Genomic DNA, 139,076 nt, shown 5'->3' on the forward strand with positions numbered 1-139,076 from the left:
TGAGGTATCATTTTGGTAAACAAAAATAGTTTCCTTTTTCATGAGTTATTCTTCAGATCAATATTTTAAGGACATCAAGTACTCTCTAATCATAGATAGCTTTCAATAAACAAATGCTTTCCATCTGGTTTATTCTTGTAGATATGAAAATATATATATATATTTATATATTATTAAAGGATTTAAAGGATTTTAAAACTTCTTTGTTACAATTTGGCACTATTTGAAATGTCTACAAGTGAAATTACTACTTAGTATCCATTTAATTTTATTTTTCATGTTCATTCTTCAGTATACACATCCCCACAAAATACCTTGAAGTCGTGACAAATATTTAAATTTTATTTCTCTGATGCATTTTTACAATGTATAATTTGTCAGCATTCTCTTAAAATAGTCTGATCTTGAGTCTTGTCTTTCATTTCCTGAAATTCTAACATCTGTACGCACCAAATGAACAGAAAGGGAGACACAGTTATTGTGTATTAGGACTAAATGTGCAGCTCAAGTCAGTGGTTGCTTGATTAGAAAGAGTTCTTTCTCCCTCCGCTGTGCATACTTTGCAGAAATTATTCATGCTATGGAAAAAGCCTGATTTCAGCAGTACTTGTGTTTTGTCCTATCACTCCTCTCCTTCCAGATCTGCAGCTGATCAGCAGGGGACATGGGTTGGTTGGCATCAGCTGTACAGCATTAGACCGCAGCATACTGCAGGCGGCTTTCCATGTCTGCTTCCACCAACAGGCCACAAATAACAATTTATGACAAATTCATCTCCACTGATTCTGTAAATAAACTCGGGTTCTCCAGGAAATAGGGGGTTCTTTCAATTCTCTCCTCCCTCTCGTTTCCATTTTGACCTTCCATTCGCCATGTAGGTGCATCTGCCGCCCAAACACCGCCGAAGCAGCCTCACTTGCTAAGGCCGTGCTGCCTCTCCGGGGCCAGCAGGTGGGGGTGCTGGAGAACGAAGCTGCACCAGCTCCTTAGGGAGATTGCTTCCTGGAAATGCAACCCAAACTCCACGAAACTCATTCTGCCCTTCTGCTGCCCCATCTCTTCACTCCATTATTGTTTCAGGCTTGGTGCTGCCCTCTGTTCCTTTGAAATGACATCTTATGAGCATGGGACAATAATGCACACACATCCCTTCAGGTGTGGGATTTCATCAAAGTGGATTCATCTATTATTTGGCATGGACTTAACATCCTCTAATATTAACAGTCTAATAATGCAGCTGCCTTATCGATACACTTATTTAAAGGCTGTACAAAAAAGGCTGCGAACAGTTTAGATGAGCAGAATAAAGACATTGATCCAGTTTTCTCATTGTTCCACTGTTCTGTGCTGTGCTTTGGCTTGCAGAAGGCCTCTGACAGACTACAGTGTGTTTGGAGTCTCTGTGTTTGGGGTATCTCTCCTCTGGTGGGTCCTGGCTCCAGCTCATGCTGAGAGCAGACTTAAAGGGGACCAGGGGTTGTCTGAGCACAGGATGGGGAAGCTGTAGCCCACCCCTCATCTTCCTGTTACTGTTGGCCAACCAAACTCCAAGGAACAGTTTTAAGGAAAGACAGTTTATGTTATCTTTTTGTATTTCAGTAAAGCTTTCAATACTGTTTCTCACAGTAAGCTTCTGGACACAATTTCCAGCATACAAGTAGACAAAAACATAATGTGATGGGCGAACAACTGGCTTAAAGGTCATGCCCAAAGGGTTGTAGTAAATGGAGTTAAAGCACACTGTGGGTGTCATCAGGGCTCCATTTTAGGGCCAATATTCCTTGGTGTTTTCCGAGAGATTTGGATGTAGGACTAGGTGTTTTGAGCAAGTTTGCTGATGATACTAAATTGTGAGGAGCTGCAGACTCCATCAAGGGTGGAGAGGCCTTGCAGAGAGATCTAGACAAATCAGAGAGCTGGGAAATCAACAACCACATGAAGACAAGAGCGAAAACTGGATTCTACAGCTGGGAAGGGACAACCTCAGCTATACAAACAGGTTTGGGGATGATATGCTGTAGAACAGCCTCTCTGAAAGAGATTTGGATGCCATGATCAACAACAAGTTGAGCATGAGTCCGCTATGCACCAGGCAGCCAGGAAAGCCAACTATATCCCGTGGCTCATCAAGTACTAAATTGCAAAAGGACAAGGGAAGAGATTGTCCTGTTCCATGCTGCAATGGTGCAGCCTCACCTTGAGTACTGTGAGCAGTCTTGGGCACCACAGTACAAAAAAGATATAAAACTATTAGAGAGTGTCCAAAGGATGGCAATGAAGACAGTGAAGGGTCTACAATGGAGGAGTGGCTGAGGTCGCTTGCTGTGTTTAGCCCAGGGAAAAGGCTGAGGGTAAACCTCAGGGCAGCCTACAGCTCCTCTCAGGGAGCAGAGAGGCAGTGCTGAGCTCTGCTCTCTGGTGATAGCAACAGGGCCCTGGGGGAGAAATATGGTGCTGTGTCAGGGGAGTATCAGGCTGGATATCAGGAAAAGGTTCTTCACTAGAGCATGGTCAGGCATTGGAACAGGCTCCGCAGCACAGTGTCACTGAGCTGCTGGAGTTCAAGAAGCACTTGGACAACATTCTCAGACATATGGTCTGATTTTTGAGTGATCCTGTGTGGAGCCAGGAGTTGGACTCATTGATTGTTATGGGACCCTTCTAACTCAGGGTATTCTGTGATTTTATGGTAACTTTCTTAGCCTCCTAGCTGGGATTAGGAAAGAGAAATCTTATGACCATCATATGCCATACTGTCTACATCTGCCTGATATCATGGTTTATGGTATTTTTCTCATACCTGATAGTAAGACTTTTTGAAATAAACATATCAGAAGTTGTTTTAAAATGGAGTGAAATGAACATTCATTTTAAGTTGTCACATGTTTTCATGAATAGGAACACCTCTACCAACTTCAGAGGAAGTTTACTTCAAAAGAACTATCAAATGATAGGTCAAAATTATAAGACAAACTTAACTGCTTCATAAAAGTGGAAAAAATGTAATACAATTAACAAGGGACATTGGGAGCACTTCAATAACAAGAAGAAAAAGAAAACCAAGTGACATTGTACTACTCGGTGGCAATGAACAGAAGATATTGCAGAGTTTCTTCCCACTAAAAAGACAGCTTGCCAGTTGGTGCCACAGGGGACAAGTGTGGAAGATCTCAAGTGTGGAAGATCTAGGAAGGACAGAGGAGATGAAGAGGACAAAAGCTGCACTGAAGGAGCAGGTGAGACTTGCCAGGCCATGCCTGGCATCAAGGCTGGCAGGCACAGGAGGATGGAGCATGCCCCTCTCATCAGGATCCTGGGCAGCAACAATCCTTGCACAGCCTGAGGGCAGTGAGTCCAAAAAGCTTGAAGAGGGATATGTTATTCTGATAACATCCATTGGCATTCAGCAGGGAGCCAGGCATTGTGCTGGTCAAATCTCAGCTGCCCCACAGCACTTACCTAAACAAGATTTTTTTTTTTTGCACAAACTATCTGCAAGCATCTGAAGAAACAACAGATGAGTAACAGCCAAAGCAAATTAGTTGAGAATAAATTATGTCAAGCCAATATAAATTCCTCTGTGACAGGGTGACAGGCCTGGTGGGTAACAGAGAAACAGATGAAGTCATATATTTTGATTTTAGTACTTCTTCAAACACTGTACTGACAGCTCATCCTCAAAGCAAACTAGGGACATGATTGAGACAAAAATACCACTGACTGCAAAACCAGTTAGAAATCATACCAGGAGAACAGTTATCAATGGTTCACTGCAAAGCATGGTAGCATACATTCCTCAGGGATCTGCCCTGGCTTTGGCAAGCAGTTTAACAAAGAGCCTGAATGATGAAATAAGGAGTACATTATTAATGTGCAGACAGCTGAGCTGAATGGGGCTGTTAATACCTGGGATAATGCCTGGAATTCAAAAGAATCCTAATGAGTTTTATCATCTCAGTATAATAGGATGCTATTCTAAAAAGAACATATGAAAATTACTGAAAGAATAATGATCTTTACAGTATGAGGAAGAAATCATTACAAAGATCTGCAGTAAAAGATTAGGATTACTGTGAAACACAAGCTAACACCACTCACATGGAGAGGAAAAAAATGCCCAATGGTTTCTGTAAATACTGAAGCGCAAAATAATGGCTCAGCTCATAGGGACTTTGCTGGAGGAATGTGTCCAAGTTTGGATGTCACTTAAGGGCTGGTTCAATTAAAGCAATACAGAAAGTGTGAAAGGGTGACTGCAAAACACAGCCTTCAGGAAAACATTTGCACAAAATAGGAGTGTTAAGCCTGAAGAAGATATATGTAGGCCACTCTGAAAGTATTGGTTTCTATTTATATCCATGAAAACTACAACAGATACAAACAGCACAATAACACCGATTGAGCAAATTCTCATCTACAAAACACTGTTTTTTAACAAAGTCACCACCATTAGCTGTGCATTTCTGCCAGTGATGATCAAGAGCCTGCATGCCACACTAGTAAAAGTCTGCACCAGTGGAGGTGACCCACTGTTACCATGGCTGAAACACACTGCTGTCTGTGATGTGGCATTATTATTTGACATATTTGAAAAAGGAGACAATCAAAACATATGCACGGTGTTAGGAAGGTAGCTGATGTGTTCATTACATCAATAAAAACCCAAGCACCTCCAGATGTGCTTTGCAAAGCCACCTGTGCACAGTGCTGCCCATGGGGTCACATCTGCTTCCGCCCTCCTCCAACAGTCCTACTGGAATAAGATGACATCTGCACCACCATTTCATGCATTATTCACTATCACTTCACCATTATTTAATTATCACAAGGACAATGATTTTCAACAAAAACCAAAACCTTAAGGTATATGTTAAGAGAGATTTAATCAACTTCCAATCAAACTTCCTTCATTTCATTTCTTTACTGTACAGAAGAAAATGAATTCAGGCTTACTTAATAAATGCAGATATTGAATGATGTCAGAATGGCTTTAATCTGAAAGCATTTTCTAGTTGGGAAAAATTCCAAGTATGATTTCATATGGACAATACAGACAAATTTTTTTCTAGTCCAATTAAGAACTGAGTAGTGGCTTCTGACAAAGAGCTGGGGAAAGCCTTTAAAGACTGCAATAATAGTAGAAATAAGTGATCATAAAGAAGAGTCTGAGAAATGTGAAATATACAGGGATGAGAGCAGCATCAGTGAAGCATTGAAGCATGATTACAGTGAGAGATGTTAATTAATTTTTCTGTGTCTAAAGAAAGTAAGACTCTAATTGTAGAAAGAATGCCAACACCTTTTCTGACGTTATTCATTGCCTGTCAATGAAAGTGGACCTTGCCATTGGATGTTTCTACCCTACAAAGCACTAGATGCTTCTTAAATCCCTAAATGTTCTTAGATTAAAAACAACTTCAGATTCCTGAACTGAATGTTTCTTAGACTTTGAAGCAGAGAGAAGATGAAATTCTACTAAACTTCAGGGTATGGTTTTATGATTTTTGTTATTGGTATTCCACATCATAACACCATGTAAGGCATTGGATGTCAAAGACTTTATGTTCCAGTTCCATGGACTGCTGGATTTCCAGGTACGTGGTTCTCAGAATAGAAGAACTACATACCCCAGAGTACTTTGCATTCCCCTTTTCCACTCAGAGGGAAAGATAAAGCTGCACACAAGTCCAGAGATTTCTCTCTCTTCTGCTGGTCACCTCAGCAGTGGAGGTTCCCTAGCTGTCTCACTTTCAGCTTTAGCATGATGCCTTCAGTTTCAGACACTCATTTTATTTCTTAGCTTCAATCCCAATTATATTGTATTATATCGTGTTGTTTAGTGTTCCCATATCTTATTTAGTAAATTAGTTTTTCCTCCTCAGAATGTTGCCACTGTTTTGTTTTTAGACCCATCTCCCTACCATCTCCTTTCTCTCCCTTCCCATTTCCTGGGGTGTGGGTCTGTGGGTCCTGTGTGTGAGTGAAACACACCTGTCAGTGACTTCTTGTAATTTGCAGTGTCCTTTAATAAAACAGAACAATTTATGGGAGATTGCATCAGTTTGAACCTTGATAACAGGAAAGAAATGTCTGCCCACTTCAAGAACGACCTGTCTTCTCTGTACAGTGCCCCCTAAGTCACAGGAAGCTGGCAATTAGAAGCACTGTTAAAAATGCACATTTTGGTGAAGTCATTAAAACACTTAGATCATTTTATAGCTCATGCCAAAGCACCCATAAAAAACAGTGTGGCTTACAAGGCCAGCTGAGGTCATGGGAGAAACTATGATTTAGGCTACCTTTAGAAAGCAAATTAACTAAAATAATAGAGCATGCAAAGTGCTTTCCAGTTCTATCTTGATAGTAGGATCAGTTGGAAAATAATAAAACTACTGATAAGGTAGGACTAGAAGCTTGAAATTTGCACTAGAATTATTACTAATAATGACAATACCTGATCCACTTTCAGAACTGGAACTCCATCTTGAATCTTTTAGACATATGTTCCTGATGTACACTGTGCCTCAACACTGAGAGATTCTACAGCACATGGGAGAAGAAGGAAGCCTTGAAAATGAATGGAATTATTTTGCTATGTAATGCAGAAAGTAACCCAAATACTGTAACTTCTGGTGGGATTAGACTGTGGTTAGTGCTGTGTGTTGATATTTTTGACTGATGACAAACTGAAATAATTTCAGTTAGGTACAATGAAAAGATGCATTCCAATATACGATATTTGGGGCTAAAAAGAAACCAAAATACAAACTTTTGAAGAATATAGACATAAAACCCTTGAGATATTTGTATTGTTATTGAAGTACTGCTAAAATTGAATATTCAGGAAGATTCCCAGTTGGCAAAAAATGAAGGGTTCTTTAAAAAAATAAAGTTTAATTCAGCTCTGAATCCAAAACTGTTGGTAGAGTCTTCTGACAATGTGTAAAGATAAAATCCCCCGTGTTATCAGGCTCTGTGCTCTCCAGCTACAGACAGTTTCATCTGTTGCAGTGGAGAAAGGAGTTTCTTGCACGAGGTGGAGGTCAGGTTACAGAAAATGAATGTTTGAAAAAGCCCTGGAATATCTGATGAGAAATTGCACTAGGGGACCTAAGCCAAGAATATGTGATCCGCGATCAGTTGTCAGCTTTGTTTTTCTTAGAGAAGAGTACAAAACTTAGTTCTTTTTGGCAAAGGAACATCAGAAGCTGCTGTATTTGACACATGTACCTCACAGCTGATGTTTCAAGTACATACAGCCTCATCAGTTCAGAGGTATCTACAGAAATCCATTTACAGAGTCATAAAAGTTATATGGTACTAGGCATGAAATAAACATTAATCCCATTTTTGCTGCTTAGATGCAATTAGCAGATGCATTACACCATAGCTTTTCTAAATAAAATGTAAAAAATGAGTTGGCATCTTATACCCAGTTCAGAGGAGCCAAACAGAATCTAAATCATCATGAAAATTAAATTCTGAAATAATAGCAGGGTTTCTAAACATTACAAAATAGGATTAGGAAGCAGATATGATATTCAGATCCATTTTCCTTATAAAATTAGTCCCTAAAACTTCTATAGTTACTGGGCATTTGTACAAATAGTATAGGACAAGATTTCTTAGCTAGATTATTGTGAGCCTATTTCATGTGTGTACCATTTAAAAACAATGGTGATAGGAAGATGTTAGTCCTCTCTTCTCACTTTGTGTTACTTTTACAGTGAAACTGATATAATGGTTTGGCACAGCTTGTGGTATTTGCTTACAGTAGGCTTGAGCAAGCTGTACTTCATTTTGTCGCAGGTTCTCTCTTGAGTTGAGGCTCAAAGCATGTTTCTTTTAACTCTACTGATACCTTAAAAAATAACACTGGGTGTTATTTGAGTATTGTTTATGTCAATTACTTTTTAAGTCATCTTACAGTGGTGATATAATTTCAATACAGGACTGAGACCAGATTCTTCAAAGCCACTGGTGCATAACTGGTGATACAACTGATGACAATCTTTCTTGTGACAGGTTCATACAATTCTGGGCTCTTATGTTGACACAGATAAAATCTGTATTCTTCAAAGAAACAAGACTAATGCATTCAGTGAGCTGAGTAGGTGCTTTTTGCTGCTAAAAACTCTTAATTCAACCACTAAGCAGTAACAACAGTCTCTCACACTGATTTATAAAATAGCTATATTAAATATATCCAAGAAAACGACAAAGACTGAGAGGCATAAGGAATAAGAAAAAAGAATCTAACTGATACAACATTTGCAAAGGAAAAATGAACAGTTTTGAAACTAATGAGCTGATTCTGCACTGAGTCTGCCTTAAAGCAGTAAGAAGCCTCAGAAGTCATTTGAGGACTAGATGGACACTGCAAAGCACAAGAAAATCAGGAAACCAAACAGGTGATTTTTGATAACAGATGTTTTTACTAATGAGAATTTAGAAATTTCTGATTTTCATATCACCAGTGGGTGCACAAGGGTTGTACTTATGTGAGTTGCTCTTAGTATCTGGAAAAATTCCTCTGTAGATAACTTCCAAAGATTAGCTTGGTAGGAAGTGAAGGGTAAAACCTAACTTTGCAGCTCTTCTGGTCTTTATGGATATAGGAGGACCATAAGACTGAATTGTATTTGAGAATTATATGGCCTGACCTATTAGCCTTCCCCAAAATGAAGTTGGCAGTGTACACGCTCTGTGGTTGGAGATGCTGGAAGCCATCTGCACCAGATGTGCCCAGCGACACTGCACCCTGGCAGGCACTCTCTCCTATTCCCCATGGGAGCTCCTGCAGGGAGCAAAACATTAAATCAGCTCAGATAGGCTTTCACTCTGCCCCCATCCCTTGCACAGACTCCTTCTGCACCCGTTTGTTGCACCAGTTTGTTACATCCTTATGGTGCAGCTCATTTTTCTTGCTAATGGAAGCAAAGAGAATTGTTTGTATTGCCTGCTTTTAGAGAAAATGTAAATACAATCACAAACTTGCATCATAAAGTGATTAGATAAAACGCAAAATCTCTTATTGATGTTTCCAAGTCACAGTAAGGTTCTCAGCTCTACAAACACACATCTTTCCTTGGAAGAGGAGCACAGTATTTCTGCCCTTCAAATATTTACTCAGATTCTCAGAAACTTTCTAAGCCTTTGTATCAAAGCAGTGTCATTGATGTTGACTGACAGTTGCAGAAAATATATTACCATTGTATGAAAACAGATGCCTAAATCAAAAAGTGGCATTTGCCTTTGAAGCATCCCAGATAGCACAACTATCTTACTGAAGGGAAATGTGAGGATAGTAACAACACAGTTCATTCACACTGGGGATACTGTCGAGCAAAAATGAATCCATCAGGATCCACACACCCGAGCCACAAACATACTTCTACAACATCTCTACTCCAGTGACGTAAAAGCTGCCAAGAACTACATTATTCTGTTTGATTGTGTGAAGAATTTACACACAAACTGGTATCACAACAATCTTTATGATGTAGTAGGCATTAAGCGTTATCAGTTGTTTATACTGGACCAGTGCTTCAAGGCCCTGCTCAAGACCTCACTGCAAAAGACAGAAGAAAACAAACAGATCCAAAGGCCTTGTCCCTGCTCACAGGCAGCAGCTCAGATTCTAAACCTGCCCTGGGAATGCCTTTGAGGAGGTCGCTGCTGGTTAAGTGTCTGGTCAAGAACATCAATAATAACAGAAATGAAAAAGACAGATTGATGATGGTATGATCCTTGGCTTTTATACATTGACATTGTGAGCTTGACAGAACTGATGTCAGGCTGAGAAGGATAAGATCGAGATAAAAAATACATAAAATATATATTTGTCAGATAACTAAATAAAAATTTCTGGTTCCTCTTTGGTTCCAGTTGTGTTTTCATGAATTACTGTATATGTGAAAATCCATACATATATTTCTACTTGTTTTAACAGAACCTCAGTACTGAACAAAATCTTGCATATCCCTAATTTTATTATTAAAGCAATCCCAGAAGGACTAATCTACTACTTAATGTTATAATTAGGATAAAAGTTTTCATAAGGTTCTTACTTCTAAAATCCAACTTGTTTCTGTTTTTGTCATTTAGAATCACAGAATTGTAGAGGCTGGAAGGGACTCCTAGAAGTCATCAAGTCCGACCTCTCTGCAATACAAGTCCCTTACAGCAGGCTGCACAGGTAGGCATCCAGGTGGGTCTGGAACGTCTCCAGAGAAGGAGACTCCACCACCTCTCTGTGCAACTGTGCCACTGCTCTGTCACCTGAACTGTGAAGAAGTTTCCACACACACTTGTGCAGAATTTCCTCTACTTCAGTTTGTGACCATTTCCCTTTATCCTATCGCCTCACACTGCTGAGAAGAGTCCAGCCTAACATCCCTTTGCCTCCTGCTCCTCAGATATTTATAGACATGGATCAGATCCCCTGAGTCTTCTTTTCTCAAAGTTGAACAGACATGGGTCACTCAGGATCACTACCCCTTTCCTCATAGGGGAGATGCTCAAGGTCCTTTATCATCTTCATAGCCCTACACTGGACTCTTTTGAGGAGATCCCTGTCTTTTTTGTACCAGGAAGCCCAGCACTGGACACAGTACTCGAGGTGAGGCCTCACAAGGGCAAGGTAGTGGGGGAGAATCACTTCCCTCGACCTGCTGGCCATGCTCCTTTTAATACACCCCAGGATCCCATTATCCCTCTTGGCCACCAGGACACACTTCTGGCTCATGGCCAACTGTTGTCCACCAGGACCCACAGATCTCTCTCCTTAGGTCATACTCCAACCTGTACTGATACTTGTGGTTATCCCTTCCCAGGTGCAAGGCTTGCATTTGTTAAACCTCATCCAGTTTCTTACTGCCCAGCTCTTCAGTCTGTCCAGGCTTTGCTGAATGGCAGCGCAGCCTTCATGTTTGTCAGCTGCTCCTCCCAGCTTTGTATGTTGTTGAGGGTGGACACTATCCCCTCATCAAAGCTGTTGATGAAGATATTGAACAAGACAGAACACAGCAAGACCAAACACAGCACTGATCCCTGGGGAAAAAGAAGTACACTATCAAGACAGAAAGTCTCAGTTTTGACCCTTCTTCAGCAGTTACCTGTGAAATGTGGTTAAAACCCAATTCAGTTACTCTGAGCTCAAATTATAATGCTCTCCTAGTGCAGTTTCAGCTATTCCCTTAAGTTGATCAGATACTGACATTGATAACTGTATACCATTTTTGTAGTATTTCCTTATTTCAGAGGCAGTTCAGATGGATTTATGCTTCACACAGAGGGCATGAGAAATAATATTACTTTGGTCATCAGTGTCTTGGGTCACATCTGTGCCCCCAACAGCCTTTTCCCCATTATCTTACTGACTGCCCTGCGGGGACAAGCACTGCTAGTTCCTCCTACATCATCACATCTCTTGGCTACAGCACATGCAGTGCTTTTAGGCTCACACACAGAGGAACTTCTAGACCACATCTCTTTCTCTGCCATGACAGTCTCTCATTTTGCCTTTTGGTTCTTCGTGAGCATTCTGATAAATTGATTAAATTTGTCCTACCTCCAATCATTACATTTTGCCAGAAGCATGTACCAAATGGTTTGATTCAAAGCACAGAGCTCATAATAACCATGTTAGATTCCAGGTCAGTGAGAGTTTATCTCCTTAACTGTATTGAATGCCATCAACCAATTTCATGCTCACTTACAGTCTTCCCTCTGCAAAAACATACTTTATTTCCTGGGAGCTTTTTGATATGCAGCTATCGCTGCATCCTTTGTCTTTCCCACACTGAAAAGCATTTGAAATCAGACTCCTCTCTATTCACAGGATAAGAATAGAATAAAATAGCTCAGAAATAAATCTCCTTATCAGAACAAAGAGACACAAATAGGTGTGCAAGGTGAATGAGCAGACACTTCTCAGACATCTATTTTGGTGTAAAAAAACTCCTTTCACAAGTTCATTAATAGATATTTGCCTACAGATAGAACCAAGAACATCAACTGTTCCTCTTCAGATGATGATTCAGTCCAAATTCCCATACAAATCCTTTTTCCATCCACTCCACACTGCAAATACAACATACTATGTAAAGACACATCAGGTACTGAGGTTGCCCAGAGAGTCCCAGTGGAGTCTCCTTCCCTGAAAATATTCAAACCCTGTCTGGACACAATCCTGGGCAATGTGGTGTAGGTGACTGCTTGAAGGTGGGGAGGTGGGAGGACTAGATGTTCCTAAATGGTCTTTTTTAATCTCAACCATTCCATGACTCCACGATTCTGTGAAAATGGAACAAGATGCTTAACTGATTTTTTCAGTAACTCCATGAGATGCAACATTAAGAAATAATTAATTGCTGAATCCTACTACTGCCTACTTTCTCATTTATACTGATTTCATATTAAAAACATCTTTGTCTGATCCAAAATACTTGTACCCTTTAGTTTCAGCGATGGTTGGCAGTTATCTACTGAGCCAAGATAGTGCAGTGCAGTTCTCTGAGAACTTGTATTTCAGCAGTATTGCACCAAGCCCACAAACAGTTGGGGCTGTTGCTTATACAGGGCTCATCTCACTGAAATAGCTGCACCCCATTGCCTTTTTCAGGACCTTGCCACTGCCTCATCACAAGTTACATTTCAATTCTGTAGGGAGTTACAATTATATGAAAAAGCCATATGGCATAGGAAGTACAGCTACTCAGCTGAGCTGTTATAAAACCTGCTCCTAACTTTGACACCAGATCAACTCACGTTTTCACAGAGGTTATCAAAAGGCATGTCCTGCTGTATGAATTAGATAAATTCCTGAAACAGTGGTTTCTAGGATATTTGTTTTGTTTTGCTTTGTTTTATGATGCTTATACTATAGTTCAAGAGCATCCAAACTGCATTTCAGCCCATATTTCCCAAGCTGATTGAATTCAGAGCTGAGTCATGAATTTGGCAGAGCTCTGGAGAGCCCCTGGGGAAAGCAGTTCAGCCCAGACAGCCCCTGAGCACGGTCCCTTCTCATATGTGGCCCTCCTCTCACCTCTGTCCTCTGTGCAGCACACAGGCCTGTTGCTGGCCATGACTCTGTTCTTGCATAATGCAGAATTTCATGCAATAGCTTCAGATGCCTGGAGTCAGACAAGTCAAGTCCAGTCATTGCCAGGTACATGGGCTGCTACACAAAAATCTAAGGGTGTGCAGTTGCTTCCTGGCTTGTGTTACACTGAGTAATACTGACACTGATCTGCCTGGTGCAAACAGATCACCCAGTTCTTATCAGAAGTCAGATTAAATAAACATCTTGCAGAAAATCACATCTCCCTTGAACTTTTCCCCATTGGAAACAAACACCCTGCTCCAGCACAGATCTTCACTGATGCCGTGCCTGCACAGGCAAGATTGCTCTCCTCCTTCAGCTCAGTGTTCCATCCTGAGGCATTCCTGCCGTAAGCCACAGCCAGGGTTGAAAAATTCACATTGAGACATTTAAGTATTCGGTTCCAAAGTATTTTTTTTTTCATAATTGCTTTCCAAAGCGTTTTCCTATCCTATTGGCAGAGCTTTTGACTTTGTCACAGATATTTAAAAAAAATCTTTACTATTCACCCTATGTAATGACACTTTTGACAAGACATACTTCCCACAAAGATATTCTGATAGCTTCTAGTCATATTCCTAACCTCTGACCTGTGTTGCCACAGTCCCAAATGAATTATTCTCTTACTTTGCTGGACTGACATGAAGCTAGAGTTCCCTTTTGCTCTTTTCTATATATTATAATGCTATTCAGTCTTCTCATCTTTCTCTTATCTCCAGCATTTCTTACAGATGATGAAAGAATTTTTCAGGTCATTCTCAGATGACCTTTAAGTGTAAACTCTGACATTGGTTACCTCCAGTTGGTGTTCTTTCTAGCATCTAGGAAATATTTGAGGTCCATATGAATGGAACATCAGGATCAATGTACCTGATAAACAAACCAGAGAGTGTTACTCAGATTGGGGAATTTGAATTCTTCAAATGAGGTCAGTCGGAATAGAGACACATTTATTTACCAAATGGAACAAGCATCCATTTTGAACCACTCAACAAAACTAAAACATTGTAAAAATAGCATTCATAATTATTAAATTCAAATAGATAAAATGAATACTTGCTTATCTTTTGTTTTCCTCTCTTTCTATATTTATCTGGTTGTTTTATATTGATTTTCCACGTATAATCTATGCAAAAGCATTTTGATTCTGATGTTTTAAATGTAGATTTATTTGTAACCTTCTAATACTTCTAGTTCTAATTTCCTCGCTGTTTCTATGTATACAAACCACTACTGACATACTGATACACATGACAACGAATGAACAGTCTTGCACACTTAGTAATACTTCCATTGTGTTTCTCACCTACATATTAAACACTTGGTTACAAATTAAACATCCAAATAAGATCACTGATTCAATTATCTTTACTATTCACAATCTACTGTGTTTAATTAATTTTTCCCTGGCTTTGTACACTTTCACAATCTTCCCTACATTTGCCTGTTTCCAAACTTGGAAAACCTAATTTCAGCACCATTCTCATCTTTCAGGTGGGGAAAAAAGGTCAAAGCACCACAGGCCTCAGCTATTAAAATAAAGATGCTCTGTAGGTCACAGATAGAGCACTATCAGCTCTCTGACTGCATTAATGGAATTGTTCAGGATCTGCCCTCTGCCCTGCTCACTGTTTCCCTTGACCCCAGAGGGAGATGTCATTCAAGAAAAAAAATCTGGTCCTCATCCTGAAGCAGTATGAGCTATTGTCTGCATATTTTTGACCTCCAAAAGGCCAGAGCAAACTCAAAGGAAAAATGCAGCCCCGTGAAACCGTATTTAAATAAATCTAGGCATGAAAACTTTCAAATTCAGTGATGCAAAGTATCTTGTCAACAGCACAAGATGGACTAGACTATCTCAGTGGTCTTTTCCAGCCTTAATGGTTTTAGGATTCTACAAAAAAACGTCTAATATCACAACAAATTTGTTTTTTCATCCTGAATGTCCCCAGGTGCTGTCAGCTGTATAAAAACATGAAGCTGCCTGGTATGAGCAAGAAGCGGGCCTGGCCTGGGATCAGCTTCCACCAGAGGATGAACTGATGGCAGGAGCATCCCTCTTCCCAAAAAGCCAAACTGTGCAAGTACACGAAACACTGCTGAATAACCACTGCATAAAATCACACATTCCTTCAGCCACCTGGGGAGAAAACAGCCTCTGTTTCCTTACAAGGGCTGCCTTCTCTTGCTCCATGTGGGACTGGCCAGAAGTAAAATAAATGAAGAGTGGAAACCTTTCTGTTGGATCTGAGCTCCTGCACAGAGAAGAAGGGAAATTCATGGGATTGGAGCAGTGCAAGGCTGTGCCACAGGGATGGTCTCTGACCAATCCTGGTCTCTGCAGACAGTGCAAATAAACTCATTGTGCCGGTGGATGGGGTGTAAACATTGTTGAACTCCACACAATTCCCAGAACATTATGGGCTTCATCTTCTGCAGTGCCTGATTCTGAGCAGAGGAGACCCCTCCTGGACTGACTTTCTCTGCTGCTGTTATTCTGAAATGCCAAAAGCAACAATTTCACACCACAAGAAGTCAGACTGGAAGCCAGCATCTTGTCACGGTTTTATGATTTTTTTGGTACTGCTATTCCACATCATAACATCATGTAGTGCATTTAGAGTTAAAGAGTTAATGTTCCAGCTCCATGGATCATCAATAGTTCCAGGTCTGTCTCAGAAGAGAACTACATTCCCCAGAGGACTTTGCAGTGCTTTGCATTTTTACGTATTTATGCTCAGAGGGAAAGATAAAAACTGTCTGCGGTCACGGGACATTCTCTTTCCTTTGGGATGGACTCAGCAGTGGGTACTCGCTGCCGTCCGCCTTCAGCGTTAGCGTAAGGCCTTCGGTTTATCAGACACTCTCTCTTGCTCATTTTATTTGATTTATTAGCTTTAATTCCAATTATATTGTATTATATTGTGTTATTTTGCTTCCTGATATCTTACTTAGTAAATTAGCTTTCCTCTTCAGAACGTTGCCGCTGTTTTGTTTCTAGGCCCATCTCCCTTTTCCCTTTCCCCCTTCCCCTTTCCTGGGGTGTGGGTCCATGGGTCCCCTGCACCAATTGTCACGGAACCGAGAGGAACCTGCCCGTAAACCATTGACACATCTGCAGATCCACCACCAGGTGGGACAAATAACCTTACAAAAATGAATCCTTAATGTTGGAAAGACCACTAAGATCATCTAGCCCAACCATCAATCCATCACACCATGCCCACTAAACCATATACCTCAATGCCAGATCTACTACCTTTTTATTGAACAGCTCCACGGACAGTGACCCTGGGCAGCCTGTTCCAATAAGTCACCAAATGTCACTGAAAAACTCCAGGTGAAGTTTTAATCTTCATAACTTAGACGTGGAACCAGCAATGCCCCCTGTGTGCTAAGGGAAAGGATAACTGCTGGCTGATAGCAGCCAGATGAACTGAATTACACTCCTCTGCACTGGGACAGCTCCCAGAGCAGCAGGAACACAAAGGGGCCTTAGGGGGTGGCACACTGCATTTTCCCTCAAGATGTCTTCCTACAGAGCACCCACCTGAGTGCAGGTATGAGGAGCAAGGGCTGGAAAAGGACTGCCCCAGGCCTTGCTCCCCTAGTAGGAAAGCAGAAGGCCTGACCAAGAGCTCTGGCTCAGTGCCCAGCCTTCCCTGGCAGCTCCTCCAGCCTGGGTACTTTGCTGAGCTTGCAGCCAGACACAGCCTCTTCTGGGGTTGGTGCTGCTCAGGGGGAGTATACTGACACTGTGTTCTGTGGGTTTTCTGAGGCCTGTAGGAATTTATAACATTCCTCCTTACATCAGCAAAAACAGTTTTTAGTCAGAGTTGCAAAAATAAATCAGAAAAATCAGCTAATTACCTGAGCTGACTGGCTCAGGTAATATTGCAAGACTGGAAGTGCATCAATGAGGAGACTAAGAGTGATGCCCTGCAGACTTTTCTGGTATGTGTTCCTCCCAGTCCTGATGATTAACTACTGCACAAAAACAGTATTTTAATAAGCTGAACAGTGAAAAAAATCCTCAATATTTATTATATGTGCACAGACTGTTAAGGAAAAAAAATGTGCCTGAAAGTTAATGATCATTCTATGATTTATGATAGGGCCGGAAATCTCTATGCAAAAAGGAGTGGAGATCAAAGGTAATCACATCCCATTTTGCCTCCTGAGGCAGCACAGGGACTTCCCTTCTCACATCTCCCTCAGTGAGGCAAAAATTTGAGCTCCAAATAGAAGAAAATTAAGCAGGCTTCAGCAGCCAAACCATCACCGTCAACTGTAGTGGAGTTACTATGGCAATGCTGCGCAGCTGCAAAGCCTCTCAGCTCCTCCACCATGGGCCCAGCACATTCCTCCACGTGCCACGTGCCCAGGTGCCCTGCTTTCTGCTGAAAAGAACAGCAAATGTGGGGGATTAAAAGATGCGATTTGCAATTTTCCATTCTCCATGGAAACAGTCCTGGAGTAGTATTAGGGGAAGGTCCAGAGTACAGCTCCTGTTCTGTGTCTCAGGAAGATAGATTCTACGCTCAGTAGCACACAACATTGTTACTACAGGGATTTAAGCACTTCTTAAGATACAACCATCTCACTTTGAATGCCCTGAGGTCCCTTCCAACCCCTACAATTCTGTGATTCTGTGACTGCCCAGGGAGGATGCTATCATTTTTTGGCAGAGCACTCCATAAGTAATGGATCTAATCCTAGCACCAAGTTAATCAATTAGTGATTATAACTCTTCATACACCAAACAACTGGTGTGACAACCCTCACCGGTATTGACCTTCCTCTTTGAGGACCAGAGGAGCCCTTCCTATTGTTGACAGCACGTGCTTGGTGCAGCAGAAAAAGCACACTTTTGCTCTTAATTATTTTCCAGCGAGCACTACATTTATGCTCTAAGAGCTCCCAAAAGAAACGGGTCCTCTGCACATAGCCAACATGTAAAGGACATCTCTGCCCCAAAATACCCCTGCGGAGAGAAGAGCTCCTGCAGTTCAGGAAGTGTGGTAAGGAGACATTAGGGTGGAGCCCCACAAAAACTCCGTGTTGAGTTCACCTCTGTTTTTGTGGACAAGGGTTCCTCTTTGCCAGCCCACGGTCCTGCTAACACGCCTATGGCTTCTGGGCAGCAGACGGACGCTGTTTCGTGTTGTAGGGTCAGCCCCGGTTGTGCCGATGAAAGGTGAGGCAATACAGTCATTAAACGCACGTACTGTCGGAGGATAAAGTGGGTTTTTGCATCGCTACACGTACCATTAAAAAAAATAAATAAATAAAAGCCGCCACGGAATAACAAGCGGCAGCAAACCTCTGACACACTGCGCTATTTATACAGCCGAGCATCCATCACGCCCGTCCTCACAACATCTGCCTCCGTTACGTCTCAGCTCCGGCGCCTCAGCGTGAAATCCATAAAACTGCAAATCAACTCAGCGCGGGGACCGCTCGCCTTCAGCGCGCTTCGACCCCCGCCGGCTTCAACGGCTGCTCGGGCGGCCCCGGCCCTGCACCTGCGATAGAGCCGCAACCGATCCCCGCGCCCAGCGCCCCGGGGCGGGCGGGCGGCACCACGTGTCGGGGCGGGGAGCGGCGGGGCCGGGCCGGGCTCCGCCACCCGCAGCGCTGCGGCCGCCGCAGCAGCAGCCGCTGAGCGCGGTCCCTGACGCCCGTGCCAGGTGCCCGCGCACGGCTGCGCCGACACTGAGCGCCATGGGGCCTCTGCGGGAGAGCGGCAAGGTGAGAGCCGGGACAGGGCTGCGGAGGGGCACGGGAGACGGCGACACCGGTGGGGCTGCGGGGGTAAGGCGGGCTACGGGGAAATTCGGGCCGATGGAGGAGCGGGGCTGCGGCCCCGGGGCGCGGCGCGGGCCGGAGTGCCGCAGCAGGCGGGCGGGGGCTCGGGCTGAGCCCGCAGGATCCGCCGCCTCTCGCTTCTCCCGCTGCGCGGCGGGGCCGAGCCGGGCTGAGCCCGCGCCCCCCCGGGGGGCGGAGGCCGCCTCGTGCCCGCCTACGCGGGCGGCTGAGGGTGCGTCCGAGGGGCGGCGGGCGGGAGCGGGCGCTGACGGTTGGGGGGGTATTCCTTCCTTCTTCCCGAGGAGGAGCAGAAGGCGCACCCGGAGAAGGAGGCGTCCCGCAGCCGTATACCCCGCCTCGTCCTACGGCCGCAGCCGCCGCAGCAGCGCAAGGTGTCGCCCGCCTCCGAGTCGCCCTTTTCGGAGGAGGAGAGCCGGGAGTTCAATCCGCCCAGCTCCTCCGGGGGTTCCTCCAGGACCATCAGCAGCAACAGCTTCTGCTCAGGTACCTGCCGGGCCCCGGCCCTACAGCAGTGCCCGATTCCCGCTGCAGTCAGATCTGCTCTTCTGCGTGTCCGTAAGTGACACCAGATGTTTCCATTTCGAGTTCCGAGGGCTTAGCTCTCCACTGCTAAGAAGCTGGCAGCTTGATTGCAATGGAATAGTTGCTTAAAGAGAAAGATTTTCCTTAAAACCCACAGCGTCTGCGTGAGGAGCTGTGGAAAGCCCTTGAGCCGGAGCCTGAACCAGGCGGGGCGGTGGCTGCCAGAGGTGTGGGTCAGATACCATAACTCATTTGTCTTTGTGGCATTGACCTCCATGTGTGAGTTGGAGCACATTGTGCAGGTGGAGTGTTCCTGTTACATGGGAGTTACCTTTGGCTATCTGAAGGTCCGCAGTGTCCCTCTCTGAGCTGGACATCAGGTCATGGAGCAGAGGGAATCACTGCACAGACTATTTTCCAGACCCCTGTGTTTCAGGAACTGCTTGATGTTGAACGTTTGGCATTTGTGGAGTTCAGTAGTAAGTCCCCATCCAGCAGTGAGTCACTTGGATGCTCAGTAGCTGTGAGTAATCCCACAGTTCAGCGGAATGCTTCACCCTGTAGGAAGTCATGCACATGGGCAGTGGCGGTGAGGGTCAGAACATGGAGCCCTTGGCACTCTGTGCATGTGGTAGTTTTAAAGATAATCTGGTGACTCAAAGTTTGTTTTTAATGGCTGGTATTTTGGAAACATTCTCTATCTCACTAAAATTCTGACTTACAATGAGTGTTTTGCAGTGCTCCATTTCAGAGCAAGTTCCTCAACTTTCCTTTTTTCATAAAGTATTTTAAGTTACCAGAGCCCAATCAGAAATGGTCCCATCTATCACTTTCTTCACTAACAAATTTGCTGCTTCTCTGGACAATCAGTACTTAGCACTGTGTACACAAACAGTGGATTTCCCTAGATGAGGAATGCAGTGACTGTGCCCGATTCCAGTATTTCCCTCATAGCTTGGATAGATTTTGCAATCCAGGCTCAGCAGTGATCTGTTGGTTATTGTTTGTGAAACAATGCAGGTCATTAAACAAACAACTGCTTCACTCGGGGGAGTGCTGAAGCATTTTTCCCATGCCACGTGCATTCCTCCATCTTACCAGGTGGGGTTTGCCTGCTCCCTAGTAAGGAACCAAGAAGTAGAATCATTTGAAGCTTTCTACAGATGCATTAATTCTTGCATAAATTGTTGGGTTTTTTCTTGTTTTTTTTTCCTGATATCTTTTGGTTTTGCATCCAGTTCTTCAGATCTACTGAGCATGGTGCTGCTAAAGCTGTCCCACCATGCTGTACTGGCTGTTTCACAAATCCCCATTGCAGCATTTCTTGCTGTGGGAGTCAGACTGTTCACAGAGGTACTGAATGGTGTGGTGCTGCTCTCTTAATCTTCCTCTTGAGCTCAACTGGAAATACTTTTATTTCTTCTATTCATCTTTCCTTCTATGAATGCTGCCTTGGTTTAGCTTGGCCTACCTGATTTCCTCGTTCTTTGAAACCCCCTTGCTGCCTTTCACTTGGAGTCCTTCCATATTGTCACACACCCAGTGTGTGGGCTAAACATCCTCAGCAGCAGGAGAGCCTCCATCCAGCCTCTCCATCTCCACTGGAGGGTGACGGGCAGCAAGTGGATTTAAGATAAGTGGTGGCGCACTTAGAGTGGAAAAGGAGAGCAGATGGAGGGTGTGATGAATGGCAGTGTGATGGCAATATGACAGAGCTTTGGAGAAATGTCTTTTTTCTAAGTTCTGTAGTGACTATTAAACTCAGAAGTTTCTTGGTAAGCAGTAACGAGTGTATAGTTCCTTTCCTTTTGAATGTCCCAAAAAGTTGGTGTCTTTCTTCCTTTATTATTGACACCAAGTGTTTATGATGGGTAGATTTTCCCATCAGAAGATCTGATTTTTTTTTTCCACAGTCTAAGTAAATATGTATTTCCTGTCTGATTCCCTAGAGATTCTGGCATAGTCCATTTCCTTGTGTGCTTACATTGGTCCCACTGCATGTGTGAAGTCTTGGATTTCTCTCTAACTCAGAGCAGCAATGTCTCCCAGATAATGTTAGAGACGCTTTAGGCAGGCAAAGGAAGGTAAGGGGATGATTGAGAACCTTTGGGAAGTCTCATGATGTTAGTATGGTGGCAACAGCAAAAAAGTACTACTCAGTGATTGGCAAAAGGTTCTTCATTTTCTTTCACGTAGTTTCTTATGAAGAGGTTGTTAGTTCTGGCTGAGGTAAGCTTTAAATCTGCATGACCAGCTCCTCTTCGTCCTGTAGGTCTGCATCAGAGGCTCAATTATTGTGTTGTTTTAGCAGTTGACTTTGTCTTTCGCTTTGTAAGACTGCATAAGCCACAGTGGGACTGTCAATCTGTTTTTTCCTGCAATATTCCTGAGAAAATATATTTTTAGTGTACTTTGCTTGTACAAAACTGAAGTGGATGCTCTGAATGTGGTGTGGGAAGCTGAGTCTTTGTGTCACTATTCACCACATACAATCCCTCTGTAACATCTTAGCACATCTGAGGTCCTGTTTGTCAGCTGATACAGGAGCTCTTCCCTTAACCTCTGCCCTCCTACAGCTTGGATATTGGCCACAGAACTTTTATGTCCAGTGATGAAAAACAATCTCCCAGCAGCATCATCCAGCCGGGCTGTTGCTGAGCGTTCCCCATCTCATGAGTGTTACCTTCCTAAGTATCTCCTGGTATTGAAGCTGCTGTGCATGCTCACCCTGTCAGCCAGAGGGGTGCACTTAAGCACCACAAACACATGATTCATTCACGGGTCTCTGGCTGAGCAGCTGCTCTGGGGAGGAAGGAGGGCTCCCTCTGCCCATTGCTGTTGCAGTGTTTGCATTATAAGAAATAGGATACTGGGGGTGGGGTGTTATCCTTGTATTTTGTGTACACATCCTTTTGATACTGAGCTAATTGCTTGTTGGATTGTAGACAGCTTGGAAGTGCCCAGCTCAATAATGGTCTGCTTAGCTTTGAATTTTAAAATGGAAGTTCATCAGGACATTTTTTTTCCTATTTTCTGCCTCTGAATAGCTTAAATGTTGAATTTCATACTGCAAGGAAGAGTTCTTTAATGCTGCCTTTTTATAGATGTTCAACCATCTCCTCAGCCTGAGTCCAGAGGCCAGCTAGCTGAGTCTCTGCAGATAGATCAGCTTTCGAGACCAGTTGTGCATTTAACTATCAGTTCAGCAGCAGATTTTATGAGCCAGACGAGGTTTTTTATTTCAGTAGCAAAATGTTCCTCTTTTCGTAGTCTTATCTACAGATCCCCTTTTTAGCTAGACTATATAGTACTACGGGGCATTGAAAAACAGCAGTGTCTATGTATGTAGTGACTGTGATTCACTCCCCCAGAGTGTTCAAAAAATAAGATTTTTGGGGGGGAAGGAAGCTTTTCCTTTCAAATTCTCAGTCTGAATTTAGTGTTCATTTTATTTTCTGGTACAAAGATCTTTTAAAAAATACGTTCCTCGAGACTGTGTTCTGGTGATGTGATTGAGCTGTAGTTTCTGGGGTGTAACACAGCAGCAGCAGGAAGTTCTGTCCTACAGTTTCCTGCTCAGGGGATGCCATGCATGATCCACTTCAGCTTCAAGACTGTGTGCCAGTTGAACAACCTGCTGAGGGATGCAGAGGCTGAGTTCATAGTGTATATGTCAAAAAAGGGGTATGGGCTTCCAACAGCATTATTAAAATAGTGTAGATGCACTGCCCTGAGCCACAGATCAGAGGAGAGGGAAGATTGTAAAGGACCATTGACCTGTGTTACTGGGCAACATGCTGCACCTTCTGTCACCCTCATAAAGCGTATCTTTGCTACAGCGTTGGAGTGGGTTGTATCACAGCCAGCCAGCCCTACAGGCTCCACTGTTGAAGTGTACTTAAATCTGTGTTTCTCAATAGGAAAAAAGTAGGTGAAAATGAATTTGCAGTTTTTTAACAAGCCATTACAAGGTTAAGACTATGGCATTAGTATAAACTACTAAAATAATTGCCCTGTTATTGATGTATTTGTATATCTACAATTACTCCTTGTGTATGTTAGTTTATATTTATGTGTACAGTTATTATCATGGAAACAGCATGTTTTTGTTTGTTGTTTCAAGAAGAAATGTTCTGTTTAAGTAGTTTCTTCTTGGCTCCTTTTTTTGTTTCTCAGCGTTACTGAATTGTACACTTTAAAGTGCTCAAGTGCCTGATCCTGAAAGCTCGCTCCTGTTTCCAGACCTCCTTTCAGCTTCACTTTTGCACAGTATTTTTGCCATTTTCTCTAACTTTTGAAGTGGAGCTGTTCCCCAGAGAATGTGATTGCAGTGCTCTGTAAGGCAGTTTAGCAATCACTCTGATATTAATTTTCCAAAAACACTGAGACAAAATCTGCTTCTAGAAGCACACTCACGGCCTTTGCATAAAGGCAATGCTGGTAACATGCTTCCTTTTCTCACTGCTGTTTCCCTGGAGAATTTCCTGCTGGGCCAACGTGCATGCCATAATTTATTATTGCTTCATGCTGTTCTCCACCATTTCTGTTCCTGTGCAGCAGAGATGTGTTCCAAACATGGAAGTGAGAAAAGTGCCTAGGTACTAAGAAGCACAGCCTGCCTTTTCCTCCCTGTTCAGCTTTCCCTTCATCCCTTTCAACTTCAGTCTTTATTGCCTCTTAATACGTAACTATTCTTTTGTGTCTATACCACCCAACAACATCTGGAAGCCAAAATATTTGACCTTTTGAACGTTTGTTGTTACCTTTTTATGTATCTGTCAGCACTTTACAACCTGACCCAGATCCTACTGCAGTCAGCAGAAGCGTTCCCATTGTCTCTGGGACGTTTTGGACTGTGTCCTGAGAACACTTAGTGCTGGTCCTTTTCTAGTAGCATTTGTTACAGTCTGCTGTGTCCTGTGATGACTGTAATGGCTGAAACCTAGGCTGTACGGTATGTTTTTTTCACTACCAATATGTAATCTAATACTCTTGCTTTAAAGTATTTTTTGTGCAATTTTGTGCTTAGTTGAAAGGTTTCTTGCCTATTGAAGAACATCACAGCTTGTAGAAGAAACAAAACATTTATCTAATAGTAAGGTTTTGATGACTTTTGGATGAAAATAGAATTGTGGTGCTTCAAAAGAAATTCTCACATTGTAACTGCACATTTGAAAGGCTTATATATGCCCTTAACATCTTGGATCAGTGTTTTGATGTATATATCAGCAAATACAGGGTTCTGTGGTGGTGCTAAATGCCAGTCTGAGAGAATAATTTAAAAGAAAAAAAAAACAACAGAAATACACATACTACAACAATGGATAGACTCTATGTGGTTTCCTAGCACAATCAGAAGGTAAACAGTGCAACCTTAGGACAGCTGTGCCGTCAGCTGTGGAGACAGAGCTGTATGGGAAGCAAGGAGTACAACGTTTATACCATTTGAGGAACAGTTTTATTTGTGGTCTGTTTTATGTGTTTTCTTTACCAAAAAAATGTACTTTCAAAACTGGGCAGAATGTTTATCGCTTCCTCCCTTGCTGCATAGTGAAACCAAACACGTTCAGAAAACCATCTATATGCATGTGTATTTCACATAATGTAGATAGGAAATGAGCTGTATTAGTTACAATTGATGTAGTCAAGTAGGAGCAGTGGTTCCACTGCCAACCTGTGGCCTCAGAATAGATCAGTGAGTTCTATAAAAGTTCCTCAGAAAACTACCAAATGAACTTTTCTCTCCTGTAATACCCTCTGCTTTCCTCCCCTTTAGTTACAACTTTTCTTTAGAAATATCAGGTAGATTTTCAGTCCTTTACTGCATTAAACACATTGTCCACGTGTTTTCTGTGGCATGGTATCACAGCTCAGGAGCTGTGCTATTCCTGATTACAGTGTTCTCCTAGTAACAGCACTCCTTTTATTGATATTTTGCTAGCAGGCCTTCATGCTTTTGTTCTCTAATAGCAGTACCATTAGCTGTGCTATAAATTTAATTACAAAGCCAGTAAACTACAATTACATAGCCTTTTTTCAGATGGTTTCCCAGAACTCACTAGTGAAGTGTTCAAAAATAATGAAGATTAGCAAAGGCATCATTCGCTGCCAAAGTCAATTAAAATTTGTTGCTTTGGTGTAACAACTATTGCCAGTCAGACGTCGTAAGCTGATATCTAGGGACGTGTTTATGGGAAATACTGCGTAGTGAAAGATTCCTAAGCCTTAGGAGGAGACAGATCCAACTCCTTTGACCATCCTCTCCCTCTTCTGAGCCTGTCACACTTTCACCATGAAGTGAGTGAGCAGAAGGTGCCTCTTACTGAATGCACTGAGCAGTTTGCATACTGAATTGTAAGCGGTGACTGATCAGGGTCTTGGCATGACAAATGCAAGCACAAAATAGCTGGTAAAGAACAGGTATTAGTGGTGTCTGTACACTAATGATAGGAACAGAGAAAAGGAATTGGAGGTGTGTCGTCTTTGATATTACCTACTGGGTTAGCTTTTGCAGCTAAAACATTAAAATAGGTCGGAAGATGGATTGGAGGAAAAAGAAAAAAGGATGGTCCCCAGCTGTGGGATATATACAGAATCACAGAGGAGAAAACTCATGAGTATGTCGTTTGTCCATCCTCTTTTTTGAGACAGGACTGTTGCCAGCACTACATCACATCAGCCATGGCTTTGTCTACCCAAGCCTTGAGACGTTTCAAGGGCAGGAGTCTGTGTAACCTTCTTTCATGCCCTCAGGGAATGGTGAGCTGCTAGCCTGCCTCACTGCAGCCAAAATGGAGCAGTTAATTCAAGTTCTGTCTGCAGAGACATGGGGATTAAATGTGGAATTAATTTGCTTAGCAGGATTTCTTATAAGTAGGCCTTGTCAGATAAACCTCTTCTCTTTTTTGGACAGGGCTGTAGTTTTCGTTGCTCTGCTGCTGTCCTTTAGAGCAAAGTAGAAATTAAACACAACCTCAGTAGATCTTAGAATGAATTTAGCATTGATCAGTTGGATGAAAACTAGTAGCATTTTTAGGGTTCTACTTTTAGTGAAGTTACTCAGTACCTTTGCCAACAGTCTGTGATTGTGTAAAATTGTCCTGGTTTGCGGGTGACAAATTGTTAGTAGCAATGACTAATCATCCAGAGTGTGTCACCTAGCAATGGAATGGCTGTGGTAAGAATGAAATGCTGTAGCACAGACAGGAACCGAGGAGCATATTCTTACAGGATGACAGAATCATATGAGCTGGAAGGGACCTCTAGAGATCATCTAGTCCAACCCCCCTGCCAGAGCATGCTCCCTATGCCAGGTTGCACAGATAGCACGGGCACCTTAAGCTGTGCTCCCAGACTTATGCTAAAATGGAAGCTGTTGAGAACCTGATGTTGAGGGTGTGAGTATGCTCCACCTCTATGTTTTTAGGTATGCTTTTCATTTATACTGCTACACTTTATCCCTTTCCTTTGGCCCTCAGGGTTATCCAGTTTTTCCAGTATTGTGAGTCTCCTGTTAATATTGTGAGCCCTTACCCCCACTGGTGTAGCTGACCAAGTCATTGTGATGCGGTGAAGTGGAGAAAGCAGGTCCTGCAGGCAGTGGTACGGCTTATGTTCTCTGCAGAAGCCTAAATACAGCTGACTTAGCCTCTAGAGGAGCCTATTCCTCTCTGTTTACTATAGAAAGAGCATTAGCAAATGGATCTTAGGTGATACATTCTTTGGTGTCTGCCAGCAACTTTTATTAATTCATTAAAGACTCACACATTATAAGACCAGCAATGAGAGGAGCACCAAAGCAACTCCTACGGATTTAAAACTGTGGGGCAGACGAGCAGAATGAGAGATTATCCTGAAAAATTGTGAGATGGCCTTGTTGGTTCATTGCCAATAACCACCTTACTGTGCTCCATCCTTGCAGAGCCCTGGGTATGTGGAAAGGGAACTGCCACATAGAAGTCAGGGTGCAGTCTCAGTATGCTGAGTGAGTTAAAGTTCATTAGAATCCTGTGTTTTTTTCTTTGGAGAAAAACAGAGTGCAAAGTTTGAACACTGATGAGAGGAATCTTAAGATGAAAATGTGGCAGTAGAAATGAGGTCGGGTAGGGGACAGGCAGTGCAGACTTGTAAAAACACAGAACTAAATCTGACAGCGAGGAGTGAAAGTAAAAAGAAGTGAGCGGTTCCACAGGAAGAGCATAATTAATTATCTAGGTGAATTAAATAAGAGGGTTGGATATGCAGTATTTCTTGGAGACTTGAGGAAACAACAGTGTTTTTCTAAAGAAGGCTGTAAAAGAAATTGCAGTGGAAATTGTGAAGTCTGTGCTCAGAGGATCGGAGAAAATGTGTGGTCTTAAAGTCTGTGAGAGCAATTTTTTGTCATTCGTTAAGAGTATTACTGCCTCAACACATTTGACTTCAGTATTTGAAAGTTAGTCAACGCATGCAGACATCAGCGTACTCTGAGCAGTTTCCGAGAACGTTTGAGAAGACACCATCCCGTGCTTGGCTTTGGAACTTGACCAGCTTATCTGAACTGAGAGAGGGGTTAGGCAGCATTTCAGTGACGAAATCCAGCTGATGCTCAAAGGGAAAAGCCAGAACACTCTTGGGAGACCACTCTGAAAAAAGACACACATGGATATAGCGAGGAAGGCAAGGAAAGTCACATATTACTTAAGTGTTTTCCATCTGCTTGACAAGGAAATAATAGAGGCAAGATCAGTAGGCTTTCACAGCAGTTTTTGGCAGCTTTCTCTCTGCTATCCTGATACTCATGCCTCCAAAGATAAACCAAGTGTGTTCCTGATAGGCTGGAGCTAAAATCCTTTTTGGGTAAGACTCTTACCAATTTATAAGATGCTCCACAGACCTTTCTGAGGACTGCATTCCCAGCGGGTGTTCAGCAGACGGTAAATTCCATTCTGGGTCACTCACTCATATTTCCCCATAGCCAGCTTTGGAAACAGATTCCTTGCCTTGGCCTTATGTTGGACAGCTTGGCGTTTTTCATCTCCTGTGTCAGAGCTGCCAGCAGGGTTTTGTACAGGTACAGGGGAGTTCTCAGTCCCACAGTACCTCCCCTGTATCCCTGAAGGTTTCTCTAGCAAGAAGAAATGAATTTAAATGGAGGGAATCTGCCTTGCACTGGGCACATGGATGGCACCTTGGTGTTCCCCTAGACTCTCCTTGTAGCAGAGCACTGAGGTGCAGACTGGTGGGGAACTGCGTCCCTCCCTGAACAGCGCAGCCTCCCTTACCTGCGATAATGAGCTCCCATGTCTCACTTGCAGCTGTTCCTTTGTTCCTAAAAATAACAAACTATCAGAAGAATGGAAGTTCAGTAAGGTCATTCATTTACTTCAGCAGGAGTGGGAATGCTGACCTGACTAAAGGTTATGAGTGGTGTGAGCAGAGATCCACTGTTCCTAATATGCCAGGCTCATTTGTTCATTTAATAAATGCCCTGTTGTGACAAACACTGTAATCCTTAAGCATAGGATAAAGTTATGTAGGTTCTATGGGGTAATCTGATACAGTGCAGTGTGTTAACGAGAAGCAATTGTAGTAGGGCTTGTGATTAAAATACTTATTTTTGCATACTTTCTTTAGCTACCCCTTTCTTACACCTCAGAGGTGTCTTTATATGTTTGCTTTTTAATGCCTTAATTCTAAATACTGCAGCTTACATATTTCATTATTACAAGTCTCTGTCGGTTTTTGAGGTTCTCCAGGTGGAATTCCCATAGCTCAATGAAGTCTCTCATGTCAAACACTTCTGTAAGGTCTTGGACAAGGCTTACAGTGATTTTGTTGGTAGGGAGATGAAGTAACTAATTTATTTCTCTGTTGAAAATGGTGCTACATAAAGAAACATAAAGAAAGTGCAAAGGTTGCAAGAAAAAATGAACTGCATGAATATGCACTTCTTCACACATGTATTTAATGACTAATATTGGTGTGCTTCTAAAGAGAAGACTGCTTAAATACATTTCCAAAGCTCTCTCAGCCATGCTGATTCACTCTGCTGTCAGTAACATTTGTTCAGCCCGAAGAAGAGACTCTGAACCTATGAGAAAAGAAAATAGGCACTGATCTGGCAGAAAGCTGCCTCCTCTCTTCTCTGCGTTGAGTTATATTGTGATGTTGATATGAATGGAAAGAATAAAAGAAGGGTGGTGTAACCACACACCGGGAAAGCTTTTGTATGTGGAAGGATGCAGCTATTACACTGTACTGAGGGAGCAGTAATTAATAATAGCAAAAGCTTCTCTTCCCTAGGAAAGGGGCCGTGGGGGAAATGAGACAGTTATGTACTGACTGAACAGTGCCCATCCAAAGCTCACTGCAGGATCGGGCTTGGCCTCAGTTATAAACAGGATGGAAGTGGTAGGTGCAATATGGTCATGCAAATTACTTGGCTCAGCTGCAGGTACCTTTCATGTTAGGTGAAGGTAATGCACTGGGAACAGAGTGCAATTGCATAAGTAAGATGGCAGCTTTCATTTTGTCCTGGGAAAGAGCGAGCAATTACATTTCTCCCAGAGAGAATATTGTAGGGTTACCAGAGTCAGTGTGTTTGGTTTTGTTGCCTCTCTCTAAAACCACTGTGACTTTTACAAGAGAAGTGATTATGCAAGAGGGATTTAGATGAGGGAGGTGAGGGGAGTGATATGTGGGTTTTGTCTCAACTCTGACTTTCTGCTTTGCATGTAGTTGTTAAGAGCTGGAGTGTTTATATTCCTGGAGATCAGAAATGCTGCTCTATTTCAAGCAGTGATTACTAGTGTTTCCAGTATGAGTGTTCCTCAAGATTCTGCTTTAACAAAAGCAGTCCGTGTGTAGTGCACCCTTTTCAGAAAGAGGTAACACACATCCACTTGTTAAAAATGAGAAGCTCTGTGGTCACAGTTACTTCAAAAGCAAAAACGATTTTTAGAAACCTTTACTAATCGCAGATAAATGATGACTTTGTAGATTGTGTCTAGATCGTTCTGTTAGTAGATAGTTTTCTTGTTCAGATGGGGACATGGGACATGTGTCCCAGGCTCACCTTCCATCCACTACAGACACAGTGACACAAGCCATTCTTGTGTTTTGAGCACATTTCTTAATGTTCATGCCATAGCATTCTCTAACGCTGCTAATTCAAAAGAGCTTTTCTTAGGTATGAATTTTTATTGTGTAGCCCCTGATTTTGCATTTGTCAGACATACAGAACAAGCACTCACCATTTTAGTCTGCCATAAGGCATTGGAAACTTCATCAAAGATGAGAGAAAATATTACCTATTTACCAGATTTCAGGGCCTAATTTTTATGTATTTTGTAAAATTGTAAATAGTTGCAGCCCAAATATATATATATTTAGCAGAATATATATATATAATTCTGCTAACTTCCTGTACTCACTAGTTAGAAATTTTATGTTTTCCTTTTCAGATGACACTGGCTGTCCTAGTAGCCAGTCAGTATCTCCAGTTAAGACTCCTTCTGATGCTGGACACAGCCCAATCAGTTTTTGCACTGGTAGTGATGGAGACTTCTCCAGGAAGAAATTCAGTGCAGGAACAATGAGTGAAGGAAACTCACAGCTGGCTCGATATAAAAAGGAGACAAAGACAAGCGTTGTAAAGCCCGGTGAGTATAGCATAGTTCCTTTCATTTATTTAATTACACTCACTAATTGACAATTACATCTACAGGTGTCCAGATGCTTTTTATTGTATTGCCTGTGATACAGCTAATGTTGATAGTAAATAAACAAGATAATTGGGTTCTTTCTATGGAACCACCTGCAAGCTTTGAAAACACTACAAGTATTAGCTTTTTCATGGAAATATAATTAATTGATGTCTTCACTTTCATTTATGAGGCTGACTGGTGATGTCAAATAACAACTGAAATGGATTTTATTCTATTTCATGGAAATTGCACATGTAGTTCACTGGCCAAAGATAAATTAATCTTACTATCAAAATAACAAATTATAGTCTTCTAATGTTATTAGATTGATGGTTAGACCCTGCCTAAAGTTTCTGCCATCAGGCTGCGATAGCTCTTGGGATACAGCATGTCAAATCAAGACAGGATAATGGGCAGAGTGCATGTGGGAGTTATGCAGATGTAGCTCTGTAGTGCATTGCCTGAATCACGAGCATGTCTCCCATTGCCTCAAGCTAATGGGCCACCTTAGACCACCAATTAAGTCAGCACCTGCTTGTCACACATCCAAGAGTAAATGTTCTGGTGTGTTGTGGGCTGCTGTAATTTTAATGAGCAGATATAAAATGTATTTGTGAATCACTTACAGACAGCTCTTGACTGCAAAGCGTCAGGATATTTGTGCCTTCAGCTCTTGATTACAAATGGCCAGGATATTTTCACTGTTATTTAATTAATCTTGGAGGTGGGGTGTTCTGACCCTGAGCAGAGCCAGCTGCAGAACTGACATGGCTAACGATCTCAGATACATCATGGCTATATTGTTTCTAGAGTTATTTTACCTCTAGAAGCATTCTAGACGTTTCTGTGAGGAGTCATCTCAGATTTTCCAGAGTTATATTTCTGAGATCAGAAACAGCAGAGAATCAGTTGTAAAAACTGGCTTGGTCTTTGAAAGGGCTGAGTAAGTCTGACTTCTCAATATCCTTGCAGAGTTCTTCATTTCATAGCACCTGTATTACTTGTGTGTTCTCAGTCTGCATAACAATGCCAGATTGTATTCTTTTTTTCAAAATTTGTTTCCTATTTCATTAGAATCAGGGAATAATGCAGGTAGCATGTGAATGTCAGTCAAATCTGCAACCATGGCTCTCAAAATAATTTTGTATGTGAATGCAGATGCAGCTTAAGAAAATGAATAGAAATAATTTTGAAAGTTTATTCTACTCTTCAGTAGAATAGAAACACAAGGAAGAATTATGCATGCGTTTCAGTAAATGACTTCATTGTTTTTGATTATTACACCTAAACAATAATGATAATTTAATAGACTTTTCTGTTAGTAGTCAGAAGTAGTCTTCATTCTGCTTGGTGGACAGAGGAAAAGGATCTGGGACTGCTAGGGGACAGCTAGCTGAACATGAGCCGGCAGTGTGCCCAGGTGGACATGAATGCCAATGGCATGCTGACTTGTATCAGAAATGGTGTAGCTAGCAGGAGCAGAGAGAAGATTGTCCCTCTGTACCCGGCACTGATGGGGCTGCAGCTCAAGTGCTGTGCTTAGTTTTGGGCCCCACACTACAATAAAGACCTTGGAGCATGCCCAGAGAAGGGCAACAATTTTAGGAAAAGTCTCTCATCTCTCGTGTGTGGTAAGGTATTGAAACAGGCTGCCCAGGGAGGTGGTGGAGTCAACATTCTTGGAGGTTTTCAAGAAAAAGATGTGGCACTGAGTGATACGAGCTAGAGTGGTCACAGGCATGGGTTGATGGTTGGACTAGATGGTCTTAAAGGTCATTCCAACATTAATGATTCTGTGATTCAATGATTTCAAATCTTCCAACTGATTTAGCCTAGGTGTTTTAAAATATATACTTTTTAGACAGTTTCTTTCCTGTATTAGGCTTATCATAGATACACAGAATCATCTAGGTTGGGGAAAACCTTAAAGATAGTCCAACCATCAATGTAACCTGCTAAGTCCCATCACTAAACTATGTTCCTTAGTGTCACATCCACACATCTCTTAAATACCTCCAGGAATTGGGGGGTACATCACTTCCCTGGGCAGCATGTTTTAATGCTTAACCACTCACTCCGTAAATAAATTCTTCCTGATGTCCAGTCTAAACCTGCCCTGTTGCAACTTGACAGCATTTCCTTGCATCTTGTCAGTTATCACCTGAGAAGAGAGGCCAGCACTCTCCTTGCTACAACCTCCTTTCAGACTCTTGTAGAGAGCAAGGAGGTCTCTCCCCTCAGCCTTCTCTTTTCTAGACCAGCCACAATTCCCTCAACCACTCCTCATAAGCTTTTTTTGTAGTCCTTTCTCCAGCTTTATTCTCTTCTCTGCACACATATTCATGTTTGCCTGTTCCTACTCTCTCACTACATTTTTTTTAGTTACCTGAGCAGTTTCAGTTAAATTTTTAAAAAAGAGAGGAAACATCTGTAAGACTGCATGAATACCAGTTGAAAGGCTGAAAGGGTGAAACAAAAGCAATCTGAGTATAGTTTTAATATGCTTAAGGTAAAAAAAATAGTCAACAGAAAGGATCCAAATCAACTTATTGGTGTACTGCTTATGAGACTGTTTTTAATGTAATTTTGGGGGAAGAGAGATATACTGGCATCCTCATCCATTCATCTGTAGCTTTAACTTGTCATCTTTGTAGCTTCCTCTTAATGTGGCTGTGTTCTTATGGGAAGAGTATAATGTAGGTATCAGTACCGCTGCGTTGATTAAGCTGTAAGTTTGGTAACTGATCTCTAGAGCTCAGGATTGTTACTCCTGGGATCCATCAAAACTTTTCAGTCAGGAAGTGGTTCTCATTGCTGTCTCTTGGTTTCAAGTGGGTTCAGTCCTTTCCTTGTGACATATTTGTGCACCTATTTCTGGTGACTTAAGAAGATATAGCCTTTGTACAAAGAGAAAGGCATTGTCTTGTAGCAAAACTTGCAGGGAATTACAGGAGAGTAGTAGAAAGGAAATGGATGTGGGAGGAAAGTGATAGCAATATATACTTGTCATACGTAACCTAGTTCTATTTACAGCTGGATCCCTCCAATTTCAGTGCAAAAAGAGTTGTGCATAATATTTTTATCTGTACCGTAAGTCCTGTCTGATTTATGAGATAATCTCTACAGTTATTCATCTGAAATGCCTTGTGATAATGACTACCTAGCAATAATGACTACATAGCAGGAGCCAGTTGTAAGACAGAAAAGTACAGTCTGCCTATAACATTTATGGACTGTGTCCTGTGCTACATTTTTTTGTGTGAGTACATCAGTGTACACCTTCAAAATGCATATCATTTTGCAGAAAATGTTTTCCAGGATTTAATTTTTGGAACATGCTGAATTTCAAAAGTAACACTCACACAAATATTTAGATAATTCAGGAAATGTAAGAGTGGGATAGCACTGAGAATGAACCCTTGGGACTTTTTTGGGCTGTTCCCAAGCTCCAGTGCTTTTCTTTTATGCTAGCAGTGTCACTTAATCTCTCTTTTCTACACTTCAAAATATGAAATACAACATAGGTTTCTTTTCTTTAACAGCTTAAGACATTGTTATACGAATCTGAAGTCATACTCAGTTCTTGAAGTATTATGAAACAAGTTTTGGATGTCTTTCATAATTTTACGTTGTTTGCATAATGAACCATACTTAATTCTGGAATGCATTATCACTACATCTTGCCAACCTTTGAAAGATTTATAAGAATAAAAATGTTATGCATTTGTTGATAATAGTTGATAATATTTTTACTATGCATTCAATCTAAACCACATCAGTATTATAAGTGAATTTAGCTTAAAATCTGTGGCTGTTTCCTGGGAAAGGATGGAGGACAGGTACATTAAGGAAGATACATATAATCCTCTCCAGGATGAAGTTGGAAGTCTTCTAATTTCAAGATTTTAGATGTCATTCCCTCTTGGGGATGTGACTTGTTTTTGCAATACTAAAAGCAGCAGAAAATGCATTACAGGAAATGGCTCTGCAGAAAGGCTCATAAGCTTAATTAACACTAGTCCTAATTCTCTGTCAGGATATCGTGTTGAATCCTCAGCTTCTGTAACTAAATAAACAGGAGCGTAAACATTTCTACATATTCATGTTCTTGCACTTCTTCTCCTTTGGAGGATCCGTCCTGAATTCCCACACCTCATGTCTAGATCTTCTTAAGAATGGTGGGACTGTTTTGCTTTGGCAGTCTTTCTCATCTCATTTTTTGCTTTCCATAAGAATGCTTAGTGCAAGGGTTCAAAATCTGGTCCTGCAAGTCACAATAAACTAACAAAAATATATAGATAAGGAAAGGAATCTTGAGCAAGAGTTGTGTCAGTAGCTTTTTCAAGCCTTGTATGTTTAAAATAACACAAAGCTGTACTTGCATTTCAGTGTCCATGAGCAACATTAACTTGAGAATGTGTTCAGCATTTCTGGCAAAAGTTCTGTTGTGCTCTGATGCCATGGGCAACCTTGGTACCCCTTACTGGATGAGCTACAGTTGGAGCTGTCTCTGAAAGCCCATTGAGTTACTGCAGTTTAACATTAAATTAATAAGACTTAAGATAAAACATGAAGGTTTTCCCACCCTTGTCCCTTTTGCACCTTTATTGGTCCCTTCCAGCCCAAGCCATTCTATGATTTTGTGATTTATGCGTAACTACAGGAAAGGGGTCCTAAGTGAGCAGCAGATAGAGTCAGCTCCCACATTTTGTAAGGGCTGGCTGTTGGTCATTCACAGCTCCTTCTTTCGTAATAGAATCTTACAGAAACAGTTGTGGTAGATTTTGGCCTTATTCCTTTTTCTCATTTACTTTCGTTTTCTTTGGTCTCTTGCATCTCTTGTTGGGCCTACACAAGGAAGCTACTGCTGGTTTTTAAAATAAAAGCATTTCCAGATAATCATTCTGTATGCACAGAGCCCTTCTGCATATTTTACTGATGGGATCCACTTTAGTTTCGCGTCTGTTGCTATGGAGCTGTGTAGATTTGCTTACTTGACCTGCTAGCACAGGGAGTTATTAAAGACTGTCTCCATGGATACAACAGGACCTAAAGCAGACTTCACAGGAAGATTAAAATACACATCTCTGCCTTCAAAAGACAAATGCCATGTTCTGGTTCAAGCCTGCACTGCCCTGACATCTCATATCCTAGAGCTAAGCAAAGAGTGGTATCTGCCTGCCAAGATTTTGTGTGTGGTAGCCGTGGGTTCAGTAGAGTCTTCATCACCCATCCCTGCCTGTTTCAGAATTGTCACCACTGTGTTTTTGGAATGGTCCTTCAGTTGAATCAGCAGATCCCATGGGGTATCAAGCTCCTCTTGCATTAATCTCTGAATATTTGTGATTCAGAAATGATTTCAATACATGTATCTCCTTTGGTTACTTTTAGAAGCTCTGGGCTGGGGATTGGATCTCTGACCCAGTACCTGGGCCAGTTGAATATAGGAAATGGAACAGCTTTTAAAGCTGAATCTGTCAATTGTGCTTCTTCCAGTAGTTATAGAAGTTGTTTTGGATGTGAGAGATATGAATCCGTGATCTTGAGCTACATTGCTCAGTGATGGTCTGTAGTTAATCTGACCTCAGATCTGTATCTGTAATGTAGCTGTAATAATCTTTGCATGATCAAGTTGGCTAAGGTCCTCTTTAGTAATAAAGAAGATATAATCCATGAAATCAGTGAATCTAGTGTGCTGTCTTTGTGACCAAATACTTACTTCCAAAGACTTACTTTAGAATAAGTAGCGCTTTAAACTAATTGTACTAACTCTTCATTGACTAAAAGTGGGACCTAGGTTGTCGCAGACAAAGGTGACTATGTTAGAGATATTTTAGTCAGATTAATCCCACCCACGACTCCTCTGTTCTAAATGGGATCTCTGACAGCTCTGCTGTTGGCTCTTCTTGAAGCTGAGAAGCTGAGTACATTCTTTCTTACTCTTCTCTCTGTCTTTCTGTCTTTTTTTTTTCAAAAGGGAAAAGTGAGTTACAGGCATTTAGTTGCAGAAGAATGTTAGTGGCTGAGATCACACTGGGAAGCTAATGGCTACTCAGTATAGGTCACTAAGTCCAATTAGATGCATCTGCTCTTCTGTTCATCCCTGAAAGCTTAGGCACTCTGTGCTATTTCTGAGGACCACTGCCTCAGGTCCCTAGCATTATTTGGGAAGATTTTGTATCTCATTTTGCTCTGAAAATTTCATTTGTCAGCGGGAATGAAGCACATTTAGGACATAGGCTAACTAAATTACACTGAAGTGAAAAAAGTGCTCTACAACATCTGATAGAAAATACTGGAATATAATCAGAACAGAAAGGATAATTGTTACCATATCACTGCCATTTTTAGTTTGAGACTCTATTTAGATTAGATTTATAGTTTTGATTTAAACAAATTTACTTGCGTTGGCATGATAAACATGTTCAAATAGTCAAGTATTTCTTTCAGATGAGAATAAGCAAAGCGGTAGCTAGATAGAATGTTTTGACTTTAAGTGTTTCATAGTTTTCCACCTAAATCTACGTGTTCCGATTAAAGTGACCTAGAAAAACAATCTTTTGGTTCAGTGTTACAAATGTTATGATCTTCCGCTTCTAAAAACATAGTTCAGATATTACTTAGGAGAGATGAGTAGTTGTGTCATGGACTCTCAAGATGTGTGTCTCTTGTTCAGAAGATACTCAGATTCTACCAAGAACCCAGATACAATGGTGAAAATGGAGCATCAAAGAGAGAAGTCCCATCTGAAGAAGAAATGGCAAGTAAAGGGCACAGGCCAGTTCTGGCCTGGTGTCAGAGACCACCAACAATTAAGGGTACTGGGCACAAATCTTGTAGAGTTCACAGAATCATAGGTTTTGAAGGGACCTCTGGAGATCCATCTAGTTCAATCCTCTTGCTAAAACAAGTTCCCTACAACAGGTCACAGAGGAAGCCATGCAGGCAGATTCTGAGTATCTCCAGAGGAGACTGCACAACCTTTTGGGCAGCCAGTTCAAGTGCCCTGTCACCCTCAAAGTAAAGAAGTTTTTCCTCATGTACATAAGGAACTTCCTGTGTTCCATTTTGTGCCCATTGTCCCTTGTCCTGGCTGTGGGCACTACTGAAAAGAGCCTGGCCCCATCCACTTGACACCCACACTTTAAATATTGCTGAGGTCCCCTCCAGGCTAAACAGACTGGACTTTACCTAGCAGTTCCCCTGTCTGAGGAATCCAGAAGTGGACACGACTCAAAAAGTGGCCTCACCTGGGCAGAAGAGAGGAGGTGGATCACGTCCCTCGACCTGCTGGCTGTATTATTTTTAATGCACCCCTGGACAACATTGGCCTTCTTGGCCACCAAGGCACACTGCTGGCTCATGGCCAACCTGTTGTCCACTGGGACCCCCAGCTCCTTCTCTGCAGAGCTCCTTTTCAGCAGGTCTGCCCCTAACCTGTACTGGCGTGTCAGCTCTCCCAGATCTGTATCATCAGCAAACTTGCTGAGGATGCACTCTATCCCTTCATCCAGGACACTATAATGAAAATGTTAAACAAGAGTGGACCTAGTACTAGTCCTCGGGGAGCTCCCTGGCTACAGGTCTCCAACCAGACTGCACTACTGAGTTACATCCTTTCTAACAAAAGAAAAAAAAAAGTCTGGGGAATCCTTTACTTGGTTGAGTAAAGGGAGAAGAAACCTTAGATCTCTTTGTGCCTCTTCGAAAGAATGGACTTGAGCACATACAAGACGAGGGCCCTTGCACCAGACTGCAAGGAAAGCTGAGGAGCTGTACAGGCTGTTCCCAGGAAATCTGTTCTACTTTGGATAATTTAGTAACCATTTTATTGGGAATTTAAAGCTGAGTTCCCAGCAGGCAAACCACAACTCCTTTCTCTCTCACTCTGGCCCATTAATTATTGCAGTATCACTCTACATTTAGGTAAAGTGGGGCATCTGCCTTCAAAGGGAGATTCTCACTCCTGCATACCCTGCAGGCTGGCTCTTGTGGTTGTCTGTCCGTGGAAGGTCTGGGCTGCTGGATATGTGGAGCCCTGTGCCAGCCAATCCTTATTTTATCCCCAAATGCCTTTTGATAGAGTTAAAGGTCTTGGGACATGCTTCTGTGTCTGGAAGCAGTGTCTGAGTTCTTACCGTAAGAAATTCATGGGAGATGGCAATAGCTATAACCTTTAATCAGGCATGTTTTTTTCACTCTTCTGCTCATCCAGAATGGAGTATGAACTGAAAAAAAATTAAAAAAAGATAAACTGATGCTACATACACTGCACACTCTAAAATATTTCTTTTAAAATATGCATGAGGTCAGCTTTGAACATGATTTGCAATTTGTGTATTTACTACAGCAAATTTTCTACTCTTTCTGGCTATTTACTCTGGCTTTCGGCCTGCTTCACCTCCATAGAATGAAATACCATGCATATCAAAGAAGCCATTGTAAATCTTCCCCTAGGAGAATTTTTTTCATGCTCTGCTTTTAAATTACAATCAATATTATTGATGTCAATGTTCAGAATAGCTCTCTAATTCCCCAGTTATACTAAAAGTGTTCTCAGTATACTCCAGCTAAATTTTGTTACGCACTGCTCTCACAAACCATCGGTTTTTATTTCAGGTCATCATTTGTGAAATAACATGCATCACAGCCTGAATCCTGTGTTCCTGCTACACTGTTTTCTTTACAGTTTTCCAGCTGTATTTGTCCTCCCTTCATAAACACTGTTGCCAGTATTTCATTTTATCTTTGAATATACAAATTGCATTTCCTTAATCTCCCTTCATGAACAGTGCCCTATAATCCTATTATCACTGTTGTTGACCTTTTTTTTGGAATTCCTCCAGGCTATTAATGCCTTTATAATGAGAATCCTGGGATTTAAACTGTTTTCTGAGCAATGTTTATTCAGAAATTGATAGAATATTTCCTTTTTTGTTTTCCTTTACATCCACCATTTATTTTTAGTCTGACATCTTATTATGTTGAAAGTGGAGCTATGCAAATAACTTTCATCACTGAAACCTTGTGGGATGATTCTCACAGCTGGAATGTGGTTATTGATGGCTACAAGCTGTTCAGAAGGGACAGCTGAGGGGGAATGGGAGAAGGCATTGCCCTTTACATCAGGGAAGGAGTGGAGTGTGAAGAGCTGTCCCTGAAAAATGGCCACAAGCAAATCAAAAGCCCATGGGTGAGAGTTAGAGACTGAGGCAACAAAGGGAGCCTTGTGGTTGGTCCCTACTACAGGCCATCTGATCAAGCGGAGCCTGTGGATGAAGCCTTCTTCCTCCAGCTGTAGGAGGCACCGTGTTTGCTGGCTCTCAGCCTATTGGGGGGCTTCCACCACCCTGAAATCTACTGTAAATGTAGCGTGGTGAGTTGTAGGCGATCCAGGAGACTCCTGGAATGTACTGGGAGTAAATTCCTGAGCCATATAATAGGCAGTCCCACCAGGACAGATGCATTGCTGGTCCTATTGCTCACCAGTGCAAGGCAGTTCATAAGTTCATAAGTTCATAAGGTTGGAAAGGACCTATAAGATCATCTAGTCCAACCATCCTCCTATCACTATCTCAACCCAACTACTAAATTAAATCCTTTAGCACCTCATCTAAACGCTTCTTGAACAGCGCTAGGGATGGTGCCTCAACCACCTCCCTAGGCAGGCCATTCCAGTGCCTGACCACTCTTTCAGAAAAGAAATGCTTCCTCAGGTCTAATATAAATCTTCCCCGGCGCAACTTGTGGCCATTCCCTCTCGTCCTGTCGTTATTTATCAGGGAGAAGAGGCCCACCCCCTCCTCACCACAACCCCCCTTCAGGAAGTGGTAGAGTGCAATAAGGTCTCCTCTGAGCCTCCTCTTCTCCAGACTAAACAATCCCAGCTCCCTCAGCCGCTCCTCATAAGACTTGTGCTCCAGACCCCTCACCAGTTTTGTTGCCCTTCTCTGAACACGCTCCAGGGCCTCAATGTCCTTCTTGTAGTGAGGGGCCCAAAACTGAACACAGTACTCGAGGTGTGGCCGTACCAGAGCTGAGTACAGGGGGATGATCACCTCCCTGCTCCTGCTGGCTACACTATTTCTAATACAGGCCAGGATGCTGTTGGCCTTCTTGGCCACCTGGGCACACTGCCGGCTCATGTTGAGCCGAGCATCAACCAACACCCCCAGGTCCTTTTCCTCTCTACATTCTTCAAGCCATTCTGCCCCAAGCACCAGTTGATTGGTGACATCGTGACTAGAGGCTGCCTGGGCTGTAGTGACCAGTGGAGTTTACACTCCCAAGGAGTATCAGACAGGCAAAGAGTAAAATCAGGAAGCCTAATTTTAGGAAAGCCAACTCTTCAGGAAATTCAGAACCCCTTGTCAGTCTGTCCTCAAGGACAAGGGGGTGGAGCAGAGCTGGCAGATGGTTAAAGAAGCTCTCCTTAGGGCACAAGAGCTCTTCATCTCCAGGCGTAGGAAGACAGGAAAGGAAGTCAAGAGATCGGCGTGGCTGGACCAGGACCTGATGGTCAAACTAGAGAGCAAGAAGAAAACGCACAGGCAGTAGAAGCAGGGTATAGTGCTGCTGCTGACCTGCGTAGGGATGGGGTCAGGAAGGGCAAAGCCTAACTAGAACTGAACTTGACAAGGGGTACAAAGAAGGATAAGAAAGACTTCTACAAGTACGTCAGTGAAAAAAGGAAAGTCCAGGAGGGCATATCCCTGTAGTGAGCAATGGAGGAAGGCTAGAAGGAGAAGGAGAAGGTACTCAGTAACTTTTTTGCTTTAGTCTTCAGAAGCAGCTGCTGTACACACAGCCCTTAAGCAGATGGTTCAGAAGGTGGGAATGGGAGGAGTGATGCTCCTGCTGCTGTAAGAAAAGATCAGGTTTGCAACCGCCTGAGGAATCTGAACATCCATAAGACTATGGTCTTGATGAGGTGCGTCCCAGAGACCTGAGGGAATTGGCTTACATAGCTGCCAAGCCCCTCTTGACGATACTTGAAAAGTCATGGCAGCCAGGTGAAGTCCCTGATGACTGGAGAAAAGGCAGTACAGCACCATTTAAGAAAAGTAGATAAGAAGACTCAGGGAACTACTGACCGCTCAACCTCACCTCTGTGCCATGGAAGATCATGGAGCAGATCCTCATGGAAACTGCATGGAAGAGTGGGATGTGATATGGCATAACCAGCATGATTTCACCAAGGTTATGTCCTGACCAACCAACGCTGTGGCTTTTTATGATGAAGTAGCTGTGTGAGTGGACAAGGGATGCCACTGGTTGCAGTCTGGACTTCATAAGAGTTTTGACATGGTCCCCCATAACATCCTTCTCTCCAAATTGGAAGTATGTGGATTTGATGGATACACTATTCAATGGGTGAAAAACTGGTTACAAGGTCACACGCAGAGAGTTAACGATCGTTGGCTCAGGGTCTGGATGGAGGTCATTGGCAAGTGGTGTCCTCAGGGGTCCGTACTGGGAATAATGCTCTTTGATGTATTTGATGTGGGATCTTTGGTACAGGAGAGATGTGGACCAACTGGAGTGTACCCAGAGAAGGCCCACAGAAATGATCCAAGGGGTGGAACAGCTCTCCTACAAAGATAGGCTGAGAGAGCTAGGGCTGTTCAGCTTGGAGAAGAGAAGGCTGTGAGATGACCTGATAGCAGCCATTCAGTGTCTAAAGGGGGGCTACATGAAAGAACGGAGCAGACTTTAGCAGGGCCTGTTGTGGTAGACGAGGGGAAATGGTCTCAGACTAAAATAGGGGAGATTTAGATTGGATATAAAGAAGTTTTTCACAGTAAGGGTGGTGAGGCACTGGGACAGGTTGCCCAGAGGAGGTGGATGACCCATGTCTGGAGATACTCAGGATCAGGCTGGACCAGACTCTGAGCAACCTGACCTAGCTGTGGATGTCCCTGCTGTACATTGTAAGGGAGTTCCACTAGGCGATTTTTAAAGGTCTTACAACTCTAAGGACTCTGTGTTTCTTTCATGATTCAGAGGTTTGCAGCCCAGTCAGAACATTAAACAAAACCTTTGCTTCTGACTGAACAAAGTCAGTCCTCGAGATCAGCTGCTTGGAATTGGCACGGCCGGAGCTGCAGTGGCACATTTTGAGGTACAGGGGGCGATTTCGGGGGGTTCCTGTCTCACGGGAACCGCGTGAGAGCCGTTAGTCCCTTCAGCTAACGGCAGCTCTGTCGCGAGAGGCTGACGTGGCGTCGGCGTTGCCAGGGCAACGGCGGGTGATTTAAACGGTCAGAACGCGGAACTAACGCTCAGTCCTTGAGATCAGCTGCTCGGAATCGGCACAGCCGGAGCTGCAGTGGCTGATTTTGAGGTACAGGGGGGTTTTTCGGGGGGTTCCTGCCTCACGGGAACCGAGTGAGAGCAGATAGTCCCTCAGCTCCTCCGGGACTGGACTCCCTCAGGACTCCCCGACCTGTCCCCGTTGGGCAGAAGGGGGATATCTGAGGGATGGGGAGGGCTGGCCAGAGAGTCCCTGCTCGGTACCGTTGGCAGTCTCCCCTTCTGCCTCCTCCGTGTCCCCAGGTTCCCCAGGTCCCCCTAAGCAATAGGTTTGCAGCGCTGGACGTTGAGGAGGAGATAAGGGGGGAGGTGCAGGAAGATTCCCCCTGCAGGTCACCAATGGCAAGGCAGTCGACTCCGCGCATTGAGACTGCTGCCAAGAAAGAAAGAAAGAAAGGTGATGGTAGTGGGCGGCTCCCTTCTCAAGGGAACTGAGGGCCCCATTTGCAGACCGGACCCAAGCCGCGGGGAAGTGTGCTGTCTCCCTGGGGCCCGGATCAGGGGCATTGCTAAAAGACTCCCAGATTTGATACGCCCCACTGACTACTACCTGTTACTCATAGTTCAGGCAGACTGCAGTGAAATAACTCAGAGAAGCCTGCGAACTATGAAAAGAGGTTTCAAGGGTTTAGGGCGATTAGTTCAGGGGTTGGGAGCACAAGTGGTGTTTGCTTCCATACCTTCTGGGGCGGTGAAGGACACAGAATGGGCTAGGAAAACACAGGTGATGAATAATTGGCTTAGAGGCTGTTGTAGAGACAGACACTTTGGGTCTTTTGACCATGGGGCAGTTTACTCGGCTCCTGGCCTGTTATCTGTTGATGGAATGCACCTGTCTCAAAGGGGGAAACGAATCCTAGCACAGGAGCTAGCTGGACTCATTGAGAGAGCTTTAAACTAGCTGTGACGGGGGAAAGGGATAAAACAGGGCTCTCCAGTAAAGAGCCTAAGGAGGCTGTGCTGGAGAAAGGGCTGAGGCAGATGTCTCAGCTGAAGTGCATCTACACCAATGCACGCAGCATGGGCAACAAACAAGAGGAGCTTGAAGCCATTATGAGGCAGGCTAACTATGACCTTGTGGCTATTTGCAGAAACATGGTGGGACCTCTCCCACGACTTGTGTACTGAGATTGATGGCTACAAGCTCTTCAGAAGGGATAGTCAGGGAAGAAAGGGTGGTGGCATAGCTCTCTATATCAAAGAGTGTTTTGATGTTGAAGAGCTTGAGGTTGGAAATGATAAAGTAGAGTGTCTATGGATAAGGATCAAGGGGATAGTCTTTAGGAGTGACATCGTGGTGGGGGTCTGTTATAGACTGCCTAGTCAGGATGAAGAAATAGACGAGGTGTTCTATAAACAACTCGTAAATGTTGCACGATGGCCAGCACTCGTTCTCATGGGAGACTTCAACTTCCCTGATATATGCTGGAAATATAATACTGCGCAGAGGAATCAGTCCATGAGATTTCTAGAGTGTGTGGATGATTGCTTCCTGACTCAGCTGGTGCAAGAGCCTACCAGGGGAGATGCCTTGCTTGACCTGCTCTTCACTAACAGGGAAGGACTGGTAGGAGATGTGAAGGCTGGGGATTGTCTTGGCCAGAGTGACCATGAAATGGTGGAGTTTGCTATTCTTGGTGATGTCACGAGGGTGACTAGCAAAACTGCTACCTTGGACTTCCGGAGGGCAGACTTTGACCTGTTCAGGACATTTGTTGCAAGGGTCCGTTGGGACTCACTCCTGAGGGGTAAAGGGGTCCAGGAAGCCTGGATGCTCCTCAAGATGGAAATCTTAAAGGCACAGGAGCAGGCTGTCCTGGAGTCCATTATGTCGAGCCGGAGGGGAAGAAGACCTGTGTGGATGAACTTTTGTTGAGACTCTGAGAGAAAAGAAGATTCAGTGTCCTCTAAAAGATGGGACAGGCTACTTGAGGAGACTCCAGAGAACTTGCCAAGATTTGCAGGCAGAAAGCTAGAAATGCAAAAGTCCAGCTTGAACTCGGCCTCACCTCAAGTACTGTGTTCAATTTTGGGCCCCTCACTACAAGAAGGACATTGAGGCCCTGGAGCGTGTTCAGAGAAGGGCAACAAAACTGGTGAGGGGTCTGGAGCACAAGTCTTATGAGGAGCGGCTGAGGGAGCTGGGATTGTTTAGTCTGGAGAAGAGGAGGCTCAGAGGAGACCTTATTGCACTCTACCACTTCCTGAAGAGGGGTTGTGGTGAGGAGGGGTGGGCCTCTTCTCCCTGATAAATAACGACAGGATAAGAGGGAATGGCCACAAGTTGCGCCAGGGAAGATTTAGATTAGATTTGAGGAAACATTTTTTCTCTGAAAGAGTGGTCAGGCACTGAATGGCCTGCCTAGGGAGGTGGTTGAGGCACCATCCCTAGCGCTGTTCAAGAAGCGTTTAGATGAGGTGCTAAGGGATTTTATTTAGTAGTTGGGTAGGGATAGTGATAGGAGGATGGTTGGACTAGATGGTCTTGTAGGTCCTTTCCAACCTAATATACCTATGAACCTATGAAAGATGATATTCAATCTAAATGTCTCAGATGTTTGGGCAAATATTTTAATGTTTATAACATTAATTTCCAGTCCCTATTCCAAAAAATAAAAGAAAAAGAAAAAACTAGCAGCTGGGAGAGCAAAATAAAAGTTGCCCATCGTTGCCCAAAACTTCAAACCGTAGAACTCAATTTTCTTACATCTGTTCCAGATGTGTAACACATCTGTTATATCCTGCAGAAAGCTCTTATGGAAGTGGTGTACATTCCCTGGTTCTCCTTCTGGACATTGAACTGGGGAGGTGCAGACCCATTTGAACTTGCTGATATAGCAAGGGGTATTGAAGACAGGTATCCTAAATAGGGCTGGAAGTTCCATCACCATCCAGGTCCTGCTGCTGGATGCTGTGTGCGCCCCAGTGATGGAGTGGGGAAAGGTGCAACCTGCACCAAGTTCAAAGCTGACTCTGGCCCTGCAGATCCCAGCTGAGTCCTTTGCCCACTGAAGTAAAAAGCCACCAACAGCAGCCATAACTTGAGATGTATTGTCTGCAGGACTAACTTGGCTGTTTTAGTATAAAAATGATTGTTCAGGCAAACGATCAACACACAGGGTAGGGTTTTACTGTTCTTTACAGTAAATGACGTTTGAACTCAGTTTATTTTTGTAATCATTTCAGTGATCCTGTTTTGGTAATATTTGATAGTAGTATGATGAATTTTGCTTTTCATCCTCAGGACTGCAGAGCTGCTAAGTTTGTTACCTCCCAGATATGTTTCTCATTCCAGCATTTGTCTATTCCCTGTTAAAAACATGTCAAACTGGTTTAAAATGTTTTGTTTACATTAGAATGAAAACCATATGCCTGACATGAAGGGTGACTGTGCAAAAGCTTTCAGCTTGAACCCATGCATTTGCATGGACACGTGCCTGTGCAGTTAACTGCTGCACACCAGGCAGCTTCTCTCTTCCTTGTGTATTGGAACCAGATTTAGATGTGTGGAAGGGCCCTCAGAGAGCCCTTTGTTAAACTTCTGCCACCAGCGTGACAAGAGGGCTGGGATGTTTTCCCAGTCTGTGATGGAGTTCACTCCCTTTCTGTGTACTGCTAAGTCATCCCTGCCAAAGATGACAGTTTCCAGCTCCTAAAAATACATCTGACCAGCCTGTCTGCTTCCTTTGAAACAGAGCAAATAGCACTGCCAGGTATAAAACAAAAGATTTCCTGAGATGACAGTACAGGCTTTCTTGTAAAAAATATTTGTATATAGGTGCATTCAAACACACATCTATACAGCTGTCAGATGGAAGCTGAGTACCACATTACATCACTATCAGTATATTTTTCAAACATCCACTCTCAATGTATGTAGTGAAATCAATGTAGCAAAGTGGCATCCTTGTGGCTCTGATTTCAGGAGCCTGTTTCAGTGAGAGGAAGGTGGGCTCCCCACACCATTCCCTTCTGCTCTGTGAACACATTCCCCTGACGGGGGACATTTCATGCTGAAGAGAAAAATTTTGGGAGCCATTTTTAAGGTACTGTCAGAGCAGCTCAAACTGCACATAGCAGCACAAAAAGTAATTAGGTCAGGCAGATTTCTGTACAGAGGATCTCCTTAAGTTACATAAAGAAGAAGAAAAAACTACTTGAAATGCTTTTTTATCAGTTCCAGCATTCAGCTGTAGCTGCTCTACAGATCTGTGAGTTAAAACCAACAAATAAGAAACACACAAGCTTTGAGTGCAGTGATACACAAAATACACATGATGGCTCTCTGCCAACATCAGTAATTAGTTTGTAGTGACTATGTTTTTGGAGAAGAGATTGATTGTGGTTTCACAGCGTCCACAAGTCACATTGTGTATTCATTTTAAGATCTGCAGTGCTTATAATTTGCATAATGTGAACTACATTATTGTCAAAACTACCGTATTTTGATGAGATCAGAAAACTGCATAATGAGATAAATTTTGATTATGTTATTTGATAACAAACCTTCTTCTGAAGTAAAACGATTAAGCAAGCAGGATGAGCAGAAATCAAGATGAATAATCAGTTTAGGTCACACAAGCAGCAGTCTGAGTGGCAGGGATCATTTATAAAATCAAGTTTAGATCCAGAGGGGAGTAGGATCTGTGTTGCAGATCTTCCATGAAGGCTTCTAGCTGAAACTGAGCTGGAATCTCCTCGCCCAGCAGGTCTGAATGATGTAGAACTCACATTGAGCATTTTGCTGCACATCCCTCTGGATTGCAGGGGGACAAGGGAGGGGGGAAAGCCTCCTTTCCCCTTTAGTACTGTTGATGCCAGTCTTTGCTGTTCCCATCAAGTTCTGAGTGTGCAGCTTGCAACTCTGAGCTTGATGACTACAGTGCACATAGAGTAAGAGGGATTAGTGAGGCATTAAAATCCAGGACTCACAGCAGTGAGCAGGTGAGGCACACCTCTTCCCGGCCATAGGAAATGCCAGAGTAGGGCCTGTCCTCCATACGGAGCCTTCCTGGTCTTGAATGCTCCCGTGTGCTGGTTCCTGGACATTCCATTCCTTTAAAACATGACCAGTCCTGGTGTTAGGACCATAGTTAGTGCCATAACTGAGGGGTTACCCAAAAGTGTTTTCCTGGAGCTCAAGGGAGAGGTTGGAATCCCATTCCTTTCGTAGGTTACAGGAGTTCAGATCCTCACCTCTCTGAAGAGATTGTGATGATGCAGCCTTCTGGCAGTCTTCATTTGCTTCAACCTAGGTGCTAGGGGAGGGTATGAGACTTCATAACTTCTTTCAAGCCTCTTTTGCTTACTTTTCTGAGTGAATACTGGGCAGTTCTTTCCCAGATTGCCTGTGGTGTGAGAGGACAGCCTTGCAGGAACCCCCCCATGTTAAACAACAAGGACTCATCATCACCGTTTCCTGGACAGATAGTGTTTATGTTGTTAGAGGTTAGAAATAGAGATGTAGCTGTGTTAAAAGTTTCAAGACAAAGGAAACCAAATCTCTTAGAACTTATGACAGAAGGCCCTCTGCTTTTCCAGCTGCTACCAATGGCTCTGCTGGAGTTCTTGTAGTCAGGCTCAGTCTCTCCCCTTGAGGTCTCCAAACTAAGCTGTCTGCAAAAACAGTGTTACATCTATTTCTCTATTTGCTGCTGGTGAACATTTGTGCATATTTTGGTCCTGTTGCCATAGAACAGGATATTCTTAAGGACAAGGAGGCTCAGCAAATTTATGTTTTGAGGACACGCTGCCTGTCAGCACTGTTGTATTTACAGCTCTATTTCTCTGGGTGACTATGTGCAAGAATTAGCACCAAGCCTGGCCTATATGAAGAGACTGTGTTAATGGAGTCACAGGTAGGTACGTTCTGTGTTTTGTGTGTAGTGACAGCCATGAAATAGTAGCGGATCTCTAAATCAAACAGGCACACACGCATCTGTTCTCCCCATAAATGCTCTGAATGATCGCTTTGCTGTACCGTTGTCCTAATGCTGTGGCTGAGGCAGTAAATAGAGTAGGGTTAATGGGTGTGGTATTTCTGCACCCCAAAATGTAGATGGGAGGGCTGCCATGCATGAATAGGAAAAACTGAAGGCAGTGTGCTGTTGGGTCAGTGACATTGCCCATGGTGCTGCACCATTTCACTCCTGCTCCTCACATTCCTATCCTGGGTAGCTAGTTAGGGCAAAAGACTGTGGTTTTGAGAAATGTCAGCTGCTTTCATGGTTAATGCTGCTTCTGGGGGTTGTTCTCCTGCTTACATTTGTGAGCTTTTGTGGTGACATCATCACAGTCACAAAAGCAGCCAGCAGGCCTCCTGAGCTCCTGCTGCTGTGGGGATGGCTGCAGGAGGGACGAGGGGCTGCTCTCTGGCCCTGCCTGCATTGATGGTAGAGAAGGGGCTTCTCTTTGTTAAGAACACTTGTAAGATGGAAGTAACAAACAGAATAATATATTGCAATTTACAGGGAAATGTCTGTTGTTTTACATAGCAGTGTCTACTAAGTTGGAGAAAATATTTTTAGGTCTCCTAGTAACATTACTGTCCATCTCTGTTACATGCAAAGCTGCCTTGAACATAACTAACATGCCTGGAGACATTGCTGACAGTAGCCACTTTGGTTTATAAAAGTGTTCTAGAAGATCTTATAAATCTACATAGGCTTGATTTCGAACATAAGTAGTCTCAGCCTTCACACTGTATACAGCTGTTATCAGAACTGGGGCCACAGAGGTTAATTCTTGCTTTGCAGAACAGTTCCTGGTTTCACATGCATTTCAATCGTTCAGAAACCTCAGTAGCTGCATTTCCAGGCTCTGCTGAATCCTATCTGCAGTACCTGGCTTGGCAGCCCTCCCAAGCTCTGCACTGCCGGCCAAGCGGGTCAGGGAGAGGCTATTATTAAACCTTGCTTCCTTGAGATGCTTTCAATAGCAAGATCTGATTATGGTGCAGGCTGCTTAATCATAGATGAGCCCTGCAGGTCTCATGCTGTCTGTGCTGGGCTTTGGGAGCTGCTGGCGTCGGCGTGGGCACCGATGTTGGGGGGGCCAGACAGCAGAGGTATGGAATCCATGCAAGGGGTTTACCTGTTCGGGTCTGGTTGGGAAAAGCAGATTTGTGTGGCAGTGACACAGTGCTGTGTGTTCTGTAATCTCTTAGATGAGAGTGTTTTGTCTATCAGGAAAGCTGATGCTGCTTTGGCCATTATGTCTAGCAGTCATTTTACGTCCCTAAGGAGAGGGTTACTGACATCTGCGTTTGCAGACACGATATAAATACTCTGTGGAACAAAGCAGGGTTGTGCTCTGCCTCCCCGCCCTTCCCTGTCTTTGCGTGTGGTTTGAATTTGCTCCTGGCTGTAGCAACTTGGGGCAGCCCCAGTCTGGTTATCAGGGGTGCTGAGGTAAGCACGGGCTGGTTGGAGGCCGTAAAGCTGGGTCTCTGCAGTGGCATTTCTGAGCTGTGCATTTCTGTGCTGCAGAGCCACCCTGCAATGGACTGGGCTGATCAAGCAGCACAGAGGAGCAGAGTGAGGCTTGCAGCCATCTGTAAGATTAACAGGTCCACTGGCTTTCGGAGCACAGAGGGACGGTCCCCTGCTCTGTCCGAGCCCTCTGGCTGTGGCTCTGGCCTCCCTGCCTGCTGCTGCCAGCCTCTGCCTGCTCCCATCAGGCACGGTGCTTGCAGGGGCTGGGGCACAGTGCAGCTGCCCTAGTGCGGGCTGCCCTGTGCCAAGAGCTGTCCCTACCTTGTCCTTTCTGTTGGGATGCTGCAGAGCATTAAACAGCACAAAGCTGTGTGTGCCTCAAATACCTCTTCAATTAGAGTGAAAACAGCCAGGACACTGAAATGTTGTTCCCTCTGGTGATTGCCCTGAAGTAATCTTCTGGCCTGTCATAGAATCACAGGACCATCAAGGTTGGAAAAGACTTCTAAGGTGAGCAACTCCAGTTCTCAGCCCATCACCCCATGCCCAGTAAAGCATGTCCCTGTGTACCACATCTGCACATTTCTTGAACATCTCCAGGGGTGGTGACTCCACCGTGTCCCTGGGCATCCTGTGCCAATACCTCATTACACTTTCAGAGAAGTTTTTCCTCGTATCCAACCTGAACTTCCCCTGGTACAACTTCAGGCTGTTAACCTCTCATCCTGTCCCCGTTATCTGGGAGGAGAAGTCAACCCCCACCTCACCACAGCCTTCTTGCATGCAGTTATAGAGAGCAGTGAGGTCACCCCTGAGCCTTCTCTTCCCCAAACAGAACAATCCCACTTCTTTCAGCTGCTCCCCATAAGACTTGTGCTCCAGATCTCTCCCAGTTTTGTTGCCCTTCTTGGGACATGCTCTAGGGCCCCAGTGTCTTTCTTGTAGCCCAAAACTGAACACAATACTCGAGGTTTTCACATGAGACCCCAGTAAATACTGGAGGCTGAACTGAGGCTGGGTTGTACACACGTTGCTTTGCTTCTGTGCGGGTGCCAGGTACATAAACTTGATCTATAGCTTGCAGCTTGGAAGAAGAACAATAAAACCAGCTCAGCAAAGGGACGTCACAGGAAGGCAGCACTTTCCTTGCTGCCCAGCTGCTGTTTGAGACTGGGAGTGTGAGCTGGAGCCACAAGTCATGCGAATCCTGCCACTCAGACTGAGTGGAACTGGGCAATCAAATCAGAACAGGCAGGATCCTAAGGCTGCTAGGAGTGGTTGCAAAATGTTTCATCTCGTTTCTGTGAAAGGATGCTCCGCCAGTGCCCTTTTCCTCGTGCATGCAGGAGCTTGAAGGTGTGCCCATCAGCTTTATTTAAAGCTGAAAGGACCTGAGAACTTTATTTACCAACATGGGGATTGTAGCAGCTGTAGCTGTATCTCCCCCTCGTGGAAACCTACTTTAATGGCCATCTGAGTAGCAAACTGAAATAAATCCTAACTTCAGGGCTTTCTTCTGGGTAAGAATACTTTGTTAATACTTCTACTGGCCTTAGAAAAATGCAGGCAGTTTTCTCATATATAAAAGGGCTTTGGAAATACGAGCCATAATCCACAGAAAGTCAGTAATCAGATAGATTAACACCCAAGAAGCAGCTGAGAGCCATGCAATATTATTGGATTATTTTAAAGCCATTAGAACTGCCTTACTATGCTTCTGTGCCACGTGAAAACCTGCATATGTTTGTACATACATATACACGTATACTCGGTAAGGCTGTGTGCATTTATTCTTGTATGTGTAGACATGTATAACAGCCAGCTCAGAAGCCAAAATGGAAGCAGCTTTCCTCCCAGCAAACAGTATTTTCATATGATTTAAAGCAAAAGAAATCTGGTTATGCTTTTAATCGCCGTGTTCTTGAAGGAGCTGTGTAAGCAGCCTCATTCATATCCTGATAGCTGTGAGGAAGCAAACAGGTTGCCAGAACAGCCTAGTTCTAAAATGGCTTCTGTACAGCGAAGCATGTCGTGTCCAAATGGTTTCTTTTCTGCTATTGTTGAAGTGCCAGTTCTGAAGAAGTGCTGAAAGTCTGGAACATATCCAGTGCTCGTCCTTGGGGAAAATTCATGCAACTCCTGAAATTCACACAAGATAGACAAAGGAAGGATGCTTGTGATTCATTGTTATTTGAACGCAGTCGTTGAGGTACAGTTTCCACCGTGTCTTTACTCTTCCCTTTTCCTTTCCAGGGAGTGAAGCTGACTTTAGCTCTTCAAGCAGCACAGGCAGTATTTCAGCTCCTGAAGTCCACATGTCTGCTGCTGGAAGTAAAAGATCTTCTTTTTCTCGCAAGTAAGCAAATTTTGCTCTATATTTCAAATGTGGCTAGTATGAAGATAGACTGCTACGTGAGGTCTTTCAGTTCAGTTGCAACTCACTTGCACTTTCAAGTGGAAAGAGATGTTTCCTCTCGAACTTGTTCTTTTTTAACTGTTTGAATAAACTCACTACAAAACATTTCAGTGTTGTCGCAAACCACAGTCCTGTACTTCTCTGTAAAATAATGATAAATACACCCAAACCGCAGCACAGTGATGAAGGCTTGCAGCACAGCCAGTCAGCCATCTGTTCCTTGTAAACTGTTCCATTTCCAGAGACGGGAGGAAACCAATTCAGGCAATTCTAAGAGATTTTGCTTCATAATTCTGCGGTGCTTTAATTTTTACATTCAGATCTTCTTTTTTACTGGCTTGGTTTGCATTTTTCCATGGTTTTGAAACCCGCACTTTCACTGCAGCTTGGAAGAACAACTTCCAGTAGAGGGTGAAGGTAGCAGTGTAGGAAAGTAAATGAACTGATCGAATGAGGAGTGCAGCTGTAAAAGCTGGCTCCAGTGCCTCAGTTCTTTGGCAGTTACTGGACAGCACAGGTATGAATCGCATTGAAGCACACGCAAATAGCAGGTTTTTTAGTAAAGACAGGGAAAAGAAAGGTAAATATGTATGACAGAATCTGGAAGAAAGAAGAAAGTGTGCTTTCTTTGTCCATTTTGATACCGTTTCAGCCTGTTCTCAGCAGGGTCCAAACTCTATCTGGGCAAATGGATCGCTGATAATGACAGCCTGAACATCCAGTTTGCCAAAGGCACAGAAGAGCAGTGGCTCCAACAAAATCTGTCTTCACGCTGTGATCCCTCGGGCTGTTTGCTGAGGCCTGTGAGAGAAACCTTACAAGCCTCCAGCAGTCTCCAAGGACGGGCATCTTTGCAGGCCTGGCAGAGCAAAGCTGAAATGTGCTTCTTTTGGAACTAGTTGAGTTTGCAGTCCTTTAATTACTTAATGGAGTCAGAGGTTCGGGGAAAACAGGTGATCTGATGGAGTCACTGGAAACCACTACAGACCGACAAATGGGAAAATGCCAGAGGTTTCCCTAGCTCACGTAGTTCAAACAGGATCCTCACAGTCATCAAAAGAACGTGCAGTGGCTGATGACATGAAGTCATCCTTTTCTCCGAGCCGCTCACAGTTCTAGTGGTATCTCTTAGACAACTTGGTATGTAAAGTAAGACACGTAGTGCAGCGGGTTGTGTGACGAGGATGATCCAGTATGCTTTAACCATTTTGGTTCCTTTCCAGTCGTGGCCCTTATGGTCGGAATAGTGGATCCTCATCCTACAAGTCTGGAGTCAGCCCACCTGCTTCCCGGGAAAAGGACCGTTTGTCAGCACTGTGCAGAAGTCAGCAGAATCCTGTTAACATCCATCAGAATTATGGGCTTTCTTCTCCCAGCAGCAGTAACTCAGGCTCATACAACGGAAGTGACATCAGCCCAATAATGAGGCAAGTGTTAAGCCCAATAATCAGCCCAATAATGTGGCAAGTGTAAAATTTAATCACGCCAGCATTCAGTGCTCTGACTTACCTTCTGTGCTCTGGAATTCAGGATCAGCTGCCTGGATTGCTGAGCGAGTCGTCTTGCTCTTCAGCATAGGTGTGACTCGTAACACTGGTGGCTTGCCAGCAGGATGCTCCAGCCCATATTTTCCTACCGCTGTAAAAGCTGATTGTTTCAGCACAGTGAAATTAGAGGTTACTCTCAGGAGGCCTCTTGCAGTTGGTTTGCACTCCAAGACAGTCTCTTTAATGTGGCTTCACGCCATCAGCTCCAATGTGCACATACTGGTTCTTTCGCTGAAGTGTCCTTTCAATTTGGAGAGAGTTGGGTATGGTAGAGTAGAAAATGTTATACACTCAGGCAGAAATTCGCCCTGTCTGGCCTTAGGCACCTGCCCAGGGAGCACAGTTTTCTGCACAGGAAGAATACATATACCTGCCAGAAGATGCAGCAGTAGTGCAGAGACTAAGCTGCTGCCATTCTGCTGCTCTCCCTTCCTCTCTCAAACAACTCAGCAGTCACGCAGAGTAGATACACACCTAAGCATAGAGAAGGTGAATGGAGGTTTCACTTTGCTCAGCATCGTAGCTCACATACGGATCTGAACTCAGTTCTTCCACTAGCTTACTCGGCCTGGTCTTCAGCCGAGTGCCACTGCCAGTGGTGTGGCTGTCTGCTCTTCAGCACGCCACCCATTTGGGATGAGGTGACACCTGGGTATTTCAAAGTTAAATAGCTCTTCTGATATCATTCCACTGAAACCAATTGCAGTGAACAGTAAATGCTTTGTGATAGCCACATGCCAGCAGTTTCCTCAAGTACGTGACATGGCAGTCACTTGTGCCAACACTGAGAAGCCCCACACAAATCAAGTGTAAACTCAGCTTTGTGTCAGTGTTGTATTTCTCTTTCTGCTACGAGTGAAGAACTGTAGGAGCGATGTTGTGTGACCATTTCTCTTTTCTTCCTCTCCAGGCGATCAGGGAGGTATTTGGCTTGTGGTGATAACCACAGCATTAAGCTGCAAAATCCAGAGCAGTATTTGACTCCTCTACAGCAGAAGGAAGTCACAGTGCGGCATCTGAAAACAAAGCTGAAGGAATCTCAGAGCAAGCTTAAAGAAAGGTATATTTCCTTTCAGAAACTGGAGTGACAAAGATTTATTCGGGAGCATTTAGGGCTGGGAATCCTGAACGTTCTATCGATTTCTTGACCTTGCCGAGTTTCAAGGAATAAATTTGCAGCTTGCCTGCTGCATCAGATCAGCGTCGGCTCTGAGAGCTGCTTGCAGGCACGGGCATGGTGTGGCACTCGCTTCCCAGGCGGCCGTTTCTCAGTTCCTGTGGGGCAAGGCAGGAGAGGTGCAAGTTGTGTGCTGACAGGATCGAACCTACAGGCCACCGCTTGTGCCTCAAAGCGTCAGGGGTTGTAGCACAGCCCCCAGGCGTGCCACAGGTCTGCTGACAGCGCGGGGAGGTCAGTGCCCCCATTCAGCGGTCAGTGAGTGTTGGCAGGCGACCTGCAGCTCTCGGGGTGGCAGCAAGTGGTGCCTGGAGGAATGTGCCTCCTCCCTGGAGCATCTCTGCAGCCGCCCCAGTGCCGTGGAGCCTCTCCACTAGTTGACACCAACTGAGCAGGCAGAGAAGTGTCACATTTTTCTCTTTCTACAGGGAGACCGAAATTGAAGAGCTCAAAACTCAGCTGGGACGCATGAGGGAAGACTGGATTGAAGAAGAGTGTCATCGTGTGGAGGCGCAGCTGGCCCTCAAGGAAGCAAAAAAGGAAATCAAACAACTCAAGCAGGTCATTGAAACCATGAAAAACAACTTGGCGGAGAAAGACAAAGGCATCCAGAAGTACTTCATAGACATAAACATTCAAAACAAGAAACTGGAGTCTCTGCTGCACAGCATGGAGATGGCTCAGAACGGCTCTGTGACAGACGAGGATGTGTCTGACGCACCAGGGAAGCCGCTGGCGCTGTACACCAAGCTGCCAGACACCCTGATCGCGGAGGAGCAAGCTTTGGAGGAGTCGGTGGACAGCGGGGTGCTTCTCAACGAGGACATCGCCAGCGGGAGCGATTCCTTTCAAGAGACTTTCACCACTGCAGGTGTTGAGCTGGCTGATCCAGCTTTCTTCATTTCTGCTGTGGATCAAGAGATGCCTGAAAGCGTTCCTGGTGAAAAACTAAGTGATTTTAGGAAGGAAGAGAGGAGCGGCATCGTGACAGTGGAACAGTCCGTCCAGACTGACGTGGTGCCATATAGCCTAAACGTGGAGCGGCTCATTCAGAACATCTTCGGATCTCAGGATGTCTCTCCTCTGAGCCCACCTTCCTCACTGAAGGAATTGGGTGAATTTTCTTGCGGAAGCTCCAGTGATTCCGGTATAGTAGTGGACTTAACTCCAAGTGATCCAAACTCTGCCATCCTTTTGTCTCCCGTGGAGTCTCCACGCAGAAAGGTGGATTTTGGAGTTAACGAAAATCGTGTCATGAAAGAACTTGATTTTATGGAACCGCGTGATGGAGTGTTCGGGTGCGTGAGCACTTTCTGTGAGACAGGAATGATGAGGAGGCACTGGAGTGGCAGTCTCCTCGTAGATCTCCTGGCTGTAGCAGCCCCCGTCGTACCCACCGTCATGTGGGCGTTCAGCACTCAGAGAGGAGGAGTAGACCCCATGTACAATATAGGAGCCTTGCTTCGTGGCTGCTGCCTGGTGGCCCTGCACTCACTGCGCCGTACACCCTCCAACGTTAGAACCTAAATTCCGCTGTCACTGGGCTGAGGTGGAGAGGGGGGGATGAGAGATATAAGAAGTTATTGTGTATTCTGGCAGAGTCCTTGGTTTTGCTCTTGAATGTTTGATTTGCACTATAAAATGGTTCAAAAACATGTTCCTTGTTTCCAAACTAAAAACACCGAACCCTGTAGCTCCACAAAATGTTTTTAACCGGCATTGGCCAGTACTGCTGCCTACAGAAGTCCTCTTCCTGCTCCCAGTCCCTCCCTTGGATGGTGTATTTCTCGTGCCATCGCATCCACACAGTAATTGGGAGCAGGGGCAGCAAAGAGCTGTCGCAGCTTCACGGCTCTTTGCTGAATTCCCCTTCCTCTCCCTTGCCCTGGCCGGTTCACCAGCAAATGCACAAGCACTACACTGTGCCTTGTGGGCAGCGTGAGGTGCGTATGGGAACGAAAGGCCAGGGAAAGGTGGGATATTTCTGCAGGCAACAGTAACAAAGCATTTGTGAAACTACAGTGTTCAGTAACACGGAGGCTCCTTTCCACTACACGTATCACACATGTACTCTAAAAAGCATGCTAGCGCTTGCCATTTGTTGTCTGAAGCGTCAATCCAATTTAGAGAAGAGAAAAAATGTATTTCCCAGACAGCTTGCAGCACATCCTTCATGCCTGTCCTGCGTAGTGCTCCTCTGAGTCCTGCAACCGCTTGAGCATTCCACCAGTCGTGTGCGTGTGAGGACTGTCACCAAAATGTTGAGTTGTTGGGAGTCTTGAAACTGTTAGGACGATAAATGTAGGCGTGGGTACACTTCGAGTATTAATGTCGTTTTAGAGTCTTAATGTATTGGAACCTGACTGTCATTTGAGCCCTGTGAAATACCATCTATAAATGTATTGTGTTTTAACTTATTGTTTATTTAATTGCGTTATTGTAAGTTACCTTTATGATCACATGTTCAGTAAAGCATGTTAGAAATGTTAAAAGGTGTGAGTGCTTTATTGTAGCGAAGCCTTCCAGAAATTTGCCCTTTCATCTGACATGCAGAACTCCAACTCGCTGGCCCCTCCTGTTCACCTACAGCCAAGCAACTGTTTTCCTCCGTGACCCGGACCAGAAGAGGTATCGTGAAGCCTGATGGTGCAGAACTGCAATAGTTACCCGTAGATCACTTTCAAGTCATTTTTTTTTAACCGGGTAAGACAAAAGGGCCAAAATTAATAGGCTTCTTTTCTTCACGGATCTCACCCAAACACAGAATTCCATCATTCCTAAATACCTCACCGAATCACAGAGCTGTAGGGGCTGGAAGGGACCTCCAGAGACCACAGAGCCCAACCCCCTGCCAGAGCAGCTCCCTAGCCCAGGTTGCACAGGTAGGCGTCCAGGCGGGTCTGGAACGTCTCCAGAGAAGGAGACTCCACCACCTCTCTGTGCAGCTGTGCCACTGCTCCGTCACTGCACTGGGAAGAAGTTCCCACACACATTTGTGCAGAACTTCCTGTGCATCAGTTTGTGGCCATTTCCCCTCGTCCTGTCCCCACACACTGCTGAGAAGAGTCCAGCCTCATCCCTTTGCCTCCCATTCCTTAGCTATTTATAGACATTGATCAGAACCCCTCTGAGTCTTCTTTTCTCAAGGCTGAATGGACCCAGGTCTCTCAGCCTTGCCTCATAATAAGAGAGGTGTTCCAGGAACTTGATCACCTTTGTAGCCCTCTGCTGGACTCTCTCCAGGAGATCCCTGTCTTTTTTGTACCGGGGAGCCCAGCACTGGACACAGTACTCCAGGTGAGGCCTCACCAGGGCGGAGCAGAGGGGAGGATCACCTCCCTCCACCTGCTGGCCACACTCTTTTCAATGCACCTCAGAATGCCATTGGCCTTCTTGTCCACCGGGGCACACTGCTGGCTCATGGCCAGCCTGTTATTCACCAGGACACCCAGGTCCCTCTCCTCAGAGCTCCTCTCCAGCAATCATCCCCCAGCCCATACCGGTGTACTCAGTTATTCCCCCCTAGGTGCAAGACTCTACACTTGCTCTTCTTAAACTTCACCTGATACCTCTCTGCCCAGCTTTCCAGCAGAGAACAGAAATCTCCTGTTGTGACTGAAAAAAACATGATGGAAAATCATCTATTCTAATTTCAAAATGTCTACTCGAAGCAAAGGAAGCAATTCCTCGCTGCAGTGATAGCATCTTTACTAAAGCTTTGTGCTTTTTTGTTAGGTATACTATGATTTGAGCAGCCTTTGATTTTGTAAGTGGGGAAATGGAGCATAATTGATTGGAGAAAGTGATCTTCATTTCCAGGAGAGACATTTACTCTGACTACCCAGGTTTGCTTTGCAGCAAGCAGGTAACAAAGCAGCACAAACATCTCTACATTTATGTTTACAATCCCAATAGCGTGAACATTGTCAACATGCTATGGCAGGCTCCACTTAGCATTTTTTAACTGTGCTGCAATGAGTATGAAATTGTGGGAGTTTTTTACTAACTGTAGTAAAGCAGTATGCTAGAAATGCAAATTTACCAACAGGAAGGAGAAGTGAATCAGTGCCCTGTGCTCACAACAGTGGCCTTTGTAACAGAGGAGCAGAAGGCGCCACTGCGTGCAGCACTGCCACTGCCTGTAACCACCACAGTGCTGTGAGCGGGCGTGGCAGCACAGGGAGCTGCAACAGAGATGGGAAATCAATCGAGTGCTCATCAGGCAGGACACAAAGGCTTCTTTAAAACGGTTTAATTACATGTTTCAGGTAAGCACAGACAATACAGTAGATTCCCCACCACTGAATATTTACATTCTTTTCCCTAGGCTTGCGCTGTTCATTCAGAGCGTCTCTCAATCACTTCTGCTCAGCCGTGTTTGCTGCAAAGAAGGGTACTGGAACAGAATTACTGTAGGAGACGTCATTCCATCAAGGCATGATTGTGTGTGTGTGTGTGTGTGTGTGTGTGTGTGTGTGTGTGTGTGTGTGTGTGTCCTTCAAGAACCACCCAGCAGTAGCTCAAGATGTTCTGAGAGAATTCTGGCTCCCAAGATGACTTGAAGAATGCACTGAAACCGAGCAGCGTGTGGAAGTCCTGGAAATACTTAATACCAATCTGCACGTTGCAGAGGTGGAATCCTCTTCCTCCACCTGGTTACTGTTAAGAGAGTTTCACGCCAATTTTGTTCTGTTCCTTTTTCATTAACCTTTGGGCCTCTTTCTCCATTTTCTTTCGTTGTTGTTCTGCCGCTCTCTTTTCCCTTTCTGCTAACTTCTGTTGTCTGCAATTAGAGAAAAAATGAACTGCTAAGGAAAAGGAGCCATCCGTTTTATACACAACTGCTATGGACGTCTTTATGATCAGATGAGGCAACTTATTATTCCCTTCCACACGCTCAGGATTTGTGTTGTGCTCTATTGTTCAATACAAGTATAAACAACAGTCAATAAACAATATAAACTGCCTGCAGTGTGACTTCACTTAAGAAAAATGAAGAACGAAAGCATCATTAATTTGGAAAGGGTAAATTTGATAAGGATTCAGCAAGAATAAAGAACAAAGAAATGTAATTGGTAAGGCAGTAAGGAGTTTACTTTCAAATCTGTTAGCTGCACACATCCATTCAACTGCGTAAAACATGTTACACTTAAAACTGTCTTCCCCTGAGATACCTTGCTTTGGTCCATTTTCAGTCACGGGCAAACTGAGCACACCCAACTTCAAAACAGCTGAGCAGCAAGGACTACGTATTATTTCTGTGTTTGATAGTGCTGCTGCCATGGAAGATGCTGCTAGTTCACATCAAAACCTGCACCTCCCGCTCAGAAGGGAAGAACCACGTGGATACAGTGCAGCTCCACAGAGAAACATGAGGCGCTGACAAATGTGTCTATGTATTTGCTACTGCCAAGTAAGGAAAGGCACAGCTGATGTTTCTTCCCCACCACCACGAGCTGCACAACACAGAACACTACATGGATTCCTCTATGAGGCTTCCGTGCCCTCTGCTGGCTGAGTAATTTTATGAGACTTCAGTTAAGCTCAAATGAGCAGAGATCTTCTGCTGGAGGAGATGTATAGTCACCAAAAATAAATATATGCAGCGAATCACAGAGTGATTACCTTTCCATTGCTGTCACTTGGTCATTCCAAACATATTTCTCAATAGACAGCACAGCCATAACTGACTCACTCATTCTTGGTTCCAAAGGAAGGAGTTAGCATGGCTTGGTGTCCCTATTCATTACAGGGGATTGGACCCATGGCCTTTAAGGGTCCCTTTCAACTCTTAAGGGTTCCATGATCCTAAGGTTTGGATGGAATTATGCATTACACATTGTGTAAAACAGATAAATATTAATGATTTATGTCAGTCTTCTTTGCAGTGCCAACAGAGGTCCAAGTAAACTAAACCCCCCTGACTGCTTAGCAGAATACTAACTCTAACCAGAACAGTTAGCAGGCATTCTTATCCCTATGTTTTTCACTTACTGTATATTCTGATAACTTACTGTATATTCTAACTGTATATACATTAACTAAGAATAATTAATTGGAGACCCTCACGTCCTCCCTCCACACACACAGACCCGCACTCATTCCAACCTCAGGAAGCACTGCTGGAGTCAGCAGTACCACTCTGGAGGATCAGGGACACTACACTGCTCACCAACTAGCAGTGTGAAATCTTCAGATCATTTTGTAGATCAACATTCAGTCTCTTAGCATTAAGAACAGACTCTGTTGAACAACAGAGCCAGGCCTGACATGTACTGAAGTTACGTGTTAAATGTCGGATGTTTATTACAACACAGATGTCTACTTCAAGACAGACAGTAAACCCAGAAGGTATTTCCTACTAGGTTTGCTAAAAGTCAGCCAGCATTTTCCTCAAAGAAAAACACTAACCCTGTGTGTGGTGAATAAAACAAAGGCTTTGCTTCACACAGCTGGCATGAACTCACACACTCATAGCTGTATCACAGAATCACAGAATTGTAGGGGCTGGAAGCGACCTCTAGAGGTCATCGAGTGCAACCGCCCTGCCAAAGCAGCTCCCTAGCCCAGGTTGCACAGGTAGGTGTCCAGGCGGGTCTGGAACGTCTCCAGGAAGGGATACTCCTCAATCTCTCTGTGCAGCTGTGCCACTGCTCCGTCTCCCTCACCTGATTCCTCTCTGCCCAGCTCTCCAGCCTGTCCAGGTCTCACTGAATGGCAGCACAGCCTTCTGATGTGTCAGCCATTCCTCCCAGCGTCGTATCAGCAAACTTGCTGAGGGCGCACTCTATCCCCTCATTACGGTCACTGATGAAGACAGTGAACAGGAACTGACCCAGCACCGACCCCTGAGGAACACGACTAGTCACAGGGCTCCAACTGGACTCTGCACCACCGATCACAACCCTCTGAGCTCTGCCAGTCAGCCAGTTCTCAACCCACCTCACCATCCTCTCATCTATCCCACACTTCCTCAGCTTTGTTATAAGGATGCTGTGGGAGACAGTGTCAAATGCCTTGCTGAAATCAAGGCAGACTACATCACTGTTCTCCCCCCATCTACCCAGTGAGTAGTGACAGCAGAGAAGGCCACCAGGTTGGTTAGGTATTCACACCAGTTTTGTGAGACACAGAGAATTAGAAAGGTGCTACAATGAACAAACCAGTACTTGATTCTTGAACATAAAAAAACAGTTTATGTGGTTCTACATGATTTTCAGTTACCTAAGAACTTCCTCTGCTTGCCAGGCAGCATCTTCCTCTTCTTCCCAGGCATTAGTATTTTCTTGCCAAGTATCCAAGTCTCCCAGCTCAGGCTGAAACAAAACAAGAAAAGCTCTAACAATATGGAAAAAAAAAAAGAAAAAAAATACTTATTTTTAACCTTAATGCTTCAGACTTCCAGAAATATTTGACATACCTTAGCTCTTCACCTACGTGTTACTCCCTGTTCTAATAAAACTTTTTTTTGCCTTTGTATTGTTAGCACGAATCTTTAGGTTCTATTGCTGGTGAACAAAGGAGAGAAGGAAGTACCAGCGTGTGTTTTTAGGAAGAAGACAAGATGAGCAGAGGGCATTAAACATTTCTCAAGTAGCATGGACAAACATTTATATCCACGTTTGGCCATTGTCCTCTGAGCAATGTTTTCATTCAATAGAGTCCTTTCCTGAATTATTTTCATTATAGCAGTCCAAGAAAGCATTACGGCCATGCTGTACTGCCTTCTGTCCAGATCCTTTAGTCCGACATGTTAAACAAATCACTGTCAAAGAAGGCAGAGGAAAGCGAGCATCTCCCTCTTGGATGTTATCTGTCAAGGAGTACAGTTAGAAGACTTTCCAAAGACAAACTCTACAGAAGAAGGAGATATAAAGCTAAGATAACACAGAGGCCCTCTAGGAAAAAAACTCCTACTCTTTCGCTAGGAACTTACTGTGTAAAGTCCAAAACAACATACAGTCCATTGGCTTAGATGATTTGATAGTAAACTGGCACTTGAAATCTTCCTACCTTTTAACCACTGGTCTCTTAAGCTTCACAGTAGAGAAAGTTAGTTAGAATTAATCAGACTTACCACTTCATTCCTTTGAACCATATACTCAATTTAAAAAATTCATTTGATTCCACAACTATTCCTTTTGCTCCCCACAATGCAGACTATTCTTAGACAGATCGTTCCTTCTCCTAAGGAACAGTCATTTACATGTCAAATAACAGATTAATATTTTGAGTGCACTTACAGACTGGTGAATAAAAGGAATATCTTGTGTAGCTGCTAATCTGCTAGAGAATCCTGTGTTTCCTTCTGGAACTCCAAAAGTTAAAGGCTCTCGTTTTTTAATAACTATCTGGAGAACAATAACAAAACAAAACAAAAAAAAAGAGATAGGTCAAAGATTCCCTGGTGACCATATATAGGAGTCAGTGCTTATAAAGGCACAGCTATACAGCACTGTCTCAAATCTGCTCAGGTTCTGGAACCTGTAAAGCTGAATCAAGCTGCAAGCAGAAGAAGCAAAATGCAAGACACAAGAACTCTCTGCCCCACCCCACTAGTTGTTTCTTAAGTCACGTGGAAACAGATTGCATTAAAACACAGAAAGGGAACAAAATAAGATCCAACTGCCACAGCTCATCAGTATTCATGAGCTACTAATTACATCAGATACTCCTTGGAGAAACTCCACTTCCATGATCGCTCAGAGTAAGTACTATGCTTGGCAGTCTCTGAACAACCATACTGTTTTAGAGCACACAGTGTAAACCTACCTCAGGTTCACCAACAGCACTGCCATGCAGAGAACATAAGCTTCAATAGGCAAAATGCAACTCTCTATCCTATCGACAGGTAAAGCACTAATGTTAGCATACCTTTCAGGAGGAGCAAGTCTAAGATGGTTGCTAAGATCACGTTTCCTTTATCTGTTGTGACCTCAAGACACGAACTTACTCGTTTCATTTAGCCTCCTTTAACTCTCTGCTGCTTCCAGAAGACATAGATCCCAAATTTCTTTCACTGTACAAACACTAATACCAGTGCAAATAAGCAAACAGGACTAAACCATATCATTTTGCAACAGCAGATGTGGTTATCTGACAGAAATTCCATTTACAGACATATGAGAAGCAGCACGAGTAGATTCCCACTGTGGCTCACGCTGATAGCTCTGACAATGTGGCACAACAAATACAGACTCATATTTAAGGGTGGTAGTAAGACCAAGTTAGCAGTAACTGTGTCCCTGAAATCAGTCCTAGAGACAAGCCTGAACTAAGTTCAGTAAACAGTATTGCAAAAGCACAGACTCTTCTTGAGTTGTATTCTGTACCAGAAGATCAATCCATTACGATAAAAACGTTACGAGACAAAGGAGAAATCCATCTTTCCCTCAGCCCTCCTCTGCCCTCTCAGAGTTTGGGAGATCAAAGTCCTCAGAAGACTAGAGTCTTCAAGTACAGAATTTTGCAGATCCTGAGTATACAGGGAATCAGTCCCAGTATCATCTCCAGCTCATAGAAGCTCAGGAGAAACAAGGTCGGAAGGGATGCAAGAGGTCTCTAGTCCAACATCCTGCTCAAAGCATCACCAGCTCTGGTTTATGCAGCTGACTTATGAAAACCTCCAGAGAAGGAGGCTGCATGACCACTGTGGGAAGCTTGTTCTGGTACAAAAAGTTTTTCCATCAACTCAAAGAGCTGTCGGTATCTAACTACATTTCAACACAGAAAAAAAACAAAAAATTTCATAGTGTGGGTGCTTTTGTGGAGACACCCTTCTGTCCTGCTTCCATAACAGAATCTGATCTTTGAAGAGAAACTATTCTGAAACAGCAGTTACTATGTCAAATACCAGTATGAGCAGGACACAGAATGTCTCCTTTGAAATAACTGAAAGCTATGAGCACACGTAGCTTAGTGCAGTGGCTCTATCTTCAGAACTAAAAGTGAGTTGAGGGTTTTCCCCTTCATACTTCCTGTAACACTCAGACTATGAAGATTTAGGCACCATACCTAGCACACTGCTCAAGAAGCGTTTAGATGAGGTGCTAAGGGATTTGATTTAGTAGTTGGGTAGGGATAGTGATAGGAGGATGGTTGGACTAGATGATCTTGTAGGTCCTTTCCAACCTAATGTACCTATGAATCATCGTACACGTCCAAGAACATTAGAATTTAAGATGTAAACACAAACCAGAATCACATTTCAGAATCAGCATGTTAAGTGCAGGGGTTAGATTAGTATCCTCATTTCAACACAGCGGTGTAGTTTTGCCTGAAGCACTATGTGTAGGTTGCCAATTTACTTATAGCCTATCTTAAAGCCCTCAGGAAGTACAACTGAAAGCTCTGTACCTACTTTTTGAGTTTTTCTTATAGTCGGTGTCATATCTTTAAAATAATCGGGTTCCATTTGTTCCAAAGCATTTTGCTGAGCTGCCACATTACCGTTGCCACCTTCAACCTTCACACTGGTGGGTGCATCTTCATCCCATGAAGACCAGTCTTCCACTTCTGGCTGCAGAAGCAAACAGTAAAAGTTCATATTATTTGCAAGAAAAAACTTGTCTTATTGTATCTTACTAACACAACAGGATTGGTACAACAGACAATAACTTCAAGTGATTTAAGTCACCTACCACTGGAGAAATTACCTGTTTGGGAACAGATGAATAATCCACCGTTGTTGGCAAAGTTATTTGGTCTCCACTTAACTTTCGCCCTCTTCCAGACCTGAAAGAAAAATGTAGGATTCCTCCAAGCTCTGAAAACATGAGCACTAAGTTTAAAAAAAAAAAAAAAAAAAAAGGAAGTCTGAGAACAGCACTGCTGCAGTCATGGCTAAAACATTAAGTGCTTAAACTACCTTAGCATTAACTGCTAGTCAGAAACTGCTAAACAAAGCAATTTCATTCACAACTAAAGCTGTGTTCACCAGAATATCAAAGTGCAACATACTGTCCATAGTTCTTTAACAGTTGCTTCTCCTTTGCTTCCGTGACTGTTTGAAAAGGGACACATTTAGTCAGCTATCTGCATACACTTAGCATCTTTAGATTGTCAGTGCTTAACAACCAAAGGCTACAGATGAAAATTAGTTCAAAAATAACCATTTCCACTGGAAGCTGAGAAGCACTTCCACTGAGGTGTAAAGCTGTGTTTAACAAACTGCTTGCTGAGTTGCTTCATTTAAAGCCCCTCTAAAGCACTTTTCCCCTTTAGAATGCAAACAGGGATAGCACAATATTATGCAAGCCAGCAGCTTCTGTTCAATGCCTGCTTCTGTTTACTTTAAGAATGTTCTTTCAGTGAAAGTTTTTCAGCAACTGCATCAAATAATGTTAATTGAAGACAAACATTAATGCATTGCTAATAAATAACGTGGGTATTTACCTAATGAAAACACTCAAAGATCACAGGAATACCTGAAATATTCTTAGCTGACTTTTGCTACATTTGTAAACCTTATAACACAAGATTATGAAATTCAGACTCCGGAATGGCAAACTCGTATAACCAGATGATCATGGAACAATGAAATGTGGTTACTGCTACTCCTGCAGGGAAGCTAACATTTGGAGATCACATTCATAGTTTTTACCATCACAGAACATTCCACCATCGTGTCAGAAGAGCCGAATTGCACGTAATTGTTCTACAGCATACTGGTGAGTGACTGTTTTCCCTACTTTAGGCCCAACAGAGTCTCCCATAGGAAAGATCAGATACCATTATCTAATTTTCACTTGATATAATTAACACTAACCTATTTAGAAACTGTTATTTAAAGCTGAAAAGCACCGCAGGTTTTGTTTAGCCTTACTACTCAGCAGCATCCAATCTGTCAGCACGATGAAAAAAAGTTGAGATTTTAAACAGAAAGAAATTTCATCTTATTTTTTTATTTATACCTATCATTTGCTAGAAACAGAGGATTAAAGCAGGTGGTTGTTATTAAAAAAAACCTCTAAAGTTGCCAAGCATTACGTGTAGGATTGATGCTGACAAGAAAGATGAAGAATCTCCACAAACATTGCTAAAATTAAGAACTAATTTAAACTATGCAATCCAAATGGGTGCTAGCTCATTGCCATCTAATTAAAAAGTACATCTCACTCAATCACATTTGCTGCCTATCAGGGATGCACTACAAGAAAACACAATTTATCAAACTATGTTCCACAGCTGCAACTACAATGGAAAAATATCTGTGGTTAATGAACTGAACCAACCTGCTCCACCTCCTTACTTACAGGAACATCTTAAATTTTTCATTCTTTCAACTAATTGTTATTAAGAGTGCTGCTATTTTTCATTCCCAATCACTTCCTTGCCTGTTATTTCAATTATTACAATCATTCAGAAGGTGAAAAAGCAGAAAGCAGTCATTACATCTACTAAACAATTATCTGCTTATAAACAGTTGATGCTTTCTGTAAAGGTCCATACACTGTAGAGGCTCAGTGTGTTGAGAAGAACTTGAGAAGCCTGTATTCTTTATCTCCTTTGGAATTCAAATCACAAAACTAAAGCTAACATCTATGAAGGTGAATGCAGCATTAAAATCTATCTTTCCAAAACTTCAATAGAGCTGAAATGAATTTATCAAATCAGTCAAAAGCTTCTTCCTGAACCCTATATAACCATAAATATTGATTTTTTTAATGTTTCTACACACTACACTGCTGTATTCACCAGTTTACAACTCAAAACAACACTACAGGTGTTCTTGTTACTGATGTAAGGCATACAGCATTTTCACTAAGAAAACTGAGAGAAAAAAGTTCTCTTGAACTTCAAACACCGTCCTCCAAACATGCAAATGAATCTTCAATAGGCAGAAGAACCAAGAAGTCTCAATCAACTGTTTCTCGTCAAACCAGGATGGGAATCAGTTACATTTATAATGAAAGCCCACTGACTGATGACTGGGTACCATTAACTGGACACTTACAAACAAAATAGCACTTGCCAAATCCTTCTAAAAAGTTGGAGGAAATTTTTATTCATTTGACACGGAACAGCATTAAAAGGCAACTTTGAAGCTGTCACAGCTATTCAAAAAACATTCATCATTAAAGAGATGTAATACAGCACAAAATACAAGTCTGCAAAACACAGACTCCAAGTCCCAACGGAATATATAGACTCAAAATCAACGTGACTTGTTTCCTATGTCTGAATTGCTTCACAATTAGTAGCAAAAACAGAATTAGGAAAAGAGACGTGTATGTGTGAAAAACAAAGGAAGGAAAAATCTGTAATTAAAACAGAAAAGGTAACCAAATTAAGACACGTTTACCTGCATATTAACTTTTTAATAAAAGAAAGCACAGCTGCCAGGCAAGTACAGATTTTAAAGAGACGAAACTGTGTTATGGCCATGGTGAGAAACCCTTCCTGCAAAAGAAAAATAAAGTTAGATGTAGCATGCTGTGCATCCTTCTACAGTTGTTAAAGCCCATTTCATTAGTTGCTCATAAACAGGGAACATTCTATGAAGTTATATTAACACCAGATAATGAAAAAGGTATCTGGAACAGAGATTCTGTCTCTGCTCTTGACATCTCAATTATAGAAATAATAAAAGCAAAACGCACACAGCCTTTAAAGAAACTACAGGTGATGACAGGTAAAGATACAAGTGAAGATATTTTTGAAAAAATGCTTGCTATCTATGGCAGTGACTGTACAGCTGATGTACTTCAGACACTAACAATGCAAGGAGAAAAGAATTATGACCAGTAAAAAACTCATATTTCCTTAATGAAGTCATGCCTATGTAAATAAAAGATGAATCTGAAATCAGTGAAAACCCAGACCTAGTGGCTTAAGGTTTACAGTTATTTTAATCAGAAACATATGATGAGACCAAACACTCTATTTTAGTAACCAGTATCATTGAGAAATCATCAGAAGCAACAGGTTCTGTTCATCCTGTGTGCACTACAGCACAAGTTCACCCCCAGATACACCAACGGTCCTACACCAAACTGGATTATACTAGCACAGCCAGAGAAAACAAAATTCATATTTGGCTGGAACCACTCACGCTGGCTGCCATTTTTAAGTGTCAATTTGACAATCTACATCAACCCATCATATTGCATTTATTGCAACAGATCCTCTCAAGTAGGTGCAGAACAAGTTGGAATAATATGCAAGGATCCCTTGAATACTCAAGAATTTCCTTTCTCTCCTCAAAAAAAGAACATTTCAGAGCAAGAAAGAAGAGATTAGGCTTCACAAATAGCTTTTAATGACACACAGCTACACTTGCAACATTTTCTCTTGGAAGTTTAACATACCTCCTGGTGAGAAGAGAAGGCAGCCCTGTGACATCTTCCTCAGGCCATGAGCATTCCATGGAAGGACAGCTTGATTTCAAATATGCTATGGCATTTAAATCACTTTTATAATTCCAGGCTTTATGTTAGGAAGAGTCAGGAAGGTAGATCATTAGGGTAGGCTGCTCCAATATTGCCCTGAGGATTTTATTAAAAAGTACATAATGGGATTTGTGAGCTTCACAGAGCTTAGATTTACTTTATTGGTGCTCATTTGCTAGGAATCTTAACTAGCACTAAACACTGCAGTAATATGGTACTAGAAATATTACTTCAAATACAGCCCAGGAAATGAATTACTGCTACTGAAAATGTATTCACGGTTGCTACTAAACAAATGGTTTTTACTGTAGAACTTAAATGTCTAAGGGCTTAAACATCTAAGCAACCACCAAATTACAGACCACAGTACCAAGCTGTAGCTCAACAAAAAGTTCACTGTTGACAAGAATTAGACATCAAAATCTATGCATTTTTCCCAGGGCATTTCTATTCCTGAATGAACAGATTTCCAATATCACCCACATGCTGCTCAGCAGGATTCCGTAGCTATCTTCAGTCCCCATTACACTCAGATGATGCCTCTCTCCACTTCTCTATGTGCTGTGTAAAACAGTTCAGTTATGCTGAATGAGCACGAGAGACACACAGCCATGTGCTGCCTTCATGTTTGCACTGCGCTTCACTTCAACTACAGCAGCAACAAGCCCTTCAAGAAAAGAAAGCACCTTTTGCCTTCCTCTTCTTTGAACTTTAATTGCAGCTTTCCCATTTAACTTAAACTCTGGAACACTAGAATCTGTCAGATCCAGTTTTGGCAATGAGAAAGCATCACTAGACATATTACTATCATTCAGTAAAAAGCACTTTTATCAACGCATCTAGCTTTTATATGGCTAATTAAGACACAAAGTGGTACATATGCATACAGCTATACGCTAAAAACTATGTAAAAAGAATTTTAAACCTACCACTTGGTTACAGATTAGGACAAGTTGAGCCTTACACCCAGGCACCTAAAACAGCACTTCAAGCATCTGCATTGTTGTCCTCTAAGGACAGCACTACCTCACATTAGAAGGGCAGTCATTTCATACTCAGACACAACTGGACAAACACAAAGGTACAAGGAACCTTTGTATTTTCTGAGCTTGGTGCAAACTGAATACATATGATACAATTACGTTAGACTCGTTAAGTAAAACAAAAGCGTTCATTCTCTTTCTGTTGTCAATCTTCCAGCACTGGAAAGACACAAAGGCACGTACAGCAGAAAGAAAGGACACAGACTGGCAGTGCTCCAGCAAGAATCCTGGAATACTTTTAACAAATGGAAGCAGAGGTAAAACACTGAATAAAACTCAGAAAATCCAACTGAGCTGTCAGCCTGACACAGCTCTGTACATTTTACACCTTATGCCTCAGCTTCCATTGGTAAAATGGGATAGAGCTTTCCTCCTCCCATTGAGATTTCTTCTGTTGTATAACACTTATTAGACTTACTGTTAACTGAACTTTCAAGTTACAGTAAAATAGGTATTAATAATTAAATCACGAATTCTAATCAATATTGATGGTGCAACAGATGTGTAGAAATTCCCAAATTTAGCAGGAGCTTGACTCGCATAGCTCATACTGCCTTCTACTGGTGAAAAGTCAGAGCAACTGTCACAATGGAAGGCACGCAATGAAAACATAAAACCACGGCAGCAAGATGTTAAACACATTAGAGACAAGTCAGAAGTACAGGGCAACTAATCCCTGAAAACATTTTATGGATCAATAAAACTAATACAGAGAGGGACAGAAAGCCCGGAAATTTACTCAAGTGAAACATTTCTACATTACTTATTGCTTTCAGCACTGGTAGCATTAGAGGTTCTGGCAAAGCAGCCCTCACTGACAGCAGCCAGCAGGCCGCCTGCAGCACGGCACGCACAGCTCAGCCATCAGGCAATAAGCGAGTTCCTCACCAGCCATCACCATACAACGAGCACCTTGTTGCCTGCAGTACCACTTCCTCTTTTACACCTAATTGCACACACACAAATACTACTTGAACCAGGCACATCCAACCCGCGGGCTGTGGGCTGCATGCAGCCCAGCACTGCTCACACCATCACAGCAGGGGCTCTTCCCATCAGCACCGACAGAACTTCGCGTGCTGGGAGCCCCACCTGGGCTGGAACCAGGACATCACTGAAGTGATGGCAAACAAGCGCATCGTTTTTGACACATTGGCTAAGCACAATCCTGTGAACAGCATAAAACATGCAGCCGTGCCCTCTGTTTTGATAAAGGAGTTTGAAAACAGGTTTCAAGATTGCCAAAAAAAAACCCCACATCAATTAGATGGGCACCTATCCTCCTCTCCTCTGTTGCTCCCATATTCTACTTGTAACACCAACTGATTTCTGCTGTATTTTTTAACTAACTTTATCAGAACAAGCTTTCTGCCTTCAATCACCACTGCTTTGAGAGCTGATTGCACCTTCTTTCATATCAGCTCATCTGTGACTCTGGAATGAATGCACAAAGACATCTTGGAAACAGTGGCATTTACTTGCACTAAATATAGATAATTAAATAACCAAGGGAAAGAGGCTAAATTAAATTAAAAATAACTTGACTGAAACTGAACGTTTACACCACCAGCTGCATAACTTCATGAGTAACCACAAAAAAGCTTCACCCTCCTGAAGCAAAACACAACCATTTCCTCATACAAAAGACTAACGTGCCCTGGAGTGCTCACAGGTGTCAGCATCAAAACCACAATAGCATCACTGAACCAGAACGTTTTCACTAGAACAATCAACCACTAAACATCGAGCAAGCACCATATGATTAGGACAAAGCTTCACTGGTGAGGATAGTTATCTCTTAAAGTCCATGCTGCACAGAATTTGAAACAAGCAGCATCACCACACCGGCCCAAAGATGACCAAGTAGAAAAAGAAAGAAAAAGAGTTTATTTTCAAGCCCAAAGGCCTCCTCCAAACTGTGCACACCACAGGATGAGCAGTGTATTTGCCACAACCAGTATTTGCATTTCAGAGTAACCACGATCCTGTAACCTAATAAAGAGGCTCTACTCCTCTCTTCCAGGCCACTCTGTGTTTTTTTATTTTAATTTTTTAATTGCATCATACAGAAATACAATATTGGGAACACTGAGGCAGGAGAGAAAATGACTTTACCATTCACGTTGACAAATGGATTGATTATATGGCAACATGACTGAATCTTGCAGCCTCAAAGGAAAAAATAGGAAATGTCTCCTCTGTATGACTACATGTGGTTAGAGGGCTGTCCCTAAGAAACTACAGCCCTAACACTGATGTTCTGTCTTCCAGTGCAAGCACACCAAATATGAAATTATGAGGAAGCTAGGAGAGAACATTAATGAGTATGATTAATAGGAGTGAGACAATCATCCAAGGTGTTCAAACCCAAGGACATATTTCAAGACTACCAAGAGCTGTAGAAGATACCAAAATTGAAGTTTCTGTCTGATTAAAGACATAAAATCAGAGTGTGTCAGCCACTCCTAAATTACTCCTAGACACTGTTTACAGAGCAGAGCTTAAGCTTTTCTTTTTCAGACCTTCAACTCTTAGAGCAATAAAACCTCTACTGTAAAACCACATTTCAACCCTTCCTCTCCAAGAAACTGAGCACAGTTTCAATTTTATTAATGTCAGCTCTTGAAGCTTTCTGCTCCTGTTTTTAAAGGCAATGATAAATAAACTAGAAAACATGTCTGCCGAGTAGGCACAGTTGAATTAATTACCCATATATGCTACTGTTCTCAGAAAGAACAGCATACAAAACACAAAGATGACATCACAGCTGCTCAGATTTGAAGTCTTTGACATAGTGTACTACTTCATGCAAACCCCTTCGCAGCACTACAGTTCTCAGACCAGAGTACAAGAGACCCCAGTTCTACTCCAGCTTTAATTGGTCACCCTGGACTTCAGTTACCCGTATCTACACTGAAAGCCAAAATCAATATATCAACACACTCTTGCTGTTACTGCCACAACATCATCTTGCAACAGCTGTTGTCTCAGGAAGTACCAAGTATTTACAACCAAGATACACTGCAGGACAGGATGACTTAAGAAATCTCACAGCTCGCTGGTATTTCCAAATCAAGATCAAGTATAAAGCACCAGCCACGCTGTTTCCTATCAGCTCAACCGAGGCATCACAAATTCACGACCAAAAGAGTATCACCCCGTCCCACAAGTCAAACCAGGGCCGAGCTTTTCCTAGAGCCAGCAGAGGAACTAGATGGGCAGAGCTCAGCTCTGCGTGCCCTTCAGATTTACAGCCCTTTAAAGGCAAAGCTCCCGTGCTCCTCACGTCAGTCCCGGCTCCCACAGGCAGGCGCACAAGGCTTCGCGCTCCCCAGGCCCAGCCGGGCAGGAGGAGGACGCGGGCCGGCGGCAGCACCGTCCCCAGATCCGGGACGCGTCATTAGGCCCGGCCTTCCCGCAGCGAGGCGGAAGCGGGCACCCAGCCCGAAGGAAGCTCCCGCCGCTCACCTGCCCCGCCGGGGAGTGCTGTCCGGGAGCCGCGGAGTGCCAGGGGGAGGCGGCCGCTCCCGCAGCCTGCGGCCGCCCTTCATTCAAAGCTCGGCACGCAGCGCAGCCCGGCCGCCTCCCGCGCCGCCATGTCGGCCTCCCGTCACCCGGGCGACAGGGCCGCCCCTTCCGCCCGCGCCGCTTCCCCTCGCTCCGCTGTGGGGGGGGTGGAGCGCCCCTTCCGCTCCCGCCGTTTTCTAATTTCAGCGGCTGCGAAAGCGTAGTTTGGAATGGGAAAGATTCGAAGTGAAGAAGCGCTATTGCTAATCACTGAAGGAGGGATTGCACGTTGCAGAAACACCATTCAATCAAGAAGTAATCGCGAGCTGCTGTGTTGAAGGTGGTAATATTTATTTGCCCTCTAATCAGATCACAGCTACTGTATAGTTCTTGTGAAAACTCAGGTACTAAATGACAGCCTCTTTACAAGCCAGCAAAGCATGGAAGTTGATCAGGAAACGCTGAAGCACAGTGCTCTTGTTAGAGGAAGCACTGCATCTCTTCAGATCTTGGGGTCATTTGGTAAATCTGCTCAGTTCCTTATTCTGCTGAACCTGTCTTTCCTGATTTCCTTCTTGCTAATACCTCTAAGGTTTCAAAATATGGGATCATTGAATCATTAAGTTGAAAAAGACCTCTAAGATCATCTTGTCCAAGCATCAACCTATCACTACAATGCTTAATGTCCTTCAGTGCCACATCCCTTGCTGAACACCTCCAGGGACCTCCCTGGGTAGCCGGTGCCAGTACCTCACCACTCTTTCAAAGAAGAAATGTTTCCAAATACCCAACCTGAGCCTTCTGCAGTACAACTTAAAGTTCTGTACAAGTCTTTATAGAGATGGATAAGATCTTCCCTGGGCCTCCTCCAGACTAAACAATCCCATTTCCCTCAGCCACTCTTCTCCATAAGATTTGTACTCCAGACCTTCCACCAGCTTTGTTGCTCTTTGTTCAGACTCATGTGCAGGTTTTCCTTTACATGTAGTAGGTCAAGACTAGGCCAAAGAGGAATGGCATAGTGTTCCAGTGTATCACAGGAAAAAAAAAACACTCTGTAAAACCATGAAGTTATCTTCAGTCACATCCTTCACTAACAAACGTTATTTTTTTATATTCAGAGATGAACAGCTTCAACAGAACTTGACAAGAGCTTAGTGATTGGAGTGGGAGCTAACGTTTCAGCACTGCTAAGCAAAAGACAAAACTCTCCTCTTCTGTGTACTGAAGTCCTTGGAAATGTGCAGCATCTCCTTTTACTTGTTTTGTTTACTGAGAGAGGAAGTATTTGCCAGATTCATGATGAGAAGATACTGGCCTAAGTGTTGCCTGGAAAGGGGTGGATGCATGGTCCTGCTGGTTGCTGCTTTCTGTCTCAGGCAGTGAGGAGCTTAATGCTGGAGAGATGGCCCTTGTTGGCCTCCTTCATCTCTCCCCTCCCACATCACAGCAGATGCTGAAACTCCATTTCCCCAGCCCATCGTCAGGGATCAGATTCCTGAGGGCTGAGGAGCCAAGACTGTGGCTGACATGGAGGGGGCAACCCCAGTTTTAACTGTCAAAGTCCTAGTAAGGAGGCAGATTTGAGGACAAGCTGGGGAGTCAGTGCAATGCTCAGGGCCTCTAGCACAGCAGGGCACGGTGGTGGCCAAGCTGAAGGGCAGTGTTCTTATAGTGGAGACTGGGAACCTTAGGTGGGAGACTGGTGGAGGCCCAAGTGAGGCATGTCAGGCCCATCAGTGCCCTCAGAGACCTGTCACCCTTGTGCCTGCAGTACCTGCATTCAATAAAAGATATTCAATACAAGGAATTCTGTTCTTATATTAAACATGTTTAAAAAAAAATCTGTTCAGCAAAGTTTTACACCTTTCAGAATAGCTTTCTGTGTAAAGAAGTAGAAATTGGAAAGCAATCATAACTTGCATTTACACATAAAAGGAAAGTCACCAACATGGCATGCTGTGAGAAGTCAGATTAGGAGGACAGCCAGCATTTCCTTAGAGAATATGTTCATTTTTTGACCATGACATATGCAATAGGAAATAAGCTACACAGAATGAAACATTTTAAAATATGCACATTAACACCCACACTTAATATCAGACTGCCAGAATGTCTCACCCACACTATCTTCCCAAATGAACAACAGGCCTATTGCTCTAATGGGAAAAAATTCCATAAATTGGCATTAATTTTTGTTGACTGGTCCATTAATGAAGAATAACTGTCTTTGTAAAAATATAATTATGCAACTTCAAATTCAAGAAAAAATGTAAGCATAACTTTATTTCCAGAATAAATATTTTCAGGAATTAATACTTCTGTATTAAAAAATGTCATTAACCTTAGTTCTGAGTTTTTAACTAAGAGAATTTATTCGGTTCCTTTAGTTTTCCCACAGAGATCTTGACTGTTACATATTTCATTGCCACATCAAATGTACTACCATTGCAGTAAACAAAAAATTCGGAAATAAATTTATCGAAATTAATGTTTTTCTTTAATTTTATAGATATTAGGGATATGCCGTCCCGATATGTTTAGTAGTTCCATTCTCTCCATAAAACAATAGTTTCTTTTTCAATATTAATTCTCGTTCATATGGTATATATGGTTAATTTACTTGTGTGCCCTCTCTCACTGTTCATTCATTTATTAAAGTAATGAATCACTAGCTTTTTTATCTCAGTGTACCTTTCATCAGTTACAGTCCTGCTGAATTGTTCTGTAGCTCAAGTTTTACGTTTCTGGAAGAGATTTTACCCTAACCAAGTCTTGATTCTAGTGGAAATATACTTTTTACAATTTCAAAAAGAAAATTTTTACTGTCAAATTCAGGAGTGAATTTCAATATTGCTGCTATAAATTCTCATTTTAGTCTTTGAAAATTCACCATTAACTGTCTTGAAACTCTAAATGAGAGGAGGCAGTTCCATCATTATATATATTTTCTACTCCTTTGTGCTGTTCTTGAGCACATATTTTTTATAATATCTAAGGAGTTCAAAGAGTTTGCCTAGGTTGGTGCAAACGTGTATTCTAGTGTGTATGAAAATTCATCCCCTTTCCAAAGTACATTGGCAAGTAATCATGAAAGCCTCTTTTCTTTCAGAGGTCTTCCAGGCCATGCTGTTCACTGCCTGTGCCAGCATACCTTAAATTCCTTCCTTCATGTCTATTAAGGCTGGAAAGAAATAATTCCTATCTTGGCAAGAGTCTGTGTTGGGAAAATTCAACAAACTTTTAACAAGCATGTGTTATATATAAAATCATAGTCAAAACTATGAAAAGACAAAGCTTTGTTTGGAAACAGTGTCCAAGAGAGGCCAAGGAGTTGCAATGGCTGCCCAAATCTTTCTGAGCTCAGAGAGCTCAGAGCAGACAGAAGCTTAGTTTTCTGCTGAGCTGGACAGTTTTAGTTGCTCCCCTGAGAATGATCCAGGGTTTTGACTCCTTTTGGCGTCTCTCTTCTAGGCACTGATCTTCAAACTGGAGCCTGGTCAGACAACAGGACCTTTCTGTAGGCAGAAGAACCATCTTTACAGAATGTGCTCCTCAGGCTGAAAAAGGTTGGTTGATTTATTCAGCACTGTAAAGAATTTAAAGAATAAAGAATGTGTAAGAATAAGAATTTAAAGAATAAAGAATGTGAATCTACTTGGTATTTAGATCTTGACTGTGTCGTATAACTATTATGTTCTGTATACAAGTTATCCCAGAGAGTAGTTATTCTGTCTTCATTCAGCCACATCCTAAAGGAAGCAGTAGGTGCTGCTGCTCTTTTGGCAGGAAGAAAATCCCACCAATAAATGCTAGGTGTGACTGGGATTCAGATCTCATAGGGATTTAAGCATTCTGTTCTGTTATCTAAATGCTGGCTTTCTCTAGCTACCAGTTGAGTGCCTCTGCATGCATTTAGCTGCAGTGGGGTAACTCCAGTATGTACAGAGACAGAACTGTGAATAGATATAACTGCAATGATATTGTATAATATATATAATATTGTATAATATATATTTTATATATAGGGATATAATTGTATTACAGTATAATTATATTACAGTATTTAAGAGCTTCTTTAGCTGCCATTTGGTTGAAGTTGACGAGTTTTTAATAGCAAATGTGAGGATTGGCTTTTAAATTCCATTTAAAGTATATTGTAGATAGTAATGTTCCATATTGGCTTTAGTCCTTAATACTGATTTTAATAGAGAAAATAGATGCATAAACTAAGTTACAACACTTCCACAACTGCAAATTAGAGATAGGTTAATAGGACTTTTATACAACCAATTTATCACTTCATTGCTAAAAAGAAAAGCTCTCTTTCCATCCTGTATGATTTAGGCATTAAGTAACCTTGCTTGACCTACACATGCAGCCTTTTTATGCTTCGTATTAAGGAAAATATTCTACACACTATATTCAAGTTATTTGAAGGTGGATCCTGGGAATAGTGTTGACTTCAAATCCTCTAAATACTGAAGTACCTACCATGTTGCTTTATCAAAATATATACACGGATACACATGTACATGCCTGCATATATGTGTGTGTTTCACAGATTAGAGTGTAGGACAGTGAAAGAGATAGTTAATAGCATGGAAAGATAAGGTTGCAAAGCTGTGTTAGGGAGAAAACATTTTAAAGATAGCAGATTTTTAATTCTTGTGATCAGTGTTTTTTGTTTTGGTTTGGTTTGGGTTTTTTTGTGGGATTGGATCATGAAGCTTTTCCTTTTTCCTTCATAATTCAGTATTTTGTATAAGAATTTCTACCTTTTGGTAAGATGATAGGATTATAGAATCACAGCATGGCTTGGGTTGGAAGAGACCTTAAAGATCATCTAGCTAACAATCCTCTCTCCTGCCATGGGCAAGTTTGCTTCTTGTCAGATCAGGCTGCCCAGAGTTCCATCCAATCTGGTCTTGAATGGCTACAGGGATGGAGTATGCACAGCTTCTCTGGGTAGCGGGATGCAGGTTGCAAGTCTCTCTTCTATTTATAAAAAATGAAACAAAATATACTTTACTTTGATTGTAAGGAAGAGAGAATTTAAAACTTTGTATACACTGGAATTGATCCATTGTAATGCAGGACAGTTACAGCCTGTGATAACAGGGATTTTTCTTCATGAAAATAGTTTGTGCCTTCTGCCAGATTTAACTGAGTCTTGTCAAGAATTATTCTAGAGCTTAGGAAAGAGTTTAGCTGGAAAAAAAAATGACTTAAAATAATCATGAATCCTCCTTTTTCTTGTTTTAAAATAATTCAATGCAGAATAAAATACCTATGTTCATAGATCAGAAACTTCAAAACTCAGGTTCTTACCTGAGCACCTATGTGCTAACCGTACATGGCTGTTGAAAGTCTTGAGCTCCCAAAATCTGACTAAAATGAATATGAGCTTTAGAAAAACTTTTCTGTCTTGATTTAATTTGTGTGGGGATCTCTAGATCCCAGTTTTGCTGATGGTGGTGAAACAGCAACTAGTTATGAGTATGACTGTGTAACTGCATAGATATAGGCTAGAGGAGACAGCAATTAAAGAAAGGAATTTAGGAATTGAAATAAATAGTTTTCCTCTTTATTTCATGGCAGTGAGGAAGCATTTTAAGCCACATTTATCATGTCAACAGGTAGAAACTAGACATAGATAATGTTCTTTCTGATCTTTAGTCAGCAGAGAGAAAACAGATCTCTTTCCACTCAGTGGCTGTGTGCTGGAGTACCCTCTTGCGAAAAAATATGTCAACAGGTGTTTTGAAATCTAATCTGAACTACTCAAACATGAGAAGTCTGATCCAGGATTTGGGCAGAAATTTGTCTCTGAATAAAATGCATGTGAAGAACTTAAGAAACAGGTTAACTAGATGAGAGAATATTTTGAACTTAGTTAGCAAGAAGATATTACAGTTTTCAGCTCCTACTGACATTTCTGCTGTAGATTCCTAGGGTTTGATATTCTACCAAATTACACCTGTAATAGGACTAATAAATTCTGCCTGTGTTTAACTAAAAAGCACAGAAACACAGAACTGTAGGGGTTGGAAGGGACCTCTAGAGATCATCGAGTCCAACCCCAAAAAGCAATATTTCTCCTCATGGAAACTTCATCCTTAGAATTCATTAAAAGGTTGATCCTCAGAAGTGCTAGAAAATAACATTTAAGGTGTTGCTATCTTTTCCAGACAAGACGAGTTAAGAAGTGAAAGACTTGTATAAGTCAGTGAATTGCTCTGAACTCAGAATTCTTGGGGATACCTCTGAGCAGTGGAGAGTGTGTATGTAATCTTTTCATTTTTTAGGTGAAAGAAACAGAACTACTGCTGACCACTCCTGAAGTTTCAGTTCTGAACTTCTGGAAAATCTGAGTAACTGAACGAAACCAGCATGATATACTAGATACAAAGTACTGTAGAAAGCACTGAAAAATGAAGTGGTTAAGCAGCTGTGATTTTGCATACAGCAAATCTTTTTTTCTTTTTTTCTTTTTTTCTTTTTTTCTTTCAAATTTATTTGGCTTCTGTTTTTTTCTATTGCCTTATGCCTATGAGATTAAAGCACCCTTTCTTTTGTATTTAGGAGGATCTGATACACCACGACATTATCAGGTTTTTTTTTCTCTAATAAATAATGTTGGGAGATTTTAAAGGTTTTAAGTATTACAGCATACTTACAGTAATTCCTTTTTTCAGTACACCTGTTCTTTTCTATGGCCTTTCAGAAATGAGAATCGTATGTCATCAACATCATTCTCATCCATATAGCATACAAAGATAACATCAGTGTTATGTCCATCTTCACTCAAATAAATAGAAAGATCATGTGGATACAGATAATGAGTTTTTCACTATGATTTTCAGTATCATTATTTTTCAAGGCATTAAGTGTTACCCTCTGCAGCTAGATGTAAGAATTCAAACTAAGCTGAATTTGTGTGCGGAGGCTTGAACAGAGCCAGCTGACAGAACAGAACAGGACAGGGTGCTCTGCCCTTGTCATTGCTCAGTGGCTGACATGCCAACTTTTATCAGCAGCAGCTTGATACTTCACTAGATCAATGATTGAAAGAATGGTTAACCTCTCTCCTGGTAACTCGAACAGAAATCATCAGGGAATTCTTAGAGGGATTTTTTTAATGATCAATTAGTAAACCATTTGATTAGTTTTACTGGTAAAGTGAAGAACATTTTGAGAATAATATCGTTCAGATGGAAAGCATCACAGGAAATACGAAATACCCTCAAGTGAGAGCAGATCCTCTCTCATTCCAAGTAGACTGCTGGTTTACCTATTCATTATGCTAACATAGTGAAGCATAATTATTTATGAGGAAAGGAATTAAAGTTTTCCTTATTTTGGGCTCCAGTCACTACAAGTTTGGCTCTGCATCCACAGCTGTCTCTTTCAAAAAATGAACTGCTGAGAAAAACAGGCTGAGTAGTACAATTCTGATTTCAACTGTAAAGAAAGTCATGAGGTAAGAGCACTAGATTTTTTTTGATTGCTCTAGTGAAAACTCAAACACTAAATAAGTTAGAACTCAAGCTGTAATGTATCACAGTCACTACAACTGAATGTATTTTATCACCAAAATTAAACATATTCAGTTATGTGAAAGAAAAGATGAGGACACAGACTAAGTAGCACAGAGCTATGAGCACAAAGGACCCTCTAGAATGGGGAATAGAGGAGCAAAAATGATAGCACTTCAGCATTTTCACATGCTTGTCTTCAAAGCAATAAGATTTTGTATGTAAATTTTATGGCAGTAATCAAGAAGGAAGAAGGGGAAAAAATTTATAGATATTGGAAAAAAAGGTTGAAAAAAACTGTGGTGGCAAAATGATAAGGCTTTAAGGTGTCAGACTGTAAGTTTAATGTCTCAGCATAATTCTTTGGTGATATTGCTGATTAATGGCTTCTTTTAACCAGACCATGTCAACACAGAGAAGTTTTCTTGTGAAAATAATTATCAAATAAATTAAAATTAAAAAACATTTCAGTTCACTGTGTGCTTCACTTTATTCAGGCTGTTTCAGTCCCCTCAGGGCCTGATTAAAGGAGAAGATAAAAAAACTTTTCCTCATTGGTCCTCCATTGACATCAGGAGGACTATTCACAGAATCATAGAATTGTAGGGGTTGGAAGAGACCTGTAGAGATCATCTAGTCCAAACCTCCTGTAAAGCAAGTTCCCTAGCCCAGGTTGCACAGGTAGGAATCCAGGCAGGTCTTGAACGTCTCCAGGGAGGATTTCAATTTACTGTCACACAGAACAGCCAGGGATATACTAATTTACCCTAGTTGTTGTCTGACCCATTATTTCAATGCCAATATGCAAACTGATTTTGTTTCTTGCAGACAAGTCTGCAAGACTAAACTGACTCTGCCGGTAAGGTTATCTATACGGCTGTCAGCTAGAAGAACTTTCAGCTAGAAACCTGCAGCTGAAATAATTTCCATCAATCTTAAATATTCTTATATATAATTTATAAGACATATTCTTAGCTATCTATTTCTGGGTGCTGCCTACCAAAAACATTTTCTAAGGAACTGATATACTTCATGACATAAGACATAATGAAATTTTTGGGGAAAAAATTCCTTGAGTCATAGAATACAGAGTTGGAAGGGACCCATGAGGATCATTGAGTTCTACTCCTGGCCTCACACAGCACTACCCAAAAATCTGACCATAAGTTAACATATTTGTCTGTATATGCTGTAGGTATGGAACCTTTAGCAGTGCAGATCATCTGCAGTACACCTGGAGTGTGCAAAAAATTTATCCAAAATCCACAAGAAAAATAACAGGTCAATGTTTTTCTTTTTTTGTTTTGCTTTGCAAAATGAAGCCACCTCTGTGCATCTGAGAATAAAACCAACAGTTAATCAAACATATGATGTCACTAAGGGGAGCAATTTATTTCTCAAGAAACCCCTGGCTAATAGCAATGCAAATATAACCTCATTCTTAGAAATTTATCAAGATATCTGAGTAGTCCACTTCAGTATTCTTTGGATCTGTATAGGTAGTTGATTATGCTTTTAACCTAGTTAGTGAAAGAGGCTGCACTGATCTGAGGAACAGACCTCACTGCAGAATGTGCTGCTCTCAGTTTTGTCATCAGGCACAGACCATGCCATGCAGACAAGCTGCTGACGTGTGACTGGTCAGCAGGAATTCTCTTTTTCTCTGAAAGCTCTTGCGTTCCAAGCCAGCCAGGGCAAGACATTACCATTTATTTTTGGAAGCATGTGAAATAATGATTTGTTCAGCCTTCAAGTTCAGATTGGTCAGCACAATTTTGTGAAAATTCACTTGTTCAGTCCTTACTGTGTGCCAAAAACAAACTGCCTATAAAAAAAGAACAACAAAGCACTTACAGCAACTTAGTGATGTATTTAGAGAACAGTCGTTTTCTAGATGAAATCTCAGATGTTTAATAATTGGCCAGCAAGCCTTATATAGTGAGAAGTCCAGCTCTCTCACACTGCTGGAGATGTCAAATGAAGGAAATCAGTGGATGCTTTGGAGCAAGTTTTAGGTACATTGCAGCCATTCATCAGGAAAAGACTTCTAAATGCATGTGGAAAATATTGAGGAATGTCAGGAAAAATCTCTAAGAACAAAAGAGAAGGAATGTGAAAGATGTTTTGCAGCCTTGCCATACATTAGACACTCAAGCAGCATGTATTATGCTGGATTATGTGCAGAAACATTACGTATTCTATCAGTTACCATTGGGTGAATGAAACCTACAATGAAGAGCTTAGAATAAATACTCAGATTTTATAATCAAACAGAATGTACTCACTACAAATAATCATGTTACAAAATAAGGGTGTGGACCTTTAAGTGGAAGAAAGAATTTTCTTTTTTTAGTATCTACCATTATTCAGCAGTGTAGAGACAGCAAGTTAAGTGTGCTTTAACTGGCATGGTTCATAGCAGCACCAGCCAGGGCCTAAAAAGATGCAGCTGTGTTAAACAGACACCGGCCTTGGCTCATGCAGAGTTCCAGTCCCAGCAAGAACTCAGCCTCGTACAGTGTACTATAACAGGCAGATCCATCACACCCTGCTGCTCAGGTAATTCCACACGCTTGCATCCTGGCGTTGATCAGCACTCCTCTGCCGTTTGCCCTATTTTAGCCGTTTACCACCAACTGGATTGGTTCAGCTGCTGCCCCAGCTGTCTTGGATTCAAACACACAACGCGTGAAACGAAAACCCAGCACTGTCACAGAGCGTATTTTCTCCTGGAGCAGCGGCTGAACAAGGCTGTGGCTGCCACCTCCCGGTCTCCTCGGGTAACTACTCCGGGCAGCTGCGACGCCGAGCAGGCTGAAGCGCTGTAATTTATAATCTTGAGACTTATGTTGCCTTATTACTGTATCATACAAATTTGAAAACATCCCAAACATGCACATAATAAAAATTACCACTAATACTGGCTAAGCTAGGAAACAATATTAGGATAATGACTTTCTTTCTTTGAAGTAAAAGGAAAAAGGAGAATTAATGAGAGATACAGCTCCCTTTATTTGAATCGTTAAACCTCTTATGAGTCACTGAGTATTTGCAACACAAGTTAGAGACTTTGAACCACTCTCCAACCATGAAGGACTACAGAAGACTGTCTTAATTTCTTCATGCTACCCAGATACTTAGGAAAAATTAGCAAGAATATGCTCAGTAGCATGTCATATCTGATTTTCCAGACTTCCCTCCTCCTCTGCATTACTGGCTAACATACTTGTTAAAAAAAATCTGAACTTTGCACAATTATATGAAACTTGACTACTAAAAGTTGAAAACTGAAACAGGTGTCACCCTATTACATTGCATTGATAAAGAGCCATAGAAACACAAGTCCACAGAGTTTTTTATTAAAATAACACCAAGAAATTAATGCAGTGCAACAAAATTTCAACTCATCTTACAAAAAAAGGAAAAAAAAAATCAATCCTTAAGCATGGAAACTGCATTCCAATCCTGACATGACTGACATAACGTGGAAACAGAAATGCTGTATCCAAGACAACCACTGAAGTTAAAGATTGGCATGCTGGGCGAGGAACGTTCTTATTCTTTGTAAGAGTTCTTTCTTCACACTGTCTGGTACCAAGGCTGAAAAATACAAGGAAGCAAGAAGTAAAAAAATGACAAAAGGGAAAACATGATTATACCAGCCAGGTTCCTCCTGGCCACTGTCAAGAAAACTGGAATATTTGTTTCCCTAAGATTTCTCAACAGTAAACAGGATATAATGACCAGAAACTGGTTTGATAATCCTGGGTACTTCTTTCTTTCACAGATGTAAGAGCAATAATCTCAGCCATGACATAAGAGTGAGGATCTTCAGTAAGTCATTTTGAAGGCCTATTCTTTATTCGACTGAATGAAGTTTCTCCTGCTAACACCAACGCTTATTTAAGAGTTCAAGAACTGTATAAAGAAGAATACAGCATTTTAAGATTTCATATGTTCTGCATTTATATGCTCTGTTCTTTGTTCTTGCTACTTCCCTTTATGCTATTACCATGAATCCAGAAATTACACTTAAAAGAGAACAGGAATTTTGAAACATCTCTGCCTCATACCCAAAGTTTTCTTGGGAGCATTAAATAAATCATAAAGGTAAATACAGACTAAATAACAACCTGCAGTAGTCTACACACACAGCTTATTACAAATGTTGAATGGCTGTTACATAACATACAGTTACATATTTAATTCATAGTGAGTATTCTGGTAGTAACATTTTTCCTTGTATCCAACATAGGCAGTTTCATAGTACTGCTTTCAAAATATTCTTGCAATACAGGTAGGTATATTTAATTAATGTATTATGATGTCTGTTTTTGTGTTTTCTTACCTCTACCTTTGGGAGTGATTTCTGCCACCAAATCATCAACAGTAACATGCTCTAATCCTTTTTCTTTAATGACATCTGGGGAAGACAGAATACAGATCATTCACGTCTTAACTCGTTAATTAGAAGACAAAACTTGTGTCAATGATGAAGACACAAAACATGCACTCATAGGTCATCAGGAAAGCCTATAACTCTTGACCTAGATTAGGTTATTAAATCTCCTTCTACTGCATTGAACAGTGGATTTAATCTCCAATTCATAATACCAGATTAAGAATGGAAATTTACCATTACTGATGTATCTCAGTCAGCTCATAGCTTAAAATCAAATGTTAGAAAGTTTAAGCTTATCTGAACATTACCAATTGTGTGTATCATTTAGTTTGCAAGCTGGTCCGATCATCTCACTGCTACATAAACAATGTTTCTAAGAGGAGATGGAATTGAAAAAAGATTTATACTTTACAGAAGCAGTAATTATTTACGACGACTCCTAAGTGTTTTAAGCTGTTTCTATATACTTCAGCAAAATTTAAAAGCAATTCTGAAAGAAAGATACAAATCTGCATCAAAATAAAAGCCACGCTTATGCTATCCTACATGTTTAATACATCCTGGTATTTAAATAAATTGTTCACTTACACTGCACAGAAGGCTACTAAAAAAAAGTGAAAAAATTCACTGCTGAGAAAATGTCACAATTCAAATGCATAAACCTAAAATAAATATTGTTTAAAGCAAATTTTAACTGTATATCAGTACGTAGAACTAACGAGTCCTAGTTGCCAAGGTACCAAATATATTTTCTCATCTGACATTATGTGAACCATTTGTCAATTATTTTTCTTGGTTGAATTCCTGCAGAAATTTGTCTTGGATTGCTCTATTATTGTCCATTGTTCACAATGGCAAGAAGCTGCGGATGCTGCCTCTCAGGAAGTGCCCAAGATAAGGTTGGATGGGGCTTTGAGCAACCTGATCTAGTGAAAGTTAGCCTGCTTGTGGCTGGGGAGTTGAAACTACGTGACCTTTAAGAGTCCCTTCCAACTCAAACCATTCTATAGTTCTATGGCCTGGATTAAACAGCAGAATAAAAACACCAAAGGAAAAAAATACCACCAACCAACACTCTGACCTTTCTACTGGAGGTTATTATGCTCTTTCTAGAGATAACTGAACTGTTATTTGCCTTTTCAGCAGATTCAGTTACAGTTCAAAGTACTACCGTTAACCCAGCAACTTCAGCTTATAAAGCGTATAATTGAGAAGGCAGACAAACATTCCCTTCATTATCTGTACTACTGAAATGGGTAATCTCTGGCAGTGGCATCAGGCAGAAAACTGCAAGCATTAATCATTTCAGCCTTCTTTGCAAATCCACCTGTGAAACCAACTTAACAAACACAACCCTATAAATATTTGGTTGACAGACCAAAGCAGAATTAAAGCAAAAACTCAAAGGATATGTTATTTGCATATGTTATTTTTGTAATACTCCTGGAGTCTTAAATATTTATAAATAGAACAGTTTGTAAACTTGTAAGACAGTAAATTGCAATAATGAAAAACAGTTAACTAAAAACTAAAAATTTAGGTACTTAGAGGTTCATCAGCTTGCTTTCCCCCATTTAGGAAGATTATGTTATTTTCATAATTGCTCAAAAGTAGTACAAATGTACTTTTTTCTCTCCTGTACACAGGTGACACAGTTCTCATATTTTTCTCAGTTGTGTATCACTGTATTTTCTCTATTTTCCTATCTCCCGTTTTTATCCACCTATAGCACAGAATTCATCTCCCTCTAAACAAAAAGCCGTAAGGTCACGAATATTTAGGGTACCAATTCCAATACTTTTATCAGGAGCTTACTGAGTTTCAGGTCAGAAGAAAGCTTCAAGATTTTTTTCTAAAGATGGCAAGATGCTTTCTTGCACATGAAACCAGCTACAGCAACAGTTTCCTATTCCCTAAATATCACCTAAATTGTCTGTTAGTGCAGTAAAACCTAAATCCAGAGCCTTTATTTGGCTACAGCCTTCGTTGCCCTCAAAGGATGCACTATTTATTTGAGCACCATTACCTTTGCAATGTGCCTTCAACTGATCCTTCCAGCCGCATTCAATTAACTTGGCTCTCAGCAAATCTTTAAGGCTGTTAAACCAATAAACAGACTTGTTAGAAACAGTAAACATCCCCAACAAGCTCAAATATGCTTAAATATGAAAGTTAAGCTCACAATTACTGTCCATAGCAGAATTTCCAGGATAGCAGCAGAAATGGCTGAACTGCATTGCAAAGTCCATCCCAAACTACTACCAATTTCAGGTTACCATGTGTGGACTGTGAGAAGGAGTTAGTTTGGAAGCTAATTTGGTCCTTCTTTAGGCAGCATTGATGCTGCAGGCACAGAGAAAAGGGAGAAGCCTGTAAATCACTTGAACATTCATCCCTGGAGATTTTCAAGGAGCACATACATGTGGCACTTGGGGACACTACTTAGTGAGCAGGATGGTGAGCTGATGGTTAGACCTGATGACCTTAGTGGTCTCTTCCAACCTTAATGATTATATGAACTAAGTCAACTTAGCTGCAAATGCCAACTTGCCAAGACAAAATATTTTATTTGAAACCAGAGCTCCAGAAATCTTTCCTCCTCTCCTTCCTGAAAGAAGAATTTGGTACTGCTTAAGTTAAAACCTGCTAATTAAGTTAGTTAAACACCACTGTCTCCCCAGTTTTGTTTTATTTTGTGTTGGGTGAAAAAGGGATAGGGATCTTACATCTTGGAGCAGCAAAGAAAGAAAAGCAGCATTTCCATTTTTTGTATGAAAAAAAGTGGTTTGATATTTCAGTCTCAAAATGGAAATGAGAAATCTGACTGATTAATGAATAGAACTCTAGTTGTTAAAACAATAAAAGATATATTTCCTGCTAAATAGTATCAATTAAATTAAAAGCTGTACTTCTTCCTAAAAACTATGACCATAAGAAATAAGGATTTAGGCAATACATGGAAAAGATGCACAACTACCTACTGCAATGATATATGTCCACCATATACTAAAAAAGAATACTGAATGCAAACTAGAGAAGAAAAAAATAGTATTGAAAAACAGAAGAAAGGCAGATGAAGGTAATATCTTTACCCTTTCTTGTATGAGCTAGTAAGCTAGCTTATCTTGTACCATCCTGAATTACTCTAGCAAATTCTGCTTTTTGGAATAGATGAAGTGCAGAAAGATACTGCACTGGGTACATGTACACTCTGTGAATTGTGTAGAGGGAAGAAAAACTGCTGAGGAAAAGCAGAGTAACAACAGAAGTGAACTTCACTGTTTCTGAGTATTTCTTAACTCAAGAAATCAGAGTGCTTTGTCTCTGATCAAGCTTGTTTGGAAAACAGCTTTTAACATCCTGACAAAACTCTACAGTTAAATAGACCCCAGCACCATCTCAAGCAATGGCATGCTGTGCTGAAGCTCCATGCAGTGTCCAAGGTGGTGGCTGCAGCCAGCACAGAACACAGACACTGCATTAGTCTACGAAAGGTTACAGCAGGTACAGGGCTATGCCATGGCCTAGGAAGAAAGCTGCTTCTTACACAGGCATAGAACAAAGAAGGAAACAGCTTTTGGTACACAGTTTACAGCTACTCTTAAAGGAGGAGAACTGGAAAGTTAAAAGCAGGCAAACATTATCTGAATTCAGTGTAAGAACACTGAGGAGACAGCTGAAAACTATCTGCTGCACCACACTGTGTCCTTCACTTGTCTTCATTGGGGACCTACAGTGTTTCACAGAGTGCCATTTCATGCAATCCTCTGCATTCTTCATTCCCAGATGAGGGGAACCATGGAAACATCGAAAAGAACTTTAAGAACAGAAATGAATGGGCTGTCTCATCCTCTTTACCAGGAAACAATGCAATTTAACTGCAAAAACGAAGGAAGGGAAGGAAGAAAGAAAGAAGCAAATTGTGTAGAAGTCAAGAGTTCTCCAACACAATATACTGGATCAGAAAAGCTTCAGAGTTTTGGGCCAACCACCCCCTGTCAGATTTATCAGATTGTCTTCCTTAAGGGGTAACACTGGAATAAAGCTCTTCAGATGATAACGCTTTGAGGAAGTTTTATATAATACAGAATAGCTTGGCATTCAGACATTTGAGGAATCTGGAGTTAGACTGACCCATCGTACAGCTCTGCTGGTGCTGAAGGCCTGCTACCAGCACCGACTTACCGCTCTCGCTCTCCCGTTTCTATCAGCTTCTGGTTAATGGTGGCTCTCATCTGGGCATCTTTGTTCATTTTGCAAAGCTCAGTTTTCCACCAACCTCACGGAGCAGAAGACCGAGACGAGCAGCACCAAGAGCACAAAACAAAAGGACGCCGCTGCGCAGCGCGGATGGAAACAACGGCAGCGCAACAACCGGGCCGAGCTCCGCGCTCGCCCCGCGTCCCGGCAGCAGGAGGCGGCGTCCGCTCCGTGCGCACCGCCCGCTCCCGCCTTCGAGCGCGGGCGCCGCCGGGAAATGCAGTGTTCGCCCGGCACGGCCTGCGGCTCAGGGCTCGCGGCGCCGCGCAGCTCCGAACTACGGCTCCCAGCGTGCGGGCGGCTCTTCCCGTGGTGTTGCGCGGCGGCCGGCATGGAGGGAGCCGCGCACTGCTCGCTGGAGGCCAAGCGCCCGCTTCTGGACCCCAAGTTCGAGGGCTACAAGCTGTCCTTGGAGCCGCTGGCCTGCTACCAGCTGAGGCTGGACGCGGGTGAGGAGCGGGGACGGGGATTTGGGGCGGTTCGGAGCGTGATGTCTGAAACGAATACGTAGGAACTAGAGGCATAAGGACGAAATTAATTTTGTTATGAAGGGTAACGTTGCTCTTTGCCATGGTCTTGTCCTTGATGCGATGTTTTGTGTATAAGATGATCGAGGATGCTTTGTGGTTTTCAGATATGTGCATTGCATACCTACTTTGAATTGACAGGGACTCAATATTTTTGTTCAAGGCTTTGATTTACGGAGCTTCTAATGCATCTAGTGCATTTGGGTATTTTGCCTTATACTTACAGTAACCCTTGTGATAGAAATTTGGCCTATACCTGTGCTTCTTTCTCTGTCCTCTTACTACAGCACAGAGATCCAGACTCGTTTTCAGTCCTTATTTGCCAGTCCTACTAAATCATAAATACCAAATTGCTTATTCTGTTCTCTGCTTTTGTGTATATGTAGAGTAAAACCTTATTTTTCTTTCTTGTTTTTCTTCTAATTATTAACATGAAATATAAACCAAACCAGGCCCTGTATTTTTCTTCTAGATGTTTTCTTGGTCTGTACTTCAAGCTGTTCAGCCATATGATACTGCTGTCTCACTCTTCCTGTTGTTTTCTGCTTACTTCAAGGCAGCTTCCTTTTAGAACAGAGATGCTCTGTTCCTGAACTTTGTGTTTTCTGGTATCAATGGTCTACATTTCTGTTATGCTGAGGGCTTCCTTCCATAACTTGCAGTGCATGTTGGGCAGAAGTTACGGATTGAGTTGTAGAGACCATGCATGACCTGTAGGTTGTGGCTTTTTTGAACAAGAGAAGAAATTAATCCTGTGTGAGAGGGCCAGGGACTTCAATTTTATTTCCTGGAAGTAGGAATGAGTAAAAGATAATAGCCAAGGAAAATGTCAAATAATTAAGAACACTGTCTGCGTGATTAATGTATATTTTCATTTGCAACTGTGTGCAGAAATGTGATGGTGGAATCTGGAAGATTAAAATGGCTGTGAGATTTTTGTTTGCTTTCCAGGAAGGTACTTCAGGAGTGGTTGTCTCAAATGACCACAGGGATTTGGAGTTCTGCCTGTGTGGCATCACAAATGTAATGGCAGTAAGATGTAGGTTTTAGAGTCCTTGGAATATGTGATAATAAATAGTTCTACTTAAGAACAAGCACCCGTTTCTGAGTTATCTGCCGTTGTTGAAGTATTTATGCAGTGTTATGACAAACTTGAGTGTTAAACATCATCTTTTTTGCCAGTATTGTCATCTGAGTTTTCAGATTTGTCAGTTTTTATGAATTACACTGCTACATATAAAACCAAATGAGATAAAGGATACTTGGAATCAGTGCAGACTTGCATTGTTGGAACAGCTGGATGTGCTGCTGCTGGACACCTTATGCTGGTTGTCATGCTCATGTGGACTACAGCAGTCTTCATTCTCTGACTATCTTGTGAAGCTTAGTATGCATTACTGATTTGCCTGTAATTGTCAAATTGTAGTTGCCATGAATTTGCTGGACAAATGTGCAAGTGAAGCAGAAAGAAATATAAAGTGGCTTTCATTGGATTTGATGCTGGAGAACAAGTTCATAGTGATTTTCTTAAATAATAATGGTGGGAAAGAATGGTGAAATACTGTTAGAATAAGTTTAGGTGCTGTAATTCACTTGTTCTTTGCCCATTTCTTCCTTACTTGGCACCCATTCTGTCCCAGTTTACTTCAGCTTTCGTAGACATTCCTCTTTCTGACCTCTCATCCCAGTATTTCAACTACTAATGAATCTCATGATATTATTGCTTTAATATCCAACTCTTCATCTTCACTTTTTCTCTGTATTTTCCTTAGTTCCTGATATCCGGGTTTAGGTCTTAGGCCTTATGCAACTGTTCTTGTCTTGTGCTTAAATTTCTTGAGAAGGAAAAAAGTGATGTATAGATATTAACTATTGTTAGTGAAGATGGTTCCCACAGCTGGCACAAGTCAACTTACAAGCTGTTTTGACAGTGATATCCTCACAAATGCCTCACCAGTTTTGGGGTCTTGTTTGATTTTATATTCACTTGAGTGTGCAGCAGATCCCATTTATGTTCATGTCTGTGTTAGGAATTTGAGCAAAAATGCTTTGTGAAATGGTATCTGTAGGTAAAGCATGCTTGTTTTCAGCAAGCTCTGCACTTGTTAAACTTTTGTGTTCAGTGCATTAACATCTGCTACAGTAGACTAAGAAAATCTTGTACTTTTCGTTAGCTACAAGAGTTTACACTTAAAAACAAGTGTTTTTAGGAGTAAAAACACACTTGTTAAAAGAAAACAGATTCCAAGAGAGAAGGATCTGTGCATGCTGTCCATTGATAACTGGAGAATAAACTAATGGACTGTCTTCTGGTGTATATATTGTATGTGAAATACTAAATTCCTTCCACTGGGTGGCATTGCAAAACAAAGTATAACATAAGGGCATATAACATTGGGTGCCCCTAAATTATGTGTTGGTAAAATTAGTTTACATATCTTTAAGTATTTTGAAGTGATTGTGATGTGTTCAGTAAAACATCTGAAAATGTGGAGTTTTTATTTCTCACACTTTTTTCACTTTTTTTCCAAATTCAACTGAAGGTAGACTCAAGTCTTCAGAATGCATTTAAAGTACTTTTATTCATTTAAAGTATTCTTTTTTCAGAGAATTTTTTTTCTTCGTTGCAGAATAATGATAAGATCCAGTTAGGCTAGGAACATTTTGTTCCTATCATTGACTCTTCTGAATTGTTTTGTACATAGTCCTTTTGCTATTAAGTAAATCTGTTATTGGTGAAAATCTTGGATTAATTAGCTTGAAAATATTTTGAGTCAAATTATTTTTTCAATCACAGAGCTGGTGACGTACAGTTCTAGAGAAGTGATAGAATTTTCTTTATGCTTGTCTAAAATACCACACCTCACTGCAGTTGATGGGCTATAATACTGAAAGCTGAGATTTAATTTATTCATTCTGTACATTCCTTCTTTTTACTGGCATGACAGAGTGTGAGTTAATGTTTTGGGGTTTCTGTGGTGCAGATTTGTTTACCAGAAACTGAAATGAGGCAGCGTATTATTTTGTAGGATTAGCTGTCATAGATTGCTGCTTGTTAGTTGAACCCAAAAAGTTGGAGCTACTGAATTAGTCTGTCCTAGATTCAGTTCCTTTTTTAAAAACAAGGAAAAAGAAAAAAAAAACCCTGTGTAAATGTTTTTCTGATTAAGTATTTCTTTTTTTTCTCATTATACTATCTTCTATTTTTCCAGTTCTACCCTCTATTCCCTCTATTGATTTTTCTCATTTTTTCTGAGTACCATCAAAAGTTGAACTGGGAAGGCTGCAGAAAGGAAAGAGTATAACTTCATCATAGTATAAAATCTCCTATAAACTATCTGAGCACATGGTATGTGATAGCAGATGGCATTTGCATGCAGATTTTATCACAGAATGAGCCTCAATTAATCTAATGATTTATTGGTAGAGAGATGTATGAACAGGATACATTCTGTAAACTGTTGATAACCATATTTGAAGTGTTATGTGAAAGTACAGTACACATTTGTTTAACTTTCCAGGTTTAAAATCACATATGGTATAGTTTCTGATTTCTATTTATGAAGAGTTAATTGCATAATTCATCTGAAGAGATTTGGATCTCTTTTTACCAACTCCTAATTATGCAGGGCTTCTCAGAACCAGGTAGAAATCTTGAGAAAAGGGACTTTATACATGATCTTTCATCCTTTATAGAGTTTATGATCTTACTGTCAGCTGAGCCATGATGTACTGTTCCAAAATTTTTATTGAAAAGTTCTGAATTGCTTTAGGAAGCAGATAGTTTTAACTGTTATTAATGTTTGTATATATTTTAGTTAAAGTTCTACTAGCAACAGTGTTCCTGGAGAGAGGGAAGGGTAGAAGACAAAATAAGACAACCTTAGCTTTTCTGTGTTGAAAATACATTACATGTTTCAGCATGTGAGTTATAGTCTCCAAAGATAAGTTTCCAAACACTAATCTGTGCAGAAAATAAATGATATGTACTAGGTTTCACTGGAAATAATTGTCTTGGGTTATATTTGGTTTTGTCTTTAATTGTTTACAGACCATTCATGTCACCTTACATCTTGTTAGGAAAAATATCTGCAATAATGACTGTCCAAACAGCTTTAAAACTCATTTTCATAATACAACTTTTTAATTTCTTTTACAATGTGATTTACTGTGAAATATTCTAACTAGTTGTAGTAGAAATTGGAGTGGGTAGCACCTTATGACAGGTGTTTCTTTGCTTCTGTTTTTGTTTTTTTTTTAACATGCTAGCTTTTTTCTTTGGGCCGTGTTCTAGGAAAGAGTAATTGTTAATTGCAGCGATGCTGAAATCTCCCCACTGTGGTGAATATGAATAATGATTTGAGTTAAGTGGAATTAATGCCCTTGGTTTGCAAATATCAACAATGATTAGGAGACTAATTGCTAATTATGCCATCATTTTACAAACATTTTATACAGCATGACTGGAATATTTTTTCCTAATTAATCAGACAGTGTATCTTGCATAGTTTCCTACAGCCCCAGTTAATAGCTAGTATCTCTAATGGGGTCAGTTTTGAGCCCTCAGTGATTATCTGATTGGTGATACGTATCACGATAGCACTATTCAACAGCACTGATTGTTCTGGAAAATTAACTACTATTTTAAGTAATCTCTGTGATAAGTAGAATAAAATAACTGCTACTTCAGTAGGTTTTAAATAGATGTTAAAGAAGAGTGTAAGAAGTCTAAGATAAGGACTTCTGGATAGAGTTGTCAATGGTTCCAGTGAAGATGGTGTGAAATTTCTTTGTTGTGTTTCTGAGAAGAAAAAGTGGAAGTTGTAGAAGTGGTAATTAGAATAACTAATGTGACCTTAAAATCATAGAATCATTTGAGTTGTAAGGGACTCTTAAAGATCATCCAGTCCAACTCCCCTGCAATGAGCAGGGACACCTACAGCTCAGAGCCACATCCAGCCGATGTCTCCAAGGTCAGTGCAGGCGCCGTCCCTCTGGGCAACCTTGTTTCAGTGCCTCACCACCCTTACTGTAAAAAACTCCTCTTACCTTCAAAAAACCTTCTTCCTTATATCCATCTCACCTCTTTGTTAGCCTCCCTGTGCTTGATGTATGAAGCTTACTGATTGTGGGCTGACAGTTCACTTGTAACTTTCTGAAGGATTTTTCTTGTTAAGTGAAGTTTGAGATAAACTACTTACAGGGAAACTATGGATCCTGGGATGCCTGTACTGGAGACTGAGTAATTCTAATCTGCTTGAGACTATTTTAGAAGGATAGTCTATATTTTTGCTATAGTACTTTCTTGAACTTGGAAGTTTTCTGTACTTAGAGATGTTGAAACTACTCAATCTCTGTAAAGATGCGGAGTAGGAGGAAGGAGTTACAGCTGGTTTAAATACCTTGCTTAGTCCTATGCAGATAATTCCCTCTAAAATTACTGGTAGCTGAGGAGAAGTTTTCAGTTTGCTCAAGTGAGTGGTTGTAGGTAGCATACTCCCTATCCTGAAGAAGTTACTATTATTAGTGAACAGCCATTCTTTGCAGACTGTCAGATAAAGAAAACTTGCATTGAAATCTTGATGGTGTCTTGGAGGTTGCTGAAGGTTTCTTCAACCTCAGTGAAAGTGCTTTTTCAGTAATGACCGTGTACTAATTATGCTTTGTACCATCTTAATAGTTTGCTTTGCAGCTTTTGATAGCACAATTCAGAATTTAACATTATAAAATGCACATAGCTAGAGAGATATTTCTTTTGTCCATTGTTGTCTTTGATTTACAGTTGACCAGAATTGATTTTCTTTTCTTTAATACAGTATATGTATCTAGAATTATTAGTCTACTTAAAAGTAGACTTAAAATTAGATTTTTACAAGGTTGTTGCTTGTGTACTTCCATTTTTGTGCGGGCAATTGATGAATTAGGGAGACCTCAACAAATGTTGGGAGGAGTCAGTATAGGCCAATATGGTCATGGTTATTATGTTACTGTGGTGATTGTGGTGACCTTCAGCATGCAGGACCTGCTTTCCTAGTTCATAGTGATATTGTTTGTTGTTTAACTACATAGGCATAATATGTTTTTCTTCAAAGAAACTAGATTTATGGGCTATGGATGGATGAATTATTTTAAAATTAGTAATTTAAGAGTTAACTTAGTAACTTAGATATTGAGAAATATTGTTCAAGTAATTTCTCTCTCTTTTTTCTAGCTGTAGCAGAAGTGAAACTTCGTGATGATCAGTATACCCTTGACCACATGCGTGCTTTTGGCATGTATAATTATCTTCACCTTGACCCCTGGTACCAGGATAATGTCTACTATGTTGATCAATTTGGAAGGGTTATGAATTTGTCAGTGACTCTGGTAAGCAGAAGTTTATTTTTAAAATAATTGAATTTGAATAGGTAGAGATGAGGTAGAAAACATGTCAAGGATAATCCAGATGCAAAACTGGAGAGGATACTACTGCTAGGAAGAGGGGAAGATTGACAAAAATGGGGTTTAATAGTGTTTTAAGGATTTTCAGTGAAAATTTCTGACTTTTTTTCATTAATGGTATTTTACTAGTATTGTACTGCATTAATACTGTGAGTTATTCCATCATGAGGAAGATAAACATGTGGTGACAAACTGAAGAAAGGAGCAGATGCTTCTTTTCCACTTGCCAGAGGTTTCTCATCTATTTTGTTTGATGTTAGTCTGTTTGCTAATTTGAAAATCCAATCATTGTAGATAGAAGGGGTGAAAAGCTGTGTGATTAAGAGTTATAAATGAAAGCATATGTAGACTAATAGCTTAATCTATGAATGGAGGTACGGAGGCAAAAAACACTTCTGGCACTAGGCAAATTTGAAATAGAGAATAAGCTAGACCAAGTCAGAAAAGCATGGCAGTCCTCTGGTCTTATACTGATAAAATGCCTGTCTTACACATTCAATTCTTTGGAAGCATTTGAATTCTGAAATGCACTGATTTCCACTGCAGAACCATTGTTTTTTCTGGAATGGAGAAAACATGGCTGCATGGATGCCATGTTACTGGTACATACAGTTAGCAGTCCTTGTTCGTTATGGAACAGAAGACTTATCCATGGTGATTTTACAGCTATCGCAATGTCTTCTTAGCTCTAAACATTTAATTTAGAATAAGAATAATAATTCACTGATTTAGAATAATAATTCACTGATGATTTTGACTTGTACTCTATTGAGTAATAAATGTGTACTTACAGTTTTTTACCAATAAGTATGCATGGTTTTTTTTGTTTTCATGATGATTCGACTTAATCCTTCTGAATCAAATATACCTTCGTCTGCCTAGAATGAAAAGAAGCCCAAAATTGTATAGTTATTAACTAACTTGAATAGTATTGCTTCATTTATAACCAGTTATTAGTCACCCTGGAGACTTTCAAGGTCAGGCTGGATCAGGCCCTGGTCAGCCTGATCTAGCTGTGATATCCCTGTTCATTGCAGGGGAGTTGGACTGGATGGCCTTCAGAGGTCTCTTCCAACACTATGGTTTCTATGATTCTATTAGGATTTTATGTTGAGAAAGGTAATAACGTGTAGATGCTTCCTAAGATAGTTCTGTCACTAATTGATTCAAGGCAGATGTTAGATTTTTTTTTCTTCAAGAGAAAAATTTTCAAGAAAGTTAATGTTTTGTTGATGTACTGTCATGTTACCAGAATGTCAAATAAATGGTTACCATGTTGTGTCCTAGTATGCAGTACTGTGCTGTTTTGCAAAATAAATGTATTTGCTTATGTATAAAAAGGAATTTCTGTAACAAGGCTTCTCATTTCAAATGTACCTCTGCATATATTCGTGAAATCTGTGTTATAAACAATATTATTTTAAGCTAAGTATAGTTTACAAGTTACCAAAAGCCACTATTGTACTGAATGTATTCTCTCTAGCAGAAGATAAAACAGGTTATTATGCTTATCCCAAACCCAAACTGAAAGATGGTTGTTTTTTTCTTTAATAAGTGATTATTGCAAGTGAAGTTGAAGATGTCATCTGTTAATGTTATGTTGTGCTGCCCAAAACTGCACTCAGTGGTTGAGTTGAGGTCACACCAGCACCGAGCGCAGTGGAACAATCCCTTCTCACACCCGGCTGGCAGTGTTGGGTGTGATGCACCCCAGGAGGTAGTTGGTCCTTTTGGCTGCCAGGGCACACAGTGTACTGCTGACTTGTCTTCAACTTCAGTCAACCAGAACCCTCACTCCTGGTTCTCATTCCCCAGCATGTACAAAGTCAGGTTTGCCCTGTTCCAGGCACAGAACACAACAGTTGCTCTTGTTCAGCTTCATATAGTTGATGATTGCCTAGCCCTGTAGTTTGTTAGGAGGTCTCTGCAAAGCTCCTTTATCCTCTAGTGTCAATAGCTCCTCCCATTTTAGTATTATCTGCAGACTTAATACTAGTGAGCAGCAGAGGGAGACTATTATAAGAGCATTTTCTTTCTTGCCTCTTAGGTGGGAGGCTCTGTGATGTGAAAATTTTTTAATTAATGTTTTCAGAATGGTTGACTCCTGACATTCTTCTGTTGATAAATCTGAAGTGGGCTGTAGAAGATTAAATGATTGATAGTTGATAATTTTTAAAAACAGAATTACATGCAAAACTATTTGAAGCATACTGTTGTGATTCACTTGAAGGCTGTCAGAAATGTGGTCTTCTGTAGTGTTGCATAGCATATCCCTGTAATTCACAGTTCTGAGGCTGAAGCTTTTTCTTTCTATGATTTATGTTCTTTTTTTCCAATTCACTGCAATCATACAACTTGTTACAGTGGATTGCTTTTATTTCAGGAAATACTGCCATTCAGTAAAACCTTAAGAAATTGTCATAGACCATGAGGAAGTGAAAAGTGCTTGTGTGTGGAGTGTGTTTATTCTTTTTTTGTTTTTAATTCTTACGTTCTCCCTTCCTGAATGTGTTCTAAATTAGGTGAATAATTTAAGGGTTGTTGTGATGCAGCTAAATCTACAGAGTGATCCTGGATGCTACTAGTAATTAAAAGTCTAATTTGCATCTTTTCTATTGCAGGTTTCAGAATTGCCCTTGTACCTTTTCCTAGAGAACAGTAATCCCTAGTATGAATTCAAGTAGACCCAAAAGACAAGCAGGCTATCTGTCTGTCATCTGGTCTTTTATATCAATGCTTATTAAAATGGTACTTACCTAAATCCAGTTCTTGCCCAACTGTGAACATGTTCTAAATACATATCTGATTTCAGTAACATTTGGAAAATATGATAGATTTAAAATTGTCTCTAATACGCTGATCTCAAAAACAAAACCTGTATGCCATGCTTGCATGCACAAATGTGTTCTTTTTTTGTGTTGTGGATATGTGCACAGGTTGAGTAAAAAAGAGGGTTTAAATTTGTTTTAGTTTAGAAGTCAGTGTAAATGAACTTTTGTAGTGCAATTCTCTGGCTTTTATTTTCTTTAAGGTCTCCAGATTCTTATTGGGATTAAAATGTGTGAGGTGAATGATAATTATACAGGCATGTTGGGAGAAAAGAAGTAAAAATGTTTTAAAAGCAAAATGTAAATTAGTGCTGTGAATTTGAATGAAAAAAAACCAACAACAGAGTGTTGAAATACCCATTATAAAACACTTATGTTTTCAGTAAACAGCTTAAATCTTGAAATTCTACCACCTTTTCCATATAGGTTGAAGTGATGCCTGGTTACCTACATTTTTCCAAATAGGCTCTGTTACATGAACTGGTGAATTGCTGTTGAGGTTTGTTGTTCTCTCGATTCTGCAATGGTGAAATTGATTAGTACTTCACAAAGTGTCTCTGCTTATAGGACACTGCTCTACAAAAGCCAAGAGAAGTTTTCAGGCTACCTACAGATTTGACAGCTTACGATAATCGCCTCTGTGCCTCAATATACTTCTCATCTTCCATGTGGGTTACCATTTCTGATGGAACAGGAAGACTATATTTGATTAAATCAGGCAAGCGTGGAAACAGTGCATCGGAAAAGTGGGAGGTAAGTCTTCAAAATAACATACCAAAGAATTGTACCTTTACCAAATAATCTTAGTCCTACATTTATTATGAGAATTGTATGCATTAGGTTTGTGTCCAAGCATAAAAATCATTTGAATTATTTCTTTATGTGAAAATAAAAACCTGTAAAATTCAAATGATTGAATGGAAACAGCCTTTTGACTGAAACTCTGTCGAAACAGAGTGAATGTTTCTAAATAGGTGACTATGCACCTGCCAGGCTGAACTACTGAGAACCATTTTCCCTTTCTCTTCCCTATTTTTAATGGATCTACCTAAGTTTTCTTTCCACCATCAATTATTGTTTATTATTTCCTCTGACCTGTGGAATAGTAATTTTTAAAACGCCTGAAATTATTGTCAGTTGAGCTAAATACTGTTTTTAATTTTAAGTTAGAAGGCTTCTAGATTGCTTGAGCTGATGTAATTGTACTTGAAAGGTTCACTGTTTAATGTGTCCTGTCTTCAAAGCGTGTCCACAGGGAGTAGAATAAAACTTCAAGAAAACTCATGGTTAAACAGCTTTGATAATTAGCCCTGAAAGCTTTATGCAGAGTAGGTATAATCTAAATTGTAGTATTTCCACATCTGTGGAGAGAAAATATTCATGCTGTACACTTAGTTCTGGAAAATTATTGGTGCTTAGTGTTGTTTTTTTATTTTTATTTTATTTAACTTAGTGATTGTAACTGAAGCATACATTTCTCATGATTAAATAGCTTACAAAATCAGTTATTTTAAACCATCTTGTGAAGGAGCCTTTCTGATATCCATGGAGCAGTGGTTGTGGTTTTACTATAGCAGTAATATTATTTGTTAGTTCTACACAACATGTAGTAAAGATCAATTTCTGCTTCAACTACTGTATGTTTTGGTTTATTTTTTCTTTTTATTTCTGAAAGATGAATTTGATATAAAATTACCACATTTTTCATACAACTTTTTAATTAGAGGACAGTTTTCCACACAGTGAAGGAGTTTTTAATAGGACATCAAGTGTGTATCTGGAAGTGGAGGGTTTAAGCATGGTGGAGTAGCTCCTTTCTCTGCACAATTTGAGAGTTCAGTCAAAGGAAGCTGATTATCGTGTGATTTAATAAAGACATTTTTGTAGATTTTTGTGCTTTATCTAGTGAACCATGTCAATGATTCTATAATATAAACAATAATAAAAATATTTCAGAGCGCTTTCTTGATAGCCAAGGAAGGATGTTCCAGAAATACATAGAATAGTTCTGTTATAGGAGAACTTCAGGGAACATCTAGTTCAACTGTGTGACCGCTTCAGGACTAGCCCAAAATTAATGTGATTTGTGGCAAGCAAATTCTAATTGATTTCATGTTCAATGAAACCTTTCACTAATGTTTGAGTCTTTGAATTTTTACTGACTAAACTTTTACTTCCATTTTGTCTTCCAGATTGTGTTTAATGAAGAACTAGGCAGTCCATTTATTATAGCACATAGTGTTTCATTTGTAAAATCTGATAAACATTCAGTGGCTGTGCTGCTGCTTAGGGTAGAAAAAGATGAATTGGACACAAAAGGAAGTGGATTTCATATTACTTTGGAATGGGTTACATTTGTGGAGATGGGCAAAGCAGGTAAGTGTTTTACATTTATGCTACTTGTGGGATAGGGGGAAAAAGAAAACTAAACCCAAACAGAATAAAAACAATGCAGAAAAAACCCTCAGCTATTACGCTTTCATTCTTTGCTTTAATTGTTGATTGTTCCTCAGTTTCTGATATTTGCATCCCACCAAAACTCTCAACAGATTTTAAATAGGTAATTTTTTTTTCATTTGGAGATTAAGTTCTGTCTTGTTTGTCATACTGTAGGTCTACTAAGTCTTCTAATTGTATAGATGAAATCTTGCTCTGTGTTGGATTATAATGACTGTGTCTATTCTATTAGTAGCTCCCTGCCCACACTTTTTAGAAAAGAGAAGGGGCTTTGACTGAACACTACTGAGGACCAGGATTACACTGTAGACTGGTTCTTATTCCTCCATTTCTAAACTATTTTTAGCATATAAAATAACTTGTTACGGCCACACAAATTACACTTGTTTATACATTATTATCTGTATTATACTGTAACATTGATGTAAACTTTACACTGAGGTGAATTATGACACTTTGAACTACTAGAGTGGTGTAGAAGAACTTTACTGTCGTTATCTGGTCTTGTCTAATATCTCTATTAATAAATTCCTGGTATTGCTTTTTTCTTTTCGTGTTTCAAGTAAAGGTGTAGTCACAAGTATGGCAAATTCTTTTAATGAAGAGGTGAAAGATAAATGTGAATAATCAAATAATTATTAGAGAATTATCACTTGTCAGAATTTTATCATGTTCACAGAATCACAGTATTGCAGGGGTTGGAAGGGACCTCTAGAGAACACAGAGTCTAACCCCCTGCCAAAGCAGCTCCCTAGCCCAGGTTGCACAGGTAGGCGTCCAGGCGGGTCTTGAACATCTCCAGAGAAGGAGACTCCACCACCTCTCTGTGCAGCTGTGCCACTGCTCCGTCACTGCACTGGGAAGAAGTTCCCATGCACACTTGTGTGGAACTACCTATGCATCAGTTTGTGGCCATTTCCCCTCATCCTATCACCACACACCACTGAGAAGAGTCCAGCCTCGTCCCTTTGCCTCCCACTCCTTAGATATTTATAGATATTTTTTAGGTATTTATATATGTTGTTAGTTAATTGTTTAAAAATTTGTTTCTACAAACTGTTGTTATAACAAGTTGATCAAATACTAAGGGCTCTGAGTCCAGTTAGGTTTTAATTAAAGAACAAACTCTAGAACCTCTCACTTTACCTGTGTTTTAAGTCATTGGTACTCATGTTTGGGAGCACAAAAGGATAAAGCGCAGTCCTTGATGCTGATAGCAGACAACTAGGACCTCCTCAGCTTTTGTAAAACATAGGCCTTCAAAAGTGAAGGCAGGCTAGCATTATACAGGTAAAGTGTTGTCAGAAGCTGTGTTGTCGTTTCTTAAGCTTTGAGTTCTAAAAATATTTTGAAGGTCTGTTTCTACAGAGACTGAGAGTAGTTTTGTGAATTGTTGTGCTAGCTGTAATTAAAGAAGACATCATAAGAAAAAAGGAAAATGTTAATTTTGGGATCTATATATGCAATAAAGTCACTGAAAAAGAGATTTCCTTTTAAACTACTGTTACGTAACTTGTAGGATTGTTTCACATTTATAAGTGTAGTGAAGTTCTTTTACAAGAATTTCATCCCCTAGAAAAGTATTACTGCTCAATTTTTTTCTTCATTTTATAGATGAACATAGATATGAAATCTGCAAAAGGAGAGTTTTACAAGGAAAATCAGTCCCACATTATGCAGCAGTAGAGCCAAGTGGAGATGGTCTAATGATTATTTCCTACAAACCATTCAAATTTGTGCAAGAAGAAGAAGAAATTTTAGAAGAAAATGATGATAAGAAAACGACAAATGAAAAAAAAGGTAAAACAGATTATGATAGATTGCTCTCTGTTTTGGCTATAAAAAAGAGCTTGTTTGGAAATCCTAGTAAATGTTAGTCTTCATATCTGCCTTAGATGTTCTTTTTTCCTGATTCATTTATTTATTTACTTTACGGACAGATGGAATTCAGTGTATTTGTTTTCTTCCTGGAAAGCTGTATTGTGCATAAGCCTGTATGGGAAACATTTTTTTGATAGGACGTACATAAAGGATTTCTTTGACTCAAGGATAAAGATATTTTGCCAAGATAACTGTAGTTTTTATTTGCTAACAGTTGAGTTATTTAGACAGAAGTTAGGCTGCCTAAATTCAAGCCTCTAGCTGAAGTACTTAAATGAAGTTAGTGTTCCTAGATAAAACAAGGGACATGGCACCTAAACAGTTGTGAGTGAAGCTCCCCCAGGGAGTTGTTCAGCAGAAAGATCTCCCTGATATGTAAATTACTCTTGCCTTTCAGACAGCAATAAAAAATTGTCTGTTCGTTTAGGAACGAGAATCTTGTGAGGGTCTCCTCACAAGAAGTTTTCTAAACTTCATAAAGAAGCTTAGAAAAAAATAATTGACTTCAACAAAAGACATCCATACTTTTCTTCTGTCAAATCAGAGCAAAATGAAGTATTTAAAAGCCTGTTAATAAGTTAAATTTTAATTCTAAATGTACGTATGACAGAGCTCAGTTACATTTATGTTGCTGCAATTATTTCCAATTTGATTTTCATTTCTGAATATGAGGGGTTGGTTAGTGAACATATTTTAACTGAATAATACTAGCATAATATCGGCTTAATGCATATGTGTGCACATATGTTCTTTTCCAACCCAGGAAGGCCATCTGTGATGCACGGAGCAGCAGTATCTTGAAAGATCTTATGATGGCTCAAAAATCTAATGTCAGGGAAAGTACTGAAACACAAGCTTCCATTTCAGAGGGAAGTCTGATTCCTCTTTAAGAGAGAATTTGTCTTTTCATAAACCTAGCGTCATAGGCTATCATTTTAATTGGATGGTTATAGAAAATTACAGGCAAAACAGATGCCAAATAATGAAACAAGATGTGCTGGCAGTAGAACTCTAATTTTAGAAGAGATTGCAACAATATATGAACTACTAAGGTGGTTATATTACTCATTGGTATTTTGGCTTTTTCCTTGTTTTTTCCTGTCTGCCCTACACATATTTTATTGTTAGTAAGGTAGGGCTACAAGGTAGCACAGAGGAAAAAAGGAGTCTATGATATTTGCTTTGGTCTCATTCTGTTTTCTTATAAATTAAGTCAAGATACAGTCTGTGTCAAAGGTAAGAATTTTGAAGGCTATCCCATCTCATATTAATAGTTTCTGTGAATTGTATTTGTAGCATCTGTGACTAATCCATTGCAAACAGGAAACTTGTTGTAACAGGCAGCAGTGTAAGAGATATTCCAGAGTCACAGCTGCTGACATGATCAACCAAATATTGTACTGTGACAACATGGAGAGCTTCTAAAGTATTTCAGAAAATGAGTCCATCCATACTTCACTTTTCTGCTAAATTTAAAGGAAAATTTAGAAGAAAATGAATACTCTTGAAGTTATGTTTTCTGTGACCGTATTTTGTGCTACCCAGTCACGCTGTCATAGCCTTCTTTATGGAATAGAATAGTTTCAGTTGGAAAGCACCTGCAAAAATCTCTTTGAGTCCGACTGTCAGAACCACTTTGGGACCAATCCAAAGTCTAAACATATTAAAAGCATTATCCAAATGCTTCTTAAGCATGGGCAGCCACAGGGCAGCAGCCACCTCTCTAGGAAGCCTTTTCCCATGCCAAACTGCTCTCTCAGTAAAAACTTTTTCCTGATTACTAGTGCAGCTTTAAGGCATTTCTGTGTGTCCTGATACTAGTTGAGCACCTCTCAGCTTGCCATTCTTAGGGAGCTGTATGGAGCAGTGAGGTGACCCTTCAACCTTCTGTTTTCTCTAAACTTAAAAACCTCAGTGTCCTCTTCCACTTCTGATAGAACATGCCCTCTAGCCTCTAACAAGCTTTGTTGCTCTCCTCTGCTTAAGTGTTTCTTGTAGGAAGGCAGTTGTTCTGGAAATTTAATAGTCAAGATAAGCATCAGGCAGACTGCAGACCCAGAAGCAAAAAGTTAGTTATTACCTCTTGGCTGACAATTCTATTTCATCTATGCCAAATGAGGCAAATGAAAACTGCTTGGTTTCTGTTTAATTGTCAGTGTAACTTCTGACAAAATAGACGAGTGAAAATGTTCATGTTTCTGAGTAGCATTTTCTGATGAGTGACACATAACTTGATTAATTAATTAATTAAAATTAATTTGATTTAAAAACTTTTAAAAAAATAAAAGTTTCTAATAATTAGGGTATGTTTTAAGAAAATTGTTTGCAGTAGAAGTTAACTTCCACTCTTTCCGAAGTCGCAGTTCTGTCTGATCCAGCATTACATGCTGGAGAATCCAGGACAGCATTTTTAATCTATTTGGTATTTTGCTGTGTTGTTTTCAATTGTAGACCCTCTCTATTACTGGCAACAGACTGAAGATGATCTGACAATAACAGTTGACATTCCTCAGGACATCACCAAGGATGACATAAAAGTACACTTTTCCCCTGACAGCATATGTGTTATACTGAAGGACCAGCCTGCTTTAATAGAAGGGAAATTACATTCGTCTGTGGACCATGAAAGCTGCACTTGGATAATTAAAGAGAACAAAAGGTGTTGTATAAGATTTTAAGATTTACTATTGCCAGGAATTTATTTCAAAGCATATATAATATCTGGGCCTCCTGGAAATTGAGTTACTTATTGCTAGGCACTGAGCTTCTCCTGTCAAGCGTTTAAATGCTTTGCTGAAAATTGCTCACTGGCTTCTGCAGTTCTGTCTCAGCTCTGTTTCTTTATCTCATTATGAAAGTAACACCTTCTTATAATTAGTTACTGATGAAGTTACATGACAACCTATTTTATGCAATGATATAGAACGGCCTTTTCAAACTAAAAAAATCTTTATTTCACAAAAGATGTGTTATGTATAACTGTCTTTGTATTGTTAGGGTGTCAAAGCAGGAAATCAAAGGCTTTCTACATGCATGAGTATGTTTTATGTTTTATTTGGTTTTGAGCAATCACTAGTCCTTCCTCTGGTTTGTTGTTATTTTTTTAATGAATATTTTCTGTTAGTATAGTTTGTTTTCTATGAGCTGAATTCCATTTGTTTCTGTTGTATCGTTTTCAGTAACAATTCAGTTCTCAAATCTACGTTTTGAGCTTTTTAAATTGTCATCTGAGAAATAGATTCATATATTACTTGCTACCTTCTGTTTGCATTTTAGCTTGGAAATTATTCTAATTAAGAGAAATGAGGGACCACGGTGGCCAGAGCTCATTGTTGGTGACACAAAAGGGGAATTCATTATGGATTCTTCCCAGTGTGCTGAAATAAGTGAATCTCTGATGCATCTGACCTCTGAAGTAATGGTAAGAAGTTGAAAATAAAACATTTAACATATTTGCACATTTATGTATTTCTTTTTCTTGATATCAGTATGACATAGCTCTTCAATTCATTTACTGTTCAGGATTCTGAGCTACATTCATTTTTGTCTGAGATTGTTAACAAAGTAGTGGCACTGGAGTTATAACTATGTTTTGAACTGTAATGTAGTCATTGGAGACTGAATTTAGTATACATAATAGTGTCTGTGCAACAAAACATAGAAGTCTAATTAAATTGAAAAACAGATTTTGTTCCCATCACTTGTTGTGGGCCAATTTAAAAGTAGTTAATTGAAGTAATTTTTAAGGATGTCTGTTTCTTGTTTATCAGTAGATTAGCAACAATTTTATGCTGTCTTTCTAGAGAGGCTGTGTTTGTCTTACACTGACTGAGTGCAAATGACACACTTTCCTAAGTTTTTTCCTCTAAAAGGCATGACTCATGAACTTTCTGTCTTGTGGTTATAGAGAAAGTCTTTACTTTTAAAATATAATTTTGAACTGCTGTTTATTTGATACTTACTATTTTAGTTTAGATGAGATGCTAGTTCTTAGTTAAAACTAGTGAACTGTGAGTCCCTCTGGATCTTGATGTGTTACTTTTGGATTACTACTTTTTTGAAGAAGGGTGGAAAATTATTGAAGTAAATTCTGTTTAGTGCCTAAATTGATTTCACTCCTTTCTTATATGCCATTTGTGGGCAAGGCACTGTAGTATAGCTTCTGAACTTCAAATTTCTTTGCTTTTACAACTTGTTTTAAGATGATTTTTGTTTCATGTTTTCAGCTTGTGTGCAGTAATTATCATGTTAGAAAACAAAAATAATAAAAAGCCTAGGAAGCTGTTCATTTAAGTAAATGTTCAGTATTTAGTTTCAGTGAAACTTGTGCTATATATGTATAATAAAAGCGTGGGTTCTTTTCAGTCATCTCAAGTGTTTGTGATAATGTTGCTTACCTGGAAGCCTTTTTTTTTCTAAAGCCTCCTGATAAAAACAGTAAATCATAATGCTTTACAGAAGAGAGTTGAACCCCAGCGTTTATCCTCTGAAGTGACAGATGTCCTGTTTTAAGTCTTGCACAGTAGCCTGTGATTCATGATGCCCTTCATGTTTTCTGTCATTTAAAGAACTTTCTTTGTCATTTCTCCCTGTCCGTTTTCTTTAAACTTAGGTTGTCTTGATATCTACATGCAAGCAAACATACAAAAATAACCCTTGTGCTGAGCTTCTTTTACTTTTTAGACTGATTCAGAATAGAAGTTTTTACTGATCAACTGAATGGATGCAGAAATGAGCACACGGACTCAAGAGCTCCGTGTCAGATGAACTGAGCATTAGTGCCTTGTCTAATGTTACTTGGTACATTCTTTTTGGCCTCAACTTTCAGACCATACTTGCTGCCAGAATTGTGTCATTTTTCTTGTTCAAGAAGCAATATTAATTCATAATTAATAAGTGTATAATTGTGTCCTCTGTTAAATATATATATATAGGGAGAGAGACTCAGATTTTCAGTGTACTCAATTGTCCTTCATTTCAGAATCCAGATCCTGAAAAGGAAAACCCACCTTGTAATGCACAAGAATTAGAAGAATGCGATGCTTTTCTTGAAGATGGTGCAAGTTTGTGCAGATTTGATGGTGATACATTGAAGGTTACTCATGTAGTAAGTGCTGCAAATTATTACTGAAATTCTTTAAAATATTCATTTTCTGATGGGAAAGTTGAATTATTTTATCAGAACAAATCCATGCAAATCCTTGAAACCACTGAAGTGGCTGAAACGTGCCGCCCACTGTCTCGGTGTGCTTACATCCACTGTTGGTTTCCGTAAGTGTTCAGTGAGCTCTGAATGCCAGTGAATTTCATTTTTTTCTGCCTGGAGGAATTCAGAAATACACCTTTTCTTCATAACACATTTCCATGTTAGATGTCATTTTGTCAGAGTTCCCCTGTGCTGCCGCCTGTCACGCAGCAACAGCATGTATTGGGATATTGGTGGGAAGCTTCAGCCTCCACTGCCTCCACCAACATCTACCACGACATCATGGGCTGACACTGTGATATAGGAAGCATAACTTTCAATATAATTTTGATGTAAAAAGAAGGCTGCTTTTATCCTGATTTTAGACACATATATATATACTTTCACAAAAGAGCAATTTGAAAAAACAAAGGTATGCCAAAGTGATGATAAAAAGGAGTCCTTTTCAGGAGTGCAGAATTTTTACTCATTCCATAACTCATATTTTTATCAGTAACTTTTCATATAGCCTATGAGAAAAGCTGCATTTTTTTTTATGTTTCTATCTTACTGCAGTTAAGTTAGGACTTGATCTGGCCTGTTGCTGAAAGGAAGAAACAAAATAATCATCTGGGAACATTGCAGATTGAGTTGACTTTTTTCTGTTCATTTGTTCTTTCAAGATGTCTCTACTAGCTTTTTTTCAAGATGTCGCTGTAAGCATTGGTGTTACAACACATCACAGCCTTGTGTCATTTAAAGCACAACAGCCTCTGTTGTACGGAAAATGTAATGAGTACAGAATCCTGATTTCCCTTTTCTTCATAAAACTATAGAAGAAGTGTTGAGGATGCATCTTACAGACTTACTTAGGTGACCTTCCTCAATTTCTACATCTGAAAAGATGTGTGCTCAGTACTTTGTGGGTTTGTAGAAAGTTCAGCATGCCTTTTATTTTCACATGCAAAATCAGTTACTGCAGCAAACTCAGTATCCTTAAAGACTAGTATTACTCTTTCATGATGGCAAATTCTAAAATTTCTTTGTGTTTCATTTGTTAATTAATAAAATTAGTAATGTTGAATGCAGAGTATGTCTTTATTAGTAATCTGCTTCCGTAAGAGAATATTTTGGAATGTAGGCTGGGAGGTCAGAGTATTGTGGTATTCAACTTGCGTCAGTTTTCAACTCTGCTTTTTGATAAGCAGTTGTCTTTAAGGATTATTTTTGTCACAGAGAAAGAACTTTTGCTTCTTTATTTATTCTCTAATTGAATTTAGTATTTATTTTTAAGGAAATTGGGACAGGTAGATATGGTTGTCTTGCCTCTCTGATGATCGTTCCTGGTGAATAGAAGAGGTTCTGGAATGTTTTTGTCAGTCTAGACTTGTTTGATAAATGGGGTGCTGATCTGAAATCTAGGAATTACTTGATTGTGAGCAAATAAAAAACTGATGACATTTTGTAATTTTAATATTCTAACTAATCCTTTTTCCAGTGCTAAACAACTTTTATTTAACCTTTGTCCTTTTTTCTCTTTGTCCCTTTTTCCTTCTGTCCTTTTGTCCCTTTGTCCCTTTTCTTCTTTTCCTTTTTTCTTTTTTTCCTCATAGAGCCCATACTTCCTTCCCTCTTAGCAATGTAGAAAAACAGCTTTGATTAAATAGAGAAAATCAGAAGTTGTAGGTCAGAGTCCTCCATCCTAGAAAAGCACTTCTACACAAAACACTTACTCCTGTTTGCTTATGTAATTGACATGTTTCTTTAATTCTTATCCCAAGCAGCAATTACACGTGTTTGAAATGTGCTAGCCACCTGTAGCGTATTGAAACATTGATAAGCATAATGTGTTCAAACATTCTGTCAACTAGCAAGCTTTAAGCTGTTGAACAACTAACTTTGGCAGCGCATGTGACAGAATCTGCTATCCATGCTTTCAGTAAATATTTTGTTTTCCTTTGTTTTGTTTTCAGATTAATCTTGGAAGCAATCAGTATCTTTTCTCAGTTGTTGTGGATCCCAAAGAAATGCCTTGCTTCTGCCTGAGGCATGATGTTGATGCTCTTCTCTGGCAGCCCCACTCTGATCAACCACAAAACATGTGGGAACACATTGCAACCTTTAATGCTTTAGGTAAGAATCTGTCATACGGGTCATACGCCTCTGAGACATTCCTGTTTGAATACTCAATGTGGCCTGTGTTGATATTTCACTTAATTAAATTCAAATTAAAAGTTGCTGTAATTCTGTCACGTAGCAGAATGCTAGCTTAATTTTTAGAAAGAGTAGAACAGCAGAGGTGTTTGGGGAAAACAAGATTATTCAGGCTGATTATTCATGTGCAAGATGCAAGCACTATACTGCACAGTAATAAAGGAGAGTTCCTTGGGTAAATGAACTAGATTTAAGGATTTGTAAAAGCACAGTCAGCACCTTAGACACAGAAATAATCAGGGAAATGGTGGCAGTCCTTTGATGACACATCTGGTTTTGTATGTGCTTACGGTAAGTGTTCATGAGAATTTTTCCATGTCATTCTCTTGGGTGATAAATCTGAACAACTGAAAATAATTGTTTAGTGCTTATTCTGTTATAAGAGCTGGGAACATCAAATTATGTTGGTGCATAGTAGGTTCAAAATAAACTAAAGGAACTATTTCATGTGGATGTCCTTATGCTGTGAAACCTGCCATAAAACCTTGTGGATGGGAGAATCACAAATTAAAAAAAAGTCATGGCAGGAAAAATCAATTGAGAGCATAACTGTGCTAGCTCTGGTTCAAGAGCCCCCTGAACTTTGAGATTACAGTGTGACAGAAATACAGAAAAATGTGACTATGAAGAACCTTCAGTTACTGCTGTATTCTTGCACTCAGACCTAGGAATTTTGTTTTAGCTGTTGCTGGAAGCAGAATTAATAAGATCAGAAGCAGAAAATACTGAAAATATATAGATACAAGAGTAACAATTGCTGTTTCAGAGAAAGCAAAATGGTCTGCCTGTCTCTGTGTTATACCTATTAAGGAATGAAGATAAACAAATTTCATTTAAATTAATCCTGTGCAGAATTTGTCTGCTGTGACAATTACAGTCTACGTCTTCTCTAGGTGTGGTCTGGACCCATTCCTTTAATAATGTCATGAGTGTGCCAGTTTATTCCCTCCATCCCCTAAATGCATTTTTTTGACCACATCACTGTTAGCCTGCATATAAAATTAAAGGGAAGATAAGCTGTTTAATTGGAAAATTGGATTTGTTCTGGGATTTCGCAATTTGTTTTGTTTTGTATATGAGTGATTTTTTAAAGTAGCATGTTATTTTCATTTAAGACCATATTAAGCTCTAAATATTTTATTTTTCTAACAGAAGAGATTAATTTCACAGTTTATTCTTTGTTTACTTGTTTCAAATTTCATTATACTGGAAAAAAATAGATGATAAGGACTTTCATATTTTTGCTTGTTTCAAGTTTCTATGCTGACATTTAAGTAATGTCCTCATGATGTTTTTCTATTGTTTTGAAAATAATTATTTGAGCTTTTTGTACCTAAGGTGATTTTAAAAACATATAGATACATTCTTTCTCCCTATTTAAAGTCATTTTTCAGTATTATATTGAAGTTTACTAATTAGGTTACTTTATATGAACCTAGTTTGCCTTTTATATGGCAGAGATGATGTAAACTATCAGCTTGTTTATCTGCAACCATGTTTTGAAGTGCTTTGCAAGAGCTAATACTAAACATGAGTATTTTCTAGGTTTAATAGCTATGTTTCCAAAACCTACAGTGTTGATTATTTTGTCCAAAACATTAACAGTAGTGCTCTTTTCCTCTTTGTTTTGACTTTTTGAATTCATTTTTAATTAGCAATACAAGGATGATGAATGATTTTTTTTCAGTCCAGAAATTGGACTGAAACTTAAGGAGGGAAGCAAAGAGAAACCTAAAGGGACAAAGACTTTTTGCTCCAGATACCTGTTCTGTCAACTTTCTCTGGAAAAGGGAGTAAGGTTTGAATGGACATTTGGCTGATTACAAGTAAATTCTAATGATCTACTACAATTTGAAGGAGCAGTGCTTGATCTTGCCACTTCTTAGCACAGTTTGTTAATGGAGGCTTTCTGTTACACTGATCAGCTGAAACAGTTGATCCATCTCAAGTTCTTGTGCACCCTAAACTGACTACATGAGTGGGGTAAAGAGTTGGAAAAAGGTTACTGTGCAAGCACTGCTTGGCTGTAGACAAACCACTTGTGTGTTGCTAATCCTGTATGAGTCACAAATTCAAAATTGCCTATTATTTTTGTAGCTAAGCTTGATTTTGACATCCATTTAAAGTGCTATCAAGGTCAATATATTACATTTCTTTTTCTGTTTTTCTGGGCTATGCAGGTTATGTTCAAGCATCAAAGCAAGACAAGAAATTCATGGCTTGTGCTCCAGACTACTCCTATGCTGCTCTTTGTGAGTGCTTGCGGCGAATTTTCATCTATCGCCAGCCAACTCCTCTGTCCACGGTTCTCTACAACAGGAAGGAAGGAAGACAAGTAGGACAGGTTGCTAAGCAGCTAGTAGCAACTCTAGAAGCCAGTGATCCCATCTTAGGCTTTCAAGCTACAAATGAGAGATTATTTGTTCTCACAACAAAAACCTTGTTTTTGATAAAGGTGAATGCTGGAAATTAATTAGTATATTTTGCTGTAGTTTATATTTGTTTGTCAAAGGAATAGCTACTTACATGATCTGAGGAGTTCAGTACATTTTGCTGATGTTTAAAAAGGAAATATTTTACAGGGAATCAAATTTTTTCATTAGAACTTGCCTGTAAGTCAGTGTGAGATTTTCAGCTTAACAGTTGCTGAACTAAGCTTTTTAGGAGATGAATAAAAATGCCTTGTGTGCCAGCAGCTTTCTCAAAGCAATTGTCAGAGACTGCTGTTTGCATAAGTAGATTTATGCATTTCTTTTTCCAGTGACTGCTTGCCAGACTTCTGAAATTTGAGACTTCACTTCTGATTTTAACTGATAATTTTACCTCTGAAAAGAGTAATCAGATAAAGAAAATAAAGACTTGTGTTACAAGCATATGGTGTGCAATGTAAAGAATTGTGTGTCGTAAAAAAAATATCCAAATTCACATACTGTTGGCCAAAAAAAAATTTAATTTAAACGGAATAATTTTACTGTATATCCAAATCAATAGTCTAAAATTCTTTGACTTACTCATGTTTGCATTGGAATATATTCACATTTTAAGAGAGGCTGGAATAACTATCAGTAAAATTTTCTTGGACTGAATAGGAGTGAATGCACAGCTGGTGTTGATATGATTAAGAGTACAGTAAGACTTTGATTTGTACCATTCAATGTGTCATTTTCATTTCAAGATGTACTTAAGTGACTAATTTGCAATTAGAAAATAGCTAACAGAAAACGCACCTGTATTAAACCTGAGATGGGAAACTCAGGGGTTCTGCTGCTGCCTTAGATGCCACCATAAATAACATCATTTCTTAACTATGCTGTATGACTATAGCATACTCTAGCTATAACTATGCTACATGCACAAGTCCAAATGTGGAGTGTGTCCAATGTAAGAGTGCAAAGACCATGAGGATGCTTTAAAGTTGCTGTTTACCAAACGGGAGTGGATAATTTTGTTGAAAAACTGTTCTTGAATATTTCTTTCTTATTTTAAAGTGATAATATCAATAGAATTAAACCAAAAAAGGTCAGTTTTGACAATTCCACCTCCTCTCCGTTTTTTTTTCTCATAGTTTGCATCTATGTCAGTATTATTTCCAACCTCTGCAAGAGAGAAAATATTGAGAAGAAAATGTCTTCTATTTTACTATGGACTATCAGGTTATTGATTTTGATTGTTTTCTCTTGCCCATAAACTTTGCAGACTTTTATCAGTGAAACGGTTAAATGATGTGGTGGGAAGTTAAGAGGGAGATGAGCAGCTGTCTTAAAAAACAAACAAAACAAAAACAAAAAAAAAGAAGCCTTGAAATTCAGCTTTTCAGGAAGCATAATTTTTTCTCCACTTTATATCATTATTATTTTGTGTATCCATTTGTGAAAAGTTTTTCTTTACTTGGGTATGTTAAAACAGATTCCAACTGCAGACCCCTACTGCTCATGCATTTTTGTGTAAACTGTCTTGGAAATGCTTGTTGAAGAGCCTCAGTGAATGTATGACTTTTGTATAACTTTTAAAACTATATTTTCATGTTGAGTAGTATTGCCAACAGACATGGTAGCAGTCCACGCAGTTGATTACTTTGCAGAATAAAATAAAAGCATTGAGGTTTATATGAATATTACTTATTAACCTGAGTATAGATGAGAATTTCTGGTCTTTATGAAATTCCTCCTTGCTGTGGCATATGTATCTGGAAACATACTTCTGTTGTCTTTTAGAACAGATGAAACAAAGTTGAATAATATTATCAGCTAATGTTTAATGACTAAAAACATGCTACCCAAATGTGTCCATTTCAAGGAAGTCATTGTTCTCATGGGAACAGCTGAACGTGGAGAGAGGTTCATCTCATGTTCCATGTTGCTCATGTGTTCATGATTATGGTGTTCTCAGAAAGGATAAGTCAGTCTCTTTTATTTCACTTTCTCTTTTTAAACTGCTGCCTTGAAAACCTTGCATGCTGTTGCACAGCAAGCTACTATAAATGGCTGCAAGCCATGGGGAGATGCTTACTATCAGTATTTCCATTTCTGTGTTCATTTAATTTTAAGGCTTGTTTGTTTAGCATATTATTGTAGACATATGTAAAGTAGAGAATGGGGATATATAAGATACAGCTTTCTGAGAAGCATACTTCATTTTTGGGGGGTAAAATTTCAAGAAGTAAAATCCTAAATTTTAATGTCCCAATCACAATCTGTTTACAATCTGTTTAGAATTTCTGAGAAATTATTGGATTATTAAAAACTTGCTTTATTTCTTTCAGTGTACTTTTGCAGTGTTTTTCTTGTTTGGCTGCGTATTTGGGATGTGTCATGTATTCTTCTACAAGTTTAAATGAAAAAGATATTTAATAATAAAAGTTTTTTAATTGTTTTAGAAGATTTCTATTTATTTCAAATGCTCATACTTCCTTATTGGAACTTATTGGAACAAAATAAAGAAATTTTATTTATAATAAAATATTTAATTTTATTTTTTATTATAAAATTAAATAAAATAAAATAAATTTATTATAAAATTAAATAAAATAAAATAAAATTAATTTTTTATTATAAAATTAAAAAAATTTATTTATAATAAAATATTTAATAAAATAAAAATTTATAATAAAAGTCTTATTGGAACAAAATAAAGAAATAGAAATGGGCTGTTCCTTAAAATAATACTGATTACGTTAAGGAGTTTTCTGTTGAGACTAAGTTTTGGGGATTGTCAGCATTGCAGGGTCATGTATGTTGCCAGTACATGCACTGTTGCACTCCTTGTTCATTTCTTTGAAAGCTCCTGTAGTTTAAAGTTTCTTTTATTATGTTGTTTGATTTTTTTCTTCCATGTTGCGTATCTACCAACATAAAATTTATGGAGGTAGTTGCTGGAGGGTGTTGATGTGTGTTCTTGTCTTAAATGCACATTGCATTCTCTAAGCCTTTGTCTTTGGTGTATATATGACTCAAGTATCTAGACAGATGTTTCCAAACTGCACTGAAGTGATTTGCACATCCTACCTCAACCCAAGGGTATATTTTTTCAGAAGAGTGAAGAGGAGGGTTTCTTCTGCACGTGTCTTATGTGAAAAAGTGGTTCTTCATTACTGAAATGGCAGATGCTGACAGACTAGCAGAAAAAAAATGAAGCTTATATATATTTCAGTTTGCTGTGCTTTGTTTCAATAATGGCTGTTATTACCACTGTAACTTACGAATTTCCTTTCTGTCAATTTACGTTTTCTGCTATCATTATGCTGGCCAGAGCTTGAGCTGTGGGTGATGCTGGTTGTGCCTTTATGAGAGCAGATTTAAGAATGGGAAACATGTTCTGCACCAGCAGCTGACAGAGAGGAGTGAGAAATGTGGAAGAAACAGCCCTGCAGCATCCAGGGTCATTGCAGGAGGAGGGCAGGAGCTTCTCCAGGCATGAAATAGGATTTTCCTGCAGTCCAGAAGAGGCCCATGGTGGAGCAGCCATCCCCCTGCAGCCCATGGGCACCACATGGAGCTGATTTCTATGTGCAGCCATGCAGCAGTCCACAGTGCAGCAGGGAACGTGGCCTTAGGGAGCTGCAGCCCATGGAGGAGCCCACAGCAAGGGAGGAGAGCAGGGGGGAGCTACCACCTGGGAGCACAGTGCTGGAGGATGGGCCTTGTGCTGTGGACTCACATTGTACTTGAAGAGCAGCAGCCAGGCTCTGAGAAGCCCACACAGATCAGTTCAGGAAGGGTGACGTCCTGTGGAAAGGCCTCATACTGGAGCAGAGTGAGTGAGGAAGAAGAGGCAGAGCATTACAGCCTGACTGCATCCCCGGTGCCTTGTGCTGCTCAGGAGGAGGAGGTAGAAGAGAGTGGTACTGTATTACAGTCCCTCAAGGTTTGAACCTTAATACCATGGGGATGTCGATTCATCTGTTATTTGCTGTTTATACATCATAGAAATAGTAGTATGCAAGTTGCTTGAGCCCCTTGGTATTGCATCAGAAAGTTTAAAAAAAAAACAACAAAACAACAAAAAAGTGAATTCGTATTATTTGAATAGGTTCACCATGTCTGTTTTCTTGTATTTTAATGGCAGCAGCCCCTGAGCTCCATGTTGTTTAAAACATTGGAAGGTCTCTGATGCTGAAGCGAAGGGAGCTGTGGGCTACTTTGCACAGAACTCCATGTCTATGTAGTGTTTAGTGTTCCTGCTCAGTTACCTAATGTTAATTAATCTCAATTATTCTATAGTAGGAAAAATGAATTGACTTGCTAACTGACTGCAGTGTCTACTTCTGAAAGTCCTCAGACAAATAAGTAGATTCTTTGACATGTTTCTCTAGCCGTTGTGGTTTATACCACCTGTTGTTAAAGACAGAAACTGTTTTCCTTTGTCTCAAAGTTTGCTTCCTAAGGCCTTTTCTGGTGACAAGACTCTGACTGATAACTGCCGGTTATCTGGATGGGTGTTATGGTGCCTCATTGTCTCTGCTTATGGTTGTAAAGATAAGCAGAAATAGGTGCAAATAGTCTTTCCCGTGGGAGTACGGCTTGGAGAAGCTTACCACCACAAAGACAATGCTCCTGCATGGCAATGAAGGCGACATCCGCTGCTGGCTTATCTGTTGGGCCAGACATGTCACACAAATAAACTCCTGAGAAATGGGGGATAAAAGGCCTTCACTGAACTAAGGATTTTGAAGAACTCCCAAAGAAAAACTCTCTGAGGAGAACTCCCGAAGAGACTTAGGACGGACCCGAGGCCTGCTTGCTGCCATCTCCCATCCCCCGCGGTGACCAGACAGGTTCCTGAGAGCAACGGACCTACTACGAACCTCGCTGGATCCACGGTGGTGATTATATCTCTCTTGCTTGCCAAGTCTCCATGCTTTTAATCTCTTTTCTATCGCCCACCTTCCCTTCCCCATATCCCTAAGCAACTAGTATTTGTAATAAACTGGTTGGGCTAACATTTGACCCGCTGTGTCTTAATCTCGCCCTCGGGTATACATATACATATAAAGAACCTCGTCTCCCTCCTTTATATTGGAGCGTGACGTTTTTAATGGTGTAGTCGGCAGGATACTTGACAGTGAGAGTGTTGCCTTTCCAGGTATAGCTGATGTGTGTACCTTCTGGAGTTGCCCAGAGTGATATTTTTGATAATCTAGATGTGAGTGCCTCTCCAGAAAGAATCACTCCGCATATTGAGTTTTAAGTGTGAAATTTGAACTTTTTTCCTGTGTGTGCCTCCTGGAGTTGTAAAGAGTGATAATTGTGATAATTTAGACGTGTGTACCTCTCCAGGAAGAATCACTCCGCATATTGAAACTTAACTGTGTCTTTGGAACTGTTTATGTGTATGCCTCTCGGGAAGCAATTTTGAGTCCCGTAAAGATTACTGTGCATTCTCGAAATGTGAGGGTTCTTCATAACTTAGGTGTGGGGTTTGAAGTTTTTTATTTTTTTCTCTGTGGCTTCGCAGGGAAGTGAGAAGCGAATTTACGTATTTGCATTTTCTTTGATCTTCTTTGACTTTTGCATGCTCCTCTCAGTAAACAGAGGAGTGATTTGAGCAATTGCATTTATTTGACTCGAAGTTTTGGATGCTGTTCCCTCTCTCTCCGTGTAGACTTTCTGCACATTGAAAAATGAGTGACAGTGTAGTCACAATGAAAGGTGAAGATGTGTTATTTGACCTTTTAGAAAAGCACGGTGCCAAACCCTCGTTAACAGGGGTAGAGTGGGCACGGCAGAACTGGCATAACTTGCAGAGTGTTTCAGACCGTATTAATGTTCTGCAAAAGAAACCTCGTACCCGAGCTGGGAAAGGAAAGGCATTTATTTGTGCGGTATTGGGTTCAGCTCTGGTTGCAGCCATAGAATTCCGCAACCAGCAGCTTAAAGCAGAGAGCGAAGCTTTACAAGCACTGCAGGAATCAGTTAAAGTAAGTCAGGAGCTGATAAAATCTCTGCAAAATCAAATTGCAAACCTAGAGAAGCAGTTAGAAAGGGAAAAACATAATTCTGATCTGTTGCAAATGGTCTTAAGGGAAGTGTTAACGAGTAAGGATGCTAGTGATACTAGTGCACCTCAAGAGAAAACTTATCCAAGGGAAGAATTGCAAGGTTTAAAGGCAAATATTGACAAATTAGAAGCTCCCCCAGCTCAGTTGCATCCTTTAATAAAAACTGAGTATTCATACGATAATGGTGAGGATTTAGATCCTCAAATGAACATTAAAGAAATCCCTTTCTCTACTACTGAGCTAGCAAAATTGAGAAGAGATTTTGGCCGCTCTCCTAAAGAATCAGAAACAGAGTACGTATGGAGGGTCAGCCTCACGGGTGGAGACCAGATACTTTTAACCGAAAAATTGGCTGAAGGCTATTGGGGACCAGGAGTATTTTTAACTACTGGTAACAATCGTGCTCCCTGGTCCCTCACACAGAGAGCTGCCTATTGGGCAGGTGGTCTTAACCCTTTAGAAAGAGGAGACCCCCTTGCCATTACTGGGACAGTTGATCAGTTAGTGGAAAGTGTTCAAAAGGCTGCATGTCTGCAAATGATGTATGATAGAACGCTGCAGCCACACCATGAATCCCCTATGATGATGCCTGTTGATCCTGAGAGGATGACTCCTTTAATTAGGGGGCTTCCTGAATCATTAAAACCTATAGGTATACAACTACAAGGAAAAATACAGGCTATGCCTCAGGGAGAAAGAATTCAGGCAGCGTCAGAAGGTGCTGCAACCCCTAATCGTCTGCAGTCAGGATGCAAAGTATGGACGTGGGGGGAGGTTGCCCAAGAATTAATTAACTATGGGAGAAAATATGGACCAGTGACTTCTTCCAACAGTAAATTGGAGATAAAGGCAGTGAGGAGTGCAGTGGCCAATTCGACCCCTCCCCTATCTAACCGGGACCCCCACAGATCTAAAAGGTTCTCATTTTCAGTGAAACCAAGTGGGCGAAATATAAATCATAAACGTAATAGTTTTTGGATGCTGGGCCGGCAGAAGGGCATTCCGCGAGAACTAATGGATGGATTGCCTACAGACAGATTAGAGAAGTTAGTTAATGGCTGGCCAAAACAAAAGCCCTAAAGAAGATACACTCCACCTCCGAGCGTCCCCAACTTTGGAATCAGTATGGGCGCTAGGACCGCAGGAAAACTAAGGCTCTCGTCCCTCTCGAGTGGAGGGGGGGAGGGGGGGGGAAGGGGGATGTACATTAGAAAACTTTCAATGAAAGGAAACGACCTGTTAAATACTCTTAGAAGTCTAGGGATGCCTGGGAAAAGGAATACCAAAGTACCACTCACAGGATTATTCCCTCATTTTAACCATATTAACAAGCCCCAAAAGGGCAAGCCGATGTCCTCTTTTGTTTTACAGAAAACCCCCGTTGGACCTCGACTGAACACAGATAGGCAGACAGCTGACTTTAATCAGTTGTGTTTTGGGACAAATGCTGAAGACTTGATCGTACTAGAACGCTGACTATACCTCTTGATTACACTGTATTACATTGTATTTGGGTTGCATAGTATTGTGTTTCAGGTTGTTGTGGGTGTGGGTGTTGTCTTTAGATGCGTCACACTTGGGTTTGAGTTTTCACAGGTTTTGCTGGCTTACTGGCTACTTCCTGCACAGTAATGCCATTCCTTTTGATCCCTTCTTCTACCTCTTTTTATCAAACTGATTATGATTTGCATGTAACTCTGCTATGGTGTTTCCAACTTTCTAATAAATTTGGAAGTGAACCATCTAATATCTGTCAGATGTGGTCACAAAAAGAAACCCATTATGTTTATTGTAACACCAGTCCAGGAGTTCCATCCAAAACATGGTTGTTGGAAAGTTTATGTTTTGTTAAGTAAGGTGTATGTTTCTGTGATGTTTCTGTGTATGTTTCTCCAATGTTTTATATTATGGGATATGCTAAACACACTATCCCGCGAAACTTCTATAGATTATAACAATACTTGAACTTGCCAAACTAGTATATATCTCTCTCAGCATTTCAATCGTTTTTTAGATGCTTAAATTACAATTCTGTTCATATTTACCTTGAAGCAACATGCAGTATTGCAGCGTGGTGAAGTTATACCTTCACTCAGCCTATTAGAAAACATGTTTGTTCCATCTATGATCTTTGAAAACACTACATGGCAAATCCACGTATTGTTGAATTAGACGAGATATGCTTTCTGAGAATTAAAATCACCAATGCAACAAGTACTGATAATGGCATTGCAAAACCAGTTAGTGCTTGGTATGTTGTTAAGGAATAGGTTGTTTGTGACAAAGTGAATAACTCTAGTTGTTGTCTAAAATCGATGATAATGGTAAAGTTGTTAAACAAATTGTCTATGTTCCCGCCCAAACCTGGAAAGGCCTAGATGCTGATCTTATTTTTCCTGGCCTCCGGGTGGCCATGGGTGAAATGTATTCTATTTTAACTATTGTGTGTAGTTGCAACACTTCTGTCTATTCCTTGCATGATTCCCTGTTATATTCAATTTATTGCATGATTCCCTGTTATATTCAATTTATTCAATATGTTGTAACTTCAATGCACATTGTAACTGCTTCAACTAATGATGGACAAAACCAACAGATCAGAGTAACATTTGTAACTAAGCCCGAGAAATCTGCTACAGCAATTTTGTAACATTTAATTCCTCCTTACTCCCCCCACCCCTCTTTTCCCTTCTGCTTGTTTTTGTTTTTTTCCTTTCCCTCACCACCGTGGACAGATGTTTGCGCATCAGTTTCAAGCAATCTTTGAGCCACGGGGTGGTGTGAAAGACAGAAACTGTTTTTCTTTGTCTCAAAGCTTGCTTCGTAAGGCCTTTTCTGGTGACAAGACTCTGACTGATAACTGCCGGTTATCTGGATGGGTGTTATGGTGCCATTGTCTCTGCTTACGGTTGTAAAGATAAGCAGAAATAGGTGCAAATAGTCTTTTCCTTGGGGGTACGGCTTGGAGAAGCTGACCACCACAAAGACAATGCTCCTGCATGGCAATGAAGGCGACATCCGCTGCTGGCTTATCTGTTGGGCCAGACATGTCACACAAAGAGAAAAGGAAAAAACACCTGAGAAATGGGGGATAAAAGGCCTTCACTGAACCAAGGATTTTGGGGGAGAAGAACTTTCAGAAATGAACTTTGGAGAAGAACTCCCAAAGAAGAAATCTTTGAGGAGAACTCCCGAAGAGTCTTAGGACGGACCCTGAGGCCTGCTTGCTGCCATCTCCCATCGCCCGCGGTGACCGGACAGGTTCCTGAGATCAACGGACCTACTACGGACCTCTCTGGATCCACGGTGGTGATGATATCTCTCTTGCTTTCTGCCAAGTCTCCTTGCTTTTCATCTCTTTTCTATCGCCCACCTTCCCTTCCCCATATCCCTAAGCAACTAGTATTTGTAATAAACTGGTTGGGCTAACATTTGACCCGTTGTTTGTGCCTTTCACTGTGGCATGAATTAAGAGTTCTTGCAATTACAGGACAGAATGAAAACTTGGAGAAACTGTCCAAAAGCAAGGTAAAGGTGCATTGCTTTTTTAACTGTATTTTTTTTTTTATATATATTTTCCCGTTAAAACACTTGAGAAAACAGGATGTGCGATCACTACTGAGAAAAACATCCATGGAAAGATGAGGGCATATTTTAAGTAAATTGACTATCATATGTTTTTTTATGTATGAAAGTGTGCACAGAATATGAGAGAAGCAAGCCATATGGCAGAGAGTTACAAGTGGCTGCACTGCTTAGGGAAATTAGTAGCTACAAACATTGATATACATGAGCCTACTGAAATTCATATGTTCATATGCTGGTGCTTCAAGAAACTGAGCAGAGAAATAACCATTTGAAAGACAAAAACTAGCTAGCATCCAGCTGGAAAAAATATATATCTGATTTTCTGCTAAGACTCTGAAATAGGTTTCCTTTAGCTACTTCAAAAGCATCTGTCTTCTGCTGTTTACAGAGTTTTCCACTCTGAAAACATTCCATTAATATTAGTATAACTTCTGTAATAACTGAAGCAGAGTTGAAGATTCTTAAGAACGATCACTTTCAGCTGCTGACTCCAAAATACTTGCTTTCTGCCTTCATAAAAGAGAGAAACATATTTATAATACAAAATGCCTTCCTCTTCCTTGCCATGAATCTTTTCTTTGGCAGAAATACATTCTTCTTTCAGAAAAGAAGCATAGTGGAAGCCTTGCACACAGGGATATTAGAAGCAAAGCTTTGTGCAGCTTTCTCTTCAGGACACCTATCCACAGGAGCAGGGGAGTTGTCAAAAGATCACTCGGGGTGGAATTAAGGCATTCTGCTAGCAATCTTTTAGTTTCCTTTTGGAGTAGTAGATTGAAAGCTTGTTTCTCTCTTTGTCAGGGAGGACTCTGGTGGCTGCTTTCCCTGAAACCTGATGAGGGGTCGGGCTGACTCTGCTGTTGGAGCTGTTCTCTCTGGAGTAAATGTTGAAACTGCTTGTTACAGCCCTGAGGTGGGAGCTGTATGGGGAATACCACTACAGAGCATGAATGCCCTGGCCCGATAAAGCTGTGTGACAGTGTGATGCTTTTCACTTCAACTAAGGGCTGTTTGCCATATCCTGCATGAACTGAATCTTTTAATATTCCTTTTTTTTTTTTTTTTTCCTCTAGGAAAAGATAAAGAAACATAAATAGTAAGCAGTAGCTATATGTCACATTGTTTATTTAGATTTATTCTGAAGGAATATTAAAAATCCCATTATATTAATGTCAGAGCAGTATCACTTGATTTATATGGAAATACAATCAGATTCTAGATAAACAAAATTAACTGACTACCAGCAGCATTTGGTGTCTAACCCAAACAAGCAGCTTCAGTAAGCACATCAGGGAGTTATCAGAGAAATTACTTCCCTTTGTAGCATTAGCCAGGGGTAAGGACTGACACGTGGGAGGCCCCTTCTGGACCCTTGTAGCCTGAAAGGCAACCCAGAAGTGCTCCAACCACCTTCTGTTGTACCTCTGAATGCAAAAGCCTGTTATTTATAAACTCTCATCTTTGCCTTTCAGCATCCCTCATCAAAGTAAATGGAAGTAAAGCCACTGAAGATAGTGTCCTATATTTGCATCCAAGTGTTTCTCTTCTGGTATAGAAATAACTCTGGCTTCCCTAAATCCAAGGTAATACATTTGTTTGATCCCTATGCAGAGAATACTCTGTAATTCAACACTGCAATATCTCAGAGATTTATGGTTTTAGTTGCTTTATTTTTGTATAGCTTGCAATTTATAACTTACAGTTGTTATAACTTTTAGTTATGGGAGGATTTTAAGAAAAATGCTAAAGTTACATTCCTGGGGTACATTAAGAAGAGCCTAGCCAGCAGCATGAAGGAGGTTCCTGACCCCTTCTACTCTGCTCTGGTGAAGCCACATCTGGAGCATTGTGCACAGTTCTGAGCTTACCAGTTCAAGAAAGGCATGGAACTTCTAGAGAGTGTCCAGGAGAAGACCACAGAGTTGATGAGGGACCTGCAAATATCTTACGAGGAAAGGCTGATAGACCTGGGGCTGTTCAGCATGAAGATAAGAAGACTGAGAGGGGATCTCATCTCTGTTTATAAATATCTATATTCTGTGATTCTGTGATTTCAGTGTTATTTTTTGGTCATGTTCCTCCTTTTTTTTTTTTTTTTTAACCTGTTTTCCATTTTCTGTGAAGCTCTGTGTTTGAATCTTGGAATTGTTGTTTGCCTTTTGCTACTGTTGCACTGCTTTTTGTTCAAACTGGGTAACAGAACATGATATTTTTACAATTTTACACTGGTTTCATGAGCGAACACATTGTTATGACTTTCATTTTTATCTTTTAGGAGGAAATATTTTCACTTTACAAATGTGAGTAAAATCTTGCCCCCAGTGAGCAGAACCATTGGTGTGACTGTACTCCTGAAATCACAGGATCATTGAGTCGGAAGGGACCTCTGGTTGTCCAAGCCCCTGCTAAAGCAGTTTCCTCAGATACTGACTGTATCCATTAATATATATTATTTTCCTCCTCCTCCACTCCAGGCTGGGAAATAATAGCTTACTTTAGTGGATGAAATCTATGCACTACTGTCCTTCAAGTTCCTAATTGTCTACTGCCTCATACAATTGTGAAACACCTTTTGGTCACATTCATTGTGGAAGTTCTGCTTAAGTTTCTCTAGGTACTCAAGATGAGCACTTGTTTCAAGAATAGGTCTGTGTTCACTGAGGCAAACTGTTTATTTGAGGTACCCTCTAGTACATTGTAAACCTGAGAAATGGGAAGATACGCATGTGAACCCTTGGGCAGAGCAAAATATGTTTCTTCTAGTACAAACCCAGTGCTCCAAGAAATAGCCAGTGTAACTGTCACTTGCTCATCTCGCATGTATCTCCGTTGACTGCCAAAAAATCTGTTATTCTGCACATGCTGCTCGTCCCACAGCCCTTCCACCTTCAGCTGGCCAGTTGCCTCAGCTCAGCTGCATGCTTGTGACTACAAACCAGCTTATTTCTTTGTAATACACTCCTACTCTTCCCTACTATGCCCTCTAAAGCACAACTCTGGGTCTCAAGACTCTCATTCCGCTCCCTCAGTCCTTGTGTAGCAAGCAGGATATGTGACTGGTGAAGCTCGCTCACTTGGGCTAGGTTTACATTAGAGTAACTTGTGTTCACCGGTGCTTTTTTACACATCCAAATCATTTGGTGCTTTATTTATTTTCTGTTTCCCTCTTGGGAGGGGTGGGGGGATATATGCAGTGCATTTATCTGCAGATGAAATAGCTATGCATATCCATCATGACTCTACTTGTATTCTTTTGTGCCAACTTAGTTGTCCTGTCTGCAATCAGCATATTCAGTAGTAACTCTGTACGGATGTACTCTCCTGGTTTATGATTGCCCAGCAGACAACTGCTATTTTGTTTTATTGTTATTCCAGCTGCTTTGTACTGCATATTGTCAGCTGAGGACTAGTCAGACTGTGTCTCAGCACTACTGGGCTGTATGGAGTTTTGCATTTTACTGTAACTGCAGGAGAAGGATGTGTCTGGATCCATCTCAAAGGCAGCCACTTGTAAATCATCAAACAAGTAATGCAGACACCACTACAGTGTGATGCTTCTAGAATCTAAGGAGCTCTGACCAGTTAATAAAAATGTAAATAGGAATAATGATATTAAAAAGGAGGTTAGTTTTTCTGCCCATAACATTAGTGTCCGTCTTCATCTTTTTGAACTGCTTAATTATCCCTGAAGCTGAGGTCTTAATAACCCAGTTATCTCTCTTGCAAACTGTGAATGGTCAAAATCCATCAGAAATCTGTCAGGTTAGCACTGTGAAAACACAGGTCCAGTGTATGTTGAGAGTTTTTACCGATGGGATGTTTAAAATACAGGACTTATTGGTTCCTATTTATATATACCTGCTTATGGTTCTTGCTGGTAAATAAGAAATAGGTGTGTTACATGACAAAGAGGTTTTTTTGTTTTTTTTTGTTTTTTGTTTTTTTCTTTCAATTTAATTTTTGTCAAGGTTTTAAACACAAATATGTGGAAATGTGACAACTTTCCTCTGGTGTCGTAGGTGGAGAGGAGGGCAAAAAGGAGCTGTGAACCTGTTTGGTTTTACTGGGCTGGATTTTCCTTTGGGGTCAAATACTATTGACATAAGATTGAAAAACAGTTCCAAAAGGCTGAGTTAAAATTTGCTGTCTTTCAGACTACTCTGGTGTTGACTTAGATGAGCAGTGCTGAGGTGCTACTGAGTCAGCTGTTGAAACAGAGGTAGGAGCTGCCTTTTCCCTGACATGCTGGCTCAAGCAACACAGGTTTTGTGTCAGAATATGGCACTTTGTAGCTGCTAAGGTTTCTCCTTTTCGGAAAGGATTCATGCTTATTCACAAGCAGATATAGTCATTCTAGGATGAAGCAAAAGGTGGGTTAAGAAACTGGCTATAAGCCAGTATTATTAACAGATGAGCTCTGGAGCTCATCGCTGCAGGCACCTATGAAAGAAAGAAGGACTGTTTGAGAAATGCCATGAAAAGTAAATTAGTACTTTGCCTTCACAGTAAATTACATTTTAAAAGGCATTTTATCAACAACATGAAACATTCCTTAGTGAAGTGGTTGTTCTTGTGGTGAATACCCAATTCCAGCATAACAGAAGATGTGCTAAATTCAGGCTGTACATGGAGGCTGGAGATACTGTTTCCTCTCCTCTTTGGTTTTAGAGTTACGTTTCTTTCTGATGGCTCCTCTGGTTAAGTTGCAGAAAAGAGATGATGGTGTTCTAGAATAAAGACCTGGAGCTGAAAATACAGCTTTTCTGGAAAGGCCTCTCAGCATGTAGAGCTTTGTACGGATCTGGACTATGCCTGTTGATATTTGCTGGGGAGCCATAGATTACCCTGCTTGCTCCATCTAATGCTCTTACCTTTAGGGACCAGAGGTTTATATACTCAGAGGGAAATTCTCAGGTGGGAGAATCTTTCCTTTTCTGCCATCAGAGCAAAACAAAATATTAAAGGCAGTCAAAACTGAGACATAACTTTTCACACTTTTGTACTGGTACAAACCAGTCACTGGAGCTCGTTGGGCTACTAAAAAAAACCTGAGAGGAGAAGGAAAAAAAGATCAGTTCAAGCCTGAGAAGGTGCAGAAAAGAAAAGATCTTCTATGTTTTAGAATTATTACAACTGTAGAGATTAAATACATCGGCCCTGTTTTTGTGACTCATGGAAAGTTCAAAGTTCTGTTGCATCAAACAAGATGGATCTTGGAAAGCTGATTAATTCTCTCTCTCCTTTATTTTCATCTCTTTTTTTTTCCCCAGATAAAATTGGTTTATTTTCTGTGGTGTGCTCAGTGACAAAAAGTCTAACATGACATGGTGCATAGTAGCTATTCATTTTCCATAAGAGAAATCTTTGATCCTGTGACATGAAATGGCTTTCGAGTACCATTTGCAGTTGTTGATCATTGATTTTTGGGGAGAAAAAATACTTTTTAAGAAGAGCAGAGGATGCTCTCAGCTGAATTTTAAAACGCGCATTCTTAGTTTCCCTTTTGCCTGTTTTTCTGTTGTGACTGATTTCTACCCAGTTCAGCAGTGACAATAAGATTGCTACAAAGACTTAGAATAAGAGGAAAGGAAGAGGAAAGCAACCCTAAATTTGTCACAGCTGAAACAAAGGTATCAGTCAGAGCTATTTTTCTTTCATACCAGTATTAGGAAGTCTCTGAATGAATTGTGTAAGAAACAAAACTGATTCCTTTGTCCTAAATACCTATGGAGCAACTTGTTTCTGAGCATGTGCATATCACTGGTTAGATACTTAAAAGCAGAGGGGCATAGTTTGAGTCCAGTGTTGAGCATTACTAGATTGCATGAGGACAGAAAGGGTGCTGGGCTTTTGAACAATATGGATTTATGCTGGAGGCAAGTTTTTAAAAAAAATGATGATGCGGATTAGCTTTAGCTGGCCTTGAACATCAGCCTCTACTGTGGAAATCTTAGAAATTCAACTTATCGTAAAATAGCCTGAGGACTTCTCTGTCCTGAGCAGCTGATCTTGCTGCATGAAATATGTGATTTCCACGCCCTTAGATTGCAGCCAGGAGGGATGCATGCACATTCCATTAACACTGAGTGAGAGAAGGAGACATGAGCTGAAGCACCACTACATAGATGAACTCTGTCCTCCTCATTTTGTATATGTACCAGCACATATGAAATGCAGAGGATTTTCAGACTAGGTGTGGACTATAGGAGTGCCTCTGCTCTGGTCAGTGGGTTGGCCAAACCTAATGAAGTGAAAAAGCGTAATGAAACACCCAACCACTCTTTGTTTGAATACATAGCCTTTGTATACTGACTGCCAAAGTGGGTTTTTTTGGGCTCACTTGCAACAGTGATGACAGGAAGACAACAGAAATTACACTCTGAATTATCAGAGCAGAATATCCAGCCAATTATCTATGTCTGAAATTAATTAAGCCTCAGCCTTTCCAGATCCTGACCCAGTTGCCTGTTAATTTCTTGTTTCCCTTCTCTGCTGCTCATATCTGCTTCCTGTCACTTCAGTTCTGGATATTGTCTGCTCTGCCTTGCAGGTCTCTGATAATAGGCCTGTGTCTTGATGCTCAACCCTGATCTTTCCTGGAGCTTTCCTTCCCCAGGCATCTCCTCTCTGCCTGGCAAATGTTTGGAGTCTGAACAGTGCAAGAGTCACATGCCAACTGCAAATCAGAAAGCTGTCTTAACACCGGTAGAGATGGCAGGAAATCGTATCTTCCTAATGCCAAGTGCACTGTTAGCTGCTGTGTCCCAAGCATTTGGACCTTTATTGAGTCTTGGAACGCTCTCTTCACTCCTCTGCTTTCATTCTGACCCAAGAAGGAATGCAGTGATGAAATTAGTACAGATATGGTTCTTTATGTTCATTCTTAGTGCTCTCTGGGACAGATCTCACCCCTCTTGCAGTGCAGTGCTCATTGTAAAGGAATATTCTGCCCCTGCGCTCCCAGGCCAGACACCGAGGGAACTGGCACCTGGTGATGGGCATCAGGACTGCAGTTTCTGATGGCTCTCAAAATGTAGGATCCAGCTGCTGTACCTAGCATATGTGTTTGTATGGTACCTGAGAGGCAGTTCAGCTCGAGATACAAGGTTGGTGAATAGTTGTGCATCATTTTTACAAAAAGAAGAAAGGCAGTTTTTACTAGTTTTATTTTTCTGGCTGAAGTTTCCACTTTTGTGTAATGTGAAGGAAACAAAGAGAAATTCCTTTGAGGAGAGAATAGAGAAGAGATATTTGATAACAAAAAGTCCAGATTGAAAGCAAGCTAACAGGGAAGCAATTTTCCCAAATTATAGCACCAGATAACCGAATTTATTTTCAACTAGATGTTGTTAAAAGTGTGTGATTTTCTCTTCCAAAGTTTAGATGTGATGCTACCCATCTCAGAAAATATAAGATTGCTAGGTGGTAACTGAGTGTTTTATAAATAGATTTATCAGTAGTGACACTGCTGCACAGTGAAAGCACCATTAATACCTTTCACAGCTGAGAGATAGGGGAGTATGGCTACCTGACTGTCAGGCACAGGTTTAACTTTAAAGCAAACAGAAAGGAAAATACACCTTCTGAGAAGTAAATGGCTTCCAAAGAACTATCACACACTTGTTTAGAAATGTTTTTGCTGTTTTCAATTGGTAGTGCTTTGGAGAAGGAGTATTATAGTTTTCTTAATATAAGACTTGTTCTTAACTCTAAGACCTGCAAAAGTTTCTAAATTTTCAGGCAGATGTTAAATTTCTCCATGCACATTCTCCCTGTATGACATCCTATTTAGAAATCTTTCACAAATGTCACCTCTTCTGGGTGGGAAGAAATTTATGACTTCTATGGAAATAAACTTGGCTCCCACTGTTTAGACAACTAGAGTACTCCCTTATAAACTCTATAATACTCCTTAAACATACAAACAAAAACTTATATTTAAAGAACATGAATTAATGTGTAATAACTTGGGGGCATTTGATGGCATCTGGATTTAATGGATTCCTATTTTTCTTTGTTTTGATGAAACTGAAAGCAGCCTGTATAGCCTTTAGAGTCACTAAGCCCAGGCATCATCTATGTGTAAATGACAAAATGTGCAAAAATGTGAAATAATCTATAAGAGTAAAATAATCTAGATCTTACCGGATTTCTTTCCCCATTTGGGGTTTATTATACAAGCTGATGCAGTATGAAATCAAGCTCATAAATAGTTTGTGCAAATTAATATATGATATCCACTTCTAAGTTAATATGTTTTTTTCTACCTTGACAAAACCACACAGAATGTATTTCCTTAAAGCATTTCATTGCTAAAGGTTTTTGAACATTTGGAGTTTTCAATGCAGTGCCAGGTGGGATATCAAGCAGAAAATAGCTGGAAATTGTTGACTTCCTTTTCTGGTAGTTTAATTCAGAATCTGTGGCATATCTAATCTTTCTGTTTTGTGAACTACGGATTCTTTGGATAGATGTTGCTACCTTAATGCCATTGCAGCGTTCTGGGATCAGAAATGCACAGCAGTATGTGCATTTGACATGTCAACATAGTATATGACTGCATAAAGAAGAGAGATGAATGTACATAGATATAAGCAAGAATAGTGAGATTCGGAAACAAATTAAGATGGGCAGTCCTTTCCATAGCATCATGATGGAATGGTCATTTGGTGTTTGTTAGGTAAATGTTGAAGAGGCAAAAGACAACTATGCTGCAGTTGTTTGCAATACAATGAGGATTATAACAATGTTATGTTGTTAAAAACTTTATTTCACAGTATGCTTGCAATCATGTTGCCTTTAACACCTTCAGGATACAAATAATTTGTGGAGACATTTGGGAGATTTACCTATAAGTGAACTTCTACTCCAAACTAAAATTCTTTAAGGGACCTCCTTTGTTGTGTAAAGTGCTTGCATTAATATCTACATTTGAGTTAACTTCCTGTGCTTTTCACTATTTTGTTTATAGTGGAAAAGTGAAAGGAGTCATTTACTGAAAAATCATTTCTATTCACTTAAATATTTTTCACTCATTATTCACTCTCTATCTGAAGAGATCAAACACATGTTTGCCAGTGGTATTTTGAACCCACAAAAGGTTGGAAAGGAGACCAACCAGTGGAGACAACCAGTTAACACAGAGAGGTGGTGGGTAGTGCATTTCAGTAGTGGTGGCAGCAATGTGAAAGACAAACAACATTCTGGTCAGCCATGCACGGCTGTCACACCACAAAATGAAGAGCATCTCAATCAGCTACTCCAATTGAATTGGTGGATTATGAACATGGAACTGTGCATGGAGCTGAATATCTGCTTCAGTGTTGGAAATGATGGTAGCAATGATGGAGTATCTCAAATGTTGTACCAGGTGGGTACCATGAATGCTCACACAGGAACAGAAAAAACAGCATATGCAAGTTTGTCAGGGCATACTGAACCAATATGAAGCTGAAGGTGATGGTTTCCTGGATCTCATCATTGACAATGATGACACATGGTGTCACCTCTATGAGCTGGAGTCAAAACAGCAGTCTGTGGAGTGGTGACATGAATTCTTCATCAAAGAAAAAGTTAAAGATGCAGTATCAGTGGGTGAAGTGATGTGCATTGTATTTTGGGATAGAAAAGAGGTGATCCTTCTGGATTTCTTGGAACATGGATAAACCATCAACTTTGACTGCTACATTGTGATACTGACTAAACTGAAGGCTTGAACTTCCATAGTTGGGGCAGAGAAGAAGACAACCTTTCTCTTGCAAGACAGTAAGGCCTCATACTAGCTTGAAGACTGTGGAGCACATTGTCAGTCTTGACTGGACTGTTCTACCACACTCACCGTATATTCTGCATTGGTGCCTTCTGACTTTCATCTGTTCAGGCCAATGAAAGACAGGCTGTGTGGGCGACATTTTCCTAGTAAAGACATCATAGCAGCTGTGAAACATTTGGTAGCCTTCACTGTTTCTGATTACGGGTGTGACATGGAGGCTCTTGTTCATTGCAGGTGAAAATGCATAGCTATTAGTGGTGACTGCGATGAAAAATAGCATTTTGTAGCTGAGAACATGCTCTATCAAATAGCATTGTTGTGTTCTTTTTATCTGTTGTAATTTCCATGCAAATAAATATGAGGTATTACTTTTGGAGCAAGCATATACTTGCAAAAGACTTTGAACTGAAAAGCACCTCACAAATTCTATGCATTCATAATAAAAATTACCAAGTCCTCCATTACTCTGCTATTTACTGTGATTGAAGTGGGTGCACCCGTTCTTCCGGATTTATTTTTAATCTTTCCAAGCTGAAACAGATGGAATCTCAAAGGAGCACTGTCAGTGTTTAAGTGACATCTTCTCCCAGCTTTGATTAATTTGAAAACCTAAACTTCTAATAGGGAAAAACAAACTGAATTCAATGCCTAGATACTTATGGGGCTCTTCAGTTCTTACTCCTTTCTATCTTGACAGAGTCTTCAAGCTGATGGTATATAAATATTTTGCAAATTAGGCTCTGAGTATCTTGTTTTCCATAGGAAAACGTTGAATTCATAAATATTCGCTGAACATGAAAACCAACCAGACAGTCTGCAACTCTGGTTAGTCATCCAAGCATAAGCATTTTGCAGCTTTGATTACTTATTCAGTTGATTTTCTAGTTCTAATAAAAAACAATAATATTTCTAGTAAAATTAAGGCAAAACTTGGATTTGAAAATGCTGTAGATGGAGACTTGTTTCCTATTACCAGAACACGTCAGGTCTCCTGAGATGTTTGATGCTACATCATAGAGAATTAAATATATTGATGCTATCATAAAGAAAGCTACAGTCATTTTTCATGTACGAGACTGATCTGTTAAGATTAAATTTATTGTAGGCAACATTACTGTAGTTCTAAAAGCTCTAGAAATACCATCCAAAATTTTAGTTGGCATTCAATGAAACTGAGGCCTGCCCCTAGCAAAAGGCCTCAAAAATTTCAGATTTGGTTATAGAGATTTTTGTTTCAAACACACATTGAACTCTGCTTATCAAACACAGGCCTCTCTGTGGGAGGATCTGGGATGTGAGCTTTTGAGTTTCATGACAGCTCAAAGGTGATTTGGGATCCCTCACACCACTTTGTTATTCAAGGACTGAGGCAAGTACCTTTCCTGCTTTGTATGCTACTTCTTCTATCTATGGCAAAATAGTATATGCCCTCTTGCCCAGAGAATTTAGTACCTTCCCTTAACCTCAGTGAGGCTTTTTTTTTTTTTAATTTTATTTTTTTTTTTTTTTTGTATTGATGGTTTCTTCCAAGGTGACACTGTGAAGGCGATAATCAAGGTCTGTAACATCATATCATTTAAAAGCATTTGACTCTTGGACAAAAAGCAGATAATATGTAAGATTAAAAGAAATAGCGATCATGAAAGAAACGATGGGATAGTAAGCAAATAACTGACATGGAGGATGAAATATTCGTTCTATTGACATCTATAGTCATAATACTATGTTAAATCAATTTTTTATCTTCTAGTTACTGATGGAATGATGGTAACAGGTGTAGAAGCAGGAGGCATTTTTGCCTTGCCTTCCCATTTCTTACCAGTAAAATATGCCTCTGATTTTCCACTAATATCCAGTAGAGCCTTGAATGAGGGACCATGAAAAATCACCTTCTGAAGACTGTATGGAGCTATGAAGGATTAGGTAGGTTCAGCTCCCAGTTATACTGGCAGGGAATGATTCATATGACATTCTCCTTTCTTATTACAGTCCTTGTCACAAAAATTGGGTTTTAAATCCCTTAGTCATCTTGTAAATGATGACACAATAACACACCACTTTGACCCTTACAATGCTTTTTAAATTAATTAGAGAGAAAATTCTCCCCGTTCTCCTGAATGCATTTTTCTCCTTTCAGACCTGCTACCTGTGGAGAATAAGCAGCAGATATATAGCTGCACATTCAGCATTTCTATTACTCCTTTCCCAAAGGAGTTGTAAGTATTCATACCTCGTAAAGGTGTAGTCCCAGTTCAGGTAAAAAAAGCCTACTGAATAGCCATGTATTTTGCAATCATTATGAAGTCAGCAAAGTCAGGAATCTAGTTACCAGCCTCACTCTTAAAAGGAAATTTTTCCTTGACTTTTTCACTCATGCTTCTCCTGTTTGAAGGCTGTTCTAAGACTTCCTCATTTTATTGTGTAAGAAGGAATCTTTTCCTCATTTTCAGCCTGAAATTAAGAGTTGATATCCCTATGTTCTTCTGAAAAGTCTACTGTGAATATGAGTGAGAGTTCAGTTTTTCAGAAAACTTCTGAGCTACTAAAAAAGAGCACCGTTTCCACAAGTCATTTTCATTTCCACACACATTAAAGATCTCAAACATAAATTTAAATTTTTGTAGCTTTTTAAAAGAAACAAAGGTTTTCAAACTTATGTACAACTTTATTCATATTTTCCTTCAACTGACATCCAGTGGAAAGCCAGCATAATAGAACAGCTCTAATATACATCATATAGATGGTTGTGTGTTGTCATACTCTTCAAGTGTTGAAAAAATTCCGGAAAATGTATGTACAAACTGGATCTCTTCAGTATTTTTGCTCAGATAGAGCTCCCACTGCTTCCTCTAGCCCTGGAAACCTGTGGTGATGCCTTGTCGGAACCATGGGATATTAACAGCCTGACCACCACTCAAATTGTAGTTGAGGGAGAATGCAGCAAGCTGCTTACCTCCCTCATGTGTTTGGTCAAAAATGAATTCTGTATCTTCATCACAGGAATTGACTCAGCCTCTCTCTGCCTCAATTTCCCATCTCACAGAAGGGATAATGCAATAGAGACCAAGAGATGTTCAGAGGATGTGATAACATAAATTAAAAAGCAGCAGAGAAGTAAGTGACACTACTGAAAATAAAAGTTCAGAGACTGTTCTTGTGTGGAAGTTTCTCCCATGAGTAACTGATTCCTGCTGCTGCGGTGGTAGAGAGCATGTGCAACAGGATAATGCCTTGAAAATGTCCTTATTGATGCTGAAATGTGGAAGGTAATCTCTCTCATGAAAATGAGGCATGACATTTGCTGGAGATGTCTTCATGCCCAATGTAAGCCTTGTACAGTTTCTTAAAGAAGTAATTTCACAAGAGTGATGATCTGGAGAGAAGAAGTGACACTTTGCTGGTGAGGGCCTACATGCTATAAATGCCTCATTATTTTATCTTAGTGTACTAAAGAAGGCAAAACGATTTTAGAAACCAAACTCTTACTCCTTCCCAGCCCCAAACCATCAAATTGAATTCACAGCTTAAGCAGCAGAGCTAGGGAAATAGCCTAGAGCATGTGGGAAAAGATGCATTTTAAAAGCACTCCTGCAAAAACAATAGAATTCTTCTGACAACAGACGAAAGCAAAAGACATTTTCACTTCAGTCTCTGAAGGTTAAATCCATGCTGCAGAGCTCAGAGGTCACTGGTTAGTTGCTGTTACAGACATCAGTGTATGAGGACTAAAACCAGTGTTGGTAAACACAGGTTTTAGTGGTTAGCCTGATAAGATACATATTATAAATTTGTGTTTAGCTGTACCCTTGATGGTAACTCTCCTACATACCCACCCTGTTCCTGTTGGTTTACTGAAGTATATCACTTATATCACTTTGAAGAATCATCTTTTGAGTACTGCCACAGAAGGAAATAAATAATTTCCCATCTGATTTTTTTTTCCATACATTGCTTTGTTTCCCACTGTGTATCTAATACACTCAAGTAGCTTTGTTGCTCCAGGCACAATGTTAGAGTAGTAGATTTCTGAAATACTGACAGAGGTTCAGATTTTTGCCCAAAATCACAATCAGAAGAATCTGATTTCTTACAGCTGTCCTTAAGTGGACAGAGAATTTAACCTTAAGTGAAAAGATAATTTAATTTTGTTGTGATTGTAAGCAGAAAGGGGAGTTAATACCTTTGAAAAAGAGGATTCTATTGATAAAAGAAAGTCATTTACTTCCTGTGAGAACAGGGGTATGTACCTCTCTCACAAACTAGACCAGCAGATGATTTCCAGCTTTGGACCCAAGGTCTGCCAATTGGACTGTGTCTATGCCATATAAATTCTCTGACCCCCACAAAGAGTGTGTCAACACCTGCAGTGCTTGTGGAACTGTTACTTCCCATGTCATGAGATAAGCTCCAGGGGCTATACTACAACACCCTCACCAGTGCTGGTGGGTCAGAGAGTGCCCCTGCCTGGGCCAAGCTGCTGCTCAATTCACTGCTATTCACTACATGCAAGTATCA

The 139,076-nt window shown here is 40.7% G+C and overlaps 5 protein-coding genes across 7 annotated transcripts; 3 read left to right on the plus strand and 2 right to left on the minus strand.

Moving 5' to 3' along the window:
• The first annotated feature begins 18,832 nt into the window (after nt 1-18,832).
• Nucleotides 18,833-57,887, plus strand: SYBU (syntabulin). The gene is made up of 7 exons (XM_065753748.1): nt 18,833-19,168; nt 19,222-19,420; nt 30,904-31,101; nt 53,145-53,247; nt 54,531-54,734; nt 55,765-55,914; nt 56,460-57,887. Exons 1-7 carry the CDS (start codon nt 18,833-18,835, stop codon nt 57,556-57,558), a joined length of 2,289 nt encoding a protein of 762 aa, XP_065609820.1. The 3' UTR covers nt 57,559-57,887.
• A 2,381-nt stretch (nt 57,888-60,268) lies between these two features.
• On the minus strand, nt 60,269-75,091 carry EBAG9 (estrogen receptor binding site associated antigen 9). Of its 3 annotated transcripts, none has more exons than XM_065752480.1 (7): nt 74,933-75,091; nt 69,335-69,432; nt 66,687-66,765; nt 66,392-66,550; nt 64,275-64,382; nt 63,256-63,347; nt 60,269-60,814 (listed from the first exon to the last, which is right to left on the minus strand). In XM_065752480.1, the coding sequence occupies exons 2-7, from the start codon at nt 69,415-69,417 to the stop codon at nt 60,694-60,696; spliced, it is 642 nt and encodes a 213-aa protein (XP_065608552.1). In that variant the 5' UTR covers nt 69,418-69,432; nt 74,933-75,091; the 3' UTR covers nt 60,269-60,693. The 3 variants fall into 3 exon arrangements, with proteins under 3 accessions (XP_065608552.1, XP_065608553.1, XP_065608554.1); XM_065752481.1 differs by lacking the exon at nt 74,933-75,091 and adding an exon at nt 70,341-70,472; XM_065752482.1 differs by lacking the exon at nt 74,933-75,091 and having other exon boundaries at nt 66,687-66,811; nt 69,335-69,424.
• A 10,761-nt stretch (nt 75,092-85,852) lies between these two features.
• On the minus strand, nt 85,853-91,208 carry ENY2 (ENY2 transcription and export complex 2 subunit). Its single transcript, XM_065751982.1, has 4 exons — nt 91,097-91,208; nt 88,938-89,008; nt 86,858-86,932; nt 85,853-86,109 (listed from the first exon to the last, which is right to left on the minus strand). The coding sequence occupies exons 1-4, from the start codon at nt 91,162-91,164 to the stop codon at nt 86,033-86,035; spliced, it is 291 nt and encodes a 96-aa protein (XP_065608054.1). The 5' UTR covers nt 91,165-91,208; the 3' UTR covers nt 85,853-86,032.
• A 229-nt stretch (nt 91,209-91,437) lies between these two features.
• NUDCD1 (NudC domain containing 1) lies at nt 91,438-116,016 on the plus strand. The gene is made up of 10 exons (XM_065752479.1): nt 91,438-91,620; nt 97,910-98,064; nt 101,535-101,720; nt 103,160-103,343; nt 105,039-105,224; nt 107,757-107,964; nt 108,582-108,726; nt 110,287-110,412; nt 112,464-112,623; nt 114,885-116,016. Exons 1-10 carry the CDS (start codon nt 91,503-91,505, stop codon nt 115,175-115,177), a joined length of 1,761 nt encoding a protein of 586 aa, XP_065608551.1. The 5' UTR covers nt 91,438-91,502; the 3' UTR covers nt 115,178-116,016.
• Nucleotides 116,017-120,823: 4,807 nt separating this feature from the next.
• On the plus strand, nt 120,824-122,281 carry LOC136059517 (uncharacterized). Its single transcript, XM_065753750.1, has one exon. The coding sequence runs from the start codon at nt 120,824-120,826 to the stop codon at nt 122,279-122,281; it is 1,458 nt and encodes a 485-aa protein (XP_065609822.1).
• Nucleotides 122,282-139,076: the final 16,795 nt, after the last annotated feature.

Source organism: Cyrtonyx montezumae, unplaced genomic scaffold (genome assembly GCF_038088225.1).
Source record: "Cyrtonyx montezumae isolate F1298 unplaced genomic scaffold, pur_monq_1.0 scaffold_8, whole genome shotgun sequence".
NCBI classification, from domain to species: domain Eukaryota; kingdom Metazoa; phylum Chordata; class Aves; order Galliformes; family Odontophoridae; genus Cyrtonyx; species Cyrtonyx montezumae.

Coding starts and splice junctions, on each gene's coding strand:
- SYBU (XM_065753748.1), top strand. CDS start 18,833: ATGGGGCCTCTGCGGGAGAGCGGCAAGGTGAGAGCCGGGACAGGGCTG. Junction 19,421..30,903: donor CAGCAACAGCTTCTGCTCAG/GTACCTGCCGGG, acceptor TTTCCTTTTCAG/ATGACACTGGCTGTCCTAGT. Junction 54,735..55,764: donor GACATCAGCCCAATAATGAG/GCAAGTGTTAAG, acceptor CTTCCTCTCCAG/GCGATCAGGGAGGTATTTGG.
- EBAG9 (XM_065752480.1), bottom strand. CDS start 69,417: ATGGCCATAACACAGTTTCGTCTCTTTAAAATCTGTACTTGCCTGGCA. Junction 66,766..69,334: donor ATTAAAAAGTTAATATGCAG/GTAAACGTGTCT, acceptor TTTTTCTTTCAG/GTCTGGAAGAGGGCGAAAGT. Junction 64,383..66,391: donor CTATAAGAAAAACTCAAAAA/GTAGGTACAGAG, acceptor ATTGTTCTCCAG/ATAGTTATTAAAAAACGAGA.
- ENY2 (XM_065751982.1), bottom strand. CDS start 91,164: ATGAACAAAGATGCCCAGATGAGAGCCACCATTAACCAGAAGCTGATA. Junction 89,009..91,096: donor GAAACGGGAGAGCGAGAGCG/GTAAGTCGGTGC, acceptor TTGGTTTAACAG/CCTTAAAGATTTGCTGAGAG. Junction 86,110..86,857: donor AATCACTCCCAAAGGTAGAG/GTAAGAAAACAC, acceptor TGTATTTTTCAG/CCTTGGTACCAGACAGTGTG.
- NUDCD1 (XM_065752479.1), top strand. CDS start 91,503: ATGGAGGGAGCCGCGCACTGCTCGCTGGAGGCCAAGCGCCCGCTTCTG. Junction 98,065..101,534: donor TGAATTTGTCAGTGACTCTG/GTAAGCAGAAGT, acceptor CTCTGCTTATAG/GACACTGCTCTACAAAAGCC. Junction 101,721..103,159: donor GTGCATCGGAAAAGTGGGAG/GTAAGTCTTCAA, acceptor TTTGTCTTCCAG/ATTGTGTTTAATGAAGAACT.
- LOC136059517 (XM_065753750.1), top strand. CDS start 120,824: ATGAGTGACAGTGTAGTCACAATGAAAGGTGAAGATGTGTTATTTGAC.